Source organism: Podarcis filfolensis (assembly GCF_964270895.1).
Source record: "Podarcis filfolensis genome assembly, chromosome: 9".
NCBI classification, from domain to species: Eukaryota; Metazoa; Chordata; class Lepidosauria; order Squamata; family Lacertidae; genus Podarcis; species Podarcis filfolensis.
In genome coordinates this window covers 74,102,420-74,245,513 of record NC_139610.1, presented here as the reverse complement: position 1 = coordinate 74,245,513, position 143,094 = coordinate 74,102,420, and the positions used below count along the sequence as shown (strand labels likewise).

General features: G+C 48.4%; 2 protein-coding genes across 2 annotated transcripts in view; both read left to right on the top strand.

Moving 5' to 3' along the window:
* LOC310742675 (RING finger protein 145-like) overlaps positions 1-12,345 on the top strand; it is a 19,595-nt gene extending 7,250 nt beyond the window's left edge. The window contains exons 6-11 of the mRNA XM_083572095.1: positions 902-1,080; positions 2,381-2,521; positions 4,486-4,668; positions 6,774-6,921; positions 9,048-9,404; positions 10,852-12,345. Coding sequence (XP_083428221.1) covers positions 902-1,080; positions 2,381-2,521; positions 4,486-4,668; positions 6,774-6,921; positions 9,048-9,404; positions 10,852-11,622 — 1,779 coding nt within the window. The 3' untranslated portion in view covers positions 11,623-12,345. The remainder of the gene's footprint in view (positions 1-901; positions 1,081-2,380; positions 2,522-4,485; positions 4,669-6,773; positions 6,922-9,047; positions 9,405-10,851) is intronic.
* Positions 12,346-26,472: 14,127 nt separating this feature from the next.
* On the top strand, positions 26,473-124,747 carry LOC310742210 (transcription factor COE1-like). The gene is made up of 18 exons (XM_083571278.1): positions 26,473-26,850; positions 28,059-28,180; positions 62,353-62,509; positions 64,168-64,231; positions 66,264-66,319; positions 70,030-70,103; positions 77,443-77,511; positions 89,570-89,651; positions 92,448-92,565; positions 93,734-93,867; positions 95,714-95,840; positions 99,750-99,838; positions 111,657-111,722; positions 114,788-114,965; positions 116,391-116,576; positions 117,791-117,979; positions 120,896-122,543; positions 122,794-124,747. Exons 1-17 carry the CDS (start codon positions 26,518-26,520, stop codon positions 120,925-120,927), a joined length of 2,076 nt encoding a protein of 691 aa, XP_083427404.1. The 5' UTR covers positions 26,473-26,517; the 3' UTR covers positions 120,928-122,543; positions 122,794-124,747.
* Positions 124,748-143,094: the final 18,347 nt, after the last annotated feature.

Genomic DNA, 143,094 nt, shown 5'->3' with positions numbered 1-143,094 from the left:
AAGGTCGGCGGTTCGAATCCCCACGACGGGGTGAGCTCCCGTTGCTCGGTCCCTGCTCCTGCCAACCTAGCAGTTCAAAAGCATGAAGTACAAGTAGATAAATAGGTACCACTCCAGCGGGAAGGTAAACGGCGTTTCTGTGTGCTGCTCTGGTTCGCCAGAAGCGGCTTAGTCATGCTGGCCACATGACCCGGAAGCTGTACGCCGGCTCCCTCGGCCAATAAAGCGAGATGAGCACCACAACCCCAGAGTCGGTCACGACTGGACCTAATGGTCAGGGGTCCCTTTACCCAACTCTTCCAGGGAGCTCTTGCTTGGAGTCCCAATCAAGTGCTCCAGGATCCTGGAGAACTGCATGAGCATCTGGCTCGAATGTTATCAAAAATGTGTGTGAGGTCCTGATTCAGAATTCTTCATAGACAGGAAGGACCCCCAGCAAAGAGTTCCTCTAAATCAGGGACGTCCAACTCCCAAGAGATGGCAGTGATCTACCCCTTTTTTAGGGGTTCAGGTCAAAGTTGTAGAGCTTTTTTAAGGGGGGATATCAAAGTGGTATACTTTTTGGGGAGTTCTGGTCAGTGTTGTTGACCTTTTATGGGAGGGGCAGGTCGAAGATGTTGAGCTTTCTTTAGGGGGAAAAGGGAAAAGTTGCTCACCAAAACATTGATCAGGAAAAAAACAGCCTCACGGCGAAAACTCTGTCTTCCGATCTAGCGATCATGTGCGAATGGAGGACAGGGCCAGATCCTCTTTTTCCACCGCAAAGGGAAAAGAGCCCGCGTTCGACCACAATCGACTCAAACATCCCCGGGGTCCCCCAGTTATTGCAGTCGACTGGTTGGACATCCCTGCTCTAAGTCTAATTCGCGGTTCTCTTTGGCCTCCCTTTTTTTGTCCCCAGGTACTGGAGGTGTATCGCCTGGTGGCGCTGGCGATGTCCCTTTGGCGGCAGCTGGCTGTCCCGCTCTTGTTCCTGGTCTTCTGGCTGGCGCTGTTCACTTTGCAGATCTATGCCCTGGTTTCTTCTTCCTCTGGCAACCCTTTGCCCCAGCAAGGCTTGGTCTTCATCTTCCTCAGCAGGTAGAAAGGTGGTGCGTCGTGGAGGGGAAGCGAGCAGTAACTTCCCACAGAGTCATCGAATTGTAGCGTTGGAAGGGATACCCAAGGGTCATCTAGCCCAACCCCTTGCAACGCAGGGATCACAGCCAAGGCAGCCCCGGCAGATGGTCCTCCAACCTCTTGGAAACCTCCAGAGGAGTGTCCACCACCTTCTAGGGGAGTCCATTCCACTGTCCAACGGTTCTTGTCATCATAAAGTTCTTCCTAATTCTTATTGCAAATCTCCTTCCTTGTCATTCAAATCCACTGGTTTGGGTTCTGCAGCAGAAAACAAGCTTGTTCCATCCCCCATGGGAAAAGCCCTTCCGAGAGGGCCAGGGCCTTTTCAGCACTGGCCCCGACTTGGTAGAACGCTCTGTCACAAGAGACTAGGGCCCTGTGGGACTTGACATCTTTCCGCAGGGCCTGCAAAACAGAGCTGTTCCGCCTGGCCTTTGGTTTGGACTCAGTCTGACCCTTATGGTTTCCCTCCCCTTACGGTCTTGATCTACGGGCTACTTTTAAAATGAGCCTGCATTTTAAATTTGCATTTTAACCCGTATTTTAAATTGTTTTTTCTTTCTTTCTTTTCTCTCCCCCCCCCCCATTATGTTTTTATTGTAATTTTACTGGCGTTAGCTGCCCTCAGCCCGGCTCTGGCCGGAGAGGGCGGGGTATAAATAAAAATTTATTATTATTATTATTGTTATTATTATTATTATTATTATTAAGTTGGCTTCCAACCTTTGACATGGCATGCTCCCTGGCGTGCTTGGCCCCTCGGTTACACCCGTTGCTGTGTTGAGCCAGGAGGAGTGGAAAGGGCTCTTGGAACATGCCAACATTTTGCCCACGTTGGGCAAAAAACCCTCAGGGTTCCCTTACAGCTCTACAGTTCTATTATTCTGTGTCTTTCTTCTTCTTCACTGTGAGAACAGGATGCTGGACCAGATCACTATTGATTATTACCATTGTTTATTAAATTTATATTCACCCTAAGATCGCAGAGCCATTGGCGCAGTCCAGATAGGCCCCTAGAATCCTAATAACTTCCTGCAGTGCAGAATTTGCTGCCTTGTGGCAGAGCGACAGCCCCTAGCTTGAAAGCAAGTGTGATGCTTAAAGGATAAATCTTTCGCAGTGGCCTCCTGAGTCTCTGTGGCTGGAGAAGGGCTTTTTCCTCCATCTCCCTGTTTGGCCACTCTAGGAAACAGGATACCAGGCTCGACGGCCTCTGCTTGGTCTGATCCTGGAGGCTTCTTAACGTTTTCCCTCTCCGCAGTGTGGCCGAATGTTGCAGCACCCCATACTCCCTCATTGGGCTCACCTTCACTGTCTCCTACCTGGCCCTGGGCCTCCTCAAACTCTGCAAGTTCTACCTGGCAGGTTACAGCGCTTTCCAGGATGGCAACGTGATGCACAGGTGAGAGAGCTTGAAAGAGCAGCTGCCTAGATCATGGGTAGGCAAACTAAGGCCCGGGGGCCGGATCCGGCCCAATTGCCTTCTAAATCCGGCCCTCAGACAGTCCGGGAATCAGCATGTTTTTACATGAGTAGAATGTGTCCTTTTATTTAAAAGGCATCTCTGGGTTATTTGTGGGGCATAGGAATTCGTTCATTTCCCCCCTGAAAATATAGTCCGGCCCCCCACAAGGTCTGAGGGACAGTGGACCGGCCCCCTGCTGAAAAAGTTTGCTGACCCCTGGCCTAGATTATCTAATATACACTTTGTTTTATTTGTCAAGTTTTCACACCGCCCTTCATCCGAAGATCTCGGGGAAGTTCAGAGCATAAAAATAGAAACACAGGATACACAATAAAAGCAGGAATAAAACAAACCCATCACACACACACAGAGAGAGGGACTGACTTAAAAGGGTATTGGATGTTAATCAGCCCAGGGCCTGGGAAAAGAGGAATGTTTTGTTTTTTTCTGTAATTTTTATTAAATTTTCTGTTTTACATTTTATTCATCTATTCAACCTTAAGTATCAATGGGGACATGGGTGGCGCTGTGGTTTAAACTGCTGTGCTGCTTGGACTTGCCGATCGGAAGGTCGGCGGTTTGAGGCCCCCGTTGTTCGGTCCCAGCTCCTGCCTACCTAGCAGTTTGAAAGCACACAGTACAAGTAGATAAGTAGATACCACTCTGGCGGGATGGTAAACTGTGTTTCTGTGCACTGCTCTGGTTTCGCCAGAAGCGGTTTAATCCTGCTGGCCACATGACCCGGAAAAACTGTCTGCGGACGAACGTCGACTGCCTCAGCCAGTAAAGCAAGATGAGCGCCGCAACCCCAGAGTCGTCTACGACTGGACTTAACTGTCAGGGCTCCTTTATCTTTACCTTTAAGTATCAATGACTTCCCTTCTTCTCTTTCCATGGTTCATTTTGCATAACATAAATCCCTGCATATTTTACATAAACTAAACCATTCAGTATTCCATTATTACATCCATCAAAACTTATTTGCACTGTTGAATTTATATTAATGCTGCCAAACGTTTTCAAGTGTACACAATTTTCTCTCATATAATCAATCAACATTTTACTATCTTCATGAAACGTATGTTCTTCTTGTTCTCTTATTCTATATGTTAAGTCCGCAAGCGGCGTGTAGTCCGTCATCTTAAGCTGCCATTCTCCTTTAGTTGGGACCTCGCTCGTTTTCCATTTGAGGGCTAACGAAACACGGGGCGCAGTTGTGGCATACATAAATAACATTTTTTGACACCTGGGAATTTCTGTCTGGATCATCCCCGAGAAAAGAGGAATGTTTTTGCCAGGTGCCTAAAAATATGTAATGGACCTGAAGCATTTTTGTTAGGGATTGTAGGAAAAGACCTGCCAAGGAAACTGAAAAATATCTTTATGTATGCGGCAACGGCGGCAAGAGTCTTAATAGCACAAGGATGGAAGAACGAGGAAATCCCGACCAAAGAACTGTGGCAAGAGAAACTGATGGACTCTGCGGAACTGGCGAAATTGACACATAAATTACATAGCAAGGATAACTGTGATTTTAAAGATGGATGGGAACCTTTTACAAAATATTTAAAGAAGCAACAAAATGAACTAGACTCCTTGGCAAGTTTTGAATAAACATTCACAAACATCTTATTGATAACATCTAGACAGATAAATTGAGGATCTGTACAGTTTTGTAACATGCAGAAAATAACATATGTTGATAAACCAGAGAGAGGAGCTGAGAAAAGTCCGGGGGGAGGGGGGGCTATACTTTGGGGAGGAGGGAGGGGAAAAATAGGGGGCGGGAATTTAAGGGTGATATGTTTTTTGATAAAATGTTATGCTGAAATTACTAATAAAAATATTCAAAAAATAAAATAGAATCCAATATACAGCTGCATACTTTCCCCTTGTTTCAGGGGTGTGACGGAGGGTGTGACCTTGCTGCTGCTTGCCCTCCAGACCGGTCTACTTGGGTTGCAGCTCCTGGAAAGAACATTCCTTCTCAGCATCATTCTCTTCATCGTGGTGACGTCCACCCTGCAGTCCATGATCGAAATAGCCGACCCCATCGTGTTGGGCCTAGGAGCTACGCGCAACAGGTGACACTGCTCACTCCTTTGTGCGGACGCACGGGAACAAGGGACACAATCCGTGTCCTCGTGGTTATAAATCTGTGTAGCCTGGAGGGGGTGGGGTGGGCATTCCCCGCACGCAAGCCCAGCGCCAACATTTTGTTTTTTTTTAAATGAATATTTATTAGATTTTCCAATTTTATATAAACACAAAAAAAGAAAAAGAAAAATATTAAAAACAATTCAGTTTCAATAACAGTTTTTCAATCACATATTTCTTTGACTTCCTCATACCTCCCCTTCTTGTTCTCTAGTTCACCTTATTAATTCAGCAAATCCTAATCTCTTAACATTCCTTTTAAAATAAAACTTTATTTTCCATTCAGCTTTTTTTTTTTAAATTTAATAACATAAACCATTATAATCCCCATTATCTTTATCATAACAGCTAGTCCCCACCAAAGTTCAAACCAACATCTTTTCAAAATTCATTAATTTTATAATATTTCTGGCCCAGCGCCAACATTTTGGGGCCGACGCAGAAGCTTGAGGAAGTGCCATTGGCGCCAGTCACAAAATGGCGGCCATGGCAGAGGCAGGCATGGCCTAACACAAAGTGGCCGCCACAACTTAGAGAGCGAGAATAGGACGTTGCAATTGCTGGCTGGGCCTGACAGCAGCTGTAGCCCCAAAGATCTGGGGGGCACCAATTTGGGGAAGGCAGATCTGGAAGAATGTACAGCCTGGCCCATATTCTCAATGGGACTGGATATCCCCCTTTCTTTCTCAAATAGCAGTTCCCACACATCATGTGTATAAGGGGGGACACCTGAATATATATGTATTTTTAATCGTCATATAGCAGTATGCGTCATTTTAAGGGTGAAGCTTGGTTTTTGCAAATTTCTTCAGTGAGTGGGCTTAAAAATACACGTTTGGCTGTGCAGATTTAGCATGGTAAGTCTACGTCTGATGAAAAAGCACAAACTGCTTTGAGAAAACCAAAGGATTTTAATTTTGCCTTCTGAAAATGCCGGGTAACGCTAAATAACAACAACAATAACAATAATAATAATAATAATGTATGTCCTTGGCATCATTTTTAAATCGTTTCTGTGCAACTTTACACACCTTTTCTGTACCAAGCGAAACTGAACTATATAAATTTAGCCGAAATACCTTTCGAATTCCCAAGTCATGTTGCGACTTTTTAGCACCCCTCATTTGGGGGGATTTGAAAGTTGAAAACTTCAGCAAGTCCTGTTCACGGTCTTCCTAGGAAGCTGACTTATGTAGAGTCACTCCATTGGCTCATCTAGTTCAGTATTGCCTGCCCAGACTGGCAGAAGCTCTCAAGGAGTTTCAGGAATGAGTCTTCCTACAGCACTACCTCGGAAATGCTGTCCGCGGTGGAACCTGGGACCTTCTGCATCCAAAACCGATGCTCTGGTGCTGAGCTACGGCCCTGCCGTAACGTAAAATGCTGTTTCCTCATTCCATTCGTACCTTGGATCTCAAACGCCTTGGCTCCCGAACAAATCGGCTTCCGAAACCCAGAAGTGAGTGTTCCGGTTTTCAAATGTACTTTTGGAAGCCGAACATCCGACGGGGCTCCCCATTGGCTGCAGGAGCTTCCTGCAGCCAATCAGAAGCCATGCTTTGATTTCCGAGCATTTTAGAAGTCGAACGGACTTCCAGAACGGATTCCGTTCGACTTCCAAGGTACGACTGTGTTCTGGATCTGGGAGATTTAAGTAGGAATCTGCCTTCAGCTGAGCCAGGCCCCTGGTCCATAGCTGTCAACTTTTCCCTTTTCTTGCGAGGAATCCTATTTGGAATAAGGGAATTTCCCTTAAAAAAAGGGAAACGTTGACAGCTGTGCCCTGGTCCATCCAAGCTCCATATCCGAGGCGGTGGCTGAAAGGGATGGACTTTGCCCTAGCCTTCCTGGGCCTCTCAAACTGTCCCTCCACCTCTTAGAATCACAGAACCATAGAGTTGGAAGGGACCTCTAGAGTCATCTAGTCCAACCCCCTGCAACGCAGAAATCTGTTGCCCAGCATGGGACTCAAACCCACAACCCTAACAGCCTCGTGCTCCACCCACTGAGCTTTCCGGCTGTGTTGTTTCAGGAGTTTCTGGAAGCACTTCCGGGGAATCAGCATGTGCCTCTTCCTCCTGGTCTTCCCGGGCTTCATGGCGTACAAGATCGCTCACTTCTTCCACATGGACTTCTGGCTCCTGATCCTCGTCTCCAGCTGCATGCTGACCTCCCTGCAGGTACACTTGCCCCTTTTTTGCCCGTAGCTGGAGCTGGTTTATTTCTGGGACACCTTTCCCACGAGGGCATCTGTGCTCACGGCGGTTTCCCTTTAAAAAAATACTGTGTCCAAATACCGTGTAGAACAGTAATGGCGGCTGGCATCTGTCTGTCTGGGGAGACCGCAAAGGAGTGCGCCTTTTGGGGGTGAAGTCAAAGCGTTGGAGAATTATAGCGCCTGCTCTGGCTGTAGAGGCTGATGCAGGAGAGACATGTTCCGTTGCAACTAGGGCAGATAAAGGCGTCCAGTTTCACTGCTGCAGATACGCCATTATTATTGTTATTATTTATTATTTATACCCCACCCATCTGGCTGGGTCTCCTCAGCCACTCTGGGCGGCTTCCAACAGAACACCAAAACACAATAACCTATTAAACATTAAAAGCTTCCCTAAACAGGGCTGCCTTCAGATGTCTTCTAAAAGTCAGATAATTGTTTATTTCCTTGACATCTGACGGGAGGGCATTCCACAGGGCGGGTGCCACTACCGAGAAGGCCCTTTGCCTGGTTCCCTGTAACTTGGCTTCTTGCAGTGAGGGAACAACCTGAAGGCCCTTGGAGCTGGACCTCAGTGTCCGGGCTGAATGATGGGGGTGGAGACGCTCCTTTAGGTATACAGGACCGAGGCTGTTTAGGGCTTTAAAGGTCAGCACCAACACTTTGAATTGTGCTCGGAAACATACTGGGAGCCAGTGTAGTTCTTCTTCTCTCTGTGCTGCTTTCAGCAGTTATTCCTCCTCTGGTCATTACTGTGGATTAAGTTTTCATGGGGTGATGGATAGTTGATGAAGAGCATAAAAATAAAATAATCATGATAACAGTCCCCCCCCCACACACATAACAGGCCATACATAGGTGCCAATTCTAGTGGGGGCATCCAGGGCCCCCACAAATTTTGGGGGTGGATGCTCAGAACCCACAATGGGGGGATCCGACAGGACTTCCGGTTTGCGTCAGAAGTCGCGTCGAAACCCCTATGCGAGTTCCCAGACAACGTCCGAGGCCCTGTGAAGCCTCGGAAGCGCCACCATGCCGCCAGCATCACGTTATGCCACGGGTGCCATTGGGCATCCATAACCCGGGGCCCCTGAGGCCGTAGATTAATTAATGGCCAAAGAGGAATGTTTTCGCCTGGCTTCTAAAGACGCATAATGGTGGTGTCAGGAGAGCATCGTTATTCGTCTGTATAGAGGCAGAAATACCTCTGATTTCCAGGTGCTGGGAAGAATCGGGGGGGGGGCTTTCTCCGTTGCGCCCTGACGATGAATGAGCTTGCTAGTGCACCCCAAGTGGTATAAGAATAAAAGAAAATTATTACAAATTAGTTTGGAGATGGTATTTAGCACCAGTCAGATTAAATCAAATAAACAAGGAATATTCGGTGTTACGTTGGAGGGGATGCAAGGAAACTGGAGATTATGTTCACATGTGGAGGGAGTGTAAATATGTACAATTTTTTGGGCCAAGGGTGTTTAAGGAGATAACAGAAATCACTGGGTTAAAGCTGACCGAAAGCCCAGAGGTAGACCTATTCTCAATTTACAATGGGGTGGAAGGTTTGCAGTCTATGAAGGACTTGCTTGCAAATTTATTGACAGCTGCACGAATTATTGTAGCTAGGAAGTGGAAGGGGCAAGCAGAATATAAAATTGAAGAATGGTATAAAGATATAGCTATTAATGATAAATTATCATGTGGCATTAAGGTAAGATGAGGAATAAGTAGGAGAAATGATTTTGAGGAGATATGGAGGGTATTTGTAGAATTTGTACTGTTAAAATGGAAAGGGATCAAACCATCGCAAGAGGTGTTGAAATTTGGGAGGTTGGATAGTTACAATGGAATGGTCTTGGTGGCGGGGTGCACATTTTTATTCGTATTTATTTATGATTATTACTTTGTCAAAATAAAATAAGATAAGATAATAAAATAAGACAGATCAAAGGCATTGCAGCTAGTAGCCATCAGTTGCTGGCCAATGGGCTCTGGGCTTGATCCAGTCTAGACCTCTGGGGCCTTCAGCTTTGCTGGAGAAACCAATGTTCCTCTTCCTCCTCCTCTTCCTCCTCCTCCTCCTCCTCTCAGGTGATGGGGACCCTGTTCATCTACACCCTGTTCATGATCGAGCTCTTCCAGGACACCCCGATGGAGAAGATGGACGAGATCGTCTACTACATCAACGCCGTCAGCCGCGTCCTGGAGTTCCTGGTGGCCGTCTGTGTGGTGGCCTATGGAACCTGGGAGTCCATCTTTGGCGAGTGGAGCTGGCTGGGGGCCTCCGTCATCATCATCCACTGCTACTTCAACGTCTGGCTGAGGGCCCACTCCGGGTGGAAAAGCTTCCTGCTCCGCCGAGAGGCGGCCAAGAAGATCAGCTTGCTGCCAAGGGCCACCAGCAGGCAACTCTTGGACCACAATGACGTCTGTGCCATTTGCTTCCAGGTGAATGTCAGTGAGCCGCAACCCCCCACAGTTCCCTCCTCTGGACCGTCTGTCCCCACCTGCCCTTGTTCATTTTAGTTTGGGGGACTGGCTTGGGTTAGGGCCTTCCTCAATCTGAAGTCAATACCGGACCAGGGAATAGAATAGAATAGACTTTATTTGCGTAGCCGACAGGCCATAGCATCAAAGGACAAACACCGACAAAAATACATTACGAATATAGTTACCATAAAATCTTATGACCTATTAAAACCCTAGGTAGAAGCTGGATTATCATTCATCAATACTGGACCAGGTTGGGGAGGCTTGTGTTAGGCTATCCCCACTAACTTGTGGGTAGCCAACACAGTTTCCTCCATAGGAGGGTGGTCCAACATGGCCCTCGAGGCCTTTTTTGGTGGCCCTCAACAACATTTGATGCCCACCAGCCCTCACGCTGCCTTCCCAAAGCTGGGTAAACGAGACACTGAGCTGTGGGAAAAAGGGACAAGGCTCTGGCAGAGTTCTCCCTCCTCCTCCTCAAAGCCTATATTAGGCTTCAGGGAATCCAGTCCCTCCCATGGTGGCAGCCAAGAAGCAGATAAACAAGAAGAGTTCTTACCAAGTATTTTATTCAATACTCACACAGAGAGAACGTAGAAATGGTGTCTCTTTCGGGTAATGGCGTTGCTCTGAGTAAAGTCCCACCCCCTCCGTCTCTCCTGTTATAGTGGTACCTCTGGTTGCGAACGGGATCCGTTCCGGAGGCCTGTTCGCAACATGAAAAGAATGCAACCCGCATCTACGCATGCGTGGGTTGCGATTTGCCGCTTCTGCGCATGACGTCATTTTGCGCATCTGAGCATGCACCAGCGGCGAAACCCGGAAGTAGCCCTTTCCGGTACTTCCGGGTCGCCATGGGACGTATCCTGAAAGAACGTAACAAGAAGCAGACATAACATGAGGTATGACTGTATATGTCATCCCTTCGTCAGCTGATCTGAGCTTCTGCGCTTTCTGTTCTACTACCTTCAGTGCACGGCGGGTCCTTGGGGGGGGGTCAGGAATGCTTTCAAGAGATACTGAGTCTGTCAGCTGTCTCTGCCCGAGTGCTGCTCCTCCCTTCTTTCTGCAGTCTCTGAACTATGACCTTCTGCAAACCACTGTCGTAAATCTATACTGTCCTCCTCTTCCCGGGAAGGTCCCCCCCCCATTCCTCCTTAGTCCATTCCCTGACAGCCTAGTTTTTCCAGCTTTGGAAGGGGGTGGAAGGACTCTAGGCTGAGGATTACCTGTTCCACTTTGGCGGCAGCTCTCAAGCAAGTTTTCCCATATACCACCTGCTCTATTTTAACCGGTGATGCCAGGGAAGTTCTGCATACACAGCAGGTGCTCTACCTCAGGGCCGCGCTGCCCGTTGCCCCTCCAGGCTCTTCCCTGCTAACCACCTCATTCTGCCCCCTTTCAGGAGATGACCCTGGCCGTCGTCGTGCCGTGCGGCCACTTCTTCCACGACGGCTGCCTGCGCAAGTGGTTTTTCGTGCAGGACACATGCCCCCTCTGCCACCAGCAGGTCAGGCTCGAGGATCGCGCACGACAAGCAGAGCCCGTGGCGGGGAGGGAGGAGGCTTCCGGGAGCACAGAGCCCACTGTTCTCGACCGCACGGTGCGCCCCGGTGGGGACAGGACTGCGGAGGCCGGCGAAGCTGGTGGGACAGAACAACAAATCACGCTTTCTGGACACCCCGCTGGGGAAGGCCAGCAGACGTTCGACAGCTCGGGAGAGATGGGGGAGAGCGTTCCCGGATATGATGCACCCCAGAGGGACCTGGACCTGCCCACCTCTGCAGGAAATGGCAGCCAAGCGCTGGATCTCTCCGTTCCCGAAGTGCCGCCAGGGGAGTGGTGCGGCAGCTCAGAAGAGCCCATGGCCCCAGAGCAGGATGTTCCTGGGTGCGTCTCTCTGGGAAGAGAGCCTGACTTAGCCAGCAAACCGGGAAATGGCTGTCCTCGGCTCTCAGCTGCTCTGGGAATCCCAGCTGAGGGTCGCCTGGAGGGGGAGCCCCCAAGCCCAGTGGCGGCCTCCCCTGTTGCATCAGCAGAGGACACACTGGAGATCTCAGCCAGGAAGCTCCCACAGCAGGGTGACGCCAGAGGGGAGAGCCTAAGCCCATTGATCCATTTCGACGGCAAAGCTGAGCTCGGTCCTGGTCTTTCCACCGCCTTCTCCCCTCCCTAGCTCTTTGCTCTCACGTGCCGTTTCCCTTTTCCATAGCCTGGGAATCCGATGCGCCGAACAGCTTCTCCTACACCCAGGGAAGCAGGCCGCCCCAGCCGAGTTAGAGCAAGCACAGTCTGTGCTGCATCTAGCAAAGAGCGCTTTATCTGGAGCCGGGGAAACTCAAGTCCCGCCTCTTCTCTGAGCAGGCTAGACCTTCTATACCAGCAAGGCGATGCCATACATCTTATTCTTCTAACCAGAGGCGCGAGGGCCTTGCCCCAAACACCGGCCGCTGCTGTAGTTTAAAAGTTTCAGCGCTGGCCGCAACACGGAGACACGACCCGGCAGAATGGCAGATTCGGAGATGAATGCTCTTATCCAAGATGGCGGCAGCCTCGTTCCAAAATGGCTGCAGGGTCTCCGTGTCTGCCTCCCTACCTATGCATCCCACCCGCTGCCTGCCTGTAATCTCTGGCAAGTGTGTGAAGCGGGGAAGGTTTGGACTTCTGCCCAAGCGACGGGTCCTTGCAGGGTCGGCCTAGAACATTTGATTAGCCAAGGAGCCCCTTCCGGGGATCTGGGCCACCAGCAAACCTTTGTGGCTTTGGTGTCCTGTCCCGCCATCGACCGTTTTATTTTTATTTTTTGCGTAAAGGTGATTACATTGCGGGGCAGGCGAATCAAACAGCTGTGGACAGCGGGAGACCTTTGCTTGCAAGTTAAATAAACAAATCAAACGGATGGCTTGAGCTGGTTGTATGTAGTTCTGCAAAAGAAGGGGGGCAGCGAGAAACACGCCCCTCACCGCCACAGAGTAATTGCTAATAATAATGTTATTGTTTGCACCACCACCACCCCATCCAACTGGATTTCCGGTCCAGGGGAAATGGCTCAGAGTGAAGCAGCTGAAGGACAGGGGCAGAGATGTGCTTGCAGTCTCGGATATACCTGCATCATACCTGCCCAATCTTAGAAGCAAAATGATGCTTCCTTAATAATATAATAATAATTTTATTATTTATATGCCACCCATCTAGCTGGGTTGCCGCAGCCACTCTGGGCAGCTTCCAGCAGATATAAGAACACAATAAAACATCAAACATTAAAAAAATTCCCTATACAGGGCTGTCTCCTGAAAGTCAGATAGTTGTTTATTTCCTTGGCATCTGAAGGGAGGGTGTTCCACAGGGCGGGTGCCACCACCAAGAAGGCCCTCTGCCTGGTTCCCTGTAGCTTCACTTCTCGCAGTAGGGGAACTGCCAGAAGGCCCTTGGAGTTGGACCTCAGTGCCCGGGCTGAACAATGGGCGTGGAGACGCTCCTTCAGGTCTACTGGACCGAGGCTGTTTATGGCTTTAAAGGTCAGCACCAACACTTTGAATTGTGCTCGGAAATGTCCTGGGTGCCAGTGTAGATCCTTTAAGACCGGTGTTAAATGGTCCTGGCGGCCACTCCCAGTCACCAGTCTAGCTGCCGCATCCTGGATTAGTTGTAGTTTCCGGGTCACCTTCAAAGGTATCCCCACGTAGAGCGCACTGCAGTAGTCCAAGCAGGAGATAATTAGAGCATGCACCACTCTGGTGAGACAGTGCACGGGCAGGTAGGGTCTCATCTTGCATAACAGATGGAGCTGGGAGACAGCTGCCCTGGACACAGAATTGACCTGCGCCTCCATGGACAGCTGTGACTCCAAAATGACTCCTAGGCTGCGCACCTGGTCCTTCAGGGACACAGTAACCCCATTCAGGACCAGGGAGTCCCCCAGCTGTGAGCTGCTGGTAGAAAATGAAATTTAGGAAGGGGGCAGAACGACCCCTCCACAAACAAATAGGTAGAAACAAGATCGTTTCTGTGCTGTTTCTTTCACCCCCTAAAAAAAAATCCCTCTATTATTTTGATGCATTTGTATCACAAGGTTTTATTTAAGGAAGACACAGAGCCCCCAGGGAATACAATTAAATGTAAAGCCCCAAAGCGTGCTTAATTTTTCAAAGCTCTAGGGGTTTAATAGCACAGTTGTAAGTTCTAGATGCTGGGAAGGAGGTTGTCAAAGGTGGTTTCTGGAGCCTCGGCAAGTTCTGTTTAGATGAGGGATGGAGAGCTTCATCTAATATTGTTGGACTATAACTACCATCATCCATGACCTTTGGCTATGCTGGCTGGGCCTGATGGGACTTTGAAGGGGCGCAGGTTCCCCATCCCTTGAGCCCATCCAGCTTCCAAGTTTGGGAGGTCGCCTCCCCTATTATCCTGTCTGTAACCATCATAGAAGATTGCCAGTTTAAGTGCTTCTTCGAAACTGGCCGAGAAAGCAGTGACACAGCTTCCTGAGGCAACCTGTGTCCTTGCAGGTATCAAGTGTTTCTGCCCTTCTCAAAATTAAAATCTGTGTTCTGCTAAGAGCCAGGCACACACCTGAATTCTGCAACGTCAAGAAAACGTGCTTCATTCTTACGAATTTGCATTCATCTGTTCCGGTTTGGTTAGTTAAGGGGAGGGCTGTTGTCTTGCCCTTTGGCTTCTGAGGTCTGCCAGGTTTCAAAGTCAATCTTCACAGCCTTATGCATTACAAACATACTTTTTTTTAAAAAAAAAAAAGAAAATGTCCTAAGATTCCTGTAATAATAATAATAATTTATTACTTATACCCCGCCCATCTGGCCGGGCCTCCTCAGCCACTCTGGGCAGCTTCCAACAAAATATTAAAAATACAATAAAACATCAGACATTAAAAACTTCCCTAAACAGGGCTGCCTTCAGGTGTCTTCTAAAAGTCAGAAAGTTGTTTATTTCTTTGTGGAACACCCTCCCATCAGATGTCAAAGAAACAAACAACTTTCTGACTTTTAGAAAGTCAGGGCGCCACCACCGAGAAGGCCTTCTGCCTGGTTCCCTGTTCAGGGCTCACAGCTGTTCCCAGAATAAGATGTTGTGCTACTGTAGATTTCATATGTTGGGAGGGGGGTTTCCCTCTCTTAAAAGTACTCAGACCTGCATTGTATTTTTCTGCATAGCTGAAGGTTTTCCCCAGTGCAGACCCAAACCATATCTAGGAGGTGGCCCCATTTTGCACGCTGTTTTCTTTATTTTAGGGAAGAAGGGCAATATTGCATGAGATTTGGGTCACTAACTGCCTTTGCAACTTCTTGCCACTAGGTGGGGCAACGAGCCTATGTTCTTCCATGTCTGACTCTAGTCCTGGGCGGTTTGTGCAGAAAAACGGGTTCCGACTTTAAGCCCAAAATGAAGAAAATGGAATGCCAAAACCATAAAGGAAATAAAAGCCAGCCCCTTGACCTGTCGTCCTCCTGGAATTGCTGGACTCCCCAACAGTCTGGAACAACCTTTCTCAATTTGGGGTCTCCAGATGTTGTTGGACTACAACTCGGATGGCTTTAAAAGAGGATCTCAAAGGCTGTCACGAGGAAGAGGGAACAACTTGGTTTTCTCCTGCTCTGGAGGGGAGGACTCGAACCTGTGACTTCAAGTTACAAGGAAGGAGATTCCGACTCAGCATCAGAAAGTTTTTCCTGATGTTAAGAGCTGTTTGACAGTGAAACGGTCTCCCTCTGGAGGTTATGGACTCTCCTTCCTTGGAGGTTTTTAAGGAGAGGTGGAACGGCCATCTGTCAGGGATGCTTTATCTGAGATTCCTGAGATCGCAGCGGGTTGGACTAGATGACCCTTGGGGTCCCTTCCAACTCTACAATTCTGTGATTCTATTATTCTACCAGTTGCTGGGAACTACAGGAGAGGAGGGGGCTCTGGTATTCAAATCCTGTTAATCATCATCATCATCATCATCATCTGGGTGGCAAGATGATCCAGCAGCCTCTTCTTAGGCTCTTTTGCGTGACCTGGCAGCAGGGCTCTTCTTATGAATGGTGCTCTGCAGATGGATCCCTAGTGGGCACTGCTTTGGTGCTCCACGGGTCCTGAGATCGAAAGCCGGAGGCTCCCATCCCATTGGGGAAGAAGCTTTTTCCCACGGCGCCTGCCCACCCCCATTTAGGTCCACTCAAAAGGACTTCTCTCCCATCCGCTAATGGCCTTGTGGGATGCAGGTGCTGTTATTTCCGCTAGGCTAAAATGCCCAAATGAGTCCGTTCCCAGTAAAAGGGGTTTCCATTATCTCCCATCTCGGCTTGGCTCATCACAGCAATGACCTCACTCTTCCCGGCCACCCCTTAACATTATTCACTGCTCCATCTTTGGGTGCATGAACAGGGAATTAGCGCCTCTGTTTCATAGCGGTGGGGGGCGGACTTTTTTCTGTGTGACCCACATTCCTCTCGTGGGGACAGGTAATACGCTGTCCGGCTGCGAAGTGGTGGTGGGTGAGACCGAATCTGGCAGTGGGTGGGGGTCAGAGCCAAATGGAAAAGACCCCCCTCTCTCTCTCACCTCCTCTCTCTCACACCCCTGGTCTCTCCTCCCTGCCCAGCAGGTTGTGGGCAGGGAGACTTCCTGATGTCTGAAATCATAGAACTGTAGAGTTGGAAGGGACCCCGAGGGTCATCTAGTCCAACCCCCTGCAATGCAGGAATCTCAACTAAAGCATCAATGACAGATGGCCATCCAATCTCTGCTTAAAAACCTCCAAGGAGGGTCCAATTTCTCCTAGGGGAGCCCATTCCACTGTCAAACTGCTCTTAGCATCAGAAAGTTCTTCCTGATGTTAAGTTGGAACCTCCTTGCAACTTGAAGCCGTGGGTTCGAGTCCTTCCCTCCAGAGCAGCAGAAAACAGGCTTGCTCCATCTTCCATGAGATATTTGAAGATGGCTATCAGATCTCTTCTCAGTCTCCTCTTTTCCAGGCTAAACATACCCAGTTCCTTCAGCTGTTCCTCATCCACAATCAGGAGCCTTGGATCTGAAGGGGTTAGGTCAAGAATGGGAAAAACCTCTCATTTTTCTTACCTGGTGACTGACTGAAGCAAGACTGACCAAGAAAGAATGGCACATTGGAAGGCTAACAGATTTGATGCGGTGGTCCAGAGGAACTCAATTCAGTTGTATTAAAAAAGGGTGACCTAGGTGAACAGTAAGATCATATAATGGAATCTGAGCTGGTTCCATCGCTGAGCTGTTCTTTCAGTCAAGACATTTGGGATAATGTTTAGCCAAAATCATCTCTCCTGTAACTGATGTGCTTCCCTCCAAGGACAGCAGAGAACACATCTTTATTGTCTGGGTAGCTGTATTAAAACTCTTGCATACACAGCAACGAAGAAAAATACTGTTGCTTTGTAACGCAAGACCAAAAAGGCAAGCAGTTTTTTAACCTTGGTTTTGTAAACCAAAAATATTGATCTTACTTGCTTCCACACATGGGGTATAAAAACACCTCCCCAGTTTGGTAGTCGTTTCTGTATATGTATATATATATATATATATAAAATGTCGTTTCTATATATATATATATATTCCAATATAAAAAAACCATACAAAGCAAACATCTTATTTATCACCAACATCCTCTTTTTTGACTTCCCTCAGCCTTTCTGATGATTCTTCGTTCTGTTAACTTCTTCCACATTTCTTACTTAATATTGCACTACTTTAATATCTTATTTAGCCCTTATTTTTTAACAATATTTCTACCTTGCATTTTCACAGAACTTCCTGAAAACCTACAAACGTTATTTGATCATCACATAGTGTTTGCATATACTCTGTAAATTTAGTCCAGTCTTCAGTGAATTTCTGGTCACGTCGGTTCCGGATCCTTCCTGTTAATTTATCAAGTTCCGTGTAGTCTGTCAACTTCATTCTCCATTCCTCAATCCTAGCCAATTCCTCTGGTTTCCATTTTTGGGCCAACAATATTCTTGCTGCTGTTACTGCATATAAGAACAACTTTCATTCTTTCTTATTAACTTAATTTCCTATTATTCCTAATAAAAATGCTTCTGGTTTCTTAATAAATGTATATTTCAACATTTTTTTATCTCATTATATATCATCTCCCAAAAGCTTTTTACTTTTTTCCATTCCCACCCAGTTTGGTAGTCGTTTCATGCGTCCCGTGAAGCTGGTTCCTCTAGCCCAACCAAAGACCTCGGCCAGAAGAAATCAGAAGTTACGCCGGTTGAGTTCAGTGGCACTTGCTCCCAGGTAAGTGGGTCTAGGATTGCAGCCCTAAATCTGTTGGTCTTCGCAAGACTCTCTGTTGCACCCCTCTAAGATTTGTGTGGCTTATGCAAGTTTGCAAGATTTCCCTTCATCTGCATAATTTATTCAGGTCCCACCCACAGGGAAAAGCATCAAACCACCCAGGGCATTCCATCCTCTGCAAATCTTGCTCGGGCTTTTGAGATTTCAGCAAGGGTTACCCACACTTTTGCAGCCAAAGGGGGACAGAGACTTGCTTTGCGTTTTACTTTTCGGTGGCATCTGAGATTACCAGGGAGCTACATTCTGAACCCAGCGCTGTATTTTGCATCCAGCACTCCCTGTGAAAATTTGCCCTGTGCTGCCTGGTAGCTGGGATGGAACTGTGAGCTGCTTAGCAGAGGAGTCTTTGATACTCACACAGAGATCTTGGGAATGAGGGAGGGAGACATCCAGGGCTGGGAGAGGGAAGTGGTGAATGTGAGGGGCAGGTCTGGAAGAGCAAAATAAAACAGACAGGATGATATTCCAGGTGAGAAGGTTCTGCCTTCCAGGTGAGAAGGATGTACTTTCCCCAAAAAAACCCAGTCCTTTCTGTTGGGGATAATTCAGACTGAAATTCCAAGGTGTCAAAAAAGGTTATTTATGTATGCCACCCTTGTTTTGTTAGCCCAAAAATGGAGAACGAGCAAGGTTCCAACAAAAGAAGAATGGCAATTTAAGCTGGCAGAATATGTGCAGCTTGCGGGCTTAATGCATAGAATAAGAGAACAAGAAGAACATAACGTTTAGAGAAGACTGGAAAACGTTTATTGAATATATGGAAAATAACTGTGTACAGCTGAAAACGCTGGCAGCGTTGAGATAAATTCAACAGTGTAAATAAGTTTTGATGGGTGCAATAATGCAATACTGAATGGTATAGTTTTTGTAAAATATACAGGGGTTCATGATATGCTAAGTTGGACACGGGTGGCGTTGTGGGTTAAACCACAGAGCCTAAGACTTGCCAATCAGAAGGTTGGTGGTTCGAATCCCCGCGACGGGGTGAGCTCCCGTTGCTCGGTACCTACTGAAAGCACATCAAAGTGCAAGTAGATAAATAGGTACCGCTCCGGCGGGAAGGTAAACGGTGTTTCCGTGCGCTGCTCTGGTTCGCCAGAAGCGGCTTAGTCATGCTGGCCACATGACCTGGAAAAACTGTCTGCAGACAAAAGTCGGCTCCCTCGGCCAGTAAAGCAAGATGAGCGCCACAACCCCAGAGTCGGCCGCGACTGGACCTAATGGTCAGGGGTCCCTTTACCTTTTATGATATGCAAAATGAACCATGGAAAGAGAAGAAGGGAAGTCCTTGATATCTTAAACCTGCTGGATGGGGTTTGATTGCATGCACAACTGCAAATGTGTGTTTCTCTCTCTCTCTCTCTCTCTCTCTCTCTCTCTCTCTCTCTCTGTGTGTGTGTGTACGTACCAAGTACAGGGAGTTGCAGAGCCCTTGGCGTTTGTGGCTTTTCCTGCTTCCTGAGAGTCGCAGGACATCTCTGGGGCTACCTTTTTGGATTGGGCCGCTTCCCTTGGAGTGACACAAAGACTCCATGTCTGCTGAGTTTTTTTCTGGCAAGATCTCTTTATTTACAAGGTACACAGCGAGCAGGCAGGCATCCACACAAACTGGTACAGTCTCTTAAAAAGCAATGCCAGTTTCCTCAAGAGCAGCAGCATGAAGCGTTCTCCCCGCACCCCGAATGCTTCTTGCTACCCAGCTGTAAAAAGATGGAAGAGTTCTTCCGCTGTGTCCCTATAAAATATGACCACGTTTCCCATCCACCTGCCTTACCCCCCTCCCCAGCTTTCATGGAAGCTGTGGCATGCTCAATAGCTAGCAGTCACCAGCCATCAAAGACAGTTAATTTGTGCCAAAGCCCAGAGTGGGATGGTGGTCTTTCCAGGGGACATTCCCACAGATCGTATTCACACGATCACTCAACATCTCGTCTTTCGGTGGCTCATCACGATGTGCAGAATTGCTCTCTGTGGAAAAGCATTGAGAACAGAACAACAGGCGGTGGGATTGCAGAGAAATTTTTAAAAATTGGGAAATGATATATAATGAGTTGAAGAAAATGTTGAAATTAACATTTGTAAAAAAAACAAGCATTTTTGTTAGGGTTTGCAGGGAAAGACCTGCCAAGGAAAATGAAGAACATATTTATGTACACGACAATGGCGGCAAGAGTCTTAATAGCACAAGGATGGAAGAATGAAGAAACCCCAACAAAAGAACTGTGGCAAGAGAAACAGATGGACTATGCGGAACTGGCAAAACTGACTTACAAACTGCGCGACAAGGACAACTGTGACTTCAGAGAAGAATGGGAACCTTTTACAAAGTCCTTAAAGAAACAACAAAACGAATTGGACTCCTTGGCAGTTTTTGAATAAACAGACACAAATTTATTTGTTAATATAATAGATGGATAATTTAGAGATTTTTACATTTTTATAACATGCAGAGAATGATATATGTTAATAAATCAGCAAGAGGAACTGAGGGAAGTCGTAGGGGGGAGGGGAGGGGTATGGGGGGAGATGGGAGGAGGGAAATGGGGGAAAATATAATTGATGGAAAAAATTGTTATGTGGAAAAAGTCAATAAAAAACTTTTTAAAAAAACAAAAACATAACAACAGGCTGCTGGAAAAGGCCAAGGGACCAGTTGGTCCAGCATCCTCTTTTCTCAGTGCCTGTGGGAAACCAGCAAAGCGGCATTTGAACACAGGAGCCCCCTCTCCTGCCATTGTTTCCAGCAACAAGCCCCCCAACTGCAGAGGCAGACCATAACTCTCCTGGCTAGTAGCCATCAATATCCCTCTCTTCCTCCATGAATTTGTCCAATCCTCTTTTAAAGCCATCCAGGTTGCAGACCATCACTGCCCCTTGTGGCAGAGAGTTCCACAGTTTAACCATGGATGTGCAACCGGCTTAGTCCAGCGGTTCTCAACCTGTGGGTCCCCAGATGTTGTTGGACTACAACTCCCATCATCCCTGAGCTCTGGCCTTGCTAGCTAGGGGTGATGGGAGTTGTAGTCCAACAACATCTGGGGACCCACAGGTTGAGAAAGGCTGGCTTAGTCGGTAGAGAACATGAGACTCACTCACTCTCCCCCCCCCAATCAAATCACAATAACTATTCCAAATCATACATATACATACCGTATTTTTCACTCTGTAAGACACACTTTTTCCCTCCTAAAAAGTAAGGGGAAATGTGTGTGTGTCTTATGGAGCGAATGCAGGCTGCAAAGCTATCCCAGAAGCCAAAACAGCAAGAGGGATCGAGAATATTTTTTTTCTTGTTTTCCTCCTCCAAAAACTAGGTGCGTCTTATGGTCTGGCGAAAAATACGGTATCTAATAATCCAAATATTCCACCAAATTTTAAATTTTTAATAGGACTTCCCATGCTTCAAGTTCGGAGGGTTCTAATCATCTCCTATCTCTACTGCTTTTCATAGTCATTTCCGATGGTTCCTCTAATTCTTCCTGTTGTTAACCTTCCTTCTTTCGCAGCCTGTGAGCTGTTCCCACAAGCGAGTTGAGACTCTCAGTCTTAGGGTTTTAGGTTCAAGCCTAAAGATTCCTGCATTGTTTTAGCTGGCCCGTATGGTCCCCTTGCAAGTGTACAATTCTATGATTCTGCTAAACTATCTTTGGATATCAAAGTAAATGTTTTTGTGAGCGCTCATCCTCACGCTCTGCCTTCACTGTCAGAGGCAGCGATGTTTCTGAATGCTGGTTGCTGGAAACTGGAGGACAGGATAGGGATCTTGTGTTCGAAACCTGCTTCCATTAGGGCATCTAGTTGACCACTGTGAGAATGCTGGACTAGATCGGCCACTGGCCGGATCCTGCAGGGTTGTTCTTATGTACATCATTTTATTCTATTCACTTACAGCCCACCTTTCCAGAGAGCCCACTCTGGCATACATAACCTCCCCCATTTTATCCTCACAATAACCCTGCGAGGAATACTAGGTTGAGAGACAGATGCTAACCCAATGTCACCCAGTGGGGATTCGAACCCCGGTCTCCTGGGTCTTGGTCCAGCCCACTAACCACTACACCACAGGCTTCACCTCCCATATGCAGAATATCACCTGCTTTTGACACAAAGCCTGGTCATCCGTCTGCCAGGGATGCCGCCGCTGCAAATCGCACTGCAGATTCTGCGCTGAACGGGGTTGGACTAGATGAGCTCTAAGGTCTTTTCTGCAATTCTGTATCAGGACTGAAGAGGTGAAGAAGGAACTAGTGTGGGGTAGTGGTTGGTGTCTCAGTCTAGGGCCTGGGAGACGAGGGATCTAGTCTAGGTTACCAGATTTTTTTTCAATGAATCCGGGGACACTTTAAACAAACAAACAAACAAACAAAAATACTACACATTTGGGACGTTGATGCTGCAGCGATGGTGGTGGCAGAGCGGCCACTGCCGCCTTGACCTCAACCGCCACGTTTCCCCTTCCTCCGAGGCTTCTATCTCCAGTCGTGCTTTTCCTGTCTGTAGTTTCACTTCCAAAACTTGCATCAGCAAATATCTCAAGACCACCAGACTTCTGATTGTTAAATCTCAGTCTGTAGTGCATAAGGTAAAGGTAAAGGGACCCCTGACCAATAGGTCCAGTTGCGACTGACTCTGGGGTTGCAGCGCTCATCTTGCTTTATTGGCCGAGGGAGCCAGCGTACAGCTTCCGGGTCATGTGGCCAGCATGACTAAGCCACTTCTGGCGAACCAGAGCAGCGCACGGAAATGCCATTTACCTTCCCACCGGAGCGGTACCTATTTATCTACTTGCACTTTGACGTGCTTTCGAACTGCTAGGTTGGCAGGAGCAGGGACCGAGCAATGGGAGCTCACTCCGTCATGAGGATTCGAACCGCCGACCTTCAGATCGACAAGTCCTAGGCTCTGTGGTTTAACCCACAGCGCCACCTGCATTCCCTGTAGTGCATAGTACCTTTCAAATAACGTGCTATGCGTTTCAGAGTTCTCCAATCCTTAACAGTAGGATTGTTGACATGTCTGCTTAGCAAATTTGTGCTAACTGCAATGCCAGGTCTTGAACATCTGGCAATGAAATTTAGTTTGCCTAGCACACTTCTGTACAGTGTAGTGTCAGAAAATGCTTCTTCAGTATCATCTACCTGATAACCTGCTGTCATTGGTGTGTCTACAGGGTTAGCACCCATCAGGTTTAGTTTGGTTAACACATCAGCAATTTTCTGTGACTGGTGTACTAAAATATTACCATGTTGGTCTCTCTGTATTTCCAGAGATAGGTAGCTAGTTACCTCACCAAAGTCTTTCACATCAAAGTGCTCCTTCAGTTGAGCTAGGGTGCTATTGTACATTTTGACATCCTTCCAAAAGAAAAGAATATCATCAACATAAAATAAGCAATACAGCTTCTTTTGACAAACACACATGGATCAGCTTTACCTTGCTGAAAACCTAAGAGAAAACAACACTTCAGTGAATCTAGAGTGCCAGCATCGTGCACTTTGCTTGAGACCATATAGGAACTTTTCAGAGAACAAACATATCCCTGTTTTACTGACAAGGCTCCGACAAGGAGGGCCGAGAGCAGCGGTGGCGAGGCCATCAGAGCACCCCCAATCCCATTCCCACTTGCATGCAAGCAGGAGGGGGCAGGGATCCCTCAGCTGGGAAGGGAGAGATCCCCACCCCGCTCCTGCTTGCATGCAAGTAGGAGCTGGGAGCCTGCTCCGTTAGGCAGCATGAAGCCTCCCTTCCCAGCTTAGTTGCTGGGGTCAGGGAAGGTGGAGGCAGCCCGGAAGCTGCATCTGAGAGCCCCTGCACCACCATCAGATGGGGACTTCTGAGCATCTCCTGAAGCCAGCCAGATCCAACCGCTCCAGGCTGCTGAGACTGCCACTGCTGCGTTCCCCGGGGATGTTAGATGAAATCCGGGGACATTCCGGGGATGGAATTTGTCCGGGGACTTATGTGCAAATCCGGGGACTGTCCCCGGGAAATGGGGACATCTGGTAACCCCAATCTAGTCCCCAATCAACCATGAAGCTCACCAGGTGATCTCGGGCCAGTTTCTCTCTCTCAGCCTAGCCTTGCCTACCCTCGCAGGGCTGTTGCAAAGATAAAATGGAGGGCGGAGAATTGATGTACGCAGCCTCAATTTCCTTGCAGGAAAGGTTGGATATAAAGGTACTAAGAAATAAATAAATGAAAACAAAATATGCTGTTACTCCTGCTGCACATCCAAGCTACTGGACTCCACCTGTAAGTTCTCGTTCTTCCCCAATGCGTCTGTGAGCAGGAGAACTTCCTGGCGGGCTATGCCGAATGCAAAGTGATTTCCAGAGGAGCGAAAAGTCTACTTTCCCTCAATTCAGTCTTGTTGCTTTTCCCAGGTTAGGGCTTCCTGGAATAACAATAATTAGGTGCCATCAGCTTTCATGTCCCACTTTAACCACATCCACACATAACTCCATGCCGAAAGGTGCCCCGACATCACTTCTGAACATTAACACGCAGGTTCGATGGGGTTGCATTAAACAGGTCAGGGCGGAATGCAGAATCTGGTTGCAGCGAAGCCTGTTTGCAGGGCTTTTGGGGCCTGTTCCTGGTTGGGTGCATAGGAGCCAACTCCTAGGGGCCGAGTTCCCTTCACCCCCCCAATAAAATATATGAGGGGACTAGCCTCTCCCCAAAGTTGCTGGGCATTGCCATTCAAATGGTGTGTGAGAGCCATGTCCTGTGACAGATTATGCAGGTCAGGACTTACCTGCCCCCCCCCATATTTTATTCAAGTTGGCACCCCAGAGTGAGTGGGTGGGGGAACACGTGGAAGAGAGCTCAGGGCAGGGAGTGACTTAGGGTGACACGCTTGTGGTGCTGGGTGAATCCTGGTCCAAAGACTCCTCTACAGGGCTGGTGTCCAGATGGGAGAATCTGCTCTCAGGACCTTGACGTGGGAACCAAAAACTCCTCTTTTGCACAAGGCGGCAATCCTGGGAACCTTTTGGGGAGCAGGTATCCAAACGCCTGCCGTGGGGGAGAGAAAATCTGGGGGGGCCACTAGGTGGCGCATCGGAAGATGGCTGACAATAACATCTCTCCGACCCACACAAGGTAATTTGGAGGCTATGGTGGGGGTAATTAGCCTCCTCAACCCCCCCAGGATTGTGGGGGGGGGACGGCCCTTGCCTGCTGTGCCCTATACCACCCCCGAATTTGTGGGGGTGGGGGCACTAGGCACAAAGCCCTCCTGTGGGATTCCGGCACTCCTGGACGCCGTCCCTGATTCGCGCCGCTAGTTGCAAGCATCTTCAAAAGAAACAATTTGGACGAGATAAATTGCACATGCTTCAAGGAAAAAGGGGAGTAAAGACTGCTGACAGAAGAGATCTCTGATAACAAGACAAGAATAAAATATGAGAAGATACGTCAAGATACGGTATGACTGAGGGGGGAGGGGGGGAAAACCTGCCTTCCTTTTTCTTATGTGATTTAACAAGAATCCCCTCCCCTAATGAGTCAGAAACTAAGGACTTAAGCTGTGGATTTAAGGCTGTGTGGAGATAAACTTTCGAACCAAAGCAATGTTTCAAGATGAAGCTGGAAAGCTAAGAGTTTTGGAATGACGCAGTTAAAAATGCCGTCGCCATTTTGGGAGGCATTGTTGGAGCTCTTGGGTCTGGGAGGAGAAAGAGAGAAATAGAGTTGTTTACGTATCGTGGACCAACTTCTCGGTGGGACTTAAGAGCGACAAATGCCAAATTTATGATGGAAAGAGCGATGCTATCTACGAAGGAGATATATGGAAACCATCTGGACTTAGTGGAAGAACGGGAAATCCACACAGGATTATTATTTTGCTTATCGGCTTAAGGAGACTAACAGAAGAGACCGTAAAGGAAAAATAGAAATTATATGAACAAGATATGATGTGGAAACACCAAGATAAGACTGGATAGAATTATGAATTTTGTTTGGACTGATTGGGACTGATTTGGATATTAACGCAGTAATAAGAAGATGATCTGAATCCCCCTTTGGATCTTGAAGTATGGGTTCCCCCAACAAAATTTAAAAATTTGGCTTTGTAATTTGGAATTTATGTGATGTGATTTAATTTGATGTGATTGGCCAGTTAATAAAAATTAATTTTTTTAAAAAAAAGAGAAAATCTGGGGCCAGAGAGGGTTTTTCCACGTTCCACATGTTTTTTGGGGGGGTGAAATCCGTGGGGTTTAGAGAGGCACATCTACTTTTATAGTGGGGCCGACATATGGAGAGGTCCCGGAGGCAGCGCGCCCTTGCAGAGGATTTTGGGGGTTGGCTGGGGACTTGGTCTTGGGGGCTACTTGGGAGGCTGCTCCCCTGGGTTTTTTTTGGGGTGGCGGCGGCTGGGGTGAGATCTGTGGGATTTAGAGATGCATTTCTTTTTGGGGAGGGGGGACGCACACAGGCGGAGGCAGTGCGCCCTGCAGAGGTTTTCGGGGCGCGCGCTGGGGTGTCGATCTTGGGGGCCACTCTCAGATGGGGGGAGGCTGCTCCCCGCCATCGTCCCCCGCGCGCCCCTCGCCCGCGGCCATCGTCCTCCTCCTCCTCCTCCGCCGCCGCCTCCTCCTCCCCCTCCGTCCGTCCGTCCCCCCGGAGTCCGCTCCTCCCCGGATGATGTCAGCCTGCCCGGCCCGGTGGCTCCAGCCCCCTCCCCTCCTCCTCCTCTTCCTCCCTCCCTGGGGAGGCGGAGGGAGGCGGCATGGCCCGGCTCGGCCCGGCCGGAGGCGGCGGCGGAGGAGGCGGCAGCCCGGTCGTCCCCCTGCGCCTGGAGTCCCCGTCCGCCGGCCCCGCGCCGCACTGGCTGGCCGTGCTGATGGTGCTGCTGCCGGACGGCGAGGACGACGACGAGGGCGACGAGGCGGGAGCCCAGGCCGGTCGGCGCAGGAGGAGGCGCAGGAGGCGCGCGAGAGCAGCCGCCGCTGGGCTGCTCTCCGGGGACCCTCGCCGGAGGCTCCTCCTGCTGCTGCTGCCCGCGAATGGGGGCTCCGCAGGCGGCGGCGGCGGCCCGCGCTCCCACCCGCCTGCGCCCTCGGTAAAGCCCCTCGGGGGGCTCCAGTCCTGGGGGGTGGGGGGCTCTCTCCAGAAGGGGCGCCCCAGAAAGTGCCAACTGTCCACCATGCCCCAAAAACGCCGTTCACCGTCTCTTCCCCCACGCCACCCCCATCCTGGGTCCCCAGGCGCCCTGATCCGGAGCGCGCACCGCTCCCCCACTCACCTCCCTCCCCCGGTGCGCCCCTGAACTTTCTGCGCATCCCGGGACGGGCCGCCCGTCCTGTCCCCTCTCTCCATCACTTCTTGGCGTCTGCTCTTGATCCGGCCCGCCGGGCGCTCGTCCGGCCTCTGAACTCCTCCCCGCCCGACCACCCATCCATCCATCCGGCGCCCTGCCCTCTCCATCCCTCCCTCCGCCTCCTCACCTCCTCGGCATCCTGCCTCCATCCCTCTATTCTCTCTCTCTCTCTCTCTCTCCTTTGCTCTGGTCCTCTCTGCGCCTCCTCCGGTTGCCCTGACCCCGCTCTCTCTCTCCATCCCTCCAGCCACTCCTTTCTTCCTCTGCCTCGCTCTCTCTCTCTCTCTTTCTCATCCCTCCTTCCAGCCCTCGCTCCCCCCTCCTCCCCCCTTTCGCCACCTCCTCCTCCCCCCTCCCCCTCTCCCACCGGGGCTTCTCTCTCTGCCTCTCCTCCTCTGCTCTGATTCCCTCCATCCCTTTCTCTCTCCCCCCCCCTCCCGCACAACCCTCCCCTCCCAGCTGCTTGGCTGCTGTTCTCTCCCCCCCCCTTTACACACAGCCAGTCCCACCCCCCGCCCAACAAGAACCACCCTCCCCAGTCACTTGGAAACAAACAAACCGGTCCAAAATACTCCGCCTTTGGATTGTCACCCCAACACCTCGTGGTTTTGCGAGCTGCTCAGGAGCAGGTGGCTGAGTAGGGAAACTCTCTCCCTGAATCCACCTTGGAAACCGCTGGATTTTGGTTTTCTGAAGAGATCCCCTCTTTCTGTTTTGCTTTGAGGGGGATTCTAGGGGTTTGCCCCCCACCCTGCCCTAAGCTTGGGAGGAATTTCCAAAAAAGAAAGCAGACAGTGGAGCCCCAAACTTTCTTCGGTGGAAGCTCTCCCTGACTGGGGGTTGGGGGGTTGGGATTGTTTTGGCGAGAAGACCTGTTCCCCACCCACTCTGCGCCCCCTGCCGTGCACACCTAGGACCCTTAAAAGGCTGTTTTGATGTTCTCCATCCAGGAGGGTCTCCCCAGAGGTGGGCTGACCATGAAGGAAGAGCCTTTGACCGGTGGTGGGCTGTCAGCTGTGAGGTCTTGGATGCACGGGACTGGCATTCTGGACGCCAACACCGCAGCTCAAAGGTAGGACCTGCAGAAGGCTTGCAGAAAATTCTACCCCCCCCCCCAAAAAAGAGAGAGAGAGTAAGAAACTCCCCCAAACTCCTTCTTTCAATAGTTTTCTCTCTCTTTCCCCATCCCCAATACCTGTCTGTTTTGAAATTTGCCAAGAATTTACTGGCTTCTCCTGCAGAAGTCGAGGCAAGGAGTTTGGGACGGGAAAGGTGTTCATTCTTCTTTATTTTTTTCTTCCGATGACTCCGATGACTGGCGCGTGTTATTCCAGTTCTCCTGTTTGACGGGCAAAGCGTGCCGTTGATTTATTCGCTACGTCTTGGGGGGGGGGGGAGCTGCTTAAAGGAAAGGGGAATTTCAGAATTGCAATTGCGATTATTTAGTTTTCGGGAGGGTGTAAGGCCTTCATCATTTCCCCTGCTAAATCTCCTGGTAAAACACCAACCCTAAAGCTAAGTACGAGAGGGAGAAAGACAGGTACCTTGATTTCACCTTTGTTGTTGCTCTTAAAGTTTCACTATAACTCATTGGAACTTTCATGAATATAACTCTTTTCAGATGGGTTTTTCAGCAGAATCAAAAACAGTTTAGGTTGGAACTGACGGGAGGTGTCAGATAACATTTATATGAATATATATATATATACACACATACACACACACACCCTGAAACTGGTTTTATATTTCTTGTTGTCAAGCTGTTGGAAAGTGTTTCTGAAGTTAACACTTTGGGGTGGAAAAGCAAAACAGTGTTGGAAGAAAGTTAGACTGATGCCAAGGATGCAAGTTCACAATTCTGCTTGCAAATTTCTTAAACAGACATTAGTGGGTTGTTGTTTTTTTTAAAAAAAAAACAACAACTGCGGTTCTAATTTTATTATTCCTCTCTCCTCCCCCCAAGAAGTATGCTTTAATTTGGTCCTCTCGTACAAAATTGCTCCACATCGCAAACTCCTCTCTCGCCCCCACCATTCCTTTCTATCTTTTACAATTATTCCTGTTGGTCGATAAGCTGGGATGTATGAATCATTTCTCCCTGGGCTCAGTGGCTCCGGGAGTTTGCTTCTCTTTGATTTGAATTGATTTTCTATCGATCTCAAATGTTCCCTGACCTTTGACATCTGATCTTGCTTGACATTTACTTGAGGTTGCTTAAACAAAGGAAGCAAGGGTTAGGTTGCATAACTAACCATGTAGCAGAGATACAACTCACCCCCCTCATTTCTCCTGTATATCATTCACCTGCAATTTGTAACTGAATTTATTGTTGTCAGCCTGTTGTCTCCCAGAGTTTGCAAACCTACTAGCTGGGTCCCGTGCATCGCTCACCCAAGTCACCTTCTTTGGCTATGTGATCTGAGACTTGTGCCCTAGTAAAGGGTTTTGTGGCGCACTTTGTAGATTTATTTGTGTCTCTGGAAATGCTAATGCCGCAAGCTTTGAAAGGCCTGTGCAGTTGTGCTGGGCCTGCATGGTCCCTAGTACACCCCAGGTTCCCAAATAAATGTTGAATATTTTAGTAGCGGAGCACATTCTTGGAATGCAGAAGGTACAGACGTGGGCATCTCTGCTGAAAGGATTTCAGGCGGCATCTGGGAAAGACCGGGAGAGCTCTGAAGAAATAATTTTGTGCTAGCTGGCTTGAGTCTTTAATGTTGATCATTCCTCTGTTTTCAGTGTAAAAAGGCACAATCTACCCAGATGTTCTCTGGAGCAAGCAGGGGGAGCAGAACCTTCTGGTGGATCATGCCCAGTTGTACTTTATAATTCTATCACAGTTTTTTATTCTCCCCGGAACACCGTGTGTAGGCTAGAAACTGGCGGAAAGTGACTGGTTTGCTGCCTCAGTTTCTCCGTCGTTGAGTCCAGACCTCGGGCCTTCCATCCTGTTTGGGGTGTTTTTTGTTTTTGGTAGAATGCCCCAAACAGAGACGTCACTTTGTAGTAGCTTGCGAGAAGAAAGGGTTTGGATCTGTGTCGAATTAGGGCTTGCCGTGGGATTTCGCGCAGCTAAAAATCATCGTAATTAGCTGAGTCTGGATGAGATTTGTGAGTGCGCTTTTTTCCTAATGACCCAAGAAGAGATGATAACCTGATACGATAATTAGACATAAGAAGAGGCAGTGAAGCTTTATCAAGTCAAGGAGCGTATTCACCTCCGTTTATCCGAGGGGCCCCTAACAAGATATTGCATTTCTCCATTATCTCTCTGGACTGAGCAGGTCACCTCAAATGGTTAAGCAAAACTGGAATATTTGAGGAAAGGCAGGGTGCGAGACGCAGACAAGATCTCTTGATAGAGTAAGGATCAGCATTTTTTTTTTTAAAAAAAGCAGAGAACGTTCCCCTTGTTTTTGCATGAACCATCCAGGCTGATTTCACCCAGAAAGAATTTGCACTAGATTTGTTGATGTTGTTGTTGTTTTGTGGCAATCTCCAGGAAAGAATGAGAAACACTTTCTTTTTTTAACCGTAAACTACATTGAGATATTGTATCTCGCTTGCAGCCCTGCCTATTCCATGCAAACTGTTTTTCCTGTTGCATCCTTCCCACTCCTATCGTCACCCCTCCGTTCTGCCCTCATCTTCTTCCAAAGGAATAAACCACACTTAGCGTAATAGTATATTTACCAGCCTGGCACCCTCCTGGTGTTTTGGACTACAGTTCCCCACGCTTGCTGGGGCTGATGGGAGTTGTAGTCCAGAAATATTTGGAGGGCACCTGGTTGGCCAGGGCTGATCTCATCTACCCATCCCACCTCTCTCTACCCCGTTCGTTTTCTGTGTTTGTGTTCGTCTAGCATTAGCTGAGATTTATATAACATCAAAATATATAGAACGTATGCAAACCGGCAGTAAACTCACTGCCATTCCTAGGGCCCAGATGCCAGAAGTCAGAGCATGTTTCGTCTGACTGTGTCAAAGCTGTAAAGCAAGACATGGAATGTATTTGCCAGAGGGCTCAGAGGCTCCTGCCCCCCCCCCCCGTTCTGTTGACTTATCTTGTCCTGGTGTCCGGTGGTTTGCGTTTTCTACTAATTTTCAGCGCTGATTCTTCATAATGCCTCCTGATTTTGAATCTTCGTTCAAGAGAAATTCTGAAAGCTGCCGTTTCAAGAGTTCACCACCCTTACCTTCGTTCGGCAAACTTTGCCATGAGTTAATTTACAGTTTTGTTTATTTGGAAGCATTTATATTCTGCTTAGTGTTTCAAAAACTCATAAGCGGTGCACAGCCTAAAATAAGCAAAGGGTTGTGCTCAGAGCAGTGCCAAAATGAATGCTCCGTCAGAGCAAGTATTTCTCTGTGGGCAATGGAACGTTATCCCTGCCTCCCACCCCCCACCCCCAGCCAAGTTTATTCTGCGGGTTCCCCTATACTTCTTGAAACAGTTAAACTATGGAACTCCCTGCCACAGTGATGGCCACCAACCTGGAAGGCTTTCAAAGAGGATTAGACAAATTCATGGAGGAAGAGAGGCCTATTGATGGCTAGTACGCACAATGGTTACACTTTGCCTCCACGCCTGGAGGCAGTAATGCTTTTGAATCTCAGTTGCTGGAAACTGCAGGAGGGGAGAGGGCTCTTGTGTTCGAATCCTGCTTTCAGGTTTCCCACATGCATCTGTTTGGCCACTGTGAGAACAGGATGCTGTGCTAGATGGGTCATTGGTCTGATCCGGCAGGCTCTTCTTACGTTCTTCTTTGGGGATGGCATGGGGCATAGTGGGGTGGGGAGCACTGAGTTGTATTCTTCCCAGACAAGCAGGCATTGGCCAGCCTCTTCTGCTGCATCCAGTCTCATGCATGCAGCCAGCAACAGATGCCACCAGTCTGATCAGTTAAGTCAATTGCACCGTAGTCCTGAACCTACCTGCTTGAACAAATCTCGTTGGTTTAAAAAGCACATTCAGAGCTAATAGTCTCTAAATCAGTGGGAAGAAGGGCTTCATCATAGACACCAGTATGTCCTTTTGTGGTGGGGGGAGTTGTTTAAAAAAGAAACCAGTCTGAGTCGTGCAGGAGTCGGCTTGCATGTTGAAAGCAGAGAGAATTCAGCCCACCTGGGGAAAAGTTTGTGTTCAGCTGCAGAATCGTGCCGGATGCAAATGAATCAGATTTTCATTAAGCACCTTGGGTAATCTGGGCTGCAAGGGAGGGGACGATGTCAGGAATATTTGCACAGGCGGTTCAAGCACATCCAGCCTAAAGTGGCCCAAGTCACAATATTTTGACTTAATAGCACAGTGGATGGTGGCTGTTACCTTTTGGCGGTTTCTGAGACTTTCCAAGCGTTTCCGAAATTATGGGAAAATAGGCCTGACCCTGTGCAAAACAGAGAAGGCAGCTTTGTAAAAAATGTACGTGGGAATAAAGAGGCTGACCACAGGATCCAGCCAAAGGCAACGCTGGCACCCTGTTTACCTTGGGCAGCAGATGTGGCCAGATGTCAGGATGGACAAATCTCTTCCCATCCCTCTCCTTCACCTGCAGATCTCAACCTGGATTGAATGTGCAGGTCTCATCTCTGTAACCTTCCTCCAGAGAAAACATCCTCCCTGCTGATCAGCTGAGCAAAAATCATGGGGAAGGGGGTGAGATTTCAGGGGGGGGGGCAGTACGTGTTTTGGAAGGGTTTTTTTTTTTTTTTTAGCGGTAAATAATATTTTCGAGGCTAATAATATCAGTTGCTGGTAGGTGAACATAGCTGTCAACATTTCCCTTTTTTCCCCTTATTCCGAATAGGATTTCTTGCAAGACAAGGGAAAAGTTGACAGCTGTGTAGGTGAAGGGAGAGGGGGAAGGGGGCTGTTGCATCTCCAACCTCTCAGCCATCATTCTTGCTGGTTTTCTTCGTAGTCGGAGATTAAACACCTGGAAGATCGGTTCACTTTGGTGCAGATATTCCTCAAATCTTGGTTTCCTGTTTTCCTTCCTTGAGCTCGAGCTTCTCTTGATTGGTTCACACTCAATTTCCAGTCCCTCCACCGGTGATGGAATTGATGCTTGACTTGATCGTTGAGTCTCCCAGAACTGTCTTCTCCATTCCAGTAGCCAGAGAACGATAGCCAACCATTTTCCTTTCCTGCTCCCACATTTCGCTCCCACCCCCTCTGCTCAGAGAGAGAGGGGCATCGATTTGTTGAAAACCTCTCATGGATTTTCGATCGTGACTTTCTACTTTCTGCAGGGCTGCCCTTGGAGACAGATCCGAAGGCTCCCACTATTGCAGTTGCTGTTGTTTAGTGGTTTAGTTGTGTCCGATTCTTCGTGACCCCCTGGACCAGAGCACGCCAGGCACTCCTGTCTTCCACTGCCTCCCGCAGTTTGTTCAGACTCATGTTTGTAGCTTCGAGAACACTGTCCGACCATCTCGTCCTCCGTCGTCCCCTTTTCCTTGTGCCCTCCATCTTTCCCAACATCAGGGTCTTTTCCAGGGAGTCTTCTCTTCTCATGAGGTGGCCAAAGTATTGGAGCCTCAGCTTCAGGATCTGTCCTTCCAGTGAGCACTCAGGGCTGGTTTCCTTAAGAATGGAGAGGTTGGATCTTCTTGTAGTCCATGGGACTCTCAAGAGTCTCCTCCAGCACCAGAATTCAAAAGCATCAATTCTTCGGCGATCAGTCTTCTTCCACTATTCCACTATTGCAGGCTACTTATCAATATGTGCAAACTGAAAGCCCAGGTTTGGATCGTCCGTATCGATTGCTGTTTGCCTCCAGGCCAAATTCAAGGTTCTGGTGTTAACTTTTCTGACATCTTGCATCCTTGATGCCTTCTCCCTTATATTCCTCACTGAATACCAGCTGATGAAGCTCTGAAGCACTTCCTGTTCTCTGAGAAATGGTGTGTAGAACGCAGCCCTTTCTCTGTGGAACTCCTTGCTGCAGGAGAATCCCACTCACCCTTACACTATATGTTTTCTGCCGCTCGTCACTTTCCTTTTGTGCGATGGCACTGCTGTTTGTTGGCTGGCCTCGTTTTCAGAAAGAACGTGCTCGTTCTTTTAGGCTTGCTGTTATATGATTTGATTGGGTTATTCAATTCCCACACCACTTAATATGTATGATAATAATAATAATAATAATAATAATAATAATAATAATTTATTTATACCCTGCCCATCTGGCTGGGTTTCCCCAGCCACTCTGGGTGGCTCCCAATCGAGTGTTAAAAACAATACAGCATTAAATATTAAAAACTTCCCTAAACAGGGCTGCCTCCAGATGTCTTTGAAAGAGAAGATAGCTGCTTATTTCCTTCACATCTGAAGGGAGGGCATTCCACAGGGCGGTGTCACCACCGAGAAGGCCCTCTGCCTGGTTCCCTGTAATCTCACTTCTCGCAATGAGGGAACTGCCAGAAGGCCCTCATCGCTAGATCTCAGTGTCTGGGCTGAACGATGGTGGTGGAGACGCTCCTTCAGGTATACAGGACCGAGGCCGTTTAGGGCTTTCAAGGTCAGCACCAACACTTCGAATTGTGCTTCGGAAACGTACGTTTAAAATATCTCTAAGCGGTGTACCAAAAATGGAAGCAACAACTGACAACTTCAGCAAAGTATTTGCAAAAACACACAATTGCATCTTTCGAAAACACCCTGTGTGCGCCACATTTGTAGAGGCTCTGAGATTGAGCGTCAAATGCAGAAGACCTGACTACGCAGTGCGCTTTTGCGGTTAACCCTCTAGAGTCTAGGCCAGCTTGGTGCCCTCCGGATGTGCTGGACTACAATTCCCATTAGGCTGTGCAAGCTGGGGATGATGGGAGTTGTAGTTCAAAAATAACCGGTGGGGTTACTGGATGAAAGAAGGCTGCGCCAGGCCTGCCTCCAAGTTACTAATGTCATAGTTTGGGGTAAAAATTATCCTCAGTAGGGCAAATTGTAGTCATTCAACCCAGAGGAGTGATGAGGGAAAGGGTTATAGTTTCTCCCTTGCAGCCTCCCCTTCCTTGGAGGTTTTTAGCAGAGGTTGAGCGGCCATCTGTCATGGATGCTTTAGCTGAGATTTCTACCTTGGAGGGGGCTGGACTAGATGACTTTGGGGGCCCCTTCCAATGCCACAATTCTATGATTCTGCTGTGTCTGGGCAACATCTGCTACCTTTGGTTCTGGAGGCGGTAGGCAGCCATTCTGGCCATGGATAGAGTCACAGGTTTTTAACTTTCTCGTTCACCTGCGCTCTTAAAAATATTAAACTGGGATAGCACAGTCGGTACGGCCTGAGACTCAGGGTCGTGGATCTGAGCCCCACGTTGGGCAAAAGATTCCTTCATTGCAGGGGGTTGGACTTTTGTTGTTGTTGGTTAGTCGTTTAGTCGTGTCCGATTCTTCGTGACCCCATGGACCAGAGCACGCCAGGCACTCCTGTCTTCCACTCCCTCCCGCAGTTTGGTCAAACTCATGCTGGTAGCTTCAAGAACACTGTCCCACCATCTCGTCCTCTGTCGTCTCCTTCTCCTTGTGCCCTCCATCTTTCCCAACATCAGGGTCTTTTCCAGGGAGTCTTCTCTTCTCATGAGGTGGCCAAAGTCTTGGAGCCTCCGTTTCAGATCTGTCCTTCCAGTGAGCACTCAGGGCTGATTTCCTTCAGAATGGAGAGGTTGGATCTTCTTGCAGTCCATGGGACTCTCAAGAGTCTCCCCCAGCACCAGAATTCAAAAGCATCAATTCTTTGGCGATAATATAATAATAATAATTTATTATTTATACACCGCCCATCTGGCTGGGTTTCCCCAGCCACTCTGGGCGGCTTCCAACCGAATATTAAAAACAATACAGCGTCAGACATTAAAAACTTCCCTAAACAGGGCCGCCTTCAGTTGTCTTTTAAAAGTAAAATAGTTGTTTATTGCCTTGACATAGATGACCCTCATGGTCCCTTGATTCTATGATATTCTTTGACAACAGAATGTTGGCATTGAGCAGTGTTTCTTTTCTTTTTTATAAAAAGAAAAACAAAATTAACAAACAATGAGGTGTCAGTGCCCATTACTTTCTAAAAGTGTCATGGGCACCAGCACAAAATGGCACACTGGTGAGTCCCATCACACAAAAACCAAGCCATTTATGAAATTAAAGTATGAATCCAGTTGAAAATATGAAATAAAATAAATGGGATGGGGGGGAAGGGAGGGAGTACCAAAAAACAAAACAAAAACAAACCAGGGTTCGCAGCTATTACCTCATAAAGAACATTCTCAGGAGGTTTACCCCCCTTTATTTTATTTCATATTTCCCACTGGATTGTTGCTTTAACTTCATAATAAACTCTTGCGTTTAATAATATTAAAAAATCCGGGAAGCCTGCAACTTATGTGGGGGTTGCTTTCCGGAGATCTCGCCTACAGCCAAAATTGCGTATAGTCAAAGCACTCTAGGTTCACTAGTAGGTGGAATTTGCCAGACTGTTTTTCCCCTTAAAAGCTGACCCCTTTTAATTTTTATTTTTTTAAAAAATGCCATGTACGTGAAGCTGAATGTGCACAAGTTAAATGCACGTCAGTTGCAGGCAGGTGTGCTGTAATTATTTAAAGTTGGGCTGTGCAGCCCACTTGTAGGAGGATATTATTCTCCAGCCCCAGGTGTGAGGTGCTAGTTGAGGAATCCCACAGTGAGACAATTCACCTGGCCTATTGTTTTGAACTCAACGGAGGCTCTGTGCCCACACCTGCTGCTTCCAGGAGATTATCCCAGGTGCTCGCCAGTTTTTCATCCTCGAAATCTCCAGCCTGTGGACAGTCTAGCCAGTCTTTCCAAAACGGCTTTCACCCCACTTATGCACCGTAATGTCGATGAAGCAGGGCGGGTGTTGAGGACGGGTGGCGGTGGGAGAAATCAAGTTTTGGGAGAAATGGCACAAGCTCAGAGATGCTGGAAATGGAAAAGCTTGTGGCTTAGGCTAAAGGCAGAGAGGTGACAGCTGGGAATTGGCAAGGAGTTGGGGAAAAGGTTCAGCAAAAGACTAGCAAAATGATCAAGGGGATGGAGCTACAGCAATTTGGATTTTTCTGTTTGGAGAAAAGGCAAGTAAGGGGCAATGTGATGATGATGGTGGTGGTGATGATGATAATTATTTTATTTATTTATTTATTTATACCCCGCCCATCTGGCTGGGTTTCCCCAGCCACTCTGGGCAGCTTCCAGCAGAATATTAAAATCCAATGGTACCTCGGGTTGCATACGCTTCAGGTTACATACGCTGCAGCTTACAGACTCCGCTAACCCAGAAATAGTACCTCGGGTTAAGAACTTTGCTTCAGGATGAGAACAGAAATTGCGCAGCGGTGACGCAGCGGCAGCGGGAGGCCCCATTAGATAAAGTGGTGCTTCAGGTTAAGAACAGTTTTGGGTTAAGAACGGACCTCTTTAACAAATTAAGTACTTAACCTGAGGTACCACTGTACAGTGATTCATCAAATATTAAAAGCTTCCCTAAACAGGGCTGTCTTAAGATGTTTAATAACAATAATAATAATAATAATAATAATAATAATAATAATAATAATAAATGTTATTTATACCTTGCCCTCACCAGCCAAGACGGCTAACACCAGGTATAAAAACAATTGATTGAAATACAACTTAAAAACAAGATTAAAATACAACTTTAAAATGCAGCCTCATTTCAGTAGAAACTCAAATCAAAAACTAAAAGTCCAATAGTTGTTTATTTCCTTGACATCTGATGGGAAGGTGTTCCACAGGGCGGGTGCCACTACCGAGAAGGCCCTCTGTCTGGTTCCCTGTAACTTGGCTTATCGCAGTGAGGGAACTGCCAGAAGGCCCTCGGAGCTGGACCTCAGTGTCCGGGTAGAACGATGGGGGTGGAGACGCTGACCTAACAGTCAGGGGTCCCTTTACCTTTACACCAGCCCAACCTGGCCTGCTGCTGTGTCCTTAACAGGAGTAGGCTATGTGCAGAAATCTGTTGGCGAATCCTTTGGTAGTGGTACAGACAGCCACGGTGGCCAGTTCAGAAGCCGGGGTCTCCCGACACACCCTCCCTCCCCCTTTGCAATTAAGTCCCGTCCTTAAGTCCACGCACCCCTGGTGGCTGCCACACACCCAGCCTTCCTGCAGGTACCTTGTGACCGTTACAATATAGCAGCCAACTTTTGTTAAGCTGCCCTGCTTGGTTACCTGGAGATGATCTGCGATCCCCATAGGTGACCAGTTGTTCACAAGACTGTGGCCATTTTGTTGAAGTTCATGGCGAATGCTGCCCAGAGTATCTGGAGCAACGCAGGCAGATGGGTGGGATATAAATAAATAAAATTAATAATAATAATAATAATAATAATAATAATAATAATAATAATAATGGAGGACTTGTTATGCACATAGGTGTGTCCTCAGGGGTTGGGCGTGCCATCTCGCTCCTATTCTTATTTTTTCTGGCATTACTGTGGGGGCAGAACATAGCCATGCTGGCTAGCAGCCATTGATAGCACTTTCCTCCATGAATTTGCTTATTCCTCTTTTAAAGCCATCCAGCTTAGTAGCCATCACTGCCGCCTGCAGAAATGAGTTCCACAGTTCAACTGTGCTGCATGAAGGACTTCCTCTTTTTTTAAAATAGTTTTTATTAAGAATTTCATCATAACAAATTATCAAAAACCTATCCTCTTCATCCCCCCCATTTCCCCCTCCCCCCTCCCCAAGATAAACCCTCCCTCCCCCCCCCAGACTTCCTTCAGCTCCTCTCTCTGATTTTTCAACACATATTTTTCTCTGCATATTATAAACTTGTAAAGATCCTCAATTTATCTGCCTGTTATGTTAACAATAATAAATTTGTGTATGTTTATTTAAAACCTGCCAAGGAGTCCAGTTCATTTTGTTGTTCTTTTAAGTAATTTGTAAAAAGTTCCCATTTTTCTTTAAAGCCACAGTTGTCCTTGTCTCACAGTTTGTATGTCAACTTCGCCAGTTCCACATAATCCATTAATTTCCCTTGCCACTGTTCTTTTGCCAGGATTTCCTCATTCTTCCATTCTTGTGCTATTGGAAAATAAAGAACTTAATTATGTATGTGACAACGGCGGCAAGAGTCTTAATGGCACAAGGACTTCCTCTTATCTGTCCTAGGAATATGTTGTTCTCCCTTCAATTCTCTCCTCTCACAATAGTTGTTGAAGGAAAAGGAAAAGGTAAAGGGACCCCTGACCATTAGGTCCAGTCGTGGCCGACTCTGCGGTTGCGGTGCTCAACTCGCTTTATTGGCTGAGGGAGCCGGCGTACAGCTTCCAGGTCATGTAGCCAGCATGACTAAGCCGCTTCTGGCAAACCAGAGCAGCGCTTGGAAACGCTGTTTACCTTCCCGCCGGAGCGGTACCTAATTATCTACTTGCCCTGGTGTGGTTTCAAACTGCTAGGTTGGCAGGAGCAGGGACCAAGCAATGGGAGCTCACCCCATCGCGGGGATTCGAACTGCCGATCTTCTGATCGGCAACTCCTAGGCTCTGTGGTTTAACCCACAGTGCCACCCGCGTCCCTGTTGAAGGAAAAGCCCCCCCCCCAAAAAAGAGGAAAGGACGGAGGAGGAGGAGGGGAGGAGAGAGCTGGGGAGAATGCCACCCCAGTCGACCACCCTGCGCCCTGGGACTTTTGCACAGGCTCCCCAATGGCAAGGCCGGCCTTACGAAATGAGAACACCCATTGTCGCCGGAGAGAGAGAGCCATTGGGGGCTTTCCTGTGTGTGGTGGCAGTGCCCGTTCACCCAGCAGCTCAGGATAGGGGCCTTGGTGATCCCAAGGGGGGGAGAGAGTGTGAGAGGTGGGGGTGGGGATTTAAGTTTCGTTGACCCTAATGCAGCACGTCTGATTTCTGCGCCGTCCCCCAGCTGGGTTCCTGGCGGCCCAGCGCATGGAAGAGTTGGTTTTCCTGTAAAGGCTGTGCGATGCTCTGGTTTGCTAGGAAATGCTCCAATTTTCTTTAATAATTGATGGGCGCTGCCTCGCCAGCCTCAGAGGCTCAGTGAGCGCAGTCATTACCAGCATCCTGGTGTTTTTTCCACCCTCCCTCTCTCTCCTCCTCCCTCCTTCCTTCCTTCTGCCTCGAACAGAGAGAGCAGCAATGGCAAGGTTTGGGGGAAACAGGAGTGGAATTGAATGCAGGTGTGTTCACTTGGCCAGGAGGTTTGGAAGGAGGGAGAGAGATTTGCAGACTCAGGGAGTTTTTGGAGGCTTAAGTCTTTCTCAAGGCACAGCCTGAGGCAGCCATCCCCAGTCCAGCCACTTTGGATTACAGTTCCTAGCCAGTGTTTGAAATTCGCCAGGCGCATTTTGTGCCTGGCTCCCGGCCGCTTGCAACCAAGGTGCCAGGGTGCCAGGATGGTGCTTGAGATCTCCACCATCTGGAGGTGCATGCCAGTGGATTTGGACTGTTGTTGCACACTAATACCCCACCCTGTGGAATTCTATCCGTTATATTTTTATCTGCGCAATCGGAATCAATTTCTGGAACCCAAACTCTTTTTCTGTGCCGCCTGAGCAGGAGCAGGGAACGACATTATAGTGAATTGTTGCAGCTTGCCTTTGCTTACCAGCTCCCCATTGTCCTGCTCACAGTTGGGAAGAATATTCCTACATTATGAATGGTCTGTGACACCATTGAGAAAAAGAGGTGGGACTATATCTGTGGACTGTCTCTGGATAAGGTGACTTTCCCTCTTTAAGTTCTCAAACTCTGCTCTGAACCGTGAGCTCCGTGGAGAAAAAGCTGGAATATAAATGCCATAAATAAGCTAAATAAATAAATAAAAAAATCCTTCCAGTAGCACCTTAGAGACCAACTAAGTTTGTTATTGGTATGCGCTTTCATGTACATGCACACTTCTTCAGATACCTGCACATGAAAGCTCATACCAATAACAAACTTAGTTGGTCTCTAAGGTGCTACTGGAAGGAATTTTTTTTAATTTTGTTTCAACTACGGCAGACCAACACGGCTGTTGTTGTTGTTTAGTCGTTTAGTCGTGTCCGACTCTTCGTGACCCCCTGGACCAGAGCATGCCAGGCACTCCTGTCTTCCACTCCCTCCCGCAGTTTGGTCAAACTCATGCTGGTAGCTTCGAGAACACTGTCCCACCATCTCGTCCTCTGTCGTCCCCTTCTCCTTGTGCCCTCCATCTTTCCCAACATCAGGGTCTTTTCCAGGGAGTCTTCTCTTCTCATGAGGTGGCCAAAGTCTTGGAGCCTCAGCTTCAGGATCTGTCCTTCCAGTGAGCACTCAGGGCTGATTTCCTTAAGAATGGATAGGTTTGATCTTCTTGCAGTCTGTGGGACTCTCAAGAGTCTCCTCCAGCACTGCCTTGCCGTGGCGAAGGGGCTTGAATAACTCAGAGAAGCTATGAGCTATGCCGTGCAGGGCCACCCAAGATGGACAGGTCATAATGGAGAGTTTTGACCAAACGTGATCCACCTGGAGCAGGAACCGGCAAGCCACTCCAGTATCCCTGCCAAGAAAACTCCATGGACAAAGACAACAGGCATATAAAAGTAGCACCTTAGAGACCAACTAAGTTTGTTATTGGTATGAGCTTTCGTGTGCATAGACACTTCTTCAGATACCTGCACACGAAAGCTCATACCAATAACAAACTTAGTTGGTCTCTAAGGTGCTACTGGAAGGAATTGTTTTTGTTTTTATTTGACTACGGCAGACAAACCCGGCTACCTACCTGTAACTATAAATAAGCTATTCAGCTTGCCTTCTTAAGGAAGCTGGTGGGGCTAGCCCAGGCATAGACAATGTTTTGACCACTGGTCCTGCTAGCTAGGGATGATGGGAGTTGTAGTCCCAAAACATCTGGAGGGCCGAGTTTGCCTATGCCTGGGCTAGCCAGACAGAGATGCCAGTCGCCAAACTGGCATCCAGCAATCACCATATGGTCGCAATTAGACCCGTGCCAGTTGCAAAACACGCCTGGGGAGTTTCTAAAACTGGCTGCCCCCCTTTTAAATAGAGAATAGGTTCTTTCACGTGCCGTGCCAGACACGGGCAGAAGGTGTCTCCTCACATATACAAGTATTTGTTGTACACCTCTTGATCTGTGTGGCTCACCTGTGCGTACACACGGGCACACAGACAGCACACTCATCAAACGTAACTTGTGAATAGATGGGTGAGCATGCAGCTCAATCATTGTGCACACCACTCCTTGGATTGAGCACTCGTTGAATGTAACGTGTGAGCGCTCCCACAGAGAGGGGCAGTTGAAGATTAGCAACTGGGGCTGAAATCCTGCACAGTTAATCCCAGTGGGATTATACTGGTTTTGCTGCATTCAGAGTTTTAGCTCCCTTCCGACTATAGAATTTGAACTCAGGTCCCTGGAGCCTGTGTGTCTGCCTGTGTCAAAGTTTCTGCCTTGTGTTGCTGATACAACACTTGTTCTCATGAGATGCCCCTCATGCAACAGCAGGACCAAAGAAAACAAGTTTAAGATGGCGTTTTAGGAGATTTATACCAAGTATTTGCTGGGGTCTCCCCACCCCCTGCTCGCACCCCCCTCTAAAAGCCCCCGCAGTTCCAGAGACTTTATGGTTATTCAGAAATGTTATTTCTCTCTCTCTCTCTCTCTCTCTCTCTCTCTCTCTCTCTCTCTCAACTTCCTGCTGCCTCTGGGTTTTAAAAGACGAAATCTGAGATTGCCATAAATCCAGCAGCCCAAAATCTCTGACTCCCGATAAAATCAGGATTGGATTTCTGCCGTTTTGTCGCCCTGCTGATCTCCCGTCTTAGTCCTGCGGAGATTTCCCCCAGGGTCATGGTTTTATTCCGCCTCCCTGGCCCCATCAAGCCCGTCAGAAGGATTCAGGGTTCAAGATGTTCATATCCCATTGTTTCCCTGACCCAAAGAAACTCGAGGCCAACTGCATTAATAATAACAACATAGTATTATCTATTAAAGCTCTTGGAAATTTCCATCCGTGAATAAAGTTAATGGCTCTTGGGTATTGTTCATGTGTGCGTATACAGAATATCCGAGAGATCCATTACTTTATTTACAGATGGAAACTGTAAAGTGTCTTAATGGGCATTATTATAGGGGCGTGGATTCAGTTGCACACCAGCAAATATAGATTGTGCCGTTAAAGTGGATTTGGTGCCCTTGCAGAACATAATCACTTCTAACCCCCGCCTCACCAAAAAAATTGGGACCGTTTGCTGTAAGGAAAGTGACAGAGAAACACATGGAAAAGGGCAGGTTGGCGATTGCTCGAGGCGACACCGGCTAGCCTCCCCAAACAAACCAGAAGGAATGCTCCATTGGCAGGCTGGGGTATCTCTCAACAAAACCCTCCCATTCATGCAGAGACCAATTTGCACAACAGAACTTCCCTTCCCCCTCTCCCCCTAAAAAAACAGGGTTGGGGTTTTTCCTGAATTTGAACTCAGCTCCCTGGAACCTGTGAGTCTGCCTTTGTCAAAGTTTCTGCCTTGTGCTGCTGATACAACACTTGTTTTTGTGAGATGCCCCTCATGCAACAACAGGACCAAATAAAGCAAGTTTTAGATGGCAGTGCAGGGCTTGCAGAGGGAAGAGAAATTCTGTTGCACGAGCAGAAGTCTTTGCCCAACTGGGACTATTTCGGTGGATGTAGCTCCCTGTTAATAGTGTTTTATGGAAGGCGATTGTTTTACTGATGACTTTTAACTGTGTTACAGATGGACCCTAACTTAGATGCAGAGGCATGTAAGGTGGGACCTTTTGCATGCAAAGGATGTGCTCTTCCACTCGACTATATCCCTTCCTAGGAAATTCTCCTTTACTGATCAGATCATCTAGGGTAGTATTACCTATTCTGACTGCCAGCAGCTCCTTGGGCTTTCAAACAGGAGTCTCTCCAAGCCGTACCTTTTTAAAAAACCAAAAACCAAAACACATTTTTAAATATTGTTTTAATTCCATTAAATTCATTTTTTAAAACTTTATATGTTTTAGCTTTTTGTTTGTTGTTTTGTGTCCTGGTCCGGAAAAAAGATAGAGTAATAATAATAATAATAATAATAATACCTAGAGATTGATCCTGAAACGTGCAATTTGCAAAGTGTGAGCTCCTGTGTTTATACCCACCTGTCTGCCTTTATTTCAGCAGCTATGTGTAACCCTTTCAAAGGAATCAACAACTAAACGAAACTGATATTCCTTTTTATTTCCCCCTGATGCTTGTCTGCAGAAATGGACACTCAGTGCATGAGAGACTTCATTTATTCACAGAGAAAACCATTCAGATTCAGGCATCCGTACGTGGAAAGTGGTTTCTACGTCACGAGCTGCTGGCGTTCAAACAGCTTTCAAACAGCGTTTATTTAAGCATCTGCATTTATGCCGAGGAGTTTCAAATCGCGCAACTCTCAGAAGGCAGCGCCCACAACATCCTTAGACACGAAATATAATACATAAATATTCCAGGCTCTTGAAGTGTACTCAGCTCCCCCCCAAAAGGCATCTGTGACAGATAGCTGCGCTGTTATGTAAATCGTAAGAATATGCCGAACTTCTCTTAGAATTGCACTTTTCATTTGAGATTTTGCATTCCCACATTTTCCACAACCGTTCCTGCTTTGGCCGTGCTCTCCACTGTTTGGCAAAGACCCTCCTTTCGAGCTGCTAATAAAGTTGGTGCACACTCCTGAACTTTTGAGACTTAACCTTGCTGTACGAAGCTAAGCAAACCATTTCAGTGTTTGCATACAGCAAAGATCTGTCCGCTCCCCTTTTCTAACCATTCCTTATGGGCTTGCTTATTTGTTTCTGGGGAATTTAAACTCTTGCCTTTCAGCCGATCGATTCCCAAGGCAGCTCGCAGCGCGGTTCGTCATAAGGCATTCTTTGCTATCCCGGTGTCCTCCAGATGCTTTGTAATGAAACATCAAATTGACACATACAGTGAGGGGGTGGGAAGTATTTGATCCCCTGCTAATTTTGCCCGTTTGCCCTCTGACGAAGAAATGACCGGTCCATTAATTTTAATGGTAGGTTTCTTGTAGCTGTGAGAGACAGAATAACAACAGGAAAACCCCCAGAAACCCAGAAGACAAAAGTCAGAGATTGAGGTGCATTGTAATGAGTGAAATAAATATTTGACCTCTTTGCAAAAGATGACTTTGTACTTGGTGGCAAAACCCTTGTTGGCAATTGAAGAGGTCAGACGTTTCTTGCAGGTGGCCACCAGGTTTGCACACATCTCAGGAGGGATCAAATTCTGTCTCTCACAGCTACAGTAAACCTACCATTAAAATTATGGACTGGTCATTTTTTTCGTCAGAGGGCAAATGGGAAAATTTAGCAGGGGATCAAATACTTTCCCCCCTTACTGTAGCCCCACACAACTGAGTGTCCCTTAGTCCCCTGGTGAATGGATGGGACCAGGGCTGTAAAATCTGTAGTAACAGAGAGACCCCAGTTCCTGCTTGTCTTTCCATTTCTTCTGATCCTGTAGGCTGTAGCCCATTTTGGGGGGTAGTGTGGGGACCTGGAGTCCTGGGGCAGGCATGTCTAGGTCCGATGACTCCCCAGGTTCTGGGTGGAAATATTCCAGTGGGTCTGGCTGTCCTTACCTCTCATCCGAGTAGACCCCAGGTCGAGGCAGGGCTGAGCCCTGATATAACCCATCAAACGCCCTCCTCCTTCAGCGGGGCGCATCCCAAATATACCCAGCGGCCGGCAGCAGCATAATGGGAAACAAGTGGCCGCCTTTCAGAGAATTTCAGAATAATTGAATAATTGGGTGCACTCTTCCCACCTTGGATCAAATCTATGCTTCCAGGTGCCACAAGAAAGCTGCAGAGATAGTGCAGGATATTGCGTACCCCGGAAATGATCTCTTTCAGCTTCTGCCTTCTGGAAGAAGGTACAGGGTTATAAAGACTAGGACTAGCCGCCTGAGAAACAGTTTCTATCCAAATGCGATTTTGGTTTTAAACGCAGTGTGAGGTAGTCTCTGTGGGAGTATATTGTATTTAATTATGGGGTATCAGAGTTTTTAGGGGGCTAACCAGGCTGGGATAGCAGGCTTGTTGGGTTTTGAATGTTTTATGTAGATTTTTCAATTTTGTTGTTCCATATGGGACAGTGACAATAAAGATTATCGTACCGTATCGTATTCTTTAGCCATGATTCCTACTGCACTGGGCCCAGGGGTAACCCATGAAACACAGTCCAGGACCAGTCCAGAATCCAGAGGCTCCACTAGGAGTCAGTCCGAAAGGGCCAAGGCAGGAAACCAGGAAAGGACATGTACAGGATTTCAGGCAGGATCTGGCATACAGCAATGTTGCCCCCGCAACCTGGAACAGGGTCCAACAGCCTTTTATCTTTGTCGGGGTAGAGGCCGGTCTTGATCCCCCAAGGACTCACCTCCCTGTTTCACCCGAAGGCGAGCACTCCTCCTGCGAGTACTCAGGTCTCTCCTTCTTTCAGACCTGAATCTCTGCAGCTCAGGAGACGTCGGTGGGTTACCAGGGGCCACCTCAGCCTCCCCTGACCCAACTGGTAGTGGAGCAGCTGTAAGTGATGGCCCAGCTGGAGGCAGCGAGGGAATCCCCGCATCTGGAGCAAGGGCAGGCTCAGGCCCCTGACTCGGCCCAGCTGGTGCTTGTTGCAAGGGAACCTGTGCAGACTGGGGCTCTTCGGGATCAGGCCCCGGACTTGGTTCAGATGAGGCAAAGGATCCGGTGTGGACTGAGACTCCTCTGGTTCCGAGTCCCAGGCCATCACACCTGCATTGCGGGGGTTGTGCTAGATGACCCCTGGATGTCCCTTTCACGATCCTAATGTGATTCCTAGCCCGTCACCTGGAGCTGCTCAGAAAATTAGGGTGGGGGAAAATTAAGGAGAAGGGACAGGCATTTGTTGACAGTAGGCATGTGATGGGTCCACGGTGGTGGTGGTGGGGAGATAGTGGGGGAGACCCAGTTTTTACCCCCAGGGAACTGGGTCCTAAACAAGAAGCAGGCGAGATTTCCCTTGATTTCCCCCCCTTCCCTAAGTTATCTATATAACTTACAAATCTCCCCCTCTCTCTGCTCCCACCCTGCTTTTTAGCTAAACGGACACCCAGAGAGCAGCCTAGGAAGAGTCAGTGGGTGGAAGAGTAATTTACCTAGGAGATTATGCTGAGGGGGAAGCGAGATTGTCTTACTTTCTTGTCTGTGGGCTGAAGGTTGGGAAGGAAATTTGCCTCTTGTTTTTAACGAGGGCTGGCCCCCTCTCCCTGCGTTTCTCTGATTGAAACGCTGGAGCGAAAGAGCCTTTTTCGGCTGCACGGAGGAGATTCTTGAAGATGGGGCTGAGGGGAGAGGAGCGAAGGAGCTGGTTGTCAAAACTGATCCTTCAATCAGCAGGGAACCTGCACAAGCTCTTTTTCTTTCACGGGGTATTTTTAGAGCCAAAAGGTTGCTGGGAGCACAGAAATCCAGGAGGGAAGTTCCCAGAAAATCACACTTTTTTTGATGTCCGGGTGGGTTTTCTGACTTGGGCCGCTGGGTGCCGATCTTGGCCGAGATGGTCATGTGTATGTCAGTGCTAATAAACTGTTTTGCTTTTTTAAAAAAACAACCATCCCACAATGTGTAAAATTAGGACCAGTGGCAGAGTGCACTGTTGATTAATCATCTGCCTTTTATCTGATTGATTAAATTTAAATAAATTTGCATATTGCCCAAAACCCCTGTCGCTGTCTTCTTCGGCTACTGGAGAAAGTGCGAGATAACTCTCACCTTAAGCAAGCAGATTGTGCAGCCTCAGAGCATGTTTACTCAGAAGTGAGACCCACTGGGCTAAATGGGATTTACTCGCTGGTAGTGTGTTTGAAATTACAGGCCATAGCAGCCAGTTGTTACTGGAAAGAAATGTTGCCTTGGATATTTTCATTCCCTGTTTCAGCTTCAGAAAATAAAAAGGACCCTTAGCTCAGAGATACACCCTCCCTCTAGTCTGTAACTTGCTCCTTCCTTCTCTGAAGGATATAAAAGAGTCCTAGAATCATATAATTGTAGAGTCAAAATCGGTCCCAAGGGCCATCTAGGGTGAAGATGCTGTTTTTTTTTAAGAGGGGAGCACCAGTCTCTGTGTCGACCAAGGGTTTGCTACTGCTTCTCAGTGTTAGAAACTCAGCTATATAAGCTAGGTGCAAAATGGCTCCTTAAGCCAGGCTGCCTCAGTGGAATGTCAAGTTGCCATTTTGGGACCAGATGGCTTAAAAGTTGTATTTTTCAACACAGTGGTACCTTGGTACTCGAACGGCTTGGCTCCCGGACAAATCGGCTCCCAAACGCCACAAACCCGGAAGTAAGTGTTCCGGTTTGTGAACGTTTTTTGGAAGCCGAACATCCGACGCAACTTCCACTTGAGTGCAGGAATCCTGCAGCCAATCGGAAACCACGCCTTGGTTTTTGAACCGTTTTGGGAGTCGAACAGACTCCCAGAACGGATTAAGTTTGAGAACCAAGGTGCCACTGTACTACTTTTGATTGTGCAGATAAAATATCACTGATAGAATTCTTCAGGATGCGCTTTTTGTGTGTGAAAACAGTCACGTTCCAAGAATCCCCAGGCATGCATCTCCAGATGATGGATATGTCAGGTGCCATCCTGATGCCCGGACATTTTCACTTGGTTGCAAGCGGCCAATAGCCACTGCTTCTTCTGTAGAGATAGGTTTAACTCTCTGTTTGTTTGGTTGGTTTTTAGTAACTAGTTACCATATTTTTCGCTCCATAAGACGCACCTTTTTCTTCCTAAAAAGTAAGGGGAAACATCTGTGCGTCTTATGGAGCGAATGTGTGGTCCCTGGAGCCGAATTGCCCAGGGGCAGATCATGCTTTTTCTTTTTAGAAAGAGGGAAGTGGGTGTTGAAACAAAGCCGCTGATCGGCAAGCGATCGGGAGGGAGATAGGGGACGCTAGCAATAAAGGAGGCTGCCTGGAAGTGGGGAGGTAAAGACAGCAAACCTGCAAGGAGAGGAGACAGGAAGGCTAAAGCAATGAGGAGAGAAATTAGAAGAAAAGGAGGAGCAAATACTACTCCAGCTAAGGAAAAGACACTAAGGCAAACAAGAGGGAAGGGGGTGTTGAAAGGAAGCAGGTAATCGGCAAGCGATCGGGAGGGAGATAAGGGAGGCTAGTGATAAAGGAGGTTGCCTGGGAGGGGGGAGGTAAAAGCCTATGGATCCTCAGGATTTTTGCATTGGGTCACCCCAAATTCACCATCAGATCCCATAGCATGTCCATGGCTACCCTGACCATTAGGTCCAGTCGTGACCGACTCTGGGGTTGCAGCGCTCATCTCGCTTTATTGGCCAAGGGAGCCGGCGTACTGCTTCCAGGTCATGTGGCCAGCATGACTAAGCCGCTTCTGGTGAACCAGAGCAGCACACGGAAACACCGTTTACCTTCCCGCTGGAGCGGTACCTATTTGTCTACTTGCACTTTAATGTGCTTTCGAACTGCTAGGTTGGCAGTTCGAAACTGCTAGGTTGGCAGGCTATAGCCTGCACCAAAAAAATCACGCATCCACTGTTTCATTGGACCGCAGTGGCGCAAAAACGTGGTTACAAAGCCTGGATCCACATGGATTTTCAGGATTTTTGCATTGGGCTACCCCAAACTCACTGTCAAAGCACATGTCTGTGGCCACAGCATGAACCACAAAAATCATACATCCACCGTTTCATTCAGAATATTTTTTTTTCTTGTTTTCCTCTTCTAAAAATTAGGTGCGTCTTATGGAAAATACGGTAATTCAGACTCTTAACGCATGGTGTGAAATGTCTTGCTTGGAGGGGTCATGACTTTGGAGCTGCTGTGGAATTGAAGCTTCTTCTGTAGCTTCTGACTCAGCCAGCTTAAGGAAAACTAATTGCACAATTGCAGAAATAGTTTTTATTTCTTTCAGTTTACTGAGTGTGTGATTAAAATAATAATGATCTTATTTTTGTCTTGCTACGCACTGTATCAGTGACTTCCAAAACGTTTTATAAATCTGCAAAAAATGAAAAAATGAACATAAAAGTGTCCTGGGTTCTAAACCTGGACAAAATACAGTATAAAAACATGAATAACAATAAAATTCAAAGTTCAGAAATCAATTTAGGGGAAATCCATCTAATAAGCATTAGATAATCCCCAGGGCTAGCTGGCTGAATTGGTCCTACTTGGGCCAGCAAGGAGGCCAAGGAAGAATTAGCTGCGGGGTCTCAGAGCAGGTGATCTTCATAAAAGATGAGGGGCAGGGAAGAGAAGGGAAATAAAAGATCAGGCTGAATTCAAATTAAAGGCCAGGCGGAACAGCTCTGTCTTACAGGCCTGAAGGAAGGAGGTTAAATCCTGCAGGGCCCTGGTCTCATGGGACAGAGCGTTCCACCAGGTCGGAGCCATCACTGAGAAGGCCCTGGCCCTGGTGGAGGATAGTCTGACTTCCTTAGGGCCCGGGACCTCTAAACTATGATTATTCATGGACCTTAAGGTCCTCTGCGAGGCAGACCAGGAGAGGCGGTCCCGTAAATACGAGGGCCCTAAGTCACAAAGGGCTTTAAAGGTCAAGATGTCCCTGGAAAATAGGGACACTTAGAGGGTCTGTTCACCCTCTTCCTTTCTTATTATCAAATATTCAGCCTGTGAAATTTGCTGTCATGCTATGTGGGGAGACCCCCTGGCTTGGCCTGACCTTAATTCCTATGTACTACAGGCAGCAGCGTATGAGGTGGCAAAATTGACTGCGCCTCTTTGTTGGGGGCACCAATTTCACTGCTTCCCCATGGAAAAAGGAGAAGAGCCACTGTGCGTCAGGTTCTAGCTAAAAGTGATTGCCGTCGTGTTAGATTTCTTCCTGCAAGGAGCTCTAAAAAAACCAAACACCCGCCTGTAGTCTAAAGTTGAACATCTCCATCTCATCTCCATCTCCATCAGGTTGTCGGGTGGACCAAGCCTGGGTTCGCCTGGGAAAAGCCCAAATGTATGGAGGCTACGTCTGTTGGTGGCTATTAGCCATCATTACTAAATGGAGCTTCATTGTTTAGGGGCAGTGTATCTCTGAATATGGTGCTCAGGGTGGAGAGAAAACAAGGAGCGAGCGTGAGGATGGACAGGTTGGGTTTCTCATTTTTCCACTCATGCAATTCTCCCCATTTTCACATGTGTGTGTATGTGCGTGTATGTGTGTGCACAGGGTGAGTCCTTTAAAAGAGGCCCCATGGATACAGAGTACACATGTTCCATGGGGCCTCTTTTAAAAGACTCACCCTGTGTGTTTGTGTGTATATATATATTGTTGTTTAGTCGTTTAGTCGTGTCTGACTCTTCGTGACCCCATGGACCAGAGCACGCCAGGCACTCCTGTCTTCCACTGCCTCCCGCAATATATATATATATATATATATATATATATATATATATATATATACAGAGAGAGAGAGCGTGGTACCTTGGTTTAAGAACAGCTTAGTTTATGAACAACTTGGATTAAGAACACTGCAAACCCAGAAGTAGGTGTTTTGGTTTGTGAACTTTGCCTTGGAATAAGGAGGAGGAGGGCAACCAAAATGGTCAAAGGCCTGGAAACGATGCCTTATGAGGAACGGCTAAGGGAGCTGGGCATGTTTAGCCTGGAGAAGAGGAGGTTAAGGGGTGACATGATAGCCATGTTCAAATATATAAAAGGATGTCACATAGAGGAGGGAGAAAGGTTGTTTTCTGCTGCTCCAGAGAAGCGGACACGGAGCAATGGATCCAAACTACAAGAAAGAAGATTCCACCTAAACATTAGGAAGAACTTCCTGACAGTAAGAGCTGTTCGACAGTGGAATTTGCTGCCAAGGAGTGTGGTGGAGTCTCCTTCTTTGGAGGTCTTTAAGCAGAGGCTTGACAACCATATGTCAGGAGTGCTCTGATGGTGTTTCCTGCTTGGCAGGGGGTTGGACTCGATGGCCCTTGTGGTCTCTTCCAACTCTATGATTCTATGATTCTAAAAACATGTTCCGCTTCCTGTTGAGTGTGTTCCATTTGTAAATCAAGTCCCCTGCCGCTATGGGAAAGCACGCCTTGGTTTAAGAATGCTTTGATTTAAGAACGGACTTCCGGAATGGATTAAGTTCGTAAACCAAGGTACGTGTGTGTGTGTGTGTGTGTGTGTGTGTGTGTGTGTGTGTAAAAACCACTCCTTGTGAAAATTCAGCTGCAGCTTTAGAATCTCTCCTTACACATCTTTGTATGCAATTTTGCCTAATATACCCTCTTTTGCAAAGCATTTCCCCCTCCCTTTTATAATGTTTATTTGTCTGCTGCTTCCAGAAATACATGCATTTCTATGCATACTTAACTACAGTATGTGCATTTTTTGGCCAGGGAAGGTTGCATTGCAAAATTCAGAATAATACAGATTTCCAAAAAAAGAGAGAGGCTGTGTTTCATTCTTCCTGCTATTCTGAAAGTGCGAATTAGACCCTTAAATGCAAACTGAATTAATTTTTTCCCCCCATCTCGAGACAGGGCCAAAGCTCTTGAGGGCTTTTTTTTTATAAATCAAAACCAGGATCTAGAGTTGCCAACTGATTATTTTTTTAAGCATTAAAGGAAGGACAACAATAAAAAAACCAAAGCCTGGCTTGCATTTAACAGCAGCTTGATTCTCATGCAGATTAAATATGACCGTTTGTTAACAGCTGCAGATCAAGCTGTTGTGATATGCAAAGGGGCAGGTCAAGAACTTTGGCAGTTCTACCTGGGAGAGAATTAGGTGCAAATTCCGTTTACTCTGAACTTAAGTTGACTTCAGCGCTAAACAAAGGCGCCTGAGACTGATGCATTGCCTCAGAAATTCGATAGGTGCTTTGGGGGGACAATTTTGGCTGGAAAAGTGATGTAGGGGGCTACATCTAGCACACACATAATTCCCTTCCTCCCCATGGCTCACTTTAAATTCTGAAGCAGCAGGGGAAGATCCAGTCCGTGAGCGCTTCTGGAATGTGTAAATTGACTCTGCCATCCCAGTAGGATTCCTGTTCCTTTTCATAGCTGTGTGGCAGGCAGAAATTCTGCCAGGGAATTCTGCTGCAGGGAAAGCAGTGCCTGTTCAATTTCTGCCTGGCAGGCTAATGATAAAGGCACAGGAAGCTCTGGCGGGAAAGGTGGCAACCGTTGCCACAACCTTGTGCAATAGTTGCTACTGCGCCCACTTGAAACCCGGAGCCGTAAATGTCTTCTCTCTGTTGGGCCATCGGAATATCGGAGGCGGCCTTGCTCCCTTGCATAGCTGTCAACCGTCCCTTATTTGGCAGGAAACTCCCTTATCCCAGCGCCGTGTTCCGCTGCTGTCCCGGATTGATGATGTCCCTTAAATTTCCCGGGTTTCAAAGGAAGCAGCTCCTCTCCCTCCCTCCCTGCCGGCCAGGGAGAAGGGAGGCTCCAACTGTGTTGCTTGGCTGCGTTGCTCACCCAATAAGGAGTCTAAGAACGGCTGGGGGAGTGGAGCTTGCATGCCTTGTGCCGATCAAATCGGCCGTGTTGCCTGAGGACTCGCTTTTGCTCAGTGCTTCCCAGCGGAGAGGTGATGGTGGTTTTCCTTGCTGCATCCCCTTTGTTGGGTTGCTGCGCTGTGGGAACCACCACTTGAGGCTTCGTTTGGCTGCTGGCTGGGCTTTCTGCCTTTGGCTCGGAGGGGCTCAGAAGTCGAACATACCTGTGCTTGGAAAATCCCTTATTTTGGCTGCTGATCCCTTATTTTCGAGGCTGCTGGTCCCTTATTTTCAAATCTGTAAGTTGACAGCTATGCTCCCTTGGCCAACTTTTAAGAAGTCAAGGGACAAAGAGAGATGGTCCTGGTACCTTCACCTCAAAGTCCATAAAAATCAGAGCCTGAGCACATTCCACAAAACCCCCTCTGTGAAGGTTGCGTTTGACAGCCAGGAAGCCTGAAACCATGTCCTCCATTTCAGGGGCCTAATCTGGTCCGCCGGTTGATTTAATCCGGCCCCTGGGGCAGTATATGTCCTGGGGCAGGACATATTCCTCAACCTCGGCCCTCCAGATGTTTTGAGACTACAATTCCCAGCATCCCTGACCACTGGTCCTGATAGCTAGGAATCATGGGAGTTGTAGGCCAAGTTAGGGATCATGGGAGTTGTAGGGCTGAGTTTGAAATCCTTAAAAAGCTAAAAAAAAGCTCAGCAACATCAACATCTATCCTAAAAAATAAGCTCAACAACTTTGGACTTTGGTCGGCCCTCGCGCAAGTTCACTTCATCAAATCTGGCCCTCTCTGAAAAAAGTTTGGGCACCCCTGCCTTAAACAAGTGTGGCTAACTTAATTGAACTGGATGTTTTGATTGGCTGCGCCTTTTCTTTTCAATAGCCATCACTTTCCTCAGGAACATGGGCAGGGCTAGAATAAGTCACATGGAATATGGAGCAAGCTTGTTTTCCACTGCTCCAGGGGCGAAGACCTGAACCAGTGGATTCAAAGGTCAAGAACAGAGATCCCGACTAAATGTTAGGAAGAACTTTCTTTTTCCCTTTGGTCCATTGTGCAGTTGATGGAGAAAGTGACTTCCTTACACACACACAAAAAAAATCTTCTTCCCAAGGAAGAGAGGGAAAGACAGACAAACATTTTCTCCATGAGTCAGGAGGGTGGTTTGTTGTCTAGGTGCAGGGGATACACAGGCCCAGCTAGAAATGAGCCCCAAATTTCTCTCATATTCTCTAGAAGCTCAGAGGGTTAGTCCACATTGGGGAGAGATCAGGCCCCTCGGCAGAAGGGGATAGCAGTGAATATATATTTGAGGGCGGCTGACGGGCAAATGGGCTTCTTCTAAATTTTGCCCCTCCAACTGGAACAGTCTTCCCTCAGGAGGTTGTGGATGGCAAGAGCTGTTTGACAGTGGAACGGTCTCCCTCAGAAGACTCTCCTTCCTCAGAGGTTTTTAAGCAGAGCTTGGATGGCCATTTGTCTTGGATGCTTGAGCTGAGATTCCTGCATTGCAGGGGGTTGGACTAGATGACCCTTGGGGTCCCCTCCTACCCAACAATTCTAGGATTGATGCGACCCAGAGGCCCAAGCCCCTCTTGATGTGGCCAGCGGGACTGGGAAAAACGCCAGCCATGGCTTCCTCAGCAACACAACGCATGCACAGTAGTGTCTCAAGCGCCACGGTTCCCTGCTTCTCTATGCATGCACAGTAAAGCAGGGGTGGCCAACATAATTTGCTCCAGATGTTTATTTACTGCATTTTTATTTTAACATTTGTATACCACCCTTTGGGATGCGGGTGGCGCTGTGGGTTAAACCACAGAGCCTAGGACTTGCTGATCAGAAGGTCGGTGGTTTGAATCCCCGCGACAGGGTGAGCGGTCCCTGCTCCTGCCAACCTAGCAGTTCGAAAGCACCTCAAAGTGCAAGTAGATAAATAGGTACCACTCCGGCGGGAAGGTAAGTGGTGTTTCCGTGCGCTGCTCTGGTTTGCCAGAAGTGGCTTAGTCATGCTGGCCACGTGACCCAAAAGCTGTCTGCGGACAAATGCCAACTCCCTCGGCCTATAGAGCGAGATGAGCGCCGCAACCTCAGAGTTGGTCACGACTGGACCTAATGGTCAGGGGTCCCTTTACCTTTACCTTTATACCACCCTTCATCCAAAGATCTCAGGGCGGCTCATAGGCACAAAAGGGCAGTTTTCAGCATCTCCTCTCATCCCTTCCAGCTCTGCAGTTCTATGATTCTAAGCATGCAGTGGGATCTTTTTGCTTTTTCCAAAGTGGGCAGGTACACCACACCGTCTGTGACCAGAGCATAGGCTGGTTCTGAGTTCGGGTCCTCAGGCCAGGTCCAGAGGGCTCCTGCGCGGCACAGAGGGCCCGGTGTCAGGGCCTCTGGAAGGCCTTTTTATATATATTCTGCCTGTGCAACTTCAGCGCTGATAAGAGCGAGAAAGCCCAGGCGACTCGGCTACACGGCACGCCAGGTTTTATTACAAGCTAGTCTGAGCTCTGAGCTGAAGGTCTCCCAGGAGAGAGCTTGTTTCCTTTCCAAAGTCATCACCGCTCTAAGCGGTGGAACAAAATTCAGCATTCAAAGTGCAAGGCAGGCTGCACAGTGGCCTCTTCGAAACAGAGCGTTTTGAGTAAAATTATATAAAAAGGGGGGCAGCTCATATTCTTTTCCCTTTTTTTCTAGTAAAGTCGAGGTTGTTTCCAAGGCTTGATTTGAAGCTGCTCTCTGCGTTTTGGAGATGCATCGTCTTCGAAGTCATTATTATTATTTATTGAATTGGGATACTGCTCTTTATCTGTGGATCACAGTTCACAACGTAAAAATGCAAAATATGAAAATACAACGCTGGCTTCCGCGTAACAGTTTGTTGCAGACTCTGTGCCTGTCTAAGCGTGGTGGAAAGGGGGGGCTGACCACCTTCCTTGCTTACAAGACACCCCCGGTACAATCCCCTCCAGTCTAGGTGTGGCTGGGAAAACTTCTGCCACTCAGTGTAGACATTGCTAAGCAAGATGGACCCAATGGTCTGATTCTGTATAGGGCAGCTTATACCAAAAACAGAAAAACCTCCCCAATATTCCCAGCATGGTTCTCCTCTTAAGTCCTGGTGTTCTATGAGAAGGACTTTTTGGGGGAATCCCAAAGAGAACGTTCCTTTTTCTCGAAAGGGCTTTTCAGCTGCAGGAGTTGAGTGTGAAGGAAAAAGGAAGGAGGTTTTCTAAGAAGCTGCCCTCTCGGGTGAATGTCAGCCGACTGCTTTCTGCAGACACTATAGAGACTTTCAGGCTCGCTGTCCTTCTCTTCCACCCAACTCCCCGCCTCACCGCAAGCTCTGACAGTTGATTTGAAAAGTGGTCTGGCAGACAGCAGCATACGGCCTGACAATCTCCGATCTCCCTTCTCCGTTTTCTGAGGCACATTTATTGCAAGTTGGTTTGTATTCCGGGCACTAGAGAGACAGCTGCACAAAGGTGGAACCCACAACCTCTTAAGACACTCCTCGCCCTCCAGATATTTTTTGGACTACAACTCCCATCAGCTGCAGAGAAGCATTCAGGATGCCAGGTTTGCGGAAGGCCACTTCCAAGGGGACCAGCTGATCAGCTGCAACCCACACACGCAGGTTGCTGATGTGTGGGGCTGAAGTCTACATCCCAGTTTACATTTCTGCATTGCAGCGGATTGGACAAGATGAGCCTAAGGGTCCCTTCCAATTCCACAATTATTCTGTGATTCTATGGACGCCGTTTCTTTTGTGCTATTGTCATAGTCGTCACCTTCTCCTCCTCTGCTTTTATAACAACTTTCACATACAGTATAAAGCACAATCTTGCAAGAGGGCAGCACTTCATTGCTCCACTGATTTGGGTTGGACTGTTTGGCAAATGCTCAGATCTTTTCCACTGATATAAAGGGGTTGTAAAATAATAATAATAATAATAATAATAATAATAATAATAATAATAATAATTTTATTATTTATACCCTGCCCATCCGGCTGGGTTTCCCCAGCCACTCTGGGCAGCTCCCAGCAAAATAGTAAAAACACAATAAAACATCAACCGTTGAAAACTTCCCTGTACAGGGCTGCCTTCAGATGTCTTCTAAAAGTCAGGTAGTTGTTTATTTCCTTGACATCTGGTGGGAGGGCGTTCCACAGGGCGGGCGCCACCACCGAGAAGGCCCTGTGCCTGGTTCTCTGTAACCTCACTTCTCGCAGGGAGGGAACCGCCAGAAGGCCTTCGGAGCTGGACCTCAGTGTCCGGGCTGAACAATGGGGGTGGAGATGCTCCTTCAGGTATACAGGACCGAGACCACTTAGGGCTTTAAAGGTCAGCACCAACACTTTGAATTGTGCTCAGAAACGTACTGGGAGCCAATGCAGGTCTTTCAGGACAGGTGTTATATGGTCTCGACGGCTGCTCCCAGTCACCAGTCTAGCTGCCGCATTCTGGATTAGTTGTAGTTTCCGGGTTACCTTCAAAGGTAGCCCCATGTAGAGCGCATTGCAGTAGTCCAAGCGGGAAATAACCAGAGCATGCACCACTCTGGCGAGACAGTCTGTGGGCAGGTAGGGTCTCATCCTGCGCACCAGATGGAGCTGGTACACAGCTGCCCTGGACACACAATTGACCTGCGCCTCCATGGACAGCTGTGAGTCCAGAATGACTCCCAGGCTGCACACCTGGTCCTTCAGGGGCACAGTTTCCCCATTCAATACCAGGGAGTCCTCCACAGCTGCCCGCCCCCTGTCCCCCCAAAACAATACTTCTGTCTTGTCAGGATTCAACCTTCATCTGTTAGCCATCATCCATCCTCTAACCACCTCCAGACACTCACACAGGACATTCACCCCCTCCACTGGTTCTGATTTAAAAGAGAGGTAGAGCTTCATCCCAACTAGACTGAGCTCAGAGAGTGAGATCACAAATACGAGAGCCATTGTTTGATATTGGTTTGCAATGTGCTTTTAATGCTGAGCTTGTGCGAAAACTATTTCCAGTCCGAATGGGATATGTTCAGGTTTTAAAATGTGGCCAGTCAGGATGTAAGAACAGAGCTCAGTTTTAGGGTCTTGCTTATAAATGCACCAGCAGCTGCATACCTGGCATTGCATGGGAAATCTAAGAAAAAATCAGGGAGTTTTGAAAACTGTGGTTAACATCAGCATAGTTTTGATAGTTTCAGTCTGCTGTCTTGATGCCAAGTGGCATCCAATTCTACCCAAGCAGATAAAAACCCGCTTCTCAATCTCAGGAGCCATGAAATTGAAGAGTTGGAAGGCGCCCCAGCAATCATCTAGACCAACCCCCTGCAATCAAGGAATCTTACTTTTGTTGGCATCTGTCTGTCTCGAGAGGCAATGGAAGAGTGCGCCATCAGGTGGTGAAGTCAAACAATTGGATAATTACAGCGCCTGCTGTGGCTGTAGAGACCGATACAGGAGAGACATGTTTTATTGCAGGTGTGGCAGATAAAGGGATCAGATGAAGGCAGTAATCACAGCTCCAAAATGCCTGGCAGATGGCCATGCCCGCTCCATTGGCAAGCCTCCAATGAAGGAGAGTCCACTGTCTTCCCACGTGGTCGGTTCCACGGTTGAACAGCTCTTACCGTCATGCAAAATTTGGTTGCGATATCTTAAGAGGTGCCCATCTGCCTTGCAAACAAACTTTCCGAAATACATAATAGATTAGCATGCACGGAGCCAGTCGTGTCACAGCAATGAGTTGCATAGGCATAGGGTATCTGAATATTGTTTTCCCAGCAGTGATGTATGCAAGTGAGAGCTGAACCATAAAGAAGGCTGATTGCCGAAGAATGGATGCTTTTGAATTCTGGTGCTGGAGGAGACTCTTGAGAGTCCCATGGACTGCAAGAAGATCAAACCTCTCCATTCTTAAGGAAATCAGCCCTGAGTGCTCACTGGAAGGATAGATCCTGAAGCTGAGGCTCCAAGACTTTGGCCACCTCATGAGAAGAGAAGACTCCCTGGAAAAGACCCTGGTGTTGGGAAAGATGGAGGGCAGAAGGAGAAGGGGATGACAGAGGACGAGATGGTTGGACAGCTACCAGCATGAGTTTGACCAAACTGTGGGAGGCAGTGGAAGATAGGAGTGCCTGGCGTGCTCTGGTCCAGGGGGTCACGTAGAGTCGGACACGACTAAACAACATGGCCTTTTAAATGTGTGGGGAGGATGCGTTGGTTTCTTTTAACGTTATGCATGTTGCATTTTTATTTTGCAAACCGCCCTGTGATCTTGAGATGAAGGGTGTCATATTCTTTTAATAACAGGCTCCACCTTCTATCCCTAGGAGGTGCCACCCGCTGCCTCTCAAGGCCTGAGTTCCCAGAGTCCTCTTTACTTTCCATGCACATGAATTAACCGTTGCAGCTACAATGCCACAAATGTGCGTGTTTCATTCATTTTCAGGAATGCACCTGCCCAGAGGTGCCTGCAGTTGCGGTGCTTGGCCAAAAGGAGGCGCCAGTCAAACGTGTGGTTAAATTCGGGGGGGGGGGGGGTAGGAGCTTCTGCTTCTATGAATGGGGTCCATTCATTGGTGACACCTTAATTCGTCCAGGGCCTGGGTGTCTCCAGCTTGCGATATTTGGCAGTGCCTGGCTCAATGGGCAGCTGAGCTTCTGCACCGCGGTGTGCAGAACCAGGCCCCCTGGACTGGCAGACGTCCCCCACCCTCTGTCAATTTGTCCCCGTCATGTGGCAGCCATGCCTTCAGCAGAGATGTCTGACGTATTTGTTTCAGCCTGGGGGAGCAGTGGCAGGAGGTGGCTGCACCTGTTGGACTTCTGCCTGCCGTGCATTGAGAGGAGAAGGGAGCATGATAGAAACCTGAAGGAGTGCCTCCACCTCCATTGTTCTGCCCAGACACTGAGGTCTAGCTCCGAGGGCCTTCTGGCGGTTCCCTCCCTGCGAGAAGTGAGGTTACAGGGAACCAGGCAGAGGGCCTTCTCGGTGGTGGTACCCGCCCTGTGGAACGCCCTCCCACCAGATGTCAAAGAGAAAAACAACTCCCAGACTTTTAGAAGACCTCTGAAGGCAGCCCTGTTTAGGGAAGCTTTTAATGTTTAATAGGTTATTGTGTTTTGGTGTTCTGTTGGAAGCCGCCCAGAGTGGCTGGGGAAACCCAGCCAGATGGGCGGGGTATAAATAATAAATTATTATTATTATTATTATTATTATTATTATTATTATTATTACCTTAACCTCCGCTTTGCCCATGTAAACTGGGGCTGAGATTCTGTTCCCGAGGGACAGTGCTTCCTGCAGTTGGCAGAACAAGCCAACAGGTGGCATCCTTTTATCAAGTGTGCCCAGGGACGATATTTGGAGGGTCGGGTTTTGATGGGGTCAGCGGCATAATCTAGGGAGCGTTGCCCTTGCCCCTGAGGGTCTGGCCTGCGACTTTTCTGAGAATGGAGTAAGGCCCCAGTGCCCCCTCCCACAAAAAAAGAACCTTGCTGTGCCATTACTAGACAGAAAATCAACAAAGGAAGCTTTCATCTTCCCCATCCATCATCCTTTTACTACAGTGGTTCTCCAAGGGTGTGGCAGGAGAGGGTTGCAAGCTCAGAGGGAAATTTCAAGGACGGTCAAAGGAACAACTAAACATTTCAGTGTTGTATAGTTTAGTAGCTATTTTATTTTATTTGCAGAATATGGATAGCTCTCTTTCCCAAAGGAGAGCAAAAGCATCAAGTGATACTGGGGACCAGCCTAGTTGTGTTTTCCAACCTATTTCTTATCAGTTAAGAAATTCAGTGTGGCACGAGCAATTTTTATCTTATTATTTTATAATTTTTAATTACATTTTCTGTTTTACAATTTAGAATACTCATTTAAACACCCTTAACATATCAGTGGCTTCCCTTCTTCTCTTTCCGTGGTTCATTTTGCATATCATAAATCCCTGCATATTTTACACAAATTATACCATTCAGCATTCCTATATTACATCCACCAAAACTTTCTTACACTGTTGAATTTATCTTAACGCTGCCCACGTTTTCAAGTGTACACAGTTTCCCCCCCCCCATGTATTCAATAAACGTTTTCCAATCTTCTCCAAACGTTATGTTCTTCTTGTTCTCTTATTCTATATGTTAAGTATGTAATCTGCGCATTTTCCGTCAGCTTAAGTTGCCATTCTTCTTTGGTTGGGACCTCGCTCGTTTTCCATTTGGGGACTAATGAAACACGGGCCGCAGTAGTGGCATACATAAATAACGTTTATGAGCATTTTTTTTATCTTCGTGCCCCAGAGAAAAAAAAGTTTGAGAACCACTGTATTACTACGACACTTCAATAAAACCATGCACAATAAATATTTATTTATTCATTCATTCATTTAAGAAAACCAGATTTCTTTATTTTTTTATTGTGTTTCTACCAAACCTTTTCGTCCAAGGAGCTCAAGGTTGCATTGCGTCTCTCTCCCTCTCCTCATTCAGTCCCAACAACAACCCTACGAGGTAGGCTAGGCGGAAAAGCTTCGACTGGCCCAAGGCCCGACGGGCACTAGGTTGGCGAAGGCTGGCATAGATACCCCCATATCCCGCTCTCCCTTTTGTTTAGGCTTGTGGGGGGCTGTTGGCAGGGAAGGGGGCTTCTGGCTGGAGTTTCCACGTCTCCTGACAGGCTTCTCCTTTCCGTCTCTCCCTCGCAGTGGCGTTGGGCTGGCACGGGCCCATTTCGAGAAGCAGCCCCCGTCCAACCTCAGGAAATCAAACTTTTTCCACTTCGTCCTGGCCATGTACGACCGGCACGGGCAGCCTGTGGAGATCGAGAGGACGTCTTTCATCGACTTCGTGGAGAAGGACAGGGTATGGAGCCAATCGGGTTGCGCGGTCGTTTCTCTCCTCGCACCCCCCACAAAAAACCCCTCTAGGGGTCAGATTTGAGGCATCATATCCAAATGGCGGCAACCATGGAACAGACTCCAACTACGATTCTGTGATTCCCTTGGAAGGTTGTGGGCTCTCCTTCCTTGGAGGTTTTTAAGCAGAGGTTGGACGGCCATCTGTCATGGATGCTTCAGCTGAGATTCCTGCATTTCAGGCGGCTAGAATAGTTGACCCTCGGGGTCCCTTTCAACTCTACAGTTCTATGATTCTGTGAACCGTGTCCCTCCCCTATTCATGCTCACCTCCGCCATACAATGGAAGTTGACTTCTGGGGCCTTTCCAAAAACCAAGATGGCGGCCCCCAGGGCCATGGGCTCAGCGCCATTTGATGGGGTGTTATGGCTCTAGACCTGGATAGAGTGCCTGGATAGAATGGGGGGACAACTGTAGGGCTGAGGACTTAGAAGTGGGAATTTCAGCTTTCCCAGTCCCTGGTTCAAAATCAGCAAGTCTTCTGTTTGAACCTCACCCCTGCTGTGGTGATGGCCTGGCTATCTTAGTCTCACTGCCCACCCCTATGCAATTTGGGAATAACAGTACTACTACTACTACTACTACTACTACTACTAATTTATTACTTATACCCCACCCATCTGGCCGGGCCTCCTCAGCCACTCTCGGCGGCTCCTAACAGAATATTTTAAACCACAATTAAACATCAAACATTAAAAACATCCCTAAACATTAAAATGGGACGCAGGTGGCGCTGTGGTCTAAACCACAGAGCCTAGGGCTTGCCAATCAGAAGGTCGGTGGTTCGAATCCCCGCGACGGGGTGAGCTCCTGTTGCTCGGTCCCTGCTCCTGCCAACCTAGCAGTTCAAAAGCACGTAAAAGTGCAAGCAGATAAATAGGTACCGCTCCAGCGGGAAGGTAAATGGCGTTTCCGTGCACTGCTCTGGTTCGCCAGAAGCGGCTTAGTCCTGCTGGCCACATGACCCGGAAGCTGTACGCCGGCTCCCTCGGCCAATAAAGCAAGATGAGCGCCACAACCCCAGAGTAGGCCACAACTGGACCTAATGGTCAGGGGTCCCTTTACCTTTTTGAACATTAAAAACTTCCCAACCCACCTTTCAGGGTTATTGTGAGGGACTCCTGAGATAATGTGTGCAAACTGCTTTGCATATTCTCAAAAATCGACTCCTTCTGATGGTGAGACGGATGTAAGACTAAATTGGTTTTTTCTTTACTTCTTCAAATATTTCTTAGAATTGGAGAATTGTAGAGTTGGAAGGGAACACGAGGGTCATCTAGTCCAACCCCCTGCGATGCATAAATCTTTTCCCCAATGTGGGTTTCGAACCCACAACCCTGAGATTAAGAATCTTGTGCTCTACCAACTGAGCTTATCCTAGCATTGATTCATCATATTTTGATCCTGCCTTTTCTCCACAGCACCTTTCGTTGTTTGCCTCCAAACTTTATCCTTACATCGATCCTGTGATGTCAGTTAGGCAAAAAGTCAGGGGTCTCACGGCTGGCAAATGATTCGAATCCGGGTCTCGCTAGTGCAAGATGGCAGAGAGTCTTCAGCTACAGCGTGTGTTTTCAAAACAATACCTTATCCTTTTCTTTCAGGAGCAGACTGGAGAGAAAACCAACAATGGCATCCACTACCGGTTACAGCTTTTGTACAGTAACGGTAAGGAATATTGCTAATTCGCTATGTTTGCATGGCGTTTTTTCAGGGGGACCCAGAAAGCAGATGACTTAAAATGATTAAAACTAGCCTTCGTCTGCTTGATGCCCTGCATATGTTTCAAAACACAATTCCCAGTATTATTATTACCTGCCCTTCACCCTAAGACAGGGCGTGTGACGGCAATTAAAAAACACCATTGGTAATAAAGCACAATATTTTTTTTAATGCATTAAAAAAATCAGTTTAAAGCAACTTAAAATTTCAAAACAGGAGTGTCTGAAGCCAGTGAAAAGAGATGCATCTTTCTTTTTAACTTTTATTGATAAATGCAATACTTACAAACACAAACCAAAACACTAAACAAACTTACTATACAGTGGTAACTCGGGTTACATACGCTTCAGGTTACATACGCTTCAGGTTACAGACTCCGCTAACCCAGAAATAGTACCTCGGGTTAAGAACTTTGCTTCAGGATGAGAACAGAACTCGTGCTCCAGCGGCACGGCAGCAGCAGGAGGCCCCATTAGCTAAAGTGGTGCTTCAGGTTAAGAATAGTTTCAGGTTAAGAACGGACCTCTGGATCGAATTAAGTACTTAACCTGAGGTACCACTGTACATAGATACATACACCTCTCAACTTAGATTACAAAAAAGAAAACAAACATACAAACTAAACATACAGACATAAATTTTGTCTTCCCTCCACCTATACGTGGCTTGATTTGTTTTTCCTCTTTTTGCTGTGTTATCACAAAAAGAGCTGCATTTTCAGCATATTCCACAAGCTGTGCAATGAAGCTGCCAGGCCCACTTCTGTGGGGAGTTCCTCAGATTAGGGGCCACCACAGAAAGACCCTCTTCACCCACCCCCAGGCCACCACTACCACCCCGAACCTCTGGGGGCAGAGGAACTATTAAGAGCTCCCCCTGCCGATCTTTGTACCCAAGAGGGGCGTTAGGAAAGGAGAGGGGTGTCTCTCAGGTATTTGGGGGCTCGGTTGTTTAGCCCCTTGAATTTGACCCAGGAATCATCCCTGACTACAACTCCCATCATGCAGAGCGTGGAGACGTAGGCATGCAAAAAGCAGCCCTCTTTGCAAAGTCGCTGCATCCATTCACTGCACTAACCAGAGGTCCTCCAGGTGGCTTGGACTACAGTTCCCATCAGCCATCATGCAAGCTCCAAGTTTAGGCTTTTTAGAGTCTCTCGGGTCCCAATTCAAGGCTCAGCCCCCACCGGCTCACATATCATCAGAAAAGAATCACGGTTTGGTAACCATCATTGCAGACAGATGCAAGTAGTTTAGTTTTATTTCATTCTCGGTAGTGGCACCTGCCCTGTGGAACGCCCTCCCATCAGATGTCAAGGAGATAAGCAGCTATCTTATTTTTAAAAGACATCTGAAGGCAGCCCTGATTAGGGAAGTTTTTAATGTTTGATGCAGTATTGTTTTTAACACTCAGCCCAGAGTGGTTGGGGAAACTCAACCAGATGGGCGGGGTATAAATAAATTATTATTATTATTATTATTATTATTATTATTATTATTATGTCATATCCCTCCTTTTTCCCCCTCTAAGGAGCTCAAGGCGGTTGTCCTCTCTCCTCATTGAACCCCCAAAACAACCCTGTGAGCATAGCTGTCAGCTTTTCCCTTTTCTTGCGAGGAATCCTATTCGGAATAAGGGAATTCCCCTTAAAAAACGGTAAACGTTGACAGCTAGGCCTGTGAGGTAGCTGAGGGGCAGCGGCTGGGCCCAAGGGCTCCCAGTGAGCTCCCTTCATGGCCGAGCGGGGATTCGAACCCAGGTCCTCGTCCGACACTCTAACCGCTGCACCACACCACAGTTGTCAGCCAGTTGTGCCATACTCCGCCACCTCTTGCCGCCGCCGCCCCCCAAATTTTGGGACTGGCATAGCCCCTGCGCCACCATTTTGAAAACGGAGGGCCTCTGTGATTTTCAGCCAGGGGATAGGAAGTTCCAGAACGGAAGAGACAAACGTTCCTCTCGCTTTTCTTCCTCGCAGGACTTCGGACGGAGCAGGACCTCTATGTGCGGCTGATTGACTCCATGTCCAAGCAGGTAACAGCCTCCAGTGAAAGTGTGGAAGGGTGTCAGGGGGGTATGAGAGCCATCTTGGAATATCTCATGGAAGATGGAAAAAACTTGCTTTCTCTTGCTCTGGAGGGGAGGACTGGAACCCATGGCTTCAAGTTACAAGAAAGGGGATTCCGACTAAGCATCAGGAAGGAATTTCTGACAGCAAGAGCTGTTCGACAGTGGAATGGACTCCCTTTGGGAGGTGGTGGACTCTCCTTCCATGGAGGTTTTTAAGCAGAGGTTGGATGGCCATCTGTCATGGATGCTTGAGCTGCATTGCAGCGGTTGGACTAGATGACCCTCGGGGTCCCTTCCAGGTCTATAGCTCTATGATTCAGAAGGAAGGAAGGAGAGGAAGAGAGAGAGAGAAAGTGAGAGTAGAGAAAGAAAGAAAGAAAGAAAGAAAGAAAGAAAGAAAGAAAGAAAGAAAGATGATAGATGATAGATAGATAGATGATAGATAGATAGATAGATAGATAGATAGATAGATATAAATATAGATAGATAGATGATAGATAGATAGATAGATAGATAGATAGATATAGATAGATAGACAGAAGAGGGAGGGAAGGAAGGAAGGAAGGAAGGAAGGAAGGAAGGAAGGGAAGGATGATAGATGATAGATAGATAGATGATAGACAGATATATAGATAGATAGATGTTGTTGTTTAGTCGTTTAGTCGTGTCCGACTCTTCGTGCCCCCCTGGACCAGAGCACGCCAGGCACTCCTGTCTTCCACTGCCTCCCGCAGTTTGGTCAGACTCATGTTTGTGGCTTCGAGAAAAATAGATAGATAGATAGATAGATAGATAGATAGATAGATGATAGATAGATGATAGATATAGAGGGAGGGAGGGAGCGAGGGAGGGAGGGAAGGAAAGGAAGGAAAGAAGGAAGGAAGGAGAAGGAAGGGAGGGATGATGATGATAGATGATAGATAGATAGATGATAGATAGAAGAGGGAGGGGAGGGAGGGAGGAAAGGAGGGAGGGAGGGAAGGAAGGAAAGAAAGAGAGAGAGAGAGAGAGAGAGAGATATGATAGATAGATGATAGATAGATAGATAGATATAGATAGATAGATAGATAGATAGATAGATAGATAGATGATAGATAGATAGATATAGATAGAGGGAGGAAGGGAAAGAAAGAAAGAAAGAAAGAAAGAAAGAAAGAAAGAAAGAAAGAGAAAGCTTGAGGAAGCTGTGATAGGTGGATCTCAGTTTTGTCCCAGGAACAAAATCAGCATCAAAGTTGGTTGGCTTCCAGCCCTCCCCTCCTGAGGGGGAGCCCAAGGGAGGTAAATCCCAAACTGGGAGATGCTTCATTAAGCTTCACCATCATTAATCAACACCATTAGGCGGGGGAGGCTTTGTTAACTCTGGTGCTGATGGGCTGGGAGCCTCTGCTGCTTAGCACCTGCTTAGCACACGCAAACACACCCAGGGCTCTCTGCTGAGGCCAAACAGAGGAGGAGGAGGAGGAGGAGGAGGAGGAAGCCCAGACTTGCTCCTGCTTTAGGAAGCGGCCGCGTGCAACTCCCAGCATCCCCACCCAGCATGGCGTGTGGCCAGGGAGTTGTAGCGCCAGCTACATCTGCAAGACGCCACACTGGCTGCCCCTTGGCTGGCATGCTGAGATTTGCACGTAGGACCTTATGGTTGTGGGTTTGGTGATGGTTGGGAACTCTGGGCCTGAGTCAGGTAAACTGCCATGCTAGGGGGAGCAGGTGCAGGGGGGCTTCACCTCCCTCCCTCCCTCTCTCTAAATCTGCTTGGGGTGGGGGTCCAGGAGAACCTCCAGAATATCACGTGGGGTGGGGAGGAGAGGGGAGAATGTTCCACCTGGCAAGATAGATGCTTGCATTGATGGAACCATCTCCTTACTGTGGCACTGAAGTCTACCTTCAGAAGTCAAAGGAGCTTCTGGATCATAAGACTTCCACTGAGCAGAGATGGGGCCTTGCAGTTCTCCTTGCCGTGCCCAAAATGTGTGCAGAGGTTCCACATGTGGCAGAGCTTCATTTTTGTTCCTCTGCAGCTATCATGGTTGCATCATAACCTAAGGACGTAAGAAGAGCCTCTTGAATCAGGCCAACGACCCCTCTAGTCAGGCATTTGTTGTTGTTGTTTAGTCGTTTAGTCGTGTCTGACTCTTCGTGACCCCCTGGACCAGAGCACGCCAGGCACTCCTGTCTTTCACTGCCTCCCGCAGTTTGGTCAAACTCATGCTGGTAGCTTCGAGAACACTATCCAACCATCTCATCCTCTGTCGTCCCCTTCTCCTTGTGCCCTCCATCTTTCCCAACATCAGGGACTTTTCCAGGGAATCTTCTCTTTTCATGAGGTGGCCAAAGTCTTGGAGCCTCAGCTTCAGGATCTGTCCTTCCAGTGAGCACTCAGGGCTGATTTCCTTCAGAATGGATAGGTTTGATCTTCTTGCAATCCATGGGACTCTCAAGAGTCTCCCCCAGCACCATAATTCAAAAGCATCAATTCTTCGGCAATCAGCCTTCTTTATGGTTCAGCTCTCACTTGCATACATCACTGCTGGGAAAACAATATTCAGATACCCTATGCCTATGCAACTCATTGCTGTGACACGACTGGCTCCGTGCATGCTAATCTATTATGTATTTCGGAAAGTTTGTTTGCAAGGCAGATGGGCACCTCTTAAGATATCGCAACCAAATTTTGCATGACGGTAATCATGCAGTGATCATGGAGCCCAAGAAAGTTAAATCTCTCACTGCCTCCATTTCTTCCCCTTCTATTTGCCAGGAGGTGATGGGACCAGTGGCCATGATCTTCGTTTTTTTGATGTTGAGCTTCAGACCATATTTTGCGCTCTCTTCTTTCACCCTCATTAAAAGGTTCTTTAATTCCTCCTCACTTTCTGTCATCAAATTTGTGTCATCTGCATATCTGAGGTTGTTGATATTTCTTCCAGCAATCTTAATTCCGGCTTGGGATTCATCCAGCCCAGCCTTTCGCATGATGAATTCTGCATATAAGTTAAATAAGCAGGGAGACAATATACAGCCTTGCCGTACTCCTTTCCCAATTTTGAACCAATCAGTTGTTCCATATCCAGTTCTAACTGTAGCTTCTTGTCCCACGTAGAGATTTCTCAGGAGACAGATGAGGTGATCAGGCACCTGCTCTCATAATGGCCAACCAGATCCCTCAGTGGGAAGCCCAAAAGCAGGATTCCAACACAAGAGCCCTCTGCCATCTATGGATGCTCAGCATAGCCCTCTGGGCTACTAGCCACTGATAACCCTCTCCTCCATGAATTTCTCCTATCCTCTTTTAAAGCTATCCAAGTTGGTGGCCATCGCTGCCTCCTGTGGCAGAGAGTTCCACAGTCTAACAACAGCGTGAAGGAGGACTTTCTTTTATCTATCCTGAATCTTCCTTGACTGTCCATGAGTTCTAGTTAGGAGAGAGGGAGGAAAAGTTTTCTCTGTGTACTTTCTCCATGACATGCATTGTTTTCATAATTAGCATCATCATTGGTTCATTCATCGCCTTCTAAACCACCGTCCCATGATGATTTGCACATAAGATAATTAAACACAAGGCTAAAAAGTCATGCCCTCTGCCCTTGGCCCATGAAAAGAGCCTGGAGTGCCGAAGCATCTGGGTGCTCCTTAACGCTCTCCTTAACGCTCCCCTCCCCTCTGTTTTCCAGGCAATCATCTACGAAGGGCAAGACAAGAATCCAGAGATGTGCCGTGTGCTGCTGACGCATGAAATCATGTGCAGGTGAGCCTGGCTCAGTTCCCTCCTGGAGCAGTGGGGGGATTCTTCCTTCCATCCTTCCTTCCTTCCCTCTTTCTTTCTTTCTTTCTTTCTTTCTTTCTCTCTCTCTCTCTCCCTCCCTCCCTCCCTCCCTCCCTCCCTCCCTCCCTTCCTCCCTTTCTTTCTCTCTCTCTCTCTCCCCTTTCTTTCTTTCTTTTTCTTTTCTTTCTTTCTTTCTTTCTTTTCTTTCTTTCCCTCCCTTTCTCTCTCTCTCTCTCTCTCTCTCTCTCTCTCTCCTTTTTCCCTCCCTCCCTCCCTCCCTCCCTTCCTCCCTCCCTTCCTTCCTTCCTTCCTTCCTTCCTTCCCTCTTTCTTTCTTTCTTTCTTTCTTTCTTTCTCTCTCTCTCTCTCCCTCCCTCCCTCCCTCCCTCCCTCCCTCCCTTCCTCCCTTTCTTTCTCTCTCTCTCTCTCCCTTTCTTTCTTTCTTTCTTTCTTTCTTTCTTTTCTTTCTTTTCCCTCCCTTTCTCTCTCTCTCTCTCTCTCTCTCTCTCTCTCTCTCTCTCTCCTTTTTCCCTCCCTCCCTCCCTCCCTCCCTTCCTCCCTCCCTTCCTTCCTTCCTTCCTTCCTTCCTTCCTTCCTTCCTTTCTCTCTCTCTCGCTTTCTCTTTCTTTTTTCCCTCCCTCCCTCCCTTGCTTCCTTCCTTCCGCCCCCCTCTCTCTTTCTTTCTTTCTTTCTTCCCCCCTCTTTCTTTCTTTCTTTCTTTCTTTCTTTCTTTCTTTCTACTGCCAACGTATGGGGAACAAAGCCTGCAGACCTGGCCACCCCGTCTCAAAAGGTCATCAGACTTTGGAAAGGTGCATAAAAAACCATCCCTTCAAGACAACCTGTTTACAGAGCGCGCATCCTGGTTTGTTCACTGGGAGGTTAGACGGGGTTGGCTTTGCCACGAATATTCATTCTGGTTTGCTCGTGGGGAGGCTAGATGATGCTCCGTCAAACCTAGAGTGATCCCACATTTTCCGGTGCACCTTCCCATCTCCTTCCCTATCTCAAATAGTCTGGTCTTTTGGGGAAGCGGTTTTTGAAATTATTTTAATTAGCTGTTGCATTTATATCCCAGCTTTTTTGTCCGAGGAGCTCAAGGAGGCGTACATGGTTCTTCCTCTCCTAAATTAATCCACACAACATCCCTGTGAGGTAGGTTAGGCAGAGAGGTAATAACTGGTCTCCCAGGTCCTGGTCCAACACTCTTAACCACTAGGCCACACTGCTCCTTGTTGCACAAGACCTGGCCAAACCCCTGCAACTCTGCAACCTGAATTTGCAAGCTCAATATGTGATTGAATCCCAAGTGAGGAGCCATGATAGAGCCCAGGCTATTTATTTTTATATCATGTGGGTTTTTTAATTGCATATGTATAGCTTTACAGCCTAGGGCCATATAGTGAAGGGCAGATTCTGTGCATAAATAAATATAAATAAGTCGTTAGTGTGTAATCGGGAGCCAAGCCACATGAGATGGGCTCTGCTGTTGTTAATTTCTTTATTACATTTAGATACCACCTTTATCTTTCAATGATCTTAAGGTGCTGTGCATGGTTCTCGTCCCATTTCACCCTCTGAACAACCCTGTGAAGTAGGTTAGGCTGAGAGATGGTGACTGAGCTTCATGGCTGAGTCAGGATTTGAACCCTGCTCTCCCAGATCTTAGTCCAACACGCTAGCTGTTACACCACCTTGGCACGTCAGCCTGGAAGGGAGGGGGACTAAATGTTTGGAATCTCCTTGCATGCAGAAAGCTAACACGCAAGGGAGACGAGCCTAACCCAGTTTTCTCCCTGAGGTGTGGCTAGCTTTGAACATGCAGCGATTTCTACAGAGCATCCAAATTTAATTGCCCACCTGCAGCTTGGAATGGTACACAAAGGCCTCACCTGCCCTCAGTGCTGCTGAATCTGATTGGCTGCCCAGAGGTTGGTGCTGAATGAGGATCTGTTTGTTGGAAAGTGAGCTTCCGGGTGCCTGTAAACAAAAACCACATAGTTCTCTGCATGGCGCCAAGGAAGGCCAGTGAGGGGTGTGTAGCCTAGGGCGAAGCAGTGAGCCGAGAGCCACATTCGGAGACCTAGGGAGCCACATTCAGGCTCCCCCCCCCAATTAGAAACAGACATCCAGTCCAGCCCCCCCCCCGCAAGGTCTGAGGGACACTGAACCGGCCCCTGCTGAAAAAGTTTGCTGACCCCGGCCAAGAGGCAATATGAGCTTCATTCACAGCCGAGTGGGGAATTCGAACCCTGATCTCTCCTGGACTCTCAACCGACACTCTAAGCACTATGCTGCCACCGGCTCACAGCTTAGCACTGGGATGTAGCAGGCCCATCAGACGAGCCAGAGGATCTTAGAATCATAGAGTTGAAGGGACCCCCTAGGGACATCTAGTCTAACCCCGTGGAATGCAGGAATCTCAGCTGAAGCATCCATGACAGATGGCCGTCCGACCTCTGCTTAAGAAGGAGGCTGGCATCTTTTCACCCGGCTCTGCCAGGTTCCCTGGTGCCCCATTAACGCCTGCCTTGTTTACGACACTCAGGGCTCGGTGTTTGTGCAAATTAGTGCGCCTGCCTCCGAGCCAACTTTCATGGCTAATTGATCTCCAGGAACCTTGCTAATGATCTTGGGGGTTGAGGGAATAGATGGCGGGGGCGGGTGGGGAATATCTGGGGTGGGGGGGTAGGGGGGAGGCGAAGCGTCTTGGCTGAGACGCCCTCGGATTTGTTTGTGTAACCGGCAGGTGGGATGTTGCTCCCCTGCGGGGCGCAGAACAGAGCCCTTGGTTGTTTATCAGGCCAAGATATTAATTATATTTAACGTGAGCGACGGTACCTGGCGGAATCATTAAAAGAAAATTGGAAACTGATCTCGTAAGACTAGAACTCCAGGCCGTCCAAGGAAGCTGATGGCTGGGGGATTGGGCAGACAAAAGAAAAGACTTTTAGCTGGAGCACATAGTCAGAAGTATGGAACTCATTGCCACAAGAGGGTGGAATGGCCAACATCCTGTTCTCACAGTGGCTGAGCTGATTTGGCGTTCCGAAACATTGCTGTCTCGAATTATGGACCAGTATGAAGCAAGCCACCCACGTGGGTGGCGCTGTGGGTTAAACCACAGAGCCTAGGACTTGCCAATCAGAAGGTCGGCGGTTCGAATCCCCACGACGGGGTGAGCTCCCGTTGCTCGTCCCAGCTCCTGCCAACCTAGCAGTTCGAAAGCACGTCAAAGTGCAAGTAGATAAATAGGTACCGCTCCGGCGGGAAGGTAAACAGCATTTCCGTGCGCTGCTCTGGTTCGTCAGAAGCGGCTTAGTCATGCTGGCCACATGACCCGGAAGCTGTACGCCGTCTCCCTTGGCCAATAAAGCGAGATGAGTGCCACAACCCCAGAGTCGGTCATGACTGGACCTAATGGTCAGGGGTCCGTTTACCTTTTATGAAGCAAGCAGCACATAAGCGGCACACAAAACGCTGTCAAACCATTCTACATTCTAAATCTTATTTTAATAATCCAAAAATTGAGAGAGCTTTGTACAAGATCTACTACAGAAGCCAGAAACAGAAAACTCATTCAAATTGTGTCCAAAAGGAAGATTCAGTCTTTAAAGTTCCTTTAGCCAGGCTCCTGTAGATATGAACAAAGGTAAGCTTGATCAAACGAAGTGTCGGCGATGTTGCGCTCAAGGGTTAGATATCAACGAGGATAAGTTTGATCAAATGAAGTGTCGGTGATGTTCAAGTCTCGAATTATGGAGGCAGAGCCATAGCCAACAATAGGCCTCTCCGCTGTGCATTTGCCTCACTCTCTTTTAAATCCATTCAACTTGTTGGCAATCAGTTTTCTCCTGTGGCAGTGAGTTCCGGAGTTTAACCACGCGCTGCGTGAAGAAGGACTTTCTTTCGAGAGAAAGGGGACAGAAAAGGCGTTTTTCTCCCTTCTCTCATGATACTGGAGCTTGGGGATAACCCATGAAGCTTAAAGCAGGTTGATTCAGGACAGTCAAAAGGAAGGATTGCAGTATGTTAGAATTGTAGCCTTGCAGGGCTCCCCAAAGGTCATCTCTTCCAACCCCCTGCAATCACAGCTAAAGAATCCATGTCAGCTGGCTAACCAAGCTCTGCTTTTAAACATCCAGTACTAGGTAGTCCCCTCGTATATCTCACTCCCGTACATCCAGATCATCCAAACTGTCTATTTTAGATTCAGGTAGGTAGCTGTGTTGGTCTGACGCAGTCGAAATAGATAAATAAATTTAAAAAATGTCCAGTAGCACCTTAGAGACCAACTAAGTTTGTTCTGAGTATAAGCTTTCATGTGCATGCACAAATGAGTTAGCAGGTCCAGTGAGCTTCATGGCCAAGCGGGCACTTGAACCCTGGTCTCCCAGGTCCTAGCCCGCCACTCTAACCACTACACCACATTGCCTCTCGGCTTTTGACGCCTGCGTAATGCTCCCTCAGTGCAGAAGGAGTTTGGGTGTGCTTGGGGTCGCATATCAATTAGGGAGAGCAACATTGTGAAGATAAAAACTGAAGGAGGGCCTGGTTGCTGAATCAGGCTAAGGGCCCATTGAGTCCAGCATCCTGTTCTCACAGGGGCTAACCAGATGCCCATTATGGGAAACCCACAAGCCAAATCTGAGCACAAGAGATCTCTCATCTCCTTTTTTTTTTAATTTGCATTTTATTTATTTGTTAACATTCTTATATTACATCTGTAAACGTTGTCATATTACATTACAGGACTTACTATAATATAATTTCCAACATGTATACATAAATTATATACAAATTTTATATACCTAGAAAGAAAATGAAACAAAAAAAGAACAAAGAGAAAAAACGAAAACAAATTCCCCCCCCAATCATATACATACCAACACACTAGACTTCCTTTCTTTCCCGTTGTATATTCCTTTTTTTACAAATGAATGTACTCTTATTATTGTATATTTCTTTACATATTATCTAATACATTCCTATATCAATATGTATTATCTAATACATATATATAAATATGGACGCGGGTGGCATTGTGGGTTAAACCACAGAGCCTAGGGCTTGCCGATCGGAAGGTCGGCGGTTCGAATCCCCGCGACGGGGTGAGCTCCCATTGCTCGGTCCCTGCTCCTGCCAACCTAGCAGTTCGAAAGCACGTCAAAGTGCAAGTAGATAAATAGGTACTGCTCCGGCGGGAAGGTAAACGACGTTTCCATGCTCTGCTCTGGTTCGCCAGAAGCGGCTTAGTCATGCTGGCCACATGACTCGGAAGCTGTACGGCGGCTCCCTCGGCCAATAAAGCGAGATGAGCACTGCAACCCCAGAGTCGGCCACGACTTTATATATCAATATGTGCTCTTAGTCTTATTTCTCAACTCAGTCTCACTCCAACGTCAATCAAATGCTAGCATAGATCGCGAACCTTTGCTGTATTTTTGAACATACGTTTTATATCTATCCCACTTTTCCATAATTTTTTGTTTTGAATTGCCTCTCAGGGTATTTGTTGAATGTGCCGTTTCAGCAAATTCCTGTAGCTTGTAATGCCAGTCCGTTATTGTCGGGGCTTCTTGTTCCCTCCACCCCTTTGCCACCAAAGTCCGAGCTGCGGCCGCTGCATATAAGAATACCTCCCTAAAGGCCTTCGGGATGTCCCTGCCAACAATGCTTAACAGAAATGCTTCTGGTCTTTTTTAAAAAGTTATTCCAAACATTTTTTTTTCAACTCCTCGTAAATTAAGCCCCAGAACACAGCTCTCTCCCCTCCTGTGGTGTTCAGAAGCATTGCTGCTCCAAATGTGGAAGCAATAGCAGAGCCAACCAGACTAGTAGCCATCGATAGCCCTCTCTTTCAATGCCATTCATCTTGGTGGCAATCGCTTTCTCCAGTGGCAGTGAGTTCTGTAGTTTAACGCTACACTGCATGAAGAAGTCCTTCCTTTTGGGAATATCCAAAATCCAGATTCCATGAAGTCCAGTGTTAGGAGAGAGGGAGGAAAAACCTCTATATTCCCACCCCCCAATGCCATGCATAAAAACTTCATTTATCCCCACAACACCTACTCACTATGTTGTTGTTTAGTCATTTAGTCATGTCCGACTCTTTGTGACCCCCTGGACCAGAGCATGCCAGGCCCTCCTGTCTTCCACTGCCTCCCACAGTTTGGTCAAACTCATGCTGGTAGCTTTGAGAACACTGTCCAACCATCTCGTCCTCTGTCACCCCCTTCTCCTTGTGCCCTCCATCTTTCCCAACATCAGGGTCTTTTCCAGGGAGTCTTCTCTTCTCATGAGGTGGCCAAAGTCTTGGAGCCTCAGCTTCAGGATCTGTCCTTCCAGTGAGCACTCAGGGCTGATTTCCTTCAGAATGGAGAAGTTTGATCTTCTTGCAGTCCATGGGACTCTCAAGAGTCTCCTCCAGCACCATAATTCAAAAGTATCAATTCTTTGGCGATCAGCGTTCTTTATGGTCCAGCTCTCACTTCCATACATCACTACTGGGAAAACCATAGCTTTAACTATACGGACCTGCTTTTTAAGATGCTGTCTAGGTTTATGGGCCCTACTAAAGCAAACAGTCTAATTGGTCAACGTCTAAAAGATATCGAGCATCAGAACAACCTGGCCACTATAAGGAAATTCTGCCCTTGGTATGTTCATTTTCCACCTCTCCATTTTGATTCTCTGTCCCCATATCTGCACAAACTTAGGATCCCAAAATACAGACGTGCTTTTACACTTGCAAGACTGGGTGTTTTGCCATCTGTGGTACTTGAGGGTCGATTCAAAAAGATCCCACCTGAGAAACGGCTTTGCCCCTGTGGAGATGGTAGCACCGAAACAGCGGCCCACGTCCTCCTGTCTTGCGCTCTCTACAAAGACCTGAGGAACGAGGTCATCACCCCACTTGTACTAACCATCCCAGGGCGCTCAACCACTGCCACAATGTCCTTTCTTCTATCAGATCAAAATGAGCAGATAACAGCAAAGGTTGCTAGCAGGGGCAATCAGAATAAGGGCCACTAACTGACGGCTGATTCAGAACTTTAAATTGTGTTCTTATATCAAATTTCCTTTTCTGCGTATACTGCAATGTTTTACTGTTGCTATGGCCACTGGCTAATGTGAATAAAGTTTTATCTATCTATTCCCCACGCCATGCATAATTTTATATGTCCCTCTCTCATGCCCCTCTTTGCTCACCTGAATTGCTCTGTCTCCTTGGCCATTTTGGCTGACCTTTTCTGAGCAACACCCCGGACGCTGCTCAGGGTCTCTGCTCTTTCCTGATCACCCCCCTTTTGCCCTTACAGCCGCTGCTGCGATAAGAAAAGCTGTGGGAACCGCAACGAGACACCGTCTGACCCCGTCATCATTGACAGGTAAGAAGCTGCAGAACTCCCCAGAATTTTTGCAATAGAACTGCAGTATTGCATTGCTGTTTGTTCCGATTTAGCCTTAAAGAGCACATTTTCCCGGGGAAAGGAAAAAACCCCAACAAAGCAATTGGACATGGACCAGGAACGTGCAAGCCTATGGCTAGAAAGTACAGAGCAAAAGTTGTGTGGATGAGCTCTGCATTACAGAAACCTGCTTGGTTACAGATCTGCTGGAATGCATAAGGCTCAGAGCTGATTCAATTGCCCCATTCAGATTTTGGGCATTGGGGTGCAACGTGGAGCCTCTGAACCTTCTTCTGGGTAAAAGAGAGCAGGGCTGTGTCTCAACTGCAGAGCCGCTGCTGTGCATGCAGAAAGCCTTGGGTTCGAATTCCAGCCTTTTCCAGCTTGCTTGGAAAACCACTGTTCTGACTTGGTACATAAGGAAGCTTCAGTTATTGTCACAGGGCCTTTAGAAGGTGTTCTTGGTCCCCTCTTTGGGATTCACGTGTTTTTAATAGGCGTTGTCCAGAGGTTTCCATTCACACCTCTGTTAACCTTGAGGACTAGGCCCTTGGTTTGTTTGTGCTTTTTGTGAGACGCGAAAGCTGGGTGACGCTTCTTGTTTTCAAGAGGTTGCCTTCTGCAGCAGGTGCTAAGCTTCGGTCCTTGCTCAGTGCGGCCAGAGAGGCATGGGATATGCACAGCCACACATACTGTCCACCCCCCGCCCATGTGTTAACAGGCAGCCTCTAGGTTTGCCAAACTTGTGTGCACTCCTTCGTCTGTGAGTCCAGGCACTGCCACCATCATCTTATTCCCAACTCTCTGTGCTGAAATGGTAAACTCATATTAGAGGATCTCAAACTGTGTCCTGTGTGCTCCATTTAGGTGCTCTCCCAAGCAGTTTGGGGTATCTGCCTTTTGCCTTTGATTGGTTTCTGTCTTTCCTAACAGCAATCACGGAACTTTGCTCACAAAGATAGGCACATCCATCACCTTAGAAAGACACATCTGCAGTTATCAAAATGAGAGTTTAATGTTTGTGCGAAGGGGGTGAGTTCAGTAGGTGTTTTGCCAAGATACCCAGAATTCTTCAAGTGACCCACAAAGCTGTGATGATGATGATGATGATGATGATATCACTTTTCCCCCAGACCAGTGCTCAAGGCAGCTTATGAAGATTGAAATAGCAGAGGAGAACTACAAAAAGCTAAAAACGTGTAATAGTTAAGAAGAAATTCAACTCTGGTAGAATTAAAACGATATAAAAAGCCCATATTATTAAAATAAAAACAGCATAGCTCTATTGAAAACATTTAATTTTTTTTTAAAAAAATCACCAGTCAGTTCCCAAAGGCCAGCTGGAATAAAAATAAAAATAAAATATTTATACACCACCCATCTGGCTGGGTTTCCCCAGCCACTATGGGCTGCTCCCAACAGGTTGTTGTTCTTGTTGTTGTTGTTAATAATAATAATAATAAAGTGATAAAACATCGACCATTGAAAACTTCCCTAAACAGGGTTGCCTTCAGATGTCTTCTAAAAGTCCAATAGTTGTTTATTTCCTTGACATCTGATGGGAGGGCGTTCCACAGGGTGGGTGCCACTACCGAGAAGGCCCTCTGCCTGGTTCCCTGTAACTTGGCTTCTTGCAGTGAGGGAACTGCCAGAAGACCCTCGGAGCTGGACCTCAGTGTCCGGGCTGAATGATGGAGGTGGAGACGCTCCTTCAGTAATACTGGGCAGAGGCTGTTTAGGGCTTTCAAGGTCAGCACCAGCACTTTGAATTGTTGGAATAAAACGGACTCCACCTGCCAGCACAGCAAGGATGGATCCAGTCTGGCTTCTTTAGGGAGGGGGTTCCCTAGAGTATCCCTTAGGGGTATGATCTACACCAAGCTGGATCCTAGAATCCTAGGACTGCAGAGTTGGAAGGTGTCATGAGGGGTCATCTAGTCCAACCCCCTGCAATGTGTGAACATGGTGCACCTGAAGAAGCAAGGAACCCTGGGGGACAAGGTAGTACTGCAGGGGTAAGCAACTGGGTACCCTCCAGAAGACAGCCCTATATGTTTGACATATTATATGTGCTGGAAGCCACCCAGAGTGGCTGGGGAAACCCAGCCGGATGGGCAGGGTGTAAAAAATTAAATTGTTGTTGTTGTTGTTGGTCTCCCAACTCGCACCAGCCCCCATCTAAACATGGCCAGTGGTGGAGAATGATAGGAGATGCTGCAAACTGCCCTTTTGTACTACGAGCCGCCCTGAGATCTTTGGATGAAGGGTGGTATACAAATGTTAAAATAAAAATGCAGTAAATAAACATCTGGAGCACATTATGTTGGCCACCCCTGCTTTACTGTGCATGCATAGAGAAGCAGGGAACCGTGGCGCTTAAGACACTACTATGCATGCGTTGTGTTGCTGAGGAAGCCATGGCTGGCGTTTTTCCCAGTCCCGCTGGCCACATCAAGAGGGGCTTGGGCCTCTGGGTCGCATCAATCCTAGAATTGTTGGGTCGGAGGGGACCACGAGGGTCATCTAGTCCAACCCCCTGCAATGCAGGAAACTCAGCTCAAGCATCCATGACAAATGGCCATCCAAGCTCTGCTTAAAAACCTCCGAGGAAGGAGAGTCCACCAGCTTCCGAGGGAGACGATTCCACTGCCAAACAACTCTCGCCATCCACAACCTCCTGAGGTGTAGCGTTCCCTAAGCAAGGAAGGATTGGACTCTGATTAATAAAATACACACGAGGCTTGACTAGCAAGACTCTGGGAGGAGTGCCAATAATAATAATTCTTTTCCACCCTCCGGCCCAGGTCGTTTTATTCACAAAAGAACTTTTTACACAGTGTTCGTAAGAACCAATCAGATTTCCTCTGAGCATTTCAAAAAACCCCACGTGGGGACAAAGTTGAAGTTGAAACTACAAAGAAACTATTTCCTACTTGACCGTGCATATGTAGTTCAGAGTAAATAAAATAGGAATAAAAGGAGGAATGCATTCAGCAAAACCCCAGAGGTCATAAACAGGAGTAAACAGGATGGCAGGATTTACCATCTCCTTGCGAACTCTCTTCCTGGCCCTTAAGATCTACCTAAAGATTAACTACATCAAAGTTACATACTATCTTTATGGCTCAGGATGCCTGGTGAGGCAACTGGCCTGTGTTTTTAGAATGCTTATACGTGCCTGTCAGGTGTAGAGAAAGCAAAGGGCAGAGATGGAGAGGCTTGTGGGATCTGATCAGAAATTATTGCCAATGAATCAAACCCAGTCAACGCCATGCTTTCATCGCGGACACAATGGTTTGATGCATATTTTATAATTCCTCCTAGTAATCCCATCTGATCACTACACTCTGGATATTTGCACCCCCACACTGAGGAAAGGCCATTCCAGTTTAAGGGGCAAAATTTAGAGGAGGCACATTTGCCTGCCAGCTGCCCTCAAATATATATTCAATGCTATCCCCTTCTGCCCAAGAGTTGAGGGGCCCGATCGCTCCCCATTGTAGACTAACCTTCTGAGCTGCTAGAGAATAACTGGGAAATTTGGGGCTCATTTCTAGCTGGGCCTGAACCTTCACAACAAACCACCCTCCTGACTTGTGGAGAAAATGTTCGTCTGTCTTGCCCTCTCTTCATTGGAAAGAAGATTTTGTGTGTGTGTGTGTGTGTGTGTGTGTGTGTGTGTGTGTGTAAGGAAGTCACTTTCTCCATCAACTGCACAATGGGCCAATGGGAAAAAACGTTCCTCCCATTTTGTTGCATCCTGGTGGCGGTCAGGGTGCCTCGATAATGCACTGACATTTCCCCAGCTTTTGTCCACCCGCGATAGCATCGGTGCTGCGGCGAGAGGGGCCCAGTGCCTTGGGATGGCTGCCTGTCACTCAAGCCACCCGGGAGACAGCCGGCAGGCGACAGAGAAGAATGGGGATTGACAAGGCAGCGGGGAGATTAGGAGGGGAAGAATCAAAGCTATTACGGTCTGTCTGGCCGGCAGCCATTGTGTGCTCCGATCTTTCAGCTTCTCCTTCAGCCAGATCGCACGCAGACACAAGCACACACACACACACACAAGTTACCGTCTCTGCACTCTGGACAGGACAAAAAGAAAAAACCCAACTCCAGGAAGTGAAGTTTGGGTAGATCAGGTCACACAACTGGGTAGGCATCTGATCAGGAGGTCTTGTAGACCAGAGGTGGACATGGCCTGGGGAAAGTGGATGGAGGAAGATTTTCCTTCATTTTTTGTAACGTTGGAGGTCATGGGCATCTAATCAGGCTGAAGCTTGGGAGATTCGGGACAGAAAAGAGAAGACCTTCTTCACACAGGGAAGAGCTAAACTATGGAACTCGCTCCCTCAGGAAGCACTGATGACCACCAACTGAGATGGTTTTTAAAGACAATTCATGGAGGAGATGGCTGTCAAAGGCCACTAGCCTGGATAGGTCTCCTCTGCTTACACAGTTGAAGGCAGAAATGTTTCTAAATTCCGGTTTCTGGAAACCACAGGAAGGGAGAGTGCTGCTTTTGCGTTCGCATCCTGCTTGCTGGTTTCGCACTGGCATCTGGTTGGCCACTGTGAGAGCAGGATGCTGGGTTGGATGGGCCATTGGCCTGATCCTGCAGTCTCGTCTTAAAAGGTAAAGGGACCCCTGACCATTAGGTCCAGTCGTGGACGACTCTGGGGTTGCGGTGTTCATCTGGCTTTATTGGCCGAGGGAGCCGGCGTACAGCTTCTGGGTCATGCGGCCAGCACGACTAAGCCGCTTCTGGCGAACCAGAGCAGCACACAGAAACGCCGTTTACCTTCCTGCCGGAGCGGTACCTATTTATCTACTTGCACTTTGACGTGCTTTCGAACTGCTAGGTTGGCAGGAGCAGGGACCGAGCAACGGGAGCTCACCCTGTCACAGGGATTCGAACCGGCGACCTTCTGATCGGCAAGTCCTAGGCTCTGTGGTTTAACCCACAGCGCCACCCGCATCCCTTAAGCTCGTCTTAGGCAGTGCTATTTTTCTAGAAAAAGAGGTGCCGGAGCTCACCATGAACCTTGTTCTCTTAGAAGGGCCATTAGAAGTGCTGGAGCTGAGCTCTGGCTGGAAAAAAAGCCCTTGTTATGTTCTTAAATCATGTCATCCGGCCTCCTCTCTCTCGCTGTCTCTCTCTGACTCCCATTCATGCCTCCATCCTTCCCAGCAGTTTCTCTTAACCTTGCATTCCTTTGGTTCCAGGGGAAGATGGGGGCTCTCCTTGGCCCCCCACCTTTCCCCTCTCATCTTTCCCTCCCTCCCTCCTTTCCCTCCCTCTCTCTCTCTCCCCGTTTTCCCCTTCCTCTCCTTCCTGAGACGCCCAGCCCCTCTGGTTTAGAGAGCCCGATAAGTGCCCTATCAACATGTTAATCAAATTACTTAGGAGCTAAAATTGACGCTTTTCATTAATTATACAAGATTATTCTAATTGCAAATTCAAATTTATGCGCTCGGAACAGAAGGTGTTCGGCAGCGTTGCTGGGAATTTGCATATTAAATGGGGAGAGTTGTGCATTATGGATGCTAATGTATGCACATTGTCTTTATTTTTAACTCCGCGGGCCTCTGTGCGCCGTTGCCGCTAAAGGAGGTGAAGGAGTCCGACGACGTCTGTTTATTTTTATTATTTCTCTTCTCTTGTCTCTCAGTTGAAGTCAGTGGCACCAGAGGGGAGGGCAGTGGGCATGGCAGAAGCAGGGAGGGGGGCTCTGCCGGCTCCCTGTCAATCTTGCCATCGGGGGAGGGGGTACCCCCCTATCTCTCCAAATATATCTATCCATCGCCTCCACCTTTCTGCATGTCTTCCTTCCCTTGATTACCACCTGCAAGCAAAGCAGGAACTCCAGCCTACCTGAGTCTTAAGTCTGCACCTCTCCTTTCCCCCCAGATTTCATTCCTGCGATTAACCTCCAAAGTTCGGTTCTTCTGAACAAATAATATTGAAAAACAGGGACCGTGCATTTCCGTTAGGCTCGGTGCAGAGCTTTTTTTTATTTAACCTTAAAAAGAGAGAGAGAGGCTGTCCCTGATAGATCACCTGGGTGAACTTGCTGCAGATGCTGCAATCCATGCAGGATTTCAAGCACTGTCACCAGCTCCTCCGTACTTGAGAAGCAACTAGTCCTCATGGAGGCGGTGGTGCCTCTGAACCTATGTCAAGCAGAAGCGTGTGCAGGAATAACGGGTGGCCAAGCGGGGTTAGGCCAGTGTCCCATCAAGAGCAAGAACTTGGCACATGAGGGCACATGCCTGGAGCACACACTCTGAACAGATGCGCAAAGTCTAAAATGAAGCCGCTGACTTTTCCCCGGGGAAAATATAGTCTCTGCTTGAAAAATTCTGACAGTGGGCCCACAGACAAAACACACACACACACACACAACTGGACTGCGATGTTGTTGTTGTGTACGGTTTGTTTATTTGCTGCCTTCGGACCAAAAGAATAACACACGGTGACAAAATTCAGATGCCAGTGATGCAACTTGTAAAAATATGCAAGGCGATAAGATCTTAACATTTGGAAAAATGTTTCAAACCAAATGCATTCGTGTCCCTGCCAAAAATGCAAAGGGCAGTCCCTGCAAAAAGGACTATTATTATTATTATTATTATTATTATTATTATTATTATTATTTACTTATATCCTGCCCTTCTGACTGGGTTGCCTTAGCCACTCTGGAAAAGAGGGAGCAGGCAAGAATAAATATTTGGGAAACAGCTCCTGTTTATCCGGGAGGAAAGCAAGTAGACAAATTCACCCCTTGAAGGATCCAGCAGTCTTTCTGCTGCAGACAGTTTCTGGCTGGTTGGTACACTATTTTGCAGGGAGTGCAGGAGGTGGGAAGCATTACTGGAATATCAAAGATTAAGCTGGAGGTCCAAGGCTGGGAAACCCCAGCGCAACTCAGCCTCCTCATTCCCCAGCCTGGTCCATATGTCTTGGACTACAGATGCCCTCAACCTCAGCAAGCACAGCTGATGAAGAACGAGGGCAGGATTCAGACGCTTGTAGGAAAGGAGTTACTACAAGGGATGGAGTCGGAGGAGAGGAATGGGGAAGGACATACAGGATCATCTGCTTTGAAAGCTAGAAGTTCAATCCCTGTCATCTCCGGGTAGCGCTGAGAATGTCCACAGTGTGAACCCTTGGAAAGCTAATGCCAATTTGTGTAGAGATTAGCAGACTCCCAAGTATCCCTGTTTTCGAGGGACATTCCCAGATTTACAGAAGCCATCCGGGTTTCTGATCTGATCCTGCTTTTCCTTAGGATATCCCTATTTTCATTGGAGAAATGTTGGAGGGTATGGAGTTGTGCAAACGCCCCAAGCCAAGTAGATAAGTAACTATACAACCTTTAGAAGACATCTGAAGGCAGCTGTGTATAGGGAAGATTCTTTAAAAATGTTGAATGTTTTATTCTGTTTTTATGTGTTGGAAGCAGCCCAGAGTGGCTGGGGCAAGCCAGTCAGATGGGCCGTGTAGAATAATAATAATACAGTGGTACCTTGGGTTAAGAACTTAATTCATTCTGGAGGTCCGTTCTTAACCTGAAACTGTTCTTAACCTGAAGCGCCACTTTAGCTAATGGGGCCTCCCGCTGCCGCACCGCGATTTCTGTTCTTATCCTGAAGCAAAGTTCTTAACCTGAGGTACTGTTTCTGGGTTAGCGGAGTCTGTAACCTGAAGCATTTGTAAGCCGAGGTACCACTGTAATAATAATAATAATAATAATAATAATAATAATAATAATAATAATAATATTCTCCCTATTTTCACGGGAGAAATGTTGACGGGTATGTTACTGAGCTGGTTGGACAACCAGCAGCTCTGTATAAGGCAGATTCCTCTGCTCCTAAAAAAAACCCCTAAAACCCTACTATTGCATTCATTGCCCTTAAATTGCCAGCCTAAGTTGTTCTGCAAAGCAACGACTGGGCATAGCTGGGCAGTGTGTTTGTGTGTGTGTGTGTGTGTGTGTGTGTGTGTGTTTAGAGCCAGCTTTTCCTCTCTTCCCAGTCTTCCCGGTCCTCTCCAGAGCAGACACGGCTGCCGCCCCTTAATTATTGATGCTAGGATGACAATTATAGGACCCTACACAAGCATCCTAAATATTTCATCAGCCCGGAATGCGGTTGGAGAAGGAATCGTATTCTCTGGCTTCCATCCATCTTTTCAGGATTTTTTTTCTCAGCTGCTCCTTCTCCCCTCGGCCCACTTTTCTCTTCCTTCTCCTCTTCCCCGGTCCTTTTCAAAAGATTGCAGAATCGTAAATTGTAGAGTTGGAAGGGGTTCCAGGGGTCATCTAGTCCAACCCCCCCCCCCCCGCAATGCAGGAATCGCAGCTCAAGAATCCCTGGCAGGTGGCCACCCAACCTCAGAACCTCCGGTCAAGGAGAGTTCACCACCTTCTGAGATAGCCCGTTCCACTGTCAAACAGTTCTCAGCATCAGAAAGTTTATTTGGGATCTCCTTCTTTGTCGATTGAATCCACTGGTTCAGATCCTCTTCTCTGGAGCAGCAGAAAACCAGCTTGCTCCATCTTCCATGTGACAACCCTTTGAATATGTGAAGATGGCTGTCTAATAATAATAATGATAATAATAATAATAATAAATTTTATTTATACCCCGCCCTCAGGGCGGCTAAGACCGATAAAATCACAGTAAAAACATAATAGGGGGGAAAGAGAGGGTGGGGGAAAAGGAAAAGGAAAAAAAAGTCATTTAAAATACAGGTTAAAATGCAATTTAAAATGCAGCCTCATTTTAAAGTAACTGATAAATCAAGATCATAAGGGAAGGGAAACAGAAGGGTCAGACTGAGTCCAAACCAAAAGCCAGGTGGAACAGCTCTGTCTTGCAGGCCCAGCGGGAAGATGTCAAATCCCTCAGGGCCCTAGTTTCTTGTGACAGAGTGTTCCACCAAGTCGGGGCCAGTGCTGAAAAGGCCCTGGCCCTAGTTGAGACCAGTCTAACCACCTTGCGAACTGCGACCTCCAAAGCGTTGTTATTTGTGGACCTTAAGGTCCTCTGTGGGACATACCAGGAGAGGCGGTCCTGTAGGTACATGGGTCCTAGGCCGCATAGGGCTTTAAAGGTCAAAACCAGCACCTTAAACCTGACCCTGTACTCCACTGGGAGCCACCTCCGAGTCCCTTCTTATCCAGGCTAAACATAACCAGTTCCCTCAACCACTCCTCATAAGGCTTGGTTTCGGGACCCTGGATCATCCCTCGGCCATCGTCTTCGGCACACCCTCCTCAGGATCCTGGGAACCCTGGCAAACAATCAAGGGATCTTTGCCACACCTTGTGATCCACGGTGTGTCTGGCAAGCCGTTGCAGAAGATGCACCTGGTCTGCTTTCCAGGGCTCCCTGTGACCTTGGCAAAGGATCTTTGGACATGCCTCATGGAATCGCTTCTCCTGGAGTTGCCGATGGAAGCCCAAAACCAGTCAGCTTCCTCCACTTCCAAGCCGAGCCCAGAAAGGTCACAATCACACCGTATGTTTAAAACCTGCGGCTTCTTCCAAAGAACCCTGGGAGCTGCGGTTTGCCCCTCAGACCATTAGCATTCCCAGCACCCTTTTTTAATGTTTTTATTAACAATTTCAACATAACAAATTATCAAAACATATCATATTCATTGTTTCCCCCCCTTCAAACCCTCCCCTCAGCTCCTCTCTCTGATTTCTCAGCACATATTATTCTCTGCATGTTATAAAATTATACATATCCTTACATTATCTATCTACCATGTTGCCAACTAATAAATTGGTGTATGTTTATTCAAAACCTGCCAAGGAGTCCAATTCATTTTGTTGTCTTTTTAGATAATGTTGTAAAAAGCTCCCCTTCTTCCTTAAAGTCACAGTTGTCCTGGTCCCGCAATTTGTATGTCAATTTAGCCAGCTCTGCGTAGCCCATCAATTTTTCTTTCGTTGGGATTTCCTCATTCTTCCATCCTTGTGAGCATTCCCAGCACCCTTAACCAACCACAGCTGCTCCCAGGACTCTTTGGGGTAAGCCATGCGCTTTAAATGCACCGTGAGGGTGTGGCTGGTGTCAGACTTTAGCCGCTGACGGTTCCCAGGATGCACAGAGGTTGCCAGCTGCCCTGAGGGCCTGGCGCTCTCCGCAGTTTCTCATGCCCAGCTTCTCATGCCCATTAAAGGCGGGCACCCAGGCTCCCGGTCTGCTTTGGAAACTCACAGTGAGCTAATGGAATCAAAGAATTGTGGAATTAGACACCCAACCTCTGCTTTAAAAACTCCCTTGCCTTGAACAGCAGCCCAGCAAAGCGAGCAATTCTCAGGCTGCTACGAAAGGCGCAGAAAGCAGAACATTATAACATGCACCCCAGTGGCAATTTGGGGGTAACTCCAGGTATCTCTGCATCTCCTGGAAGGAGCTGGGCGTGTGAAGCCGTGGCTCAGATCTGCATCCAGCACAGGCCTCCCTCGCCCCACACGCCCTGCCATCTGCGCCACCGCCCCCCCCCCCCAGGGCTCAGATATCTCCAGGGTTTGTATTCCCTGATTGATCGTTCTCTGCAGCAATAAAGCCCATTAGCTGCCTCGGAGGCAGCCGGGGATCAGTTTCCAATCAATACCCTCTTAAGCAGAGAAGGGTGCATTTCAGGGCTGCCTTAAAGGGCCAGCGCGACCACCAGGCGCAAGGGAGGGAGGGAGGCAAAGGGTGCGTGATCCATTTAGGCAAGGATTGGGGGTGGGTGAACGAGGGTGTTGGGAAAGGTGTTTTGACAGGCGCCGGCCACAGTCCAGACTGGTTTGACCAGAGAAGGTGCTTGGATACTGTTGCATCATCATCATCATCATCATCATCATCATCATCATCATCATAATTTATTTACACCCCGCCCATCTGGCTGGGCCCCCCCAGCCACGCTGGGTGGCTTCCAACAAAATATTAAAATACCATAATACATCAAACTTTAAAAGCTTCCCTAAAGAGGGCTGCCTTCAGATGGCTTCTAAAAGACTGGTAGTTGTTGTTCTCTTTGACATCTGGTGGGAGGGCGTTCCACAGGGTAGGTGCCACTACAGAGAAGGCCCTCTGCCTGGTTCCCTGTAACTTGGCTTCTTGCAGTGAGGGAAGTGCCAGAAGACCCTCGGAGCTGGACCTCAGTGTCCGGGCTGAATGATGGAGGTGGAGACGCTCCTTCAGTAATACTGGGCGGAGGCTGTTTAGGGCTTTCAAGGTCAGCACCAACACTTTGAATTGTTGGAATAAAACAGACTCCACCTGCCAGCACAGCAAGGATGGATCCAGTCTGGCTTCTTTAGGGAGGGGGTTCCCTAGAGTATCCCTTAGGGGTATGATCTACACCAAGCTGGATCCTAGAATCCTAGGACTGCAGAGTTGGAAGGGGTCATGAGGGGTCATCTAGTCCAACCCCCTGCAATGTGTGAACATGGTGCACCTGAAGAAGCAGTGAGGGAACCGCCAGAAGGCCCTCAGAGCTGGACCTCAGTGTCAGGTAGAACGATGGGGGTGGAGACACTCCTTCAGGTATACTGGACAGAGGCCGTTTAGGGCTTTCAAGGTCAGCACCAACACTTTGAATTGTGGTTTGAATTATTGGGGGGAAAACAACTTTCTTGAACTTCTCTGCGGCCAAGTTGGCCAGAGCACCTGAGCCAAACCATCAGGCGAGGAACCAGGGCTTGGAATCTGGTGACCACCATGAAACCTCGTCTGTCGGGGCAAATTGAGCAGTGCCCTGCCAACCTCAGCCTCCTCCTACCTACTGCCTGCCTTACTTACAGCCAGTTCAGAGGTTGGCTCTGCCCACCAGCACTTTCTACAGTCTTGGCCTTGTAGAACTCAGCCAGGTTGGCTCTTTCCAACATTGGCTCTGGCGCCCCCTGCTGTTGGGCTCCTTGCTTTCTGCCCTACCAGACACAATCTCTGACTTGACCACCGAAGAGAGCCAGAGCAATGGCTTCTCTCTGGGTAAGTGCAACGCCCTCTTTTCTCCTCTTCCTTCTAGATTTTTCCTCAAGTTCTTCCTCAAATGCAACCAGAACTGCCTGAAGAATGCAGGGAACCCCAGGGACATGCGCCGCTTTCAGGTGAGATGCACCCCGTTTTCCCTTTCACCGGCTACTTCTGTTCCTTCCTGACGAAAACCGCAGCAGGAGCGATCTGGTCCTCTCCAAAGAGCCACAGAGAAAGATGCTACAGTGAGATGGGGCCAGAGGCACACCTTGGTCGGGAGGGAGTTCCACACACAAGGAGCCACCACTGAAAAGGCCCTTCCCCAGCGAGAGGGCCCTCAGGAGTCCCATTCTCACCCGCTGAGTTTCAGTCATGGGCTGGTTGATATGGGAGAAGACTTTCTTGCAGATGACTGGGTCCCCAAGCCTTAGGGTTCCAGAAACAATTTGCAGCCAGGGTCATAGTGTTTAGGTGGGGACAGGTGTGCCTGTGGCCTGCTGGCTTCCGCCGTTGCCTAGAGCAGATTTTGAATCATGGAAGGGACCCCTCAAGGGTTATCCAGTCCAACCCGCTGCAATGCAGGAATTTCAGCTGAAATTTGAGCTTTAAAACTTCAGCGGTGCCCTGTGCGGCGCCAAAATTCGGAGCCCCCTCACCTCTTGCCTTCCGTTGTTTGTAAGTCAGTCAGTCAGTTCTATTGCACATAGCCAAAGGCTGCCGCAATGTACACAGAATCATCCAACAATTAAAGGAAAATATACTGGATTGATACAAAAAACTTAAAACATTTATATTATCAAGACATTGCCTACTCTAAACAGAGCTATAAAAGTACCTTAATATACAAGTTAAGACATTAAACGATAAAATAAGCTAAAATTATCACATGGCCACTAATATATTAAAAAATAATGTTGATTGATACAATGTGCAATTATATTCGGAGTTTGGTTATAAAGACAGAATATAGCTTGATGTAGATAGGGTCAAATAAATTCATCTCCTTTACAGTTGGTGGCTACCTTGGCTATATAATTTGCTCTAATTTTCCTAGCGGCAGTTGCAAAGAGTGCTACACGCCAGGTCACATACTTATCTGTGTCTGCGAGGAGATATCAAATCATGCCAGAGGGGTTCTGGCCAGGGGACCTTGATATTATAGGTGCTAAAAACCTTTCTCTTGCTTCATTATATAAGGGGCAGTGCAAGAGGTCCTCTACTTCAGGACATCCCCTAATGCAAACATGTTCGTTTGTTGGTATGCCTCTGTGTCTCCCATCTCTATAAGCAGAGTTTATTGTATTTAATCATTGTTCATCATTGTTGCAATTCCCCCTGCTATGCCCTCTGGGCTTGGCACCCAGTGCGAGCGAGTCGGTCTCGCTTGCCTACATCTACCTCTGCTACCAAGCGTGGTTCGCACTCGCCTCTTGCCCGTAGCGGCGTCGGCGTCTGCTGCTGCTGCTGCTCCTTCTCCTTCCCTCATCAAGGTGGGTGTGCTTTCGCTCCCAGGCACCCGCGCTATGCAAATTGGAATGGCTGCTAATCATGTAAAAATGTCACAATTACCATATCGTTAGGAGAGGAACCTGATGATGAAGCCCCCCAGCCAGCCAGCCAGAGCTGGTTGAGGCCCAGGGAGCCCCTGCTTGCCCCCACAGACAGCGTGGCCCCTCTGGGTCCTGCTGAGGTCTCTGGCGTGGGCTGGGCTCCCCTTGCCCTGCGTGAGGCTGGCCTTATTCACAGACCCAAAGTGCGCTGGCGGGGTATTGCATCATGCCATAGACAGCAAGCAAACAAACACACAATGAATAGTAGGAAAAAGAAATATAAACCCAGGCATCTATATTTCCCAAGCTGGCGTGGATTTTTAATGTTAAACGTCTTACGTCTGAAGCATAGGAAGTAAAAATCCCACCAGATGACTTTAAAATGTTCTAGATTCTCCATTCCCCTGCAAAAACACAGTTTATGTGTGATTCCACGCATACCCCTGCAACAGCCAGACCCCAATGGACATTTTAAAACTTCTTTAAGGAAACTCATCAAAGAAGAGAAATAATAATAATAATAATAATAATAATAATAATAATAATAATAAAGTTTATCATTTATACCGCGTCCATCTGGTTGCATTGCCCAAGCCACTCTGGGCAGCTTCAAACATATATAAAAACGTAATAAAACATTAAAAAACATACTGTTTTTACGGGCTGAACGATGGGGGTGGAGATGCTCCTTCAGGTAATTTGGACCGAGGCCATTTAGGGCTTTCAAGGTCAACACCAACACTTTGAATTGTGCTCGGAAACATACTGGGAGCTAATGTAGGTCTTTCAAGACCAGTGTTATGTGGTCTTGGCGGCCGCTCCCAGTCACCAGTCTAGCTGCCGCATTCTGGATTAGTTGTAGTTTCCGGGTCACCTTCAAAGGTAGCCCCATGTAGAGCGCATTGCAGTAGTCCAAGCGGGAGATAACCAGAGCATGCACCACTCTGGTGAGACAGTCTGCGGGCAGATAGGGTCTCATCCTGCGTACCAGATGGAGCTGGGAGACAGCTGCCCTGGACACAGAGTTGACCTGTGCCTCCATGGACAGCTGTGAGTCCAAAATGACCCCAGCCTGCGCACCTGCCAGTGTGCAAATTGGCAGCTGGCCTTCCACCTTATTTCTTTGTGCAGAGAATGCGCAGCCAAGCAGCTGAAAGGCATCAAGGGCAAATCTGGCTGTGACAAATTGCATCAGCGATGCTCAGTGGGGCAGGACGGGGCAGACGTCACCCTATAGTCCTGGACAGTGCCCTCTCTCTGATGGAATGACCCCGATGGTTGTCTAGCCTGTTTTTCTACCTTCTGAGGACCAGGAAATTGCTCTGGGAGTCTAGATATCTCCTCCTCCTTGGCAAACCCCTAATCTCTCTTCCCCTTTAGGTTGTGGTGTCGACGACAGTCAATGTGGACGGCCATGTCCTGGCGGTGTCTGATAACATGTTTGTGCACAACAACTCCAAGCACGGGAGGCGAGCAAGAAGGCTGGACCCCTCTGAAGGTCTGTGTTGTAGCAGCGCAGTGGCAAATTCAGGCGTCAGATCTTATCGTAGCCAGACCTTATCACAGATTCTAGGTTTACGAAAGAATCTGGCAGTTGTACATCGATGCATTGCAGCGATCACTGCTCATCTCCATATATTATTTTCTGTGGCACCTTGTACGCCTCCTTCCGGCAAGCTGGTGCCTAACATATCACTCTGCTTTTCATTGGACCCCATCGGTGAGGCCGAGAGGGGGGTCTTGTCGTCTGGGCAGCCCAGGTCCCCCATGCATGCTGCCCAGACATGCGCAGTACCCTTTGGTACTGCTAATGCAGTGGTTTGACCCCACCCCCGGAGGCATACTCCATTGACTCTCAAGACAGACGGAAGACGACAGCTATTTTATTTTAATATTTTGTTGGAAGCTGGCCAGAGTGGCTGGGGAAACCCAGCCGGATGGGCGGGGTATAAATATATTATTATTATTATTATTATTATTATTATTATTATTATTATTATTACAGTCATACCTCAGGTTGAAGTAGCTTCAGGTTAAGGATTTTTGGGTTGCGCTCCGTGGCGACCCGGAAGTAATGGAGCATGTTACTTCCGGGTTTTGCTGCTCGCGCATGCACAGTCGCTCAAAACGACGTCACCTGCATGTGCGGAAGTGGCGAATCGTGACCCACGCATGCGCAGACGCAGGTTGTGTTTGCTTCAGGATGCGAACAGGGCTCCGGAACAGATCTCGTTCACATCCAGAGATACCACTGTATTATTATTATTATTATTATTATTATTATTATTATTTCTGTGCACTAATGTGGGCAAATGATTTGGGGTTGGACTAGATGGCCCGTAGTGTGCCTTCCAACAATTCTATGAAGAAGGACCACCTTTCTCTTGGGGCTTTCACAGCCTATGGTTCTCTATAATCCTCATTGGCTCGGAAGCCTGGAATCAGAGAACTGTAGAGTTGGAAGGGACCCCCGAAGGCCATCTAGTCCAACCCCCTTCATTGCCTGTTTTTCCTTCCCTCCAACATGCACTGCCTTCCCCTTTGCCCTCCTCTGCCCCCCACATCACTGCCCACTTTCCCCTCTTATGGTGATCTAAACCTCCTCTTCTTCCGCTCACCCCAGTTGCTGACTCTCTGCCTTGTCTCTCCCCTCTCCCTGCCTGAAGCTGCCACCCCCTGCATCAAAGCCATCAGCCCCAGCGAAGGCTGGACGACGGGCGGCGCCACCGTCATTGTCATCGGGGACAACTTCTTTGACGGGCTGCAGGTGGTCTTTGGCACCATGCTGGTGTGGAGCGAGGTGAGTCTCCAGGGGCACTCTGAGGACTTTATTATTATTATTATTTGTTTAATCATTTTTTCTATACAAACATCCACCGCAAAAGACACATACAACAAAATAATAACAATAATCACACAATTTGACAATTCAGATTTGAATGCACTGATATACCTACGACTACACCTTTTTAAACAATATTTCCCCACCTCTCTCTCCTCCCCCTACTTCCCACAACTGTCCGCCTTATCGCTTAAATATTCGATCCAGATTTCTTCATATTTATCCATTCTTATTTTGCATCGACATGCAATTCGTTCGTATGTAGCTAATCTGTCCATACTATCAATCCATGTGCCCAATGGAATCATTTTGCAGCTCTTCCAATTCATCAAAACAATTTTTTTTGCTTGTAATATAGCACGGTACATCCATATTTTTTTTGACCACTTGAAATCTCTCACGTTTCCGGAATATGATTTAGAATTAATTTCAGTTCCCCTAAATAACAGTTCCTTTTTATGTGCACACTGAGGACTTGAAACTTGGTTTGCCAATCGTCCCCCCCTAAAAAAACCGGAGATTTGTGAGCAGCCTCACTAAACAGCAGCTCCCAGGGTGCTTTGCAGGGAGCCATGACAGTTCAAGCTAGCAGCGAAACAATGGAGGTTTGCAGCATAGAGAGGCCTCTGCGTCTGGTTGCACAGCTGCGGTTGGCAACTTAACTGATGAAAAGGAAGGGTGTTCTGGTGTTCTTAAAGGGCCAGCATTCTGGCCTGAAGATAGAATCATAGAATCATTGGAAGGGACCCAAGGATCATCTAGTCCAACCCCCTGCAATGGTCATCTCCTCCTCCTTTCCATAGTCTCCTGCCCTCCCTGACCTGCTGGATAGGCAAGGTCCAACTGGGGACGTTGGGTTCCTCGGGAAAAGGTGCGCATGAGGGTCTCAATTCTGGCCTGACAGTGTTCTGGGAGGTGTTTCTGGGGTCCGTGGAATTCAGGCTCAGTGGCCTCTGGCTCTCCAGCGGCAGCCCCAGAGCTCCATAAAAGTTCAGGAAGGGGCCACCGGAATGAGGGTGGAGAATACAGCACAAGATATTATGGGCTGTCCCGTGAATCCGTGGGATGAAATAGCGGAAGAACGTTGCCTCAGGAGAGTGAGGAAAATTCTCAGGGATGATTCACACCCTGGCTGGCACTTTCTTGATCTCTTGATCTCCTGCCCTCAGGCAGAAGGTAAAGGGGTCCCTGACCATTAGGTCCAGTCGTGGCCGACTCTGGGGTTGCGGCACTCATCTCGCTTTACTGGCCGAGGGAGCTGGCGTACAGCTTCCGGGTCATGTGGCCAGCAGGACTAAGCCGCTTCTGGCGAACCAGAGCAGCGCACGGAAATGCCTTTTAACTTCCCGCCGGAGTGGTACCCATTTATCTACTTGCACTTTGATGTGCTTTTGTACTGCTAGGTTGGCAGGAGCTGGGACCGAGCAACGGGAGCTCACCCCGTCGCGGGGATTCGAACCGCCGACCTTCTGATCGGCAAGCCCTAGGCTCTGTGGTTTCACCCACAGCGCCACCCGCATCCCACCCATGATTAGTCGCACCAACAGGGTAAAGAACAGCTTCTATCCGTGGGCTGTTAGGCTGCTGAATGAAAAGATAACAACAGGGCAGCTGACTTTCGGGTTTGGTGGGTGTGCGTCAGTAAACGAGGGGAATTAAGACTAAGAGAGCTGAGTGTGGGGTGCTTGTGTACAAGTGACAATAAAGTATTTCAATTTCAATGATCTGTGAGAACAGGATGCTGGTCTCCATTTGCCATTGGTTCTTGTTCTGCTTTTATATGTCTGCCCACCTCTCTTAACAGCTCATCACGCCGCACGCAATCCGTGTGCAGACTCCACCAAGACACATTCCCGGAGTGGTGGAAGTGACCCTCTCCTACAAATCGAAGCAGTTCTGCAAAGGAGCGCCCGGACGCTTCGTTTACACTGGTGAGAGTTGGGGCGGTCTTCTTTTGTGGGGAGACGGTGCAAGGGGGGGCAGGTATTGGCTTTTCTGCTCACGGTCCTACATGGCCTCTGGAACTCCTGGCTTTGCCGTGAAACGACGGCACTCATCTGATCTCCTTGGGTTTGCTGGGAGTGGTCAGTGCAATTTCGGGAGAGATCAAAGGAAGTCCGTCTTTGCATGGTTGAACTATGGAACTCTCTGCCACAGGAGGCAGTGATGGCAGATCTGGGTGGCTTTAAAAGAGGATTAGACAAATTCATGAAGGAGGAGGGGGCAGGGCTTGACTACTAGCTGCTATGGCTATGTGCTACCTCCACAGTCGGAGGCAGCGATGCTTCTGAATACCAGTTGATGGAAACCGCAGGAAAGTCGAGTGGCTCTTGTGTTCGAATTCTGCTTGTGGGTTTCCCAGAAGAGGCACCTGGCTGGCTGCTGTGAGAGCAGGACGCTGGGCTAGACAGCCCGTTGTCCTGATCCAGTTTGCTTCTTAGCAAACAGATGGAGGTTGAATCCTGACAAGACAGAAGTACTGTTTTTGGGGACAGGGGGCGGGCGGGTGTGGGGGACTCCCTGGTCCTGAATGGGGTAACTGTGCCCCTGAAGGACCAGGTGCACAGCCTGGGAGTCATTTTGGACTTGCAGCTGTTCATGGAGGCACAGGTCAATTCTGTGTCCAGGGCAGCTGTTTATCAGCTCCATCTGGTATGCAGGATGAGACCCTGGGGCTACCTTTGAAGGTGACCTGGAAACTACAACTAGAATGCGGCAGCTAGACTGGTGACTGGGAGCGGCTGCCGAGACCACATAACACCGGTCCTGGAAGACCTACATTGGCTCCCAGTACGTTTCCGAGCACAATTCAAAGTGTTGGTGCTGACCTTTAAAGCCCTAAACGGTCTCGGTCCAAATTACCTGAAGGAGCATCTCCACCCCCATCGTTCAGCCCAAACACTGAGGTCCAGCGCCGAGGGCCTTCTGGCGGTTCCCTCCCTGCGAGAAGCGAGGTTACAGTGAACCAGGCAGAGGGCCTTCTCGGTGGTGGCACCCGCCCTGTGGAACGCCCTCCCACCTGATGTCAAAGAGGACAACAACTACCTGACTTTTAGAAGACATCTGAAGGCAGCCCTGTTTAGGGAAGCTTTTAATGTTTAATAGGTTATTGTATTTTAATATTCTGTTGGAAGCTGCCCAGCGTGGCTGGGGAAACCCAGCCAGATGGGCGGGGTATAAATAATTTTTTATTATTATTATTATTATTATTATTATTATTATTATTATTTCATTATACCAGTCCCCCAACGGCGGGGCCAAGCGAATGAATCACCCCCCACCTCTGGGACGATGGGGGCATGTGCTCTGGCCTTGCCCTTCACGCATCTGAGCCCACGTGCGGAATTCAGAACGGTAGAGCTGTCAAGAACCCGTCTCGGCCCGTCTTCCCCTGTCCCCGTGTGTGTGTGTGTGTCATCCCACCCACGTACCCCCCTCGTTGCATGGGTAATCCCGTGTGCTCTGGCCTGTGAAAGGCCTTCCAGGGGTGGGGGCGGGGGGAGAGAGCAGGGAGAAAATCAATACCAATTACTCCTGCACGAACGCTGCCCAGAACTGGAATTGCAGCATATGTTTACGCTAAATCAGGCAATCTATCTTCATCTTGGTTCAGTAATGAAGCGCGCCAATCTCGGAGGGGGGAGGTTTAAAGCGGGAGGGGGGAGGGAGGGGGAGTATGTGCCTTCTGTTTGATAGACAGGTTATTGGAGGGGGTGGAATCCCTGACTCTCTGTGCCTTGGAGATGGGGGGGGGGCAAAAGAGGAGGAGAGCAGGAAGGGGGGAGAAGAGATCATTTATGATTATTCATATCAATGTTGTTATTTGTTCAATTTCTCTGCCTCTCTTTCTCTGAGGATCACAGGGCTGGTTGCAATATAAAAACACATAGATACATGCCAGAGATACAAATTCAAATTCCACCACCAGAGAGAGAGAGAGAGAGAGAGAGAGAGAATGAGAGAGAGAGAGAGAGAGAATGAGAGAGGGGGGGGGGATTAAGAGGCCATAGATTGTTTAATTAGTCAAAGGCCTGGGAAAAAGAGGGATGTTTTTGCCTAGCTCCTGAAGGTGAGGACCAGTGATGGCTATTTCCGTGCCTCCAAGGTGGGAAGCAGCAATTCTTCTGGATCCCAGAGGGGGTCTTGTGTTCAAATCCTGCTCGCAGGTGTCCCACAAGCCACCGTGAGAGGCTGGACCAGGTGGGCCCTTGACCTGTCCCAGCAACGTTCTCCTTATGTTCTTGTGGGCAGATTCTGGCTGTTCTTAAGCACCGGTGTTGTCCCAGAAGGCATCTTGTATGAGGGCAGGTTGAAGGTGTGCTTTTGGAACTTTTGCCGCAGGTTATTCCTACATTATCGGGATGCAGGTGGCGCTGTGGGTTAAATCACAGAGCCTAGGACTTGCCGATCAGAAGGTCAGTGGTTCGAATCCTCAAATCCCCACGATGGGGTGAGCTCCCGTTGCTCAGTCCCAGCTGCTGCCCACCTAGCAGTTCGAAAGCACGTCAAAGTGCAAGTAGATAAATAGGTACCGCTCCGGCGGGAAGGTAAACGGTGTTTCCGTGCGCTGCTCTGGTTCGCCAGAAGCGGCTTAGTCATGCTGGCCACATGACCCGGAGTCTGTACGCTGGCTCCCTCGGCCAATAAAGCGAGATGAGCGCCACAACCCCAGAGTCGTCCGTGACTGGACCTAATGGTCAGGGGTCCCTTTACCTTTATTCCTACACTGGAGGGGGTTAGAATCATAGAATCGTAGATTTGGAAGGGATCCTGAGGGTCATCTAGTCCAACCCCCTGCCATGCCCCAAATGGAAACCCACAAGAGTTCTCTCCCCTCCTGCGATTTCCAGCAACTGATATTCAGAGGCCCTGCTCCCTCCACCATTTCAACTCTCTTCCTCTCCTTCAATTCTTTCTGTTCCAGCTGGTCATTACAGGAACTACATAACTAAGAACTAGCATCTGTTTGCCATTTTTCCTCCTCCCACCTCATTCCTTTTCCTTTTGTGTGGTGTGGTGTCACTTAGACTACAAGGAAGCCTCTCTTTTCTGTTAAAGGGTGAAGATGCTTTCAATAAAATGAAAGATAGGAAGAAGTACATTTTTTGAGAGGGTAAGGGAATAGGGAGTTGTTTTTCTCCCCTTCTTGTGACACTGGGGCTTGGTGGACATCATATGGGGCTGAAAGCCAGGAGGTTCAGCACAGACCAAAAGAACGATTCCTTTGCCTAGCGTGTAGTTAAGATATGGAACTCCCTCCCACAGAAGGAAGCGATGACTTTAAAATAGATTTAGAATATGTCTGGAGATAACAGTGTCTAGAGGAAAGCCCTCTGTGAATGGGGTTTGGTATCCAAAGTTCAGCTTAAAAAGGTAAAGGGACCCTGGCCATTAGGTCCAGTCGTGGCCGACTCTGGGGTTGTGGCGCTCATCTCGCTTTATTGGCCAAGGGAGCTGGCGTACAGCTTCCGGGTCATGTGACCAGCATGACTAAGCCACTTTTGGCGAACCAGAGCAGTGCACGGAAACGCCGTTTACCTTCCTGCTGGAGTGGTACCTATTTATCTACTTACACTTTGAAGTGCTTTCAAACTGCTAGGTGGGAAGGAGCAGGGACCGAGCAACGGGAGCTCGCCCCGTTGCAGGGATTCGAACCGCCGACCTTCTGATCGGCAAGCCCAAGGCTCTGTGGTTTAACCCACAGCGCCACCCGCGTTCCTATAAGTTCAGCTTAGAAATGCACAAATTTACGGAAGAAGCCACAGAGTTCTGGCCACTCTGTCTCTCAACAACGACCCTAATTCACTGGATTCTAACCTGCACACTCTTTCCACCTGCAGCCTTGAATGAGCCAACCATCGACTATGGCTTCCTGCGCTTGCAGAAGGTGATCCCGCGACACCCCGGAGACCCTGAACGTTTGCCCAAGGTAGGGATTTTCACAAGGCGTTTGGGTGTATAGTCATACCTCGGGTTACAGCCGCTTCAGGTTGCGTTTTTTCGGGTTGCAGACCACTGAAACCCAGAAGTACCAGAACGGGTTACGTCCCGGTTCCAGCAGTCACGCATGCGCAGAAGCGCCGAATCGCAACCCGCAATGTTCGGAGGCTAGGGGAGTTCATGGAAAGAAGGTCTGCAAAGGGCTCTAAGCCAAAAAGGAGCCTCTGTGTGCCACCAAGAACCAGGTCCCGACACAAATAATATAATAATATAATATAATATAATATAATATAATATAATATAATATAATATAATATAATATAATATAATATAATATAATATAATATAATATAATATAATAATTTATTATTTATACTCCGCCCATCTGGCTGAGCTTCCCCAGCCACTCTGGGCGGCTTCCAATCGAGTGTTAAAAACAATACAGCATTCAATATTAAAAACTTCCCTAAACAGGGCTGCCTTCAGATGTCTTTTAAAGATAAGATAGCTACTTATTTCCTTGACATCTGGTGGGACAGTGTACCACAGGGCAGGTGCCACCACCGAGAAGGCCCTCTGCCTGGTTCCCTGTAACTTCACTTCTCGCAGTGAGGGAACTGCTAGAAGGCCCTCAGCACTGGACCTCAGTGTCCGGGCAGAATGATGGGGGTGGAGACACTCCTTCAGGTATACTGGACCGAGGCCGTTTAGGGCTTTAAAGATCCGCACCAACACTTTGAATTGTGCTCAGAAATATACTGGGAGCCAATGCAGATCTCTCAGGACCAGTGTTATGTGGTCCCGGCGGCCACTCCCAGTCACCAGAGAAGAGGGCAATGGTCTGCTACTGACACTCTGCTTCCCTGTCCTCTCTCGGAAGCAGAGCACTGGGCCGGGTGCGTCTTGGCCTCCTACAGCCCAGCCGATTCTGGGGACCGCGCATCTCCCCACCCCCTGGCACCGGAGCTATAAGCGACCCACATCATCAGACTGCAAGTGCATCAGTAGCGTGCGTCAGCGAGCCCCGTGCACCTCCCCGACACAACCGGCACGCAGACCCCTCGATTAGTCTTTCGCCTGCCGGAGACAGGTTGCTCCTTTGTTCCATGCGCTCCGGCTGTCCTCGCCAAAGCGTAGCTAATGCCTCCGGGCAGAGAACAGCTGGCGGCGAGAGGGAGGGCCTTCGGGTGGAGAGTGACAGCGGGAACCGGACTCCAAATTGGAGCCATTCATCATGGGCTGACAGGGACGCAGCAATCGCTGCTGCGGCCACGTTCCTGCGCGCAGGCCTCCCTTTGGTGCCGGAGCGCATGGCGCAGCGCTGCTTCCGTGGGCTTGGCACGCTGGGGAACTGGATTCTGTGTATGGGGACGTCGCAGTTGCTCTGCAGTTTGGGACCAGTATTCCATCTTCGCCAACATCCTCCTCTTAAGAACTGAGGTGTTTGTGAGAGCTTCTAAGCCAGGCGTGTAAGTACATAAGAAGGCATCCTTTTCTCACAGTTGCCAACCACAGGGAATGCCACAAGCTGGATTCGAATTCAAGTGCACTCTCTCCCCCTGTGGTTTCCAGCAACTGGTGTTCAGAAGTGGAGGAAAAGCATAGCTATCCTGGCTGTTGGCCATCAATAGTCCTCTCCTCCTCCATGAATTTGTCCAGGCCTTTTTAAAAGCCGTCACTCCTGTGGCAAGGAGTTCCGTAGTTTAATAATAATAAATTTTATTTATACCCCGCCCTCCCCAGCCAAGACCAGGCTCAGGGCGGTTAACACCAGGTATAAAAACAAGTGATTAAAATACAACTTAAAAACAGGATTAAAATACAACATTAAAATGCAGCCTCATTTCAATAGAAACTCAAATCAAAAACGTCCAATCTTCACCAAGGCCAGCTATCCAGACTGGTCCTACGTGGGCTAGAAAAACTCCAGGGAAGTCCCCAAATAGGAGTTCCATCACAGAAGGAGAAAGGAAAAAGGAAAGAGGGGATCAAGTTGATTCCAAGCCAAAGGCCAGGTGGAACAACTCTGTCTCACAGGCCCTGAGGAAAGAAATCAGATCCTGCAGGGCCCTGTTTAACTGTGTGCTTCCTTTTATCTCTCCTGAATATTTGTTGGATGTCCTAACGTTACAAGAGAGAGGAAGAAATATTTTTCTCCATCCACTCTGCCCATGCCAAGCATAATTTTGTGCACTTCTGCCATGCCTATACTCTAAACTATGTAAGTGATAGTGATCACAGGCTTCAACCTTTGCTAACCTGGTTCCCTCTTGATTTTTTTAGACTACAGTGCCCACCAGCCTCAGACAGCACGGCTGTAGTCCAAAACATCTGAGCCAGCACCAGCTGTGCAAAGTCTGCCCTAGTTGTTTCATTCAGAGACCTATATGTTAGAGAGAACGAAATCAGCTGTAAAATTATGTTCGTAAAACAAAAAAATGCATTGCGAATCAGTAGATCAGATTAAGATATCAGGTATGGCTAGATCACCCATCAGTTTTAAGCAGGTGCCGTAATGCCAACTCTGCAGGTGTCAGCCCGATGTTCATTGCGACTAAGCACATTTCATGGTAAGGAATCCCATAAGTTAATTATGGGGTGGGGTGCAAATAAATTGCTTCTTTTGCTTGTCCAGAAAGTGATCCTCAGGCCCATCAATAGGCAAAGGGGAAGCGAGACTACGGAATATTCACACGGCACAAAGTTACAATTTTATATTGTAAGCCGCCCTAGGATCCTCAAATGAATGGCAGTATAGAAATGTAATGAAATAATAATAATAATAAGGTAAAGGACCCCTGACAGTTAAGTCCAGTCACAAACGACTCTGGGGTTGTGGCGCTCATCTTGCTTTACTGGCCAAACAAGCCGATGTTTGTCCACAGACAGTTTTTCCGGGTCATGTGGCCACCATGACTAAGCCGCTTCTGGTGAACCAGAGCAGCGCACGGAAACGCCGTTTACCTTCCCGCTGCAGTGGAACCTATTTATCTACTTGCACTGGTGTGCTTTCGAACCGCTAGGTTGGCAGGAGCTGGGACCGAGCAACAGGAGCTCACCCCATCACGGGGATTTAAATCACCGACCTTCTGATAGGCAAGCCCTAGGCTCAGTTGTTTAGACCACAGCGCCACCCGTGTCCCCTAAAATAATAATAGTCATAAATAAACAAACTGTGGAACTCCCTGCCTCAGGTGGTAGAAATGACCTCAAACTAGGATCGTTTTACAAATTGGACAAATTTGTGGAGGAGGCTTTCAGAGGCTACTAGCCACAAACGCTATATTCTGCTTCCACAATTGGAGGCAAGGATGCTTCCTTTTAAAAAAATAAATAAATTCTATTCAGGTTTTTAGAGAAAAATACAAAGCTTAATATCTGTCCCCCTTATTAAACCAAGACTTTTATCTAGCTACAATAGAAACACAAAAAGGGGAAAGAGAGAAAGAGGAGGAGAAGTTAAAAGAGAAAGTTAGAAAACCAAGATTCAGAAAGAACTTCCAATTCTTCATCTGTTTGCTATATAAAAGCAATATTCACGTCATCCAGAGGCAGTAATGCTTCTGAATGCCAATTGCTGGAAACTACAGGAGGGAAGGTGGGACGCGGGTGGCGCTGTAGGTTAAACCACAGAGCCTAGGACTTGCCGATCAGAAGGTCGGCGGTTCAAATCCCCGTGACGGGGTGAGCTCCCGTTGCTCGGTCCCTGCTCCTGCCAACCTAGCAGTTCGAAAGCACGTCAAAGTGCAAGTAGATAAATAGGTACCGCTCCGGCGGGAAGGTAAACGGCGTTTCCGTGTGCTGCTCTGGTTCGCCAGAAGTAGCTTAGTCATGCTGGCCACATGACTCGGAAGCTGTACGCCGGCTCCCTCGGCCAGTAAAGCGAGATGAGCGCCGCAACCCCAGAGTCGGTCACGACGGGACCTAATGGTCGGGGGTCCCTTTACATTTACCTTTACAGGAGGGGAGAGGCCAGGCTGCTTTTGCAGGAGAGGCTTTCTTTAAATACTTCCACCTGCAGAGGTGCAGCAGGCGGCTTAAAAAGTTGACAGCCCTCCCGTCTCTGGTAGGTTTGGACGGGTCGCTGAAGCACGCAGGGCCTTGCAGAGAGGTTCCCTAGATGCTGGCGTGAGCCTTAACAGAGGACCCTCGCCCCCCGGGAGAGGTTTATTAGTTGTGACAGTGAATCTCTGTATCCACTGATTTCTCTCTCCCTTCGCAAAGACTTCAAGGCGGTGGCTAGTCTGGCCCAGCCATTCATCATAGTTAAGCTACCTGTCGTATCCGGGCTATGATGAAACAGACCCTTCCTCCTTTCTCAGCATCGCGGCCCCCCACCCTGCCCTTCGCCCCATGCATCATGCAGAACTGACAACAGGTATACATGCTAATTGTGTGTCTGTGTGTCTGTGCGTGTGTGCAAGCTTAACTGTGTCCTGGCTGCAGGAATGCAGGCTGGAAGAGGACACAGCAGCGTTTTTAGAGAATTCAATGGGCTCTACCTGTGGCTACCTTTCAAGATGAATCAGAAACGAACTACAACTAAGCTAGAATGTAGGTGCCAAACTGGAGACTGGGAGTGGCCGCCGAGACCATATAACACCAGTCCTAAAGGTCTACACTGGCTCCCAGTATGTTTCTGAGCACAATTCAGAGTATTGTTGCTGACTTTTAAAGCCCAAAATGGCCTCAGCCCAGTATACCTGAAGGAGTGTCTCCACCCCCATCGTTCACCCCAGACACTGAGGTCCAGCTCCGAAGGTCTTCTGGCAATTCCCTCCCTGCGAGAAGTAAGTTTACAGGGAACCAAGCAGAGGGCCTTCTCGGTGGTGGCACCCGCCCTGTGGAACGCCCTCCCACCAGATGTCAAGGAAATGAATAATTATATATCTTTTAGAAGACATCTGAAGGCAGCCCCATACAGGGAAGTTTTTAATGGTCAAATGTTTTATTATGTTTTTACTATTTTGTTGGGAGCCACCCAGAGTGGCTGGGGAAACCCAGTCAGATGGGCAGCATATAAATAACAAAATTATTATTATTACTATTAGTAGTAGTTGGAAGAGGCAGGCTGGCCAAACAGGTCTGACAGGTTGTTAAAAAAAAAAAATCCTGCAACACCTATCTGACCAGAGTTGACAGTGTGTCAGTAGTGATGTGTATGTTTGTGTGTTTATGTCAGGCATGAGGAAGCTCAGGCCCAGAGCCAAATCCAGCCCTCCAGAATTATAGAAGCATAGAATAGGAAGGGACCCTGAGGATCATCTAGTCCAACCCCCTGCAATGCAGGAAGACGTAGCTGTCCCATACGGGGATCAAACTTACAACCTTGGTGTTATCAGCACCACAGTCTAGTCAACTGAGCTATCCAGCTGATTTAGTTTCTGTTGAGCCCTGTTCATGGATTCAGCTGGTAAAAGGTCTCATGTTGATCATCCCCACATTTTTAACATTCTGTCATTCCCCCAGATTGCAGAAGTATTTTTGGCTTGGGGGGGCTGCATGACTTTGAGGGGCCACCTATCTGCTGTCGTCCTCCTGGCCCCCCTTTGCTGATTTGGTCCAGAAATAACTGGGTGTTTTATATCCCCTTAACGGGAGCTAAATGTGTGCAAAGCGGCCTGCAGTCTCTCCCCCCAACCCCCCCCCGCCAGCCCCAAGCCTCCCCCCCTCCGCTCCATTACCGTATTGATCGGGGAGATATTGCAGAAGACAGAAGAGCAAGAACTTCTGATTGCTGGCACTTAGCTTGACAGCAATCCAATAGCCTTGAGATCCTGATGTACAGTCTAGAGCCGTCATCATTGGTAGTGGGCTGGGGGGGCTGGGAGGGGAGGGGAAGGTCAGGGGGGAGGTTAAGGAGCACAGCAAGGACCTCTCTCTGAGACGCAACTGAACTCAGAGGCTCAAAAAGACAGCCGCTTCCCTCCAGATTCTTAGGACTGCAACCAATTAAATACTGCAATTAAATATTTTTGTGCTGCTGTTTCACAAGGAGCTTTCCAAACTGTGTGTCACGACACGTTAGTGTGTTGGCTGCCAGTGGCGTAGCGTGGGGGTGCAGGGGGGGCCGGCCGCACTCACAGCTCTCTGCCCCCTGCTAAAATCCACGGGTTAGGGGGCGCAAATTACTTGCCTTGCCCCGGGTGCTGACAACCCACGCTACGCCACTGTTGGCTGCAGCCTGCAGAGGTGTCGCACGAACACTCCTTGCACTCATTCTGGGACTAGAAAGGGGGTAGTTTAAGCTCTGCTTTGCTAGCAAAACTGAATTTTACTGTGTCGCGAAATGATGCAGGTCTAAAAAGTGCGTGACCAACATGGCAATTTTGGAAATCTGGGAAGCTTGCTGGGTGGTGTACAAGGCATAGAGCCTACAGCTATCATGGTTGTATTTCTTCCTATAGACATAGAAGCATAAGGCTAGCATCACGCAGTCCCCCACTGAAGGATTTGTAGTGCCTTCTCACAGTCTTGGGTTTGCAAGCGCAGGGCAGGGGACGGGAACCCAAGTTTGAAAGAGCTGTCAGAGGAAGTGGGAGGACTGTAAAGGGAGGGAGTTGGTAAGCAACACAAACGGGGGTAGCCACCCCTAGCTTAAAATAGTTAAATATTTATTGGTTTGCTGCGTACGTCGCCTTGAGAGCTTTGGGTAATACAGTACGGCCACATCTTATGGCCCTTTAGCTTGTGCAATCTCAGCCTTGCGTTGTGTAAGGCTGGCCGGTTGAAATTGTGCAAATTAAATGCATGCAAAGTTTTCTCAGCTCAAAAAGAGCTTTTAAGCTCTCTGGCTTGCTCTGCTGGGCAAGGTCCTCTGGGCACACCAGTTCTGGAAGCCTGGGAGATATCGTGGGAACTCGAACAGACCCACGAGATCTTGCAAGAGCATCCCGAAGGTAGCACACTGAGCAGGTCTAGAAAGCTTTTAAGCTCTCAGCCTTGTTTGTCAGGCAAGTCCTGCTCAGCACACCAGCTCTGGGAGGGTAAGGATTTTCGCACGGGGTGTGTGTGTGGTTCAAGTATATGCATTTTTGCATATGTCTGGAAGCCTCGGAACAGAACTCATGCCTAAATGTAATCGTACTGCAAAGTTAAAAGAAGGAGAGTTCCCAGGACCAAAAAATAGGAAGATGGCAGGTTCTGTCGGCCTTGCTTTCATCACAGACACGGCCATATACGTCACACATTAGAAACTGCTTTGAAAGAGGTTCAGCAGCAGTTGCTTAACCCAAGGTAGACTCTTAAGGCTTTCAAGGGATCTTTTCAAAACCACCATCAAACCATTGGTCATCTCTTTGTCCAGAGATGCTTTCTGTGATTTGTTGCCAGCTTTGTTGTCATCTAAGAAAGAGAGAGAGAGATTAACAAGGAGTAGTGTCTTGGATCATCATAGAATTGTAGCATTGGAAGGGAGCCCAATGGTCTTCCTACACTCGAGTAGGACCCTGGCAGAGACACATGCCCGACTGGCATGTTCTCTCCCTCCTGGTCGATCGTTCGGGAGCTTCATTAGCTTTCTTCAGCCCAAACATCACAGCGACCGATGCCAGCAAACAGCAGCGCACTTAGGGATCCGCAGAGTCTTTGCAGTTGCGTGACAGACCTCAGCAACTCAGCATTTTGGCTAATCTACTTTATTTACATATAAACACACGCGGAGCACTGCAACATGGCTCCCACTCTCTCTAGCATCAGACAGCAAAGAGAAAAAGAACAAAGGACAATAGTCCCACTTCACGGAACACAGGAAACATCCTGTCTCCGTCACTTCCCACTCTGTGGAGTCAAAACATACACCGTCATGTCATAGACAAAAATCCCATGACTGCAATCACAGAGCAGGAATTCTAACAGTCCAACCCACTGCAGTGCAGGAATTATTTGCCCAAGGAAGAGCAATCTGCTTGTCGTGCTGGCAAGCACCAGATCTGTAATCCTTTTTTTTTTTTTTTACCTGCACAGTCTCCCAATGTAAACTTTTTATTTGTTAGTGGTTGGGGTTCCCCTCTCCCCCCGCCCCCATGTCAAATCATGCTAATTCTAAAAGAGACGGCTTTCACTCTGTAGAAATGCAAAGAGTTTGTGTGGGTACCTGCATGTGTTTTCTCTGTCTGGTGTGACCCAGAGTGGCTGCAGGAGAAGCGACTGAGACGGCCCTGAGTGTCCACAGCTCTGTGTCAGAGTTCCAGATATGCCCACAAGATCCCAAAAGCTGGTGATCCCTGCCATGGGATATGCAAATACATTTTTGCATGCAGCTGGTCTGCTCAGAGCTGTCGTGCGGGGAATGTTTAAGGAGCCACCAAAAAATAAGTTGCTAGCTTGATGTGTGTGTGTGTGTGTGTGTGTGTGTGTGTGTGTGTGTTTGCCTGCAGAAGATACAGATGATTGTGTGGATGGTTGTCGCCTTCTAGTGGAAATCCGCGGAGACATGAAATGCCCTGTGATCCCAGCCACAGGTCACTCGAGAAGAGCATTATGTGGTTGCAATGTTCAAAGAGGCACAGGGAGGCAGGGCCAGTGCAAGGGCTAAATGTGTTTTCTCTTCTTTTAACATTTTTTAATTACGTAGATTTTCACATTTTTATACACCTTGTTGTTGCTTAGTCAGTTAGTCGTGTCCAACTCTTCTTGACCCCGTGGACCAGAGCACACCAAGCCCTCCTGTCTGCCACTGCCTCCCGCAGTTTGGTCAAACTCATGTTCATAGCTTTGAGAACACTGTCCCACCATCTCGTCCTCTGTCGTCCCTTCTCCTTGTGCCCTCAATCTTTCCCAACATCAGGGTCTTTTCCAGGGAGTCTTCTCTTCTCATGAGGTGGCCAAAGTCTTGGAGCCTCAGCTTCAGGATCTGTCCTTCCAGTGAGCACTCAGAGCTGATTTCCTTCAGAATGGAGAGGTTTGATCTTCTTGCAGTCCATGGGACTCTCAAGAGTCTCCTCCAGCACCAGAATTCAAAATTTATACACTTTATCTCTAACCAATTCAAACATTAAATTACAAGGTTCTTTGAACCTTCAGACTTCCTCTCCTCCATTCCATGGGTTCTTATATTAAAAGTTTAAGTTTTCTGCATCTTTTACTTTATCCAGCTATTGTTTATCCCCAGTTATCATAATCAATTTCGCATTACAAATGTCATTACAATGCTACCAAGGATTTTAACTGTTTACAGTGGTTTTTTAAGTAAACTACGAATTTACTCCAGTCTCTAACAAATACTTGATCCTCTTGGTTTCTGATCTTCCCCATCAGTTTCACCATTTCCGCATATTCCATCAATTTCGTCTGCCATTCTTCCTTCGTTGGTAATTCTTTTTCTTTCCATTTTTGGGCTAGTAACATTCTCGCCACCGCCGTTGCATACATAAAAAGTCTTTTGTCTTCTCTTGGTAGTTCTTCACCTATTAAACCTGATAGAAAGGCTTCTGGTTTCTTCACAAATGTATTTTTAAACATTTTCTTTAATTCGTTATAAATCATTTCCCAGAAGTCTTTTACCTTAAAACATGCCCACCACATATGATAAAATGTACCTTCTCTCTCTTTACATTTCCAAGATACATTTGATTTCATTTTATTCATTTTTGCAATCTTTTGTGTTTCTCATGTGAGGCTTTGCTTTATTTTATTTTTTTAAAAAATGATATTTATTCAGAGTTTCAAATTCAGAGGAATTTGAGAGTTTGAGAGTAATTCAGAGTTTCAAAAGTACAGGAGGAAGAAAAAAAAGGGGGGGAAGAAAAAAACAGACGAAAAAATACATAAAAAACCAATACAACAACTCCACAACAAAAAAGGAAAATACAAATCCCATATTACTTCTTTCATTTGCTTATTTCCTTGACCTCCTCACACCTCCCTTTTTGTATTCTAGCTTAATTTATTATTTCAGCAAATTCTTTCCATCTTTCTCAGTTTTTGTTTGAATAATTTATCTTAACAGTCTAGCCTATTAATTAGCTCAGCAAATCCTTTCCATCTTTCACCATATTCTGTTATTCAATTTACCTTAATTTATTTAACCTTATCTTACCATAAAATACCTTAAAGCTTAAAACTTAATACTTATTTATACATAACTCCTTATATCATTTCTACTAAAGCCAGATAGTTTCATTCCAACATTTTCCCTAATATTCATTAATTTTACACTAATTCCCAAAATAAAAATTTTTCTTTGTAGACTTTCTTCTAATTTTCATCCAACGTCCCTTCTTCCTGGTCTCGGGTTGTGTCAGTCCTTACTGTCCATTCCATCCAGTCCATCAACCTGGTGATCTTATGTCCGAGGCCCTTAAGTCTCTTCCATGCCCCTTCTGCAGATTTCCTTCTTCTTGTTTATACTTGCACTTCTCCTTGTCTTTTGTTGGTCTCTTTCTTAAGTTCTTTCCTTTCTCCTTGAGGAGTAGATCTCTGGGGGATTCCAGCCGATAGTTCTTTCCATCACCCCTCATCAGACCAACCCATTCCCCACAGTCCCACTCCCCGCAGTCATCAATGTAATCCAAAAAATAATGAACAGCATATTTCAAAGTCCCTCCAAAGTTAAGAGCCTCCTCAGGTTCAGACTCCCCCTGGCCCACTCCAAATTCAATCTTCAAAAGCAGCGGCTTATGCTTCTGCAGGGCCTCAGATCTCTCCGTTTGCATTACTTGAGGTGCATCCGCCACCTCCTCCATTATCATCTGCCCTTGCACTTGCTCAGTCGAACCAGTTTCCTGAGTTGGTCCCTGTATGATTTCTGTGTCAGTATTCTGAATCAGTTTGTTTCTCTTTGTTTAACTATCTGTCAAAGTGTTCCATTTACAGTCAATGAACGTCTCCTACAATTTCTGTCTCTGACACCCCATTCCCAGGTTTGAGACGGTAGAAACTTACTTTTCTTTTACTCTTTCTCCTGCAGGCTTGAACAGACAAAATCCCCCCCCCCTTTTCTCCTGCTTCCAAGGGGGTTTTAGTGGTTATAAATGAAGGAGATTTCGACCTTTACAAACGACTTTCCAGGCTATTAGCTTACAAGGTTTTTGCTTCAGTCTATTTACAAAAAGCGGAAGGCGGACTTCCTGTTTTAAACCTTCCCGCTTCGATGCCAAATTAAAATGTTTCTTGATCCAATTTTCCGTTTCTACTCACGGGTACTAGTTTAGAGTCCAATTGTCCACAGGAAAAGGTCAGCGCTCTCTGGCAATGGCTATGCGGCTTCCCTCCGTGAAAGTAGCAGTCAGTTCGCAGCACCGCGCCGCTCACCCCACTTCGCTCCGGAGCCCCAAAATGGGGTTCCCCGCGAGTAGGGGGCGCTTCTGGTGCCCTGCCGAACCCCACGTTCCCAGGCTTCCTCCACCTGGGATTTCTAGCGGGTCCCCACCTTCGCCGCGGCGGGAAGACCCAGTTTCCACAGAGCCCGTTCCTCCAATTGGAGGAACTCCGCCATTCGCCACTGGCGCTAACCCAGAAGTCATGTGAGGCTTTGCTTTAAACCAGCTCCCAAATTATGAACCCTCAGAGCTCACAAACGTTCTCAGCAACATCCAAAAATAATAATAAATGCCTTCCCAATACTGTCAGTTTTTGGGCACTGCTAGTGAAAACACCAGGGGTTGGCATAGTTGGGCAAGGCCCATGTTTTATGTGTATGTACACCTGTATCAGGTTGACTGTAAATAGCACATTTGCTTGAAATGATAATAATAATGAACAAATGAATAATCATCGAAAGGTATAACTCTTGCAGGGTGATTGCATTAAGGTTTGCTCTCCAAGAGGGCCTGCCATCAGCCTCTGCTTTGTTTCCCTCCCCACAGGAAGTGCTACTCAAGAGAGCGGCTGACCTGGTGGAAGCGTTATATGGGATGCCGCACAACAACCAGGTAGGCCTCAGACTCCTCTCAGAGTCAGTTCAAGCCAGACTTGTCGGAAGCAGCTGTGCAACACAGGACTCCTTAGTAAAGAAAAAGCGTTTTATATGTGTTGTAACACGGGGACACCAGATGGCGCTGTGGAGTCCCGTCTTTCGTCAACGTGATTTCCCATTATAAAGTTTACAACGCGTTTTCCTGAAACGCTTTTTTGACGTCTCTCAGGGACATGGGTGGCGCTGTGGGTTAAACCACAGAGGTTAGGGCTTGCTGATCAGAAGGTTGGCAGTTCGAATCCCCGCAACAGGGTGAGCTCCCGTTGCTCAGTCCCAGCTCCTGCCAACCTAGCAGTCTGAAAGCACATCAAAGTGCAAGTAGATAAATAGGTATCGCTCTGGTGGGAAGGTAAACGGCGTTTCCGTGCGCTGCTCTGGTTCGCCAGAAGCAGCTTGGTCATACATTTTCCCACAATGCCCCAGGGTGCCCAGCATATCGTCACTCTGGCACATTGTGGGACTTCTTCAATGGCAGCCTTACGCGGAATCAAGCCAATGGTCCATTGAGCTCAGTCGTGGAATCAAAGAAAGGTAGAATTGGAAGGGGTCCTGAGGGTCATCTAGTCCAACCCCCTGCAATGCAGGAATCTCAACTAAAGCACCAACTCTTTCTGTACTTAGGCAGGAAGGACCAACTGCACCAATATAAAATGGGGAACACTTGGCTTGCCCGTAGGATCAGGGGGTCTTAGTGGACCACAAGCTGAACACGAGCCAACAGTGTGATGCAGCAGCAAAAAAAGCTAATGCTATTCTAGGCTGCATCCACAGAAGTCTAGTGTAGCATTACCAGATTTGCAAATCTGTCCCCGGGAAACATGGCAGTGGCAGCCTCAGCAGCCTGGAGCCAGCCTGGTAGTGCAGCTGGCTCTGGCTGGCTTCAGGAGCTACTCGCTGCCCGCTGCTTGCTGCCCGCTGCCGTGGTGCCTGCCATTTTTCCTCACTGGAAGTCCCCATATGATGTGTCTTGTGCGCAACACACAATAATCATCGGAAGGGAAGGAAGGGGAATAAAAAATCAGGCACGATTCCTGCAGTGCGTGGGGTTGGACTAGATGACGTTCGGGGTCCAACTCACAGAACCATAGAATTCTAGAACTGGAGGGGACCACAAGGGGCATCTAGTCCAACCCCATGCAATGCAGGAAAAAGCATCCATGACTCTACAATTACGATTCTGTAAGCCCTCGAGTCACCCAAAAGTGCTACATATAAATGCGAACCCTTTACGACTTGCGCATCTCAATCCCGTCCCACATGGGGGTCCCTGGCCAAGCCCTCAGCCACCAGTGAGGTCCACGCACACCCCTCCCCTCCCAGGTGTGTCTACCACCTTTGCGGTGGTAGTTTCCTTCCTTGCGATACTTGAGAGATGTGTTTCCGGGATCCCACCCCTCTCCTTGTCCCTGCTGGAAACCATTTTCTTTTTAACAACTGTATTTTTCTCTCTAATTGCCGCAACCCGCCCTGGGACCTGTGGTGCAGGGTGGGAGAGCAATCAAAATATTGTTGATGGTGCAGAAGGAGCAGCACATGTTTGTATCTTGCGCAGGTCGGTGGATTTGGCGGGGGATGTTTTTTCAGAGCGGAGTTCCAGGGACCCCGGTCATCCGGCCCGTTTTTACGTCCCTCTCTCGGTCCCGCTGCCAGTAATTGCTTCCATGTCCCGGACCTTGTTTGCTACCTCTCTCCCACACATACACACACCCAACCTTGCATCCAGCTAGCTGGGCCCCATACGAGGGCCTGGCTCTCCAGCCCCACATCTGTTCATCATTAGGAATTCCAGGCCCGTTAAGTCACGGGCTCAAGGCGGCCCCATCCTTCCCGCACCCCCGTAACTGGGCCCAGCCGGTGCTTTCATGGCTCAGCAGCGGTTAGCACCACCTGCACGGATATTGCTTTGGGCTCGTGGAGGCGTGGGGTCAGGCCATCGGCTGGGAGGCGTTCGACTCTGCAATGGGGCCTTGTTTTCCTCCTCCAAGTCCCTTGTCGCTTTTCCCTTCCCAGGGCATAAATCTTCCCCTGCTCACAAACAAAATGGCGGGCCTCAGCTCTCAGCCTGCTCTCCCAGGAGAAACCTGGGCCGGGCTACATGTTACCCTTGGAGCAGGAACAAAGAAGAAGTGGAGCCGATCCTGAAGGATGCTGAACCCCCCTCAGAAGCAGACAGGGAAACCTGGGTTTTGCCCAGTATAGATGTCAGCCAGAAGGAGAAGGAGGATGAGGGCAAAACTAGAATGAAGATGGCGGTCTCTCCTTCCCTTTTTAAGCAGAGGTTGGACGGCCATCTGCCAGGGATTCTTCAGCCGTGATTCCTGCACTGCAGGGGGTTGATCCTTGGGGTCATTCTGCCTTGGTCAGACCCCACCTCAAGTCCTGTGTCCAGTTCTGGGCAGCACAGCTTAAAGAGGACATTGACTAGCTTGCAGGTCTGCAGAGAAGGGCGACCAAGATGGTCATTGGTCTGGAAACCAAGCCTTAGGAAGAAGGCTTGAGGGAGTTGGGGATGTTTAGCCTGGAGAAGAAGGGACTGGGATGTGATGTGGGGGCTTCATAGCTCTTAAGGGCTGTCCCAGGAAAGATGGAACAAGCTTTTTTCTTCTGCTCCAGAGGGCAGGTGCCAAACCAATGCATTCCATGACAAGAAATAAGATTTCAACTAGACATCAGGAAGAGCTTTCTGACAGTTAGGGCTGATAGACAGTGGAAAGGTATCCCACAGGAGGTAGTGGACTCTCTTTCCTTGGAGGTTTTTAAGTAGGGGGTTGGACTAGATGACCCTTGGGGTACCTTCCAACTCTATGATTCTCTGAAAATCAGTTGCCTCTGGCGCCACCTACTGTTGGGCTCCCAGCCTTCTGCCGTACCTGCTCCCAATGGGCTGCAGCGTTCAAACCAAGTGAAACTGAAACCATGACAGTGATGATGTTCATACATGGACTTATTTGCAATATTTATTAATGGAATTATTCCATCGGTCTGATTGCGGATGTCTGCGTTCTCTCCCCTCTCTCCCAGGACATAATTCTGAAGCGAGCAGCGGACATTGCCGAGGCTTTGTACAGCGTCCCGCGCAACCCCAACCAGTTGACCTCGCTGACCGGGAACCATGCCCACTCGGGCATGATGAATGTCAACTCCTTTGGGAGCCAGCTGGCCGTCAACATCAGCGAATCCACCCAGGGCTCAGAGCAAGGTAGGCAGCGGCTGGGCGTCTTCCCTGCGGGCTCGTGTGACCACTCCTGGGAGCCAGCATCAGAGGCTGTCCTTTGAGGACCTTCCACAAGATATGTCTCAGAGAGGGTGGCAACAAGGGGGTGGCCTTTGTTTTGCTATGTTTTTAGACATGCTGGCAGCCACACGGAGTGGCCGGGGCAACCCAGTCAGATGGGCAGGGTACAAATAAAAAATGATGATGATGATGATTGTCTGTTTTGCAAGCAGAAGGTCCCAGGTTCAATCCCTGCCACTTCCAGGTAGTTGTTGTTGTTGTTGTTGTTGTTGTTGTTGTTGTTGTTATATTAGTGGCTACCACCCGCAGTCACCCTAGCAAGGCTGCCATTATCACCTCTTCAGTACCAGGTTATGGCACTCCCAGGCTTTTGATGGGGTGTGATGGGATCATTATCTATATCTATATCTAACTGCCTTATTCTAATAATCGTTCCTGATTATTTCATCTCTTTATAGTGGTGGTGTGTTTCTTATTTTATGGAACTTGTTGTTGCAAAAAAACAAAAACAAAACAGATTTGTAGAGTTCATCTCGTCCAACCCCCTGCTATGCAGGAATCCCTGGCAGATGCCCCCTCCAAGCTCTGTTGGTTTCATTGTTGTATACCTGAATCTAACATTGTGAGTCAAGGAAGGAAGGAAGGAAGGAAGGAGAGGAAGGGAGAGAAAGAGAGGGGGGAGAGAAAGATGGGTGGAAGGAAGGAAGGAAGGAAGGAAGGAAGGAAGGAAGGAGAGGGAGGAAGGAGAGGAAGGGGGAAAAAGAGAGAGAGGTGAGAAAGAAGGAAGGAAGGAAGGGAGGAAAGAAAGAGGGGGGAGAAAAGGAAGGAAGGAAGGAAGGAAGGAAGGAAGGAAGGAAGGAGTGGAAGGGAGAGAAAGATAGATAGGAAGGAAGGAAGGGAGAGAGAGGAGAGAAAGATAGAAGGAAGGAAGGAGAAAGAGGAAGGGAGAAAAAGAGAAAGGAGAGGAAAAAAGGGAGGGAGGGAGGGAGGGAGGGAGGGAGGGAAGGAAGGAAGGAAGGAAGGAAGGAAGGAAGGAAGGAAGGAAGGAAGGAAGGAAGGAAAGAAAGAAATAAAGAAATAAAGAAATAAAGAAATAAAGGGGAGAAAAGGAAGGAGATGAAGGGAGAGAAAGAGAGAGGGGGAAGAGAAAAATAGATAGGAAGGAATGAAGGGGGAGAGAGGAGATAAAGAGAGAAGGAAGGAAGGAAGGAGAGGGAGGGAGGAGAGGAAGGGAGAAAAAGAGAGAGAGGAGAGAAAGTTAGATAGGAAGGAAGGAAGGAAGGAAGGAAGGAAGGAAGGAAGGAAGGAAGGAAGGAAGGAAGGAAGGCAAGACATCTTAAGATACTTAGTAAACTGAGCAACTATATAACTTCCTGCCCTACCTTCCAGGGTACACACGCAACACGAGCAGTGTCTCGCCGCGAGGCTATGTCCCCAGCTCCACCCCGCAGCAGAGCAACTACAACACCATCACGTCCAGCATGAACGGCTATGCAGGGACTGCCATGACCAGCCTGGGGGTCCCGGGGTCCCCCAGCTTCCTCAACGGCTCCACGGCCAACTCCCCCTACGCCAGTAAGTGTCTGCCGCCTTTGTGGAAGGGCGGGTCGAGGGTGCCTGGGCAGAGCTTCCCTTTCCTGAGAATCGCAGCTCCGTTTTAAGAAGGCTAAGGGACTAGTCCTCATGGTAGGGGAAGCTGAACCTGGGAACTCCTGGGTGAGATCCGAGGATAGACGAATCCCAGTCTCTGATTTCTCAGTTTCTCACTTTACCAATCCTGAATCTAGTTCTCCACATTTTTGCAGCAATTTGTGAAAATTCATCAGACTTTCAGTGTCAATTTGGTATCACTGTTCTCTTCCCAGCGTCAGCTAAAAACATTTTTGTTTAGACAAGCCTACCCAGAAATCTAGAAGGGTGGTTTGTTTCTAGTTTATTGCTGACTTTAATTTCTGGAACATTTTAATGGCTCTTTCTTAATAATACTTTTATTGCTTATTCTTTTTTTTGTAAAGGGTTATTTTCTTTACAATCAAGCAGTATATAAATTTATGAATTGATTAAAAATAAAAAATTCACCAAACGTGCACATTTTTGCATGCAATTTCCTCCAATATAATGCTTTTTGGCACGTTGTTTTTGCCAATATATGCTTTTCTTGGTCACACTGCCCTGCGACACACGTTTCCGCACACATTGCTTCATTGGAGAACTGAGTTGCAAAATTCAGAGACGTGCCGAATTTTGAACAGTAGCTATGTTTCAGTTCCTGCGCATTGGTTCGTAGAACTGTAGAATTGGAAGGGACAAGAGGGTCATTTAGGCCAACCCCCTGCAAACTTAATAAATAATAATGATAATGTGCTGGTGGGGGGGAATTTATGGTTTGTTTTGTGTTCCTATTTTTAATATGTACAGTCGTACCTAGGTTGCCGAATGCCTTGGCACTCCTACATTTCGGGTCCTGAACGAGCAGAACCCGGAAGCGAGTGTTCCAGTTTCTGAACGGTTTTTTTTGGAAGCTGAACGTCCGATGCGGCTTCCGCTATTGTTTCTGGTGTGCCTGCGCAATCAGAAGCCAATCGGAAGTCGCGTCTTGGTTTCCGAATGTTTTGGGAGTCAGACGGACTCCCGGAACGCATTCTGTTCGAAAACCAAGGGACGACTGTATTTTAGTGCCGTGGGTTCACCGTATAAAAAACACAAAATACAGTCCGATGGGGGTCCACCTCCCCTCGCCCCGGCTCACTCCCGCTGCCAGCTAACCCCTATCCTTCCTTCCACGCCAGTCATGCCCTCCAGCCCACCCCTGGGAGCCTCGTCCATCACCAGCTCCTCGACCCCAGGAGGTGTCTTCTCCTTCTCTCCCGTCAACATGATCTCCGCCGTCAAGCAGAAAAGCGCCTTTGCCCCCGTGGTGCGGCCGCAAGCCTCTCCGCCCCCTACCTGCACCAGTGCCAACGGGAACACTCTGCAGGGTGAGCCGTCCTGTCTCCTTCGGTGGCAGCTGGGGCACGAAGGGGTGCAAGTCATGGGGACAGCCAGGACCGTGGGAAAGGAGCGGGTGGGATGCGGCAGGAAGGGCGAGGCGGCCACAGTTTGCCGTGTGGTGGCGGCGGCAACGATGCACCCTGCTCACTCGTCTCCTCAGAGCAAGGATTTGCACTTCTGCAACAGACTTCCCTCCCCTCTGAATCTGTTCTGGGTTCCCCCCCAACCCTCTGGAGGCGATTTGAGAAGCGGGTAGGAGGCACGAGCAAAGGGAGAACGTAAGAAGGAGCTGCTGGATCAGACCAGGGGCCCACCTAGTCCAGCTTCCTGTGCTCACAGTGGCCAACCAGATGTGTGTGGAAGTACGCAAGCAGGATCCGTGGCTCCTAGCAACAGGGATTTAGCAGCGCCGCTGCCTCTGAGCATGGAAGCACATCAGAGCCGCCCTGGTTAGAAGCCATTGGTAGCCTTCACCTCTTCCATGAATTTGTCCCATCGTCTTTTAAAGCCATCCAAATTGGTGGCCGACACCGCTAACTTTCTCTTATCCGTCCCTGAAAGTTCCACAGGCTAACTTTCTCTTATCCATCCCTGAATCTTCTTCCAACCTTCAGCCTCACTGGTTGTCTAATGTTCTAATGTTCTAATGTTAACGAGAAAGGGATAAACACTTTTCACGATCCACTTTCTCTGTGCCCTGCAAGGTTTTATCAACTCCTATCATGTCTAGGGTGTCCACACAACGCCCCGGAGTTGAGCGCAGGAGGCATGTTGGGGGGAAATTGGGGTTAGTTCTATTGCACTGCCGTAAATCCTTGCACTGACAGGACAACTTAGCTGGATACTGCCCAATAACGACGACGCTGATTGCATTCATATTTCCTCCAAGGTGGGTTCCTCTTCTCCCCATTTTATCCTCACGCCAACCCTGCAAGGTGGATTAGGCACTGTGGGTGGCCCAGGGTCACCCAGCAGGCTTTGTGGCAGTGAAGATTTGAACCCTGACCTCCTAGGTCTGGCTCCGTGTTAAATGCTCTAACCACTACACTACGCATCCTGGATGTGGTGCATCACCTCCTTTGGGCGGGTCAGTGCCATGGCTGCCCTTTTGACCAATATCTTCCCTGGGGACTTGGGAGAGATGCTAGCAAGGGGTTCCCCTAGCTGCCTTCCTGACCCCGTACGGGAGGAATCCTCACACGGAGTAGAAATTGGGTGGGTGGGTGGGTGTTCCTGGGCCCCTCTTACCCAGCAACAGTTGCTTATGAGGTCAGCCTTGGCTGCAAACTTTCCTCTTCCTTAACCGCCTTTCGTTCTTTGCTTTCTTTCGTCCCAACCCCGTCGTTTTCCTTTTCTCGCTTGCTCTCGCTTCCGCCTCTCTGTCCTTTGCCCACCCTGCGCCACTGCTTGCCGGGTCCTGCCAACCAGACCAAACCTTTGAGGATTCGGCAGACAAGTTCCACACTCCGTCTCGGTCACTGCAAGGACTGGCTTATTCCTAATCACACAGTATGTCTCTTCTCTCGTTCTCGCGCCTTGCTCTGTCAGCCTTCCCCCTCTTTTCTACTCCTCTTGCCGTGAACGAGTATGGCTCCTTAACAGCGACCTTGCGAGGTGGGCCTACCCCTTTTGCTCACCAGAGGGTAGTACCCACTAACGGGGGCCTCTGCCACCACACGCTTTCTGCTACATTCTCCCAAAAAAACAGCCCAGAAAACATTAATTTCATGTTGAAAGAGCCAAGTCCACTTAACCCTTACCACTTATGGGTATCAAACCAGCAGCCCTGGTGAGACCCCCAACCTGGCTTTTTAGGAGGTCCGCTGTCAAGTCAGATTGCTGAGACTGCGGCAAGAATTCTCCTCCGTAAGCAACTGCGTTGGCCTGAGGTGCAATTTCCAGCAGGGCCTTTGAGGTGGTGGCTCCTATGGTTTGACGTGGGGCACACGAGCTGTTGCACATGCTCAGTAGAGTTCAGTAGAGAGGGATCTCCCACCCGCCTGGCTCGACAGGCGCAAAGGAAGATCTCCTTCTCTCCTCTGACTGCCACCGTTTAAAGAAGGGAGATCGGAAAGTGGTAAGACTCTCATCCTCGCTTGGCAGGATGATGCAGACGGCTGGCTTTGCCACCTGGTCAGATGCATGCCGCGGTAAGTTGTCCCTTGCTACAAGGGGCTTCAGACCGGTCTACAAGGCCTTCAGACCGTGTCTCAGATGCTGCCCAAACCCCAAAGGGTCTACGGCACCAGGTCTTCACCAACCTGGTCCCTCTGGATACTGATGGACTACAACTCCCATCAGGAGGGCACCAGGTTGGCACAAGCAATTCCAGACATGTAAAAAGGCTCTGTGAACATAGAGGTCCCATCAGGGGTGAGGAACCTGATGCCATCACCGACACGGCAGGACTACAGCCCTCCTCATGCTTGACCATTGGCCATATTGACTGGGAATGATAGGAACTGGAGTACAACCTTTATGTATTATTATATCCCACTGGGGCTACGTTCCGGGGATTGTGCCAGAAGCCAAAACCTCTCATAGTCAAAACACACTGGGCGCAAGGGCAGTTGGGAATGCCGAAATCTTTTTTCCTCGATGCCCGCCCTCTTCTTATTTTAATTTTGCCAAGCGTGCATGCACAAATACTTTTTGGTTTTTCCCTTCCTTGTTCTATGCTCACAACAACCCTGTGGGGTAGGCTAGCATGAGAGGCAGTGTTTGGCCCCCTAAAGTCACACCCAGTGAGCTTCATAGCTGAGCTCACTGGTCTCCCAGTTCAACGCTCTGACCACTACACCGCGCTGCCCAGAAGGGCTGCAGGTTCCTCGCCCTTTGTCTACAGCATGGCTCAGCTGATGACACGGCCGCAGAACATGACGCTTCTCTCCTTTGCTTTCCAGCATTGTCAGGTCTCATCGTTCCGCCCATGTGATCGGGAAACGGAGGATGGGCTGGGCTGGAAGGAGGGACCAACAGACTGGCGCTGACCCAAATCCTTGGACTTGGAAGGGTGTGGGCCCTTCTTAATGCATTCCTGGAGCACACGCCTCCTCACCCCCAGCTCCTTCCAACCCGGCTGCAGGATTTCAAGAAGGCTCCCCCTTCTGGTGGGAGGCTGCAGTGCAGCGGGGCAAGCACTGGGAAGTGATGCTCACTCATCTGCTACCAGGAGATGCCCAGCCACAAACTGGGGGTGAAGATACAATTTTTAGGGAGAGGTGTTTGAGGGGGTTTCAGCACTGCCATCCTTTCTTTACCCCGCCCTCTTGCACCATTCCTCACAGCTTTGGTTAAAGAATCGGAAGCAAAGCCCACCCACACCATCCCCTCACCTGGGTTGCCCTCCCTCAGGTAGATTTGCTCCCAGCAAAGAGCAGAGTGTTCTCCCGTCTTAGCCAGAGAGGGTCTCCCTTTGGAAGCCAGACCTTGAGCATCAGCTCTTTGCACCAGGACTCCTGGGTCCTCCTCCTCACTATTCTTAAATTGTTGCTCCCGTGGCCTTGGGTGTGGACCCCAGGAAATGATTTGGCAAGAGGGGGTGGTCTTTCCTATGCTTCGGGGGGCTTCCATCTCTGCTCCAAAGCCAGCTGGTCCACGTTACGCCCCTGGCCAAACCGGAGATTGCTTTCCGGTGAAGGGGAAGAGAGCCTGCGTTCCAAACAGCGACGCTGCCTTTCCCTTTTCTAAACCCCCACTTTGCAACCTAACTCACAAGCGCAGGACCTATCAGTCCTCCAGCACAGAAAAACCTGGGTGCTGGAGGACCTCGCTGTGGGCAAAGGTCGTGGCAAAGCCTTTCGGGCTCACTGCTCCATTGCATCGCCCGAAAGGTCCATCCCTTGCCAACTTCAACTGCTAGCCAGCCTCCTCTTCACACATATCTTAATCTGTAGGTTTGGGGGCTAAGCAGCCCCTTCTAACAGGACACGTGTGAAGAACCCTGGCAACTTCCCCCTTCCGCCCAGATCTTGGCCATGTGTTGCTCATCTTCTTCCCAGGCGTTCCAGATGTTTAAATGCCCACCCACGAATCCCCCAGAGAGAGTTTCTCCTTCGTTCCTTTCCGCCTCGCCCCATCGAGGCAGGAAGGGCCGCCGTCTCCCGATTCCTGAAACCAGAAAGGGCTCGACAAGCCAAATCCTTCTAAATTGATGTGCTCTTGGGCCGGGTGAATGGCAGGAGCCTTCGTGGGGACAACTGGCTTCTCTGCCGTAAAGCAGCAAATGTCCCGTACCGGCCGGCTTTCCGGTGCAGGAGGGTGAGCTCAGAGCTCTAAGGTTTTGCAAGCTCGTTGATCGGGAGAATCATACGCCAGGACCCCACTCCGGTCCCACCTCCCCTGGGATCCAGTAGCTGACAGGAAGCTGCCTTGTACCAAGAGAGAGCACAGATACACCTGGCTCAGGTGGGACCTTCTACATGCAAGGCAGATGTCCTGGCCCTGAGCCAAGGCCCAACCAGTGAGCCACAGTAGCTCTGGAGTGGTGGCGCAGTTTGTGGCTTGCGGGAAGCATTTTTCCACCTGGCATAATACTCGAGAGCCAGTGTGGTGTAGTGGTTAAGAGCGGTAGTCTCGTAATCTGGGGAACCGGGTTTGCTTCCCCGCTCCTCCACATGCAGCTGCTGGGTGACCTTGGACCAGTCACACTTCTCTGAAGTCTCTCAGCCCCACTCACCTCACAGAGTGTTTGTTGTGGGGGAGGAAGGGAAAGGAGAATGTTAGCCGCTTTGAGACTCCTTAAAGGGAGTGAAAGGCGGGATATAAAATCCAAACTCTTCTTCTTCTTCTTAAGAGACAGCCCTGTAGGAGCAGAAAGTGAGGAGGGAGTAGGCAGTGTAGACGATTCTTGGAGTAAGAGCACAGGCGTCATCTCTCCAAGCCCCGGACTCACAGTTCACGTGAATGTCTCCCCATAGGGGACCCACCCCCAGCCCGTCATAGAATTGTAGAGTTGGAAGGGACCCAGGGGTCATCTAGTCCAACCCCTTGCAATACCCCAGAATACCCCTCCCCTGGTAACCCAGAGCCTGCTTTCTTCCCCCAGGAGCAGAGAAGGTGTTAGGATAGCCCTGGTGCCCATAGAAATTGATCCTCAGCTGTGGTCACATCAACACTCGTATCTCACTTTAAGAGTCGTGGCTTCCCCCAAAAAATATTCCTGGGAACTGTAGTTTTGTTACGGGCATGTAGGGTGGTAAGGAAACCCTGGATAAACTACAGTTCACTGGATTTTTGGGGCGGAAAGCCATTATTCTCTAAAGTGGTATAAGAGGGCTTTAAATTCATGGTGTGGCCACAACCAAAATCTACGCTATAAACTTCTGCCTGGTTGTCTTATCTGTGTTCCCCTATAAGGAACCACGGGAATTTTAGATTGTTGAGGGGAAAACATAGTAGATACTCTGTTTTGAGATTTCCCCAGCCTCTCCTCAGAGAACTGCCGGTCCCTGGGGAGAGGGAATGGCTATGAAACCGGTTTAAAGAGTAGACTAGACGCCAAGCCTTTTGAACGAATGTGCTCCTGTGCGTGAAACTTGCCTGTGGACAGCACAGAAATTGAGAATTTGGCGTTGCCTCAGCAAACACTCCCCTGATCCCAGATTTGCTAAAATGCCGGGGGATTTGTGGGGTGCTTGAGGGTGTGGGAACTCCTTTGCCGAACCCCCACAAACGCTTCCCCCTGATGGGCTGGTTTTGAGCTTCAGACCTGGACGGAAAGGAACGAGATATCAGGGATTGCGCCCAACTTTAGCGGGGAGCCTTTTTTCCTGGGGGAGACTCAGCAAGCGTGGGACGAAGAGCTAAGCACCTTCTCATCCTATGAAATGATTCTTCCCGCCCCGCTACACTGGCATTACAAGGCAAACACGGGTGCCCACCCAACCTGGTTCGGCACCCAAAGCCGCTCCCCTGGAAAACTGGGCGCCCACCATGTTGTTTCCACGCTAAGGCCCCTGGAAAACTCACACTGGCATTAGTTGTCAGTCCCTTTTCCCCTCGGCAGCCACAACGATTTCAGGACGTGCCTTTCCATGTTCGGAAAATGGCCTTCAGGAGGGCTTCGTTCCTATTTCCCATTTCACCTTTTCCTCCTTCGTTTTCTTTTCAACCACTCGAGCAATCTCAAGCCCATACGAAATGCCGGTACACTGTTTTTTGCATATCTTTTTTTTATATCTATATAAAAAACCCTCTCCCTTTCTTTTTTTAAAGCAACAGAAATACAGTCCTGTGTTGTTGTTTTTACACACACTTCTTTTCTTTTTTGTAAAAAGAGAATTAGAGTTTTAAAAAACTGGGGCTCGTTCCAGCAGAGCGTTCTCCGGCCCAGCCCCGCTAAAAACGAGGCGCTGTGTGTGTTTCAACGGAGCTGTGGTCGGGGAACTTCCTGCTGCCTCGCCCCCCTGGCTTTTCAGGCGAATCTTCTCTCGGCCTCCCGCAGTTATTTTTCTAGCATTATTTCCAAGTGGGAAGGAGGGGATCAAACTTTTGTAAATAAAGATTATGGGGGAAGAAGAGCCCCGGATGCTGGGCTTGCAAACCACCCCCTCGCCGGGGGGCTTGTTCTCTCTCTGTGTATTTATCTTTGTCGTACGGGGAATCCTTCTCCTGTTTCATGTTTCCTTTGTATTTTTTTATTATTGTTTTTAATTTTTAATTTTATTTTCTACATTGTCCGTTGTGTGTTCTGTGACGGCTGTTGTACAATAGCAATGTTGATAAATGCCCGGCTGCACTGTTTTTCAATGTAAGCACATGTCAATCAACTACGACTTTCATTTCTTAGGAAATGGGCGCTCTCAAGTTGAAAGATTTGCACCCGCTTCCCCCCCCAAGTTGAAAGGTCAGAGTGGTCCTTATCCTCACCCCACTGCCACTTTCCTCCCCTAAATACTGTTTCAACTTGGATTTCTTTAGAGGTAAAGGTAAAGGGACCCCTGACCATTAGGTCCAGTCGTGGCCGACTCTGGGGTTGTGGCGCTCATCTCGCTTTACTGGCTGAGGGAGCCGGCGTACAGCTTCTGGGTCATGTGGCCAGCATGACTAAGCCGCTTCTGGCAAATCAGAGCAGCGCACGGAATCGCCATTTACCTTCCCGCCAGAGCGGTACCCATTTATCTGCTTGCACTTTGTGCTTTCGAATTGCTAGGTTGGCAGGAGCAGGGACCAAACAACGGGAGCTCACCCCGTTGTGGGGATTCGAACCGCCGACCTTCTGATCGGCAAGTCCTAGGCTCTGTGGTTTAACCCACAGCGCCACCCCCTCTGCCAACCTGGTGCCTTCCAGGTGTTTTGAACTACAACTCCCAGCAGCCCCACAAGTTTCACACTCTTTGTGTTGGAATACACACATCCTGTACAGGAGGAGCTGAAGGGCAGCATTGCCAACTTGAATCAAATATTGGGGAGGCCTAGGTAGGCCTCACTCTGCATAATTGATCATATGATGCAACACACACACACACACTATTTGAATGGAAATGTCTATCAACTTTTGGGGGGCCCTAAAATATTTTATTGGAGGGCTTAAGACCCTTCAGCCCCTAGGAGTTGGCTCCGATGCCAGGGTGCCTTGAAAATGTTTGCCCTCCCCTGTCAGATGAATTCACCACTTTGCATGTAAAGGAGATGTACTACGTCTGAGCTATATCCCATCCCCAAAGGAACACTTCCATATAACTCTAAATATTCCAAGCTGACTAGAAAATGAGGGTGTGCATTGGCTTGGGATGAAACCTGAGCTTCAGAGAGATTCTGGGATTTTATTTCTGGGTGAAGTCAAACCAGAGAGTCCCCAAAGTGCCTTGGCATCTCAGACACACACAAAACCCACGCCACCGGCAAGCGTCTGCTAAAACTGAGCTAATGTCTCTTCAGCTTGCCATATAAGCAAAACTGCCCATATAAGGGGAGGGAGAGTTGCACTGTGATTTGACAGGTCTAGTTTTTAATCAAAGGGTATTGTTTCATCTGGAGTTCCCGGTTCTTGGTGCTTTTGGCGGTGGGGAGAAATGGGTGCCCTTATAATTCTCTCAGCCCACCCTCTGAAAAGAGAGAGAAAGGAATAAACTTTAAGGATGCCTAGCACAAGAAATGGAACAGATGCATCTGCTATTTGGCAGGTTTCTTGCCTAGGGGCACCTCTCTTATGTCTGATGTTGTCCAACCCACCAAAATGCTGGGGGATAATGATTGATTACTCTGAATCCTCCCCTAAAACTGTAAAGGCTGCCCCGGTGCAAAAAGACTGCTGCATTTATTCTGAAATTTGGCAGGAGTCAACCAACTCCCAGAGGCATCTACCATGCCTGCAAATCCCATCTACTACTGTCCAATCTATATAAAATTGTAAAGGTGCCCAAGACAAAAACTGCTACATGGCTTGGCAACTTGGCAGACTTAATCCATTACAGAATGGTCCCTTTGCTTGTAAATTTCATCCACTTCTTACAGAACAACAAAAAAAGACAGGTTTTGATTTCCCAACAACCAATTGTGGCGAATGAGGATTTGCCCCACTTTCCCCCAAAGTGAACTCCGACCCTGAACTCAATCCAGTGCTTTGGACTGTTTTCTGTAGTGCAGAATCGGGGCCCAAACCAAATCTTCTACTCTCTAAAGTGGAGGGCTGTGTCTCTCAATGCCAGAAGCAAGAACTATCCTGTTCAGACCTTGGGAATATGCAAACATACCCCCATCTCCAAATTCTCAATCTAATCTGGTTTATGTCCTGCTTGCCCGTCGTGATTTGTAGGCTAGGACAATGAAGGTCTTTGGCCAAGCCAGATGTCAAAGACTCGTGGAATTGTAGAGCGGGAAAAGTTCCCCACAGGTCATTAGTCAAACTGCCAGCAATGCAGGAATCGCAACTAAAGGAGCCCTGACCAATGGCTATCCAAACTCTGTTTAAAATCCTCCAGTGAATTAAAAACCTCTCCGATGAAGGAGAATTCACCACCTTCCAAAAGCGGAATCAGATGCAGACTTGAGCCCAGTTCTTCACCCACCAACCTGCACTGTCCCTCAAAATGGATTGCTGACTAGGATTGACAAATGACAAGGGAGGTGGGAACAGTATGTGTGTTCAACATCAATTTTTTCACACACACACACACCCATCATCATCATCCTCATTTTTAATTTGTATACCGCCCTTCTATCTTACAATACTCAAGGCGGTTTGCAAGCTGAAGAAACAAAAAATGTACATCTTATAACAATCTAATGCAATACAAAAATGTGATAATAAAACATAACTTTAAAATAGGCAACCTCCATCAAAAAGTAGCATTCAACAATCATTAGAATAGTATAAAATAATAATATCAACATATAAAAGTTAAACAGAAATCCACTCAACAGTTACAATAATATCTAAACTAGAATTAATAAAACAACAGCAAGCCACAGTACGTAAAACAATACAATACACATTGAGAAGCTGAGGGTACAGCAAGGCAGGTGGAAGGAGGCCTTGCCTGATGGAGTCTCTCCCCTCACGTGTAGCAGGTAAAGTTTCCACAACAAGGAGAGAAACATGATTACCTGAGAAAGCCTTCACATCAAGCCTCTGTTAAAGGCACAGGAGCACGGGCTGCTTAAAAAGTTGGCAACCCAGCTGGATCATTCCCCTCCCCAGCAGTTCTACAGAGCGGTTGAGGATGCTTGGCAGCTGATTCATGTTCCCAGCACACCCACACGAGTCAGAGGGTGGTGGCTGGAAGTAATTTACTACGTGTGTGTGTGGACAAAGGCATGTCCCGCGTGAGCTGAGGTCGAGGCCTGGACTCAGCCAATTGGAAGGTTCCGGAAGGCCAGCGGAGAAGCCGCGAGATGGAGTGGGTGTGGGAGAGGTCCAGAGAGCGAGAGAGGAGATCCAGCCGTGAAACGGGCCTGGCGAAGGAGCCTGCCAGCTGGGTGGGGTCCAGAGAGCACAGTGGGGGTAGCCAATGGTCGAGGAAGCCATTGCCAGCATTGCACAAAATTGGAGGGTGGCCTGTGCCTCAGTTACGCTGTGTGGTGTTGGCACAAAAGAAAAGTTCAAAATGTCTTATGGCAGACTTGACCAACCTGGTGCCTGGACTGCAGCTCCCATTAACCTGGAGCTGATGGGAATTGTAGTTCAAAACACCTTGCAAGGGGCAGCAGGTTGGAAAGGCTATTTCTTGTGGATGGGAAGCAAGTCAGAAGAACACCAGAAGAGCCTCCTGGATCAGGCCAGACCCTCCAAGTGTCCCTATTTTCCAGTCCCAGTTTTACAGTCACTAGTCAAAGTTTATTAGATTTGTGAGGTCCATGCCTTTACACAAAATACCATAAAACATTATTAAAAGATGAACAATAAAATTATAAAAATAAGCTAAAATTCATGCCATGCTGTCCCAGCAAGGAAACTACCCAAAAAAACCTCGCCATTCAGGAAAGAAGATACAGCAACAGGTTAGGAGAGCAATGGGAGGAACCTCACCATTTCCTCCAGGAACCATACCCTAGTTTTCATAGCCTTCACCACAAAGACCGCTACCACGTGAGAAATCCGTGGATCAGCGTCCACCAGTAAAAACTTTACTTGGTCCTCAGGGTTGGCTATTGATTTGGGAATAGTTTGTAACATCGCATCCCTGAAGGCCGAATAGATGGGACAATACAACATGTAATGTGTGAGATCCTCTTTGGTTCTCATATGACAAGGACATATACGCTGCTCTACTGCGATTTTTGCATATCTGCCTGACAAATAGGCCGTAGGAATGGTTTGAAAACGGGCCATGGTGAAAGCTCTCCGAAGGGTGGGATTGGTGATATTCGCCAAATAATTGGCGCAGGTTTTGACTGTTTTCAGTCGGGGAAACCAGTGGGAGGACCCTGGGTTCTGTATTTTTGTGATATCTAACAGAGCGTCTCTCTCCAGGATCCATTCCCGAACTTTGTCCGGGCTCCACAGTTTGAGAATATTAAACTCCGGTAGGGTGTATCTAACCAGGATCTCAGATAGGTTTTGACACCAAGTGGTGTTCTTTTGAAGAGATACAAAGGCTTGTTTGGCCAATAAGGTGTTTGAAGTGTTTGCAAGGTTGATGTAAAATCGTAGGAATCTTAAGTGGGCCCTGGCAGACACAGAGGGTAATCCAACTTCCACCCTCAAGAAAGCTGCTGGTGTTCCTTGAGGAAGGCCTAGAATCCTCTTGAGGTAATAATTTTGCAAAATTTCAAGCCGTTTCAACAGCCTCTGGTTCCACCCCCAGAGTTCTATCCCATATAACATCTGGGGAATAGCTTTCCCAACAAAAGCTCTTAATGCCGGGATCACCAATTGTCCTCCCCGGGTATGGAAGAAACTAAGCAGGACACCAATTGTTCTTCGTGTTAGGATGGTTACAGCCTTAAAGTGGGCTAGCCAACTAGATGGCTAGTTGTTTTCCAGTTTTACAGGAACCATCCTGGCTTCTGATTTGATTCCCGAATGTCCCGCCTTTCCCTAGGATGTCCCTATTTTCCACTGGAGAAATGTTGGAGGATATGGAGTTCTGCAACTCACACGCCATCTGAAGGCAGCCCTGTATAGGGAAGTTTTTTAATGTTCAATGTTTTATTATGTTTTGATATATCTTGGACAGCGCCCAGAGTGGCTGGGGCAAGCCAGTCACATGGGCAGGGTATAAATAGTAAAATAATATTATAGTGGTTCCTCGGGTTAAGAACTTAATTCGTTCTGGAGGTCTGTTCTCAATCTGAAACTGTTCTTAACCTGAAGCACCACTTTAGCTAATGGGGCCTCCCGCTGCCGCCGCACGATTTCTGTTCTTATCCTGAGCAAAGTTCTTAACCCGAGGTACTATTTCTGGGTTAGCGGAGTCTGTAACCTGAAGCATATGTAACCTGAAGTGTATGTAACCCAAGATACCACTGAATTAAAGAACAGGTAAAGGTAAAGGGACCCCTGACCATTAGGTCCAGTCGTGGCCGACTCTCGGGTTGCAGCGCTCATCTCGCTTTACTGGCCAAGGGAGCCGGCGTACAGCTTCTGGGTCATGTGGCCAGCATGACTAAGCCACTTCTGGTGAACCAGAGCAGCGCACGGAAACGCCATTTACCTTCCCGCCGGAGCGGTACCTATTTATCTACTTGCACTTTGACGTGCTTTCAAACTGCTAGGTTGGCAGGAGCTGGGACCGAGCAACGGGAGCTCACCCCGTCGCGGGGATTCGAACTGCCGACCTTCTGACCGGCAAGCCCTAGGCTCTGTGGTTTAACCCACAGCGCCACCTGCGTCCCATTAAGGAATAGTTCATCCCTATTTTCATCACAGAAATGTTGGAGGATATGCAATGGCCGCTCTTGTCCAGCATGCTGTTCTCACAGTGGCCAAGCAGTTGCCCCAAACGGAAACCAGCAAGCAGGATTCGAACACAGGAGCAACACAGCTTTCAGCAAGCATTATTCAGAAGCCTTGCTGCCTCCAACTGTGGAAGCAGGGCAGAGCCATCCTGGCTAATAGCCATCACTAGTTCTCTCCTCCTCCAGGAATTTGTCCCATCCTCTTTTCCAGCCATCCAGAGTAAGGGGGCAGGCCAGGAAGAGGAGGCTGCTTCTTCCTGCCACTATAGCTGTGTTTTCACAGCTGGTGTGTCCCTGGCTCCGCTTCAGCAGTAAAAGTGCCTTGGCAGAGCGGTTTCCAGTCGACAGATGGAGACGTCATTCTTGGCCACAACTATGGAGCCAGAAAACACCTCTTGTGGTTAGGACAGGAGAGGTAGCACAGGGCCAGTGGGGCTTGGAAAGGTCTTTCTTTCCAGCAAGCAAGATTGGATCCCATGTTTGTAATTGAGTGCATGTGCTCAGGGGATGTTCTTGCTCACGGATAGAATCATAGAATTGCAGAGCAGCAAGGGACCCGCAGTAGACATCTAGCCCAACCCCGACAATGAAGGAATCACAGCTAAAAATCCCTGACAGGTGGCCACCCAACCTCTGCTTAAAAACCTCCAAGGAAGGAGAGTCCACCATCTTGCAAGATACTCCATTTCAAACAGCTCTTACTGTCAGAAAGTTCTTCCTAATGTCTAGTTGGATTCTGCTGTATTGTCGTCAAATCCAGTGGTTCGGGTCCAGCTCTCTTGTGCAGCAGAAAACAAGCTTGCTCCATCTTCCAGTGTGGTGTAGTGGTTAAGAGCAGTGGACTCGTAATCTGGTGAACTGGGTTTGCTTCCCCGCTCCTCCACATGCAGCTGCTGGGTGACCTTGGGCCAGTCACACTTCTTTGAAGTCTCTCAGCCCCACTCACCTCACAGAGTGTTTGTTGTGGGGGAGGAAGGGAAAGAAGATTGTTAGCCGCTTTGAGACTCCTTTGGGCAGTGATAAAGCGGGATATCAAATCCAAACTCTTCTTCTTCTTTCCTGGGACAGCCCTTGAGAAATCTAAAGATGGCTCTCATAGCTCCTCCTAGTCTCGTCTTTTGCAGGCTAAACATCCCCAACTCCCTCAATTGATCCTCTTAAGGCTTGGTTTCGAAACCCTTGATCATCTTGGTTGCCCTCCTTTGCACACATTCCAGCTTGTGAATATTCTCCTTAAATTGTGGTGACCAGAACTGGACACAGGGCTCCAGGTGTGGTCTGACCAAGGCAGAATAGCATGGGACTATTATTTCCCTTGATCTGGACTCTAGACTTCTGTTCATGAAGCTTATAATTGCATTAGCTTTCCTTGCTACTGTATCACGCTGACTCATCAGTGAGTTGACAGACAGTGACTTGGGGACATGAGAACATGCTTGACATCTGTCATGCAATGTCGCCAACTGTGAAGGGAAGCATTCCAAGGAAGCCGTGTTGTCATAGATTGCAGCGAAGCACTTGGTAAGACAGTTCAGCTCTCCCACAAACTCTGAATCTGGGCCTTGCGCTCAAATTCACCCTCACAAGACCTCAGCTCTTTTGCACATTGAAGCCAACTTTCATAGAATCATAGAGCTGTAGAGTTGGAAGGGACCACGAGGGTCATCTAGTCCAACCCTGTGCAATGCAGGAATCTTTTGCCCAACGTGGGGCTTGAACCCGTGACCCTGAGATTAAGAGTCTCATGCTCTACAGACTGTGCAAGCTGAGTGGCAAGAGACCTCAGAGCTACGGTTTTGCAAGGAGGCAGGTCTCCCCCTCAAAAAAAAAAAAAAATGGAGAGGAAATGGAATGTACCATGTGGGAATTTAATATATACAAACGGCATGCAAAAAGTCAAGAATGATGGCTGCATGCCTGCTTTCTCCTACGTTGACAAATAGGACACAGTAATTGGTCATGGCTTGAGAAGATGCTTTTGCCAATATTTTGGCTGCAGTGGGAGGGAGACATCCTGATTCAACTCCTCCCACATCTCAGCCTCCATGATGACTGCAATATTCTCAGCCGAGCCAGTCCTCCGTAGAAGTGGCTTTCCTGTAGAAGCTTTACAACGCTGGTCAATCCCCAAACCCCATAAACGCAGACTTAAATTAAGCAGTGATAAGAACTGAGAGATGGACTTGGCTATTTAGACCAGCCTGGTGCTATCCAGATGTTTAGGACTACAACTCTGGTTGAGTTGTAGGCCAAAACATCTGGAGGGGACAGCCAGGATCTGGAAGGCTGCTTGAAACAGATTCTGAGACCAAGCAGGGGTGTCAAAAGACAGGGCCTCACACTCTGTTTTCCATGGCTCTATTTAATCCCTTATCTCTTATGTCATACAGCAGGGGTGGATAAACTTCTGCTGCAAAGGGCTGTTGAACCAATCAGGGCCTGCAGCTGATGGTGGGTGGGGCCAGAGCCTACAGTGGGTGGGGCCAGAACCTATAGTGGGTGGGGCCAGGTCTGTCTCGTTGTTTAGTCATTGAGTCGTGTCCGACTCTTCGTGACCCCCTGGACCAGAGCACGCCAGGCACTCCTGTCTTCCACTGCCTCCCGCAGTTTGGTCAGACTCATGTTGGTAGCTCCAAGAACACTGTCCCACCATCTCGTCCTCCGTCGTCCCCTTCTCCTTGTGCCCTCCATCTTTCCCAGCATCAGGGTCTTTTCCAGGGAGTCTTCTCTTCTCATGAGGTGGCCAAAGTATCGGAGCCTCAGCTTCAGGATCTGTCCTTCCAGTGAGCACTCAGGGCTGATTTCCTTCAGAATGGAGAGGTTTGATCTTCTTGCAGTCCATGGGACTCTCAAGAGTCTTCTCCAGCACCATAATTCAAAAGCATCCATTCTTCGGCCATCAGCCTTCTTTATGGTCCAGCTCTCACTTCCATACATCACTACTGGGAAAACCATAGCTTTAACTATACTTTTGTTGGCAAGGTGATGTCTCTGCTTTTTAAGATGCTGTCTAGGTTTGTCATTGCTTTTCTCCCAAGAAGCAGGCGTCTTTTAATTTCATGACTGCTGTCACCTCTCTCTGTCTCCTACATACATACAAAAGTGCAAGAGGATGTAAATTCTGAAGGATGAAGGTTTTATTTTTTTATTCATTGCATGCATATCTCACCTTATCTCTAAGGATAGCAAGGTTCTCCCCCTCCTCATTCAATCCTCTCAACAAACCTGTGAGGTAGGCTAGGCTGAGACTGGCCCCAGGTCACACCCACTGAGCTTTATGCCCGAGTGCAGATTTGAACCCATGGTCCTAATCCGCACTCTAACCACTACATCACGCTGGATCTGCTGCAATGTCTACAGCATCTGGTGACACAGATGACTCTGAGGGGTGCATGCTCCCCCCTCCCAAAGGTTTACAGGTCCCAGCCAAGGCATGTAGCTGCCCCAACCACCACAGTCTGGGAGGTGTGCCCCATAATTCCTTGCAGCTCCTGAGCTCTTCACTGGCACTCGTGATGGGTAGCTGTCAGATCTGTCCATTGATCTGATGGTTTGAGCTACTACCCAGGTGTATGGAAACCTGCCCTTTTTCAAAATGAACAGCTACTTCCGGCTGCGCTTTTTCACACAACACATAGTCAGCCTATGGAACTCCCTCCCACAGGAAGTAATGATGGCCACCAACCTAGATGGCTTTAAAAGAGGATTAGGCAAATTCATGGAGGAAGAGAGAGCAATGGATGGCTACTAGCCAGGATGTCTCTGCTCTGCCTCCACAGTTGAAGGAAGCAGGGCTTCTGAAGACCAGTTTCTGGAAACCGCAGGAGGAGAGAGTGTTGCTCTTGTGTTCGAATCCTGATTTTATTGCTTTTTGGGTTTTTTAGGGTATAGTATATCACTATAACAGTTGCAATTCCATATACAGTCATACCTCTTGTTACATTTGCTTCAGGTTAAATCTTTTCAGGTTGTGTCCCGCAGCGACCTGGAAGTACCAGAAAGGGTTACTTCCGGGTTTCGCTGCTCGCGCATGCGCAGATGCTCAAAATGACGTCACACGCATGCAAATTAAGTACGTAACCAGAGGTACCACTGTATTTCCAATATAGTAGTATCATTTTTAACCTACTATGTTTTGTATCAATGAGTTCCAAATTTCATTATACTTGTTAAGAACTTAATTTGTTCTGGAGGTCCGTTCTTAACCTGAAACTGTTCTTAACCTGAAGCACCACTTTAGCTAATGGGGTGTCCCACTGCCGCCTCCGCACGATTTCTGTTCTTATCCTGAAGCAAAGTTCTTAACCCGAGGTACTATTTCTGGGTTAGCAGAGTCTGTAACCTGAAGTGTCTGTAACCCGAGGTACCACTGTACATGCAAAGTCTATGTCTATAAGCAATCCGCTCAGGTCATCAATCCATTTTTTCAATGCAGCAATATCAGGTTTTTGGCCAATTTAATGGCAATGATGATGATGATGTTTAAATGCTGCCCATCTGACTGGGTTGCCCTGGCTACTCTGAGCGGTTTCCAACACATTAAAAGATAGCAAAACATCAAACATTAAAAACTTCTCTGCCTTCAGATGTCTTCTAAAAGTCAGAGAGTTGTTTATTTCCTTGACATCTGATGGGACAGCGTTCTACAGGGAGGGTGCCACCACCAAGAAGGCCCTCTGCCTGGTTCCCTGGACGATGGGGGTGGAGATGCTCATTCAGAATCCATCTATGTTGCCCAGTTGGTGCTTGACCTCTGCTTGCAGGTTTCCCATGGGCAAAAGCCCAGCCACTATGAGAACAGGATTCTGGACTAGATGGGCCTTGGCTTAAGAAGTGACCCGCTGGATCAGACCAATGGATTTCTATTTTCAGTTCCTTTCATAATGATCCCTACACATGGCTGCCACATGTGTATGAAAATGCCTGTTTGTTTCCAGAAAGGGCTGCCCTCTGCTTGACGTGTTATATAATTCTGATATCACAGGTCACTTCGATATGAGAATCACCTTGGCTTTCACCTATGTCCTTTACCACCTAGAACAATGTAGTAAATGTGCAGCCCACGACTGTGCTCCTCTCTCTCATATGGCTCTATTGAACTCTGAGCTGCGTTAAACTTCATTGAACAGTCCTCAGGGGCATTGAAGGGCATTGCTTGTAAATTTCTACTGGCTCTGATTCGACACCGAGGGAAGATGGGCCCACCCACGGATAGGTCTGCGATCCAACTGTGATCAGGGTGAGGTCAGCCTGATGCTGGAGCAGTCTTTTTGGCACGGTCCAGGGTTAAGCGGAAATTCAGGAGACGGTGAGAAAACTGGTCAGATTCGGAAGGGGGCTGTTCTTATCTTGCTAGTGGCAGCAAGGTGCCAGCAGTGTCACACAGGAGGGATAAGGGAAACTGAGCCAGGCGTGTGGCTTGAAAAAAGCCCGGAATGGAGCTAAGCAGCTTGTAAAAATAAATGAGCTGCAGGCACTCGGGTTGGGAGAGTGAGAAGGCCATAAATGACGGGACGGCTCAGAGCCAGCCAGGCCCATAAAAACAAGTATGAGTGTGGTGTATGCGTGTGAGTCCTTGGGGGAGGATGCATGAATGCAGGAAAAGCTGCAGGTCAACTCGAATCATGGAATTGTAGAGGTACACCAGACGATCATCTAGTCCAACCCCGGCAACACAGGACTCACAACTAAAGCATCCCTGGCAGATGGTCGTTCACTTTCCACTTGGAACCCTCCGGCAGAGGAGAGTCTGCCAGCTTCTGATTCAACCCGTGACCGAGGGTGTCTCTTTGGGGTGTCAGTTGTGATGTTGCTTGCGTGGTGAGTTCCCGCCCTCCCCAGTGGAAATAATGACACATGACACAATTGTTAAGGTTAATGGGCTAAATAAGGCCACAACTTTATTGGTTACAGGTGATGAGTGGTATTGGCTTAGGCATTGGTCCTAACCCACTATATCCGACTTCAGCCCGTCCGCTTGAAGTCCGGGAAGGGTTAACCACCAGTAGGGGGAGTCCTGCTGATGCACATCAACTAGGAACTCCCCCGGGGACACCGACTGGGGGTGTGCTTTAGGCCCTCACCTCCCCAGGCTTCGGACAGGGCCACGCCCCCCAGAATCCTTTATCGGACTACCCTTCAATATGTGGGGCAGGTGATGGCGCTTCCTCCCCTCTTCCATTTACAGAGCAATACCAATGCCTAACCGGCAATACCAAGAAAGTTGTGACGATTTGCTACGAGGTAGGCGAAAACCAAGTGGCTGGTGCCAATTTGCCAAGTGGAAAAAATCCTACCAGGCCCCTCAACGGCGACCAACCGAGGTCCATAGCAAGGTCAAGGAATGAAAACCTTAAAGGGCGGGAGGCTGGGAAAAGCAGGAACAGCTGGTAGGCGGCAAAGAGGGAGATCCCCAGCCGTGCCTGCCTTAAATAGGGCAGACCACGCCCCCAGAGCCAGCTGATTGGCTGGCCAGGGAGTGACACGGCTGGGGGTTCCCCCAATCGTGTGGGGGCTGGGCTCCAGCCCCTGTGCGCATGGTGGGGGCGTGAAGCCCGCAACCCCACCTCCTCTGCAGGGCGGAAATAGCTTTGCTTCCATTATTTCCATTGAGACAGCCCATCGACTGGTGCAACTTGGAGTTGTCTGCTGTGGCTTGAGACTAATCTTTTGGGGTAGCCAGCAGCCCTCCAACCTGAAGTGGAGAGTCCAGGGGCCGGTTCTGGGGTGACCGAATGATCACATCCCCTCCATCATGCAGTTAACCTATGGAACTCCCTGCCTCAGGAGGCAGCAGTCGCCACCAACCTGGATGGCTTTAAAAGTGGATTGGACTAGTTTGTGGAGGAGGAGAGGGCTAATGATGGCTACTGATGGCTAATGATGCAGAATGCCGCGGCGAGACTCCTTATGGGGTCCTCGCCGCAGGATCACGTTCACCCGATGCTATACCACCTGCACTGGCTCCTGGTGGAGTACAGGATCAGGTTCAAGGTGCTGGTTTTAACGTTTGAAGCCCTATACGGGCTAGGACTCTCGTACCTCCCATGGAGGACCTTACGGTCTTCAAACAAAAACATCTTGGAGGTCCTGGGCCACAGGGAGGTTAGGCTGGTCTCAGCCAGAGCCAGGGCTTTTTTGGCTGTGGCCCCGATCTGGTGGAACGCTCTGAGACTAGGGCCCTGCGGGACTTGACATCTTTCCGCAGGGCCTGCAAGACAGAGCTGTTCCACCAGGCCTTTGGCCAAGGCACAGCCTGACCCCCTCCTTTGGTAATCCTCACAGAACTCTAGCCCAATGGTTGCCAGGAATCTGATTTTGAATTGATTTTAAAATGAATTGATTTTAGAATGCTGTGTTACTTTTATTATTGTTAGCAGCTCTGAGCCCGGCTTCGGCTGGGGAGGGCGGGATATAAATACAATTTTATTATTATTATTATTTCTAGCCAGGATGACTCTGCTCTGCCTCCACAGCCAGAGGCAGCGATGCCTCTGAATACCAGCTGCTGGAAACCGCAGGAAGGGAGAGTGGTCTTGTGTTCGAATCCTGCTCGTGGCTTTCCCACAGGCATCTGGTCGGCCGCTGTGAGAACAGGATGCTGCACTTGAAGGCATGCGCACGCACATCTCTGTGAGATAATGTCCATGTGTGTGCATTTTAGGAACTGTGTCCGGGGGTGCCATTATATCTGACAACCAAAACCGAATGCTTTTTATAGGCCCATCTGTTTAGAGTTTCTCCTGTTTCACGTCACTTTGGAGGCCCATAAAGGCAGTTGCTAAAAGCATTTTAAAGGAGGAAAACCTGGCTGAGCTTTTCAGCAGCCCAGCCTACAAGGGTGGGGGGCCATAAAACCTTCCCCTTGCTCCCCCCCCCAACTGCCTTGCTGAATTTTATTTTCCTGCTTGGATCACACACTCATATTTCATCAGCTCGCCAGCTTGAAAGGTTGCCGGTTTAAAAAACACACAAACACACACACAACACAGACCATTTTGGGCTTCTGGATGTTGGGGAGAGGGAGGGAGGCGAGACCCCTTAAAACCCCCAAAGAAAACTGTTTGTCTGCAGGGGCTGTTTTGCTCTGGTATTCCTGGCTGGTGTCCTTGTTTTTTGGCCAAGGGAGCCCTCAGATTTCTCCGTTAACAAAGTAAAGGCCGTCTAAGAGCTCATATATTTGGCTCCAGAATTGTTAGGAGAAACAGGACCGATCAGCAGACTTCTTTTATTCGCTCATCTCAAATTGGCCACAGAAGGTCAAAGACTCTCGGGCTTAATCTTCGTCAGTTTTATTAGCTCTCCAATCTCTTGGACTCAATGAGGCAGCCACTGTGCACTGGGCTGAGAAACGGACCTGTGCCCATTTCGCACTATGCTCCCTTGCTGGAAAGCTCCACCAAGCAGATGCATCGAGTCTTGGGTCTCACAATTACCAGCACACACATTTGCACCTCCATGGTAGGTGACCCTCTCTGGCTGAGTCATGTGAGGCTTGCTTGGGTCAGCTGACCACCTCGCTGAGCCAAACAACACCCCTGTAATATTGACCACCCACCGGATTGCATTGCATTGTATTACCACAATTCTTGTTCCCATGACTGGGAGCGGCCGCCAAGACCATATAACACTGGTCCTGAAAGATCTTCATTGGCTCCCAGTACGTTTCTGAGCAAAATTCAAAGTGCTGGTGCTGACCTTTAAAGCTCTAAATGGCCTCAGTCCAGTATATCTGAAGGAGCATCTCCACCCCCATCGTTCTACCCGGACACTGAGATCCAGCTCCGAGGGCCTTCTGGCGGTCCCCCCCTGTGAGAAGCAAGTTACAGGGAACTAGGCAGAGGGCCTTCTTGGTGGTGGCACCCGCCCTGTGGAACGCCCTCCCACCAGAAGTCAAAGAGAAAAACAACTACCAGACTTTTAGAAGACCTCTGAAGGCCGCCCTCTTTAGGGAAGCTTTTAATGTTTAACAGACTACTGTATTTTAATACTTTGTTGAAAGCCGCCCAGAGTGGCTGGGGAAACCCAGCCAGATGGGCGGGGTATAAATAATAATAATAATAATAATAATAATAATAATAATATATTATTATTATTATTGTTGTTGTTGTTGTTGTTGTTGTTGTTATTATTATTATCATCATCATCATCTGCTTCAGAAAGACACCTCTCAAAACACGGTAGTTTCTCAGGTGAGAAGGAAATAGACTCTGGGAGATGCATCATTGACAGGTGTGGCTTCTGGGATTATAGGAGCTCTGGACGTTTGGTCCTACATTTCTGGAAAGTATGCACAACAACACAAACACACACCTGCAGCCATTAATGCGTTCCTAACAAATAATTCCTAGCATCCTGACAGGGATGTTACAAACATTACAAACTGAAAAGTTCACATGAGGGGCTTTGAACATGCAAAACTGATTGATTGAAGCAAGGAGGTCGCCGTGACGTAAATGGGCCTCCTCCTGCTCATTTAAATGCAACAATAACCCTGTGAAGTAGGTTGGGTTGAAAGGCAGTGACTGGCCCACGGGCACACCCCATGAGCTTCATGGCTGAGAGGGGAATTTGGTCTCCCAGGTCTTAGTCTAACCACTGCACCACACTGCCTCTTATCCTCTCTTAACTTTTGCCCCGCTCTTTCCAGACACAGGCCCGCACTTTCAACCTCCATTTCCAAGCACCCTTTTTTGTTTTGCCCTGTGAAAACCCGCTCTTTAAAGCTGAAGCGCAAAAAGGGCCATTCGAGTTTCCCATTTGCCATTTGTTCCAATTCAGCTTTAAAGAGTGTGTTTTCGTGGGGAAAGCTCTGGTGCAGGGAGAAAAGGGTGCTTGGATATGGAGCTTTGAAGCAAGGGCCATACCTGGAAAGGTAAGTGTGAATAAGCTCTAAGTATAAATGCTAAGCAGTGACGTGTGGTCAGTGAACTAGGGGAACTAGGCTAGCCTGGTAAATGTTCCTGGTAAATTAGAGAAGTATTAAAGCCAGGTGCCTCCTTCCCAAAACCCAGGAAGCTTCTGCCCAGCTTAGGGAGGGAGACACGATGCTCACACATGCAATGTCACGTGCACAACCTTCTCCCCCGCCCCATCACCCTCACAAGCTGGCACCTCTGGCCCTAAATGTTCTCCTACGATAAATTTCGCTGCATGCCATAACTATAAGTAATGAAGTAAGGAGACCTAACTAAATAGGGCAAGAGTTGTAGTTTGGCGGCAGAACATCGGCCTTGCATGAGGGGCTCCTGGGTTCAATCCTCACCACCTCCAGGTAGAAACCCTGGAGAGCTGCTGCCAGCCAGTGTGGGCATCACTGCACTAAAGGTAAAGGTAAAGGACCCCTGACAATTAAGTCCAGTCGCAGATGACTCTGGGGTTGCAGCACTCATCTTGCTTTACAGGTCAAGGGAGCCAGTGTTTGTCCGCAAACACTTTTCCTGGTCATGGAGCCAGCATGACTAAGCCGGTTTTGGCACAATGGAACACAGAAATCAGAGCAGCGCACAGAAACTCCGTTTACCTTCCTGCCGGAGTGGCACCTATTCATCTACTTGCACTTTTTGGCATCCTTTCGAACTGCTAGGTTGGCAGGAGCTGGGACAGAGCAACGGGAGCTCACCCCGTCGCGGGGATTCGGACTGCCAACCTTCTAATCGGCAAGCCCAAGAGGTTTAGACCACAGCTCCACCCGCGCCCCACTGCACTAGATGGACCCAATGGTCTGACTCGGGGTAAAGCATTTCCCTGAGCTCAAGAAACAGGGCATGTTCTGAGAATTGCAAGCCATCTCTCTGTGCGAATTTCGTAAAGTCTTCTCCAGGCTGGTGTGGGTGATGGAGAAGAATGTTTCGCCATGGGTGGGGAGGGAGTTTGCAGGCAGCAACCTTGAGCGGAGATTGCCAAATCCAGGAGATGGGAGAGGAAGGAATCGGAGGGAGGGGGGCTTCACATTGCAACAGTCAGCTGCTAGGGAATGAGCTGAGTCTGCTCCAACTGGCTCCAGTTTTTAGAGTCTCATTGGGCCTCCTCTCCCGCCTCCTCCAGTTCTCCGTGTTGCTAATAGCCTCGCAGCTGCAGGTTTCGTTCTGGGCTGTAAATATGGCTTGGTTCCTTCCAAAGCTTCCATTTGTGGTTAAAATGTGTGTGTGTGTGTGTGTGTGTGTGTGCATGCGCACTACATCCTTGTATCCCCCGATGTATCTAATTGTACACACACACACACGCAAGCGCCCCAGAAGTGCAGAGACGCAGACACTCCAACATTCCTCAGATAAAAATACGCCTTCATTATACACCAGGGGTCAGCAAGGTTTATCTGGCCTGGGCTGGATCGGGTCAGATCGCGTGCGTGCCCATGATTTTCGGCGTCTGCGCAGACACGATTTTCAGCGCCGCAGAAGTGAGTCCCTCTGCCACTCTGCGCCGGTTTAGCGCAGCACGTGAGTGGGCGGCTCGGCTCGGCGGCGGCTCGGGGGCCGGTCAAACGACGTCCGCAGGTTGCTTCCGGCCCATGGGCCTTAGGTTGCTGACCCCTGTTATACCCCTTTGGGCGCCAAGCAAAAACGTTCCTTTTTCACCAGGCCTTTGGTTGATCTGATTTACATCCTATGCCCTTTTAAAATGTGTTTTTTTGGGGGGGGGGACGGCTACTGGGTTGTTGCTTTTATTTTTATTAGGTATTTTGTGGTTTGAGATCTTGATTTTATTCTGTGAACCGCCCTAAGACCCTCGGGTATAGGGCAGTATATAAGTTCAAATACAGTGGTACTTCGGGTTAAGTACTTAATTCGTTCTGGAGGTCTGTTCTTAACCTGAAGCACCACTTTAGCTAATGGGGCCTCCCGCTGCTGCTGCGCCACCGGAGCACAATTTCTGTTCTTATCCTGAAGCAAAGTTCTTAACCTGAAGCACTATTTCTGGATTAGCAGAGTCTGTAACCTGAAGTGTATGTAACCTGAAGCGTATGTAACCCGAGATACCACTGTAATAATAATAGGGATATTTCTCACTCCTCTGCAACTAACCCTCCTCGACCTCCCCATTTTTTGTCACACACACACACACCCCCGCAGAGCACTTCCTACCAGAAGAAGGGCAAATGCCATCACCACCATCCTGCGAAAACCCATTAATCCCAATTTCATTTCATTTCAATTCAATTTACTAAAAGAAAAGAACATGCCAACTTTTGGAAAGGGGCAAGATTAGACAAGGATGCACAAAGCATTTATTTTAAAAAATATATTAAAAATTGAGACTTCTTGCACTCCGCTCCATTCCCTCTGCCTGACCCCCAGAGCCAGTGTGTCAAAAGGGCCTTGTGTCAGCTGCCTGTCCTGCTCTCCTGCTCTCCAGCAGCTGCTATAATCTGCCCAAGGGAGGAGATCCGCGGCGGCCTTGGAGAGGCCATGGGATGCTCCCTCGCAGCTGCCGCTGCTCAGAACAGGCGTCAGCTCAACTTCCTCTCCAAGCTTGGTGGCAGCAGCGCTGGCAGGGGAAATAGGGACATTCTGGGATGAGATCAGAAGCCGGGATAGCTTATGTAATTCCAGGGCTTTCCCTGAAAAACCGGGACACTTGGAGGTTATGGAGAAGTGTTGGAGATGGTAGAAGGATCTGCATGAATTCAAATAGCCGCTGGCTTTTTCAATTGCAGCCTTTGAATGTGCAGATGAGGAGTACTGCATTCAGATTTAAAATCCCTCCTCTAGTCAGAAATGCCTGGTTGGGTAAAGGAATCATGCCTGAATCTCCCTTT

Coding starts and splice junctions, on each gene's coding strand:
- LOC310742210 (XM_083571278.1), top strand. CDS start 26,518: ATGGCCCGGCTCGGCCCGGCCGGAGGCGGCGGCGGAGGAGGCGGCAGC. Junction 66,320..70,029: donor TTGACTCCATGTCCAAGCAG/GTAACAGCCTCC, acceptor TCTGTTTTCCAG/GCAATCATCTACGAAGGGCA. Junction 117,980..120,895: donor CAACGGGAACACTCTGCAGG/GTGAGCCGTCCT, acceptor TTTGCTTTCCAG/CATTGTCAGGTCTCATCGTT.